Consider the following 133056-nt stretch of genomic DNA (forward strand, 5'->3'; position numbering starts at 1 on the left):
GGGCAGAGCCTGGCACAGCCTGTGGGGCCGTGTGGGCATGTGCTGGGCTGGCACTGCTGCCCCTGGTGCCCTAGGGAGACACTGAGGGCACAGAGACTGCACAGGCAGCGTTTCCTACAGGAAAACTCCAACTGAGCCACACAAATCCACAACTCTCAACCCTTCTTCTTTCCCCTGTCACAGGGGCAGCACCCAGTGCCATGGGGCAGCACCCAGTGCCATGGGGTAGCACCCAGAGCCATGGGGCAGCACCCAATGCCATGGGGCAGCACCCAGCGCATTGGGGCAGCACCCAGTGCCATGGGGCAGCAGCCAGCCGTGGGGCAGCACCCAGTGCCATGGGGCAGCACCCAGTGCCATGGGCCAGCACCCAGCCGAGGGGCAGCACCCAGTGCCATGGGGCAGCACCCAGAACCATGGGGCAGCACCCAGCCATGGGGTAGCACCCAGAGCCATGGGGCAGAACCCAGCCGTGGGGCAGCACCCAGCCGTGGGGCAGCACCCAGAGCCATATGTGGCAGCACCCAGCCGTGGGGCAGCACCCAGTGCCATGGGGCAGCACCCAGCCGTAGGGCAGCACCCAGCCGTGGGGCAGCACCCAGCTGTGGGGCAGCACCCAGCCCCACGTGAGGCAGCACTTGGTGCTGGGGCAGCAGCTGACAGGGCAGGATGGCACTGCCATGGTGTCTGGGCTCCATGGGCACTGGGGCAGGCTCTAAAGGCTCTCAAATGCCTTTCACAGTGGTTAAAGAAAGCAAATCTCTCTGGGACGTTGCCTTCGCTCCTCGCAGCTTGTCTGACTCTGTCAGTTCCAGTGGGAAGTGTGCTGGGGGGCAGCTAAAGCTCTTCTGCTGAATGGCCACTGGGGGAGACTCGAAAGCCCAAAGGCTTCTCCACGCCTCCAAAGCAGACCCAAAGCCCAGGACTCCTTCTCTGCCCCCACCTGGGGTTTGCCATAAGCCCCAGGGCTCTGATCCTTCCCCCCAGAGGAGAAGCATAGAATCAATAAGGTTGGAAGAGACCTCAAGGAGCATCAAGACCAAGCTGTCACCCAGCACCTCATGACAACTAAACCGTGGCTCCAAGTGGCACATCCAAGCCTTGTTTGAACAGCTCCAGGGATGGGGACTCCACCACCCCCCTGGGCAGCACATCCCAAGGGCCAATCTCTCTGGCTGGGAAGAATTTCTTCCTAGCATCCAGCCTGAACCTCCCCTGGCACAGCTTGAGACTGTGTCCTCCTGTTCTGGTGCTGGGGGCCTGGGAGCAGAGCCCAACCCCCTCCTGGCTACAGCCTCCCTGCAGGGAGTTGGAGAGAGCAAGAAGGCCTCCCCTGAGCCTCCTCTTCTCCAGGCTAAGCAACCCCAGCTCCCTCAGCCTCTCCTCACAGGGCTGTGCCCCAGACCCCTCCCCAGCTTTCTTGCCCTTCTCTGGACACCTTCCAGCAGCTCAACCTCTTTCCTGACCTGAGGAGCCCAGAGCTGGACACAGGACTCCAGGTGTGGCCTCAGCAGTGCTGAGCACAGGGCACAAGGACTTCCCTGCTCCTGCTGGCCACACTATTTTCAGGCACAAAACTGCACAGGGAAAATGTTGTCTGGCCCTGAAGGCCACAGCTAAGGCCTGGTCTGGCCCTGAAGGGCACAGCCAAGCCTGGAACCATCCTCCCCCCACAGCAGAGAAGGAAGCTGCCTGCATCCAGGGAGAAGAGAGGGAAGGGAAGAGGCAAGAGCTGGGCTGGCTGCCAGATGAAATAGAGGCAGAGAACAGAGTGATGGGAATGAAATACCCAAAGGTTACAAAGATCCTGTTCACACCTGGACCCCTCTGCACCTCCTGGAGCTCCTCTCTGTCCTTTGCTCAAGGCTTAAGCCTCAGCCCATGACACAGCAGCGATGGTGCTGAGGCACATGGGGCAGTGCTGGGCCATGCTTGGACTTGATTTGAAAGGTTTATTGGCACCCCACCCGCTCCTCTGAGTCCATGACACAGATCCTTCCCCCACACAGAGGCACAGACACAGCTCTGCGTGCTCCACGCACAGCTCCCCTGCCCCTCACGCACACACAGAGGCCAAAGGACTCCCAGAGCTCTGCATGGACACACAGAGCCTCCCACGCCTCAGGCAGCCCTGCAGCCTGCGTGCCAAGATGCTGCCCTGCACCCACCCAGCCTCACCATCAGACCCCCCACATCTCCTGCCCCACTCCTGCTGCCCAGGGGCAGCCCCGAGCCTGTGTGTGTGCTCCCTGGCTGAGGCTGCACACCCAGGAGGGCAGAGGCTGCGCACCCAGGAGGGCAGAGGCTGCCACATCGTGGGGGAGAGCTCAGATCATAACCAAATGGGTGGCTCCCTAGAGAGAGCAGAGTGGGGCCAGGTGACCGTGCCCCGGCAGCAGGGTTGGAGTGAATGATCTTCCGCGGTGCCTTCCAGTCCCTAATGCTCCGTGATTCTGTGACGTCCTGGTGCCTGGGGCAGAGCTTCCCCAGGAGAAAGTCATCTCGCTTCCCTTGGGTGAAATTCGCTCAGGTTCCTCCCCGCCCAGTTCTCCAGGCTGTGGAGGTCTCCTCTGCTGTCCTCTGAGTTTTCTACCCCCTGCCAGCTGCCTGCGGCTGCAGGCTGTGCCCTCTCTCTAGAAGGCAATCCGAGCGGGGCAGCAGGAGCTCCCCCTGGCAAATGCCGCTGCTCATCACTCTGCTGTCCTTCCTTCCTCGGTTGCTCCATCCCCTGCCTAAGAGCCGCGGCGAGGCCAGGTCCGCCTCCGGGAAAGAGGACCCGCGCTTGGTCTGCTGCCGCCTCCGGGAACCTCTCCCGTGGCTGGCACCTTTCCGAGGCAAGGCAAAGCGACCCGGGAGAGACGCCGCGCTGCTCCCGGCGGGCCCGCGGACTGCCGGTGCTTGGGGTGAGAGGCGGCGGCGGAGCGCTTTGGGCGGTGCACCGGAAGCGGGCGGGCTGGGAGCGCGGCGGAGCGCTTTGGGCGGTGCACCGGAAGCGGGCGGGCTGGGAGCGCGGCGGAGCGCTTTGGGCGGTGCACCGGGAGCGGCCGGGCTGGGAGCGCGGCGGAGCGCTTTGGGCGGTGCACCGGAAGCGGCCGGGCTGGGAGCGCGGCGGAGCGCTTTGGGCGGTGCACCGGAAGCGGCCGGGCTGGGAGCGCGGCGGAGCGCTTTGGGCGGTGCACCGGGAGCGGCCGGGCTGGGAGCGCGGCGGAGCGCTTTGGGCGGTGCACCGGAAGCGGCCGGGCTGGGAGCGCGGCGGCGGGATCCGGGCTAAGCGTCTTCGCCATGGCAGCTCCGCCTCTTCGTGTGTGAGTGGAGCGGGACGGGGCGGGACGGCAAGGAATGGGATGGGGTAGGACGGACGGGACAGCAAGGGATGGGATGGGATGGGACGGAGGGGACAGCAAGGGATGGGATGGGGTAGGACGGCAAGGGATGGGATGGGATGGGACGGACGGGACAGCAAGGGATGGGATGGGATGGGATGGGTCAGCAAGGCAGGAGATAGGATGGGCTAGGACGGAGGGGACAGCAAGGGATGGGATAGGATGGGACGGACGGGACAGCAAGGGATGGGATGGGATGGGATGGGATGGGTCAGCAAGGGAGGAGATAGGATGGGCTAGGACGGAGGGGACAGCAAGGGATGGGATAGGATGGGATGGACGGGACGGCAAGGGATGGGATGGGATGGGATGGGATGGGATGGGATGGGATGGGATGGGATGGGATGGGATGGGATGGGATGGGGTAGGACGGACGGGACGGCAAGGGATGGGATGGGGCAGGACGGCAAGGGATGTGAGGGGACAGGGCGGGAGGGCCGTGGGAGAGCAGGGCTGTGCGGCGCTTTGCGGGCAGCTGAGCTGTGCGGCGCCGCTGCCTGGCGCGCTGTGTCCCGCAGGCTGGCGTGTGGCGACGTGGAGGGGCGGCTGGAGGCGCTTTTCGGGCGGGTCAGGGCCATCCAGGGGAAGAGCGGCCGCTTCGACGTGAGTCTGTGAGGGCCTTCGGGGGAAAGCCTGCTGGAGGGGTGCCCCCCAGGGAGCGGGGCAGCGGGGGAGGGCGATGGGGCTGTTCCGCGGGGTGTTCCTGTGCCCACAGGGCCACAGTGACCTGGGAAGTGGCCTGGGTGGGCTCCGCGTTACGGAGGGGGCAGGGGGGTGCGCTGGGGATGCTGGGGTGGGCTGTGCCCCCTCTGGGGCCAGGAGCCTCTGCTTTCTCCTCGGGGTATGAAGGGGCTGGGGGAGGAGGCTTTGCACCCCTTCAGCACTGCCAGCAGATCAGAGAGGTGATTCTGCTGCTTGACTCTGCCCGGTGAGGCCTCACCTGTGTGCAGCCCTGGAGCCCTCAACACGGACCTGATGGAGAGGAGGGCAATGAAAATGCTCAGGGGTTGGAGCAGCTCTGCTATAGGCACAGGCTGAGGGAGCTGGGGGTGTTCAGCCTGGAGAGGAGAAGGCTCCAGGCAGACCTCAGAGCAGCCTGCCAGGACCTGAAGAGGCTACAAGGAGGCTGCAGAGAGACTGCTCCCAAAGGCCTGCAGGGACAGGAGCAGGGGCAAGGGCTGCAAAGCAGAGCAGAGCAGATTGAGATTGGCTGTGAGGAACAAGTTCTGCCCCAGGAGGCTGCTGGAGCACTGCAGCAGGCTGCCCAGGGAGGTGGTTGAGGCTCCCTGCCTGGAGCTATTGCAGGGGAGGCTGGAGAGGGCTCTGGGCAGCCTGCTCCAGTGGAGGATGTCCCTGCTGAGTGCAGGGGGCTGGCTGGGCTCTGGAGGAGCCTTGCAGCCCAGCCCATGCTGTGACTCTCCAGGTGGTGCTTGGCCAGGAGGCAGCTCTGACTTTCTCTGCTGGTTTTTAGATGCTGTTGTGCGTTGGGAGTTTTTTCGGCTCGGCTTCGGAAGCGGAGTGGGCAGAGTACCGCAGCGGGGCCAAGAAAGGTAAGGAAGGAGATGTCCCCAGGGGTGCTGGTGGGGCTGCACTGCTTTGCTGCCTCAACACAGTGTGCTGCTGAGTTCAGCAGCAGCAGTTAAGTGGTGTCAGGTTAAAGCAGTTAAACTGAGGGAGGAAAATTCCAGGCAGGAGGGGTAGATGGATCTCTGGTGAAACCAAGCTCTTGGATGTGGAAGCACAAAGATGCCTGTGTCCAGGTGGCCCACCCGTGATTTGGGCATTAACATTAAGGGTCACCTGGCCAATGCTCTGTGTAGTCATGGAATGGAATGGAATGGAATAGAATAGACCAGACCAGACCAGACCCGGTTGGAAGACACCTTCAAGATCATCGAGTCCAACCTATCATCCAACACCACCTAATCAACTCAACCATGGCACCAAGCACCCCATCAAGTCTCCTCCTGAACACCTCCAGGGATGGAGACTCCACCACCTCCCTGGGCAGCACATCCCAAGGGCCAATCTCTCTCTCTCTGTAGAATTTCCTCCTAACCTCCAGCCTGAACCTCCCCTGGCACAGCTTGAGACTGTGTTCTCTTGTTCTGGTGCTGGGTGCCTGGGAGCAGAGCCCAACCCCCACCTGGCTCCAACCTCCCTGCAGGGAGTTGGAGAGAGCAAGAAGGTCTCCCCTGAGCCTCCTCTTCTCCAGGCTAAGCAACCCCAGCTCCCTCAGCCTCTCCTCCCAGGGCTGTTCCCCAGACCCCTCCCCAGCTTTCTTGCCCTTCTCTGGACACCTTCCAGCAGCTCAACCTCTTTCCTAACCTGAGGAGCCCAGAGCTGGACACAGGACTCAAGGTGTGGCCTCAGCAGTGCTGAGCACAGGGCACAAGGACTTCCCTGCTCCTGCTGGCCACACTCTGCCTGCTGCAGGCCAGGATGCCCTTGGCCTTCTTGGCCCCCTGGGCACACTGCTGCCTCCTGTTCAGCTGCTCTTCCCCACCACCCCCAGCTCCCTCTCTGCCTGGCTGCTCTCAGCCACTCTGCCCCCAGCCTGCAGCACTGCCTGGGGTTGCTGTGGCCAAAGTGCAGCCCCTGGCACTTGGACTTGTTCAGTGCCATCCTCTTGGCCTCTGCCCATCTGTGCAGCCTGGCAAGGTCCCTCTGCAGAGCTCTCCTGCCCTCTGACAGCTCAACTCCTGCCCCCAGCTTGCTGTCAGCTGCAAACTCACTGCTGATGGACTCCATCCCCTCCTCCAGATCATCAATGAAGATATTGATCAGGCTGGGGCCCAGCACTGCTCCCTGGGGCACACCACTGGTGCCTGGCTGCCAGCTGGCTGTGGCACCATTCACCACCACTCTCTGGGCTCAGCCTCCAGCCAGTTCCTCACCCAGCTCAGAGAGCTGCTGCCCAGGCCAGGGGCTGACAGCTTGGCCAGGAGCTTGCTGTGAAGCTTTTTCTGTCTTCTAATATCTTGAAAATGTTTGATTTGTGCTCTTTGGAGAGGTGATATTTTATTGATCACCTGGCTGTGGAGTAATCAAACCTGGCCCTTCCCATTGCTTTTCCTGGATGGTATCTCCCAGCTGTGGGTGAAGTCACACAGCAAAGGCCTCCTGCCAAGTTAATCAAAGAGCTGAGGAACCTGAGCTTCCTCCACCCCCCAGAATCACATCCAAGCTTTGGAGTTTTCTGATAGCCATCTGATTTTAGATCAGATTGAACTGCACCACCAGCTGCCCCCCTGCCCTGCCCTTTGCTTGCCATTGCCCTGGGAGAGCTCCATGGGTTTAGAGCTGGGGATCATGCTGGAGCTGATTTTATGCTCAGCAAGCTGAGGTGGTTCTCTGTGGCTGCATCTGTGGAAAGAGCAGGCTTGGGCACATGTTTTGAAGGGTGGTCTCTTACTCTGTGCTAATTGCTTCTCCCCAGACTGCAGAGAGCACTGCTGGGGGCTGCAGGGGTGGGTGGGACCTGTTGCAAATGGTATTTGGATTCCAGCAGAGTGAGTGCCCTGTGGCTTTCTTCCTCAGCTCCAATTCCAACCTACATTCTTGGTGCTAACGACCCAGAGGCTGTCAGCTACTTTCCAGACGTCAATGGCTGTGAAATGGCTGAGAACATCACCTATTTAGGTAAGGCTTTGTTGGGGGGGGGGGATCTGCATTGGCCCTGGGGTGCTTTCACGTGGTGCTTTTCTGATGTGCAAGGAGCTCTGGTGGCCAAGAAGGCCAAGGGCAGCCTGGGCTGCATGAGAAGGGCTGTGGGCAGCAGGTCAGAGAGGTTCTCCTGCCCCTCTGCTCTGCCCTGCTGAGGCCACAGCTGGAATCTGGTGTCCAGGTCTGGGCCCCTCAGGTCAGGAAGGGCCTGAGGGAAGTGCTAGAGAGAGTCCATGGCAGAGGCACAGAGCTGCTGCAGGCAGGGGAAGATCTTCCTCAGGAGCAGAGCCTGAAGGAGCTGAGGGCTCTGGAGCTTGGAGAGGAGGAGCCTGAGAGGGGAGCTCCTTGCTGGGGCTAAAGCTGTGCAGGGGCAGTGCCCAGAGGCTGGAGCCAGGCTCTGCTGGGGGCTGCCCAGTGCCAGCACAAGGGGCAGTGGTGGAAGCTGAGGCAGAGGAAGTTGCATGGGAAGAGGAGGGAGAAGTTTTTCCCTGGGAGGGTGCCAGAGGCCTGGAGCAGGCTGCCCAGGGGGGTTGTGGAGTCTCCCTCTGTGGAGAGATTCCAACCCCCCCTGGCTGTGTTGCTGTGTGCCCTGCCCTGGGTGCCCCTGCTCTGGCAGGGCTTGGACTGGGGGAGCTCTGGAGGTCCTTTCCTAGCCCTGACACTCCCTGATTCCACCACAGAGCCCTTTGTCTAGAAACTTTAAGGTGACATTTCTGAGGTTCAGAGTGGAGTTGAACACTGTGTTAAGAGGCTGCTGCAGTTGAACTTGCTAACCACAAGGAAGGGTGGTTGAAGGAGCCTCTGCTTTCAGAATATCTTCTATTAGGGCAGGGAGGCTCTGCAGGGGGACTGGCATGGATTGGGTCCATGGGGCAGTGTTCAAGGGATGAGCTCCAACAGGGCCAAGGGCCAGGTCCTGCACTGGGCTCACAACAACCCCCTGGGGAGCTACAGCCTTGGGGCAGTGGGGCTGGGAAGCTGCTGGCAGAAAGGGACCTGGGGGTGCTGATCAACAGGAGGCAGCAGTGTGCCCAGCTGGCCAAGAAAGCCACTGGCATCCTGGCTGGGAGCAGCAATGCTGTGCCCAGCAGGAGCAGGCAGGGGACTGTCCCCCTGTGCTGGGCACTGCTGAGGCCACAGCTCCAGTGCTGTGCCCAGAGTTGGGCTCCTCAAGACAAGAGAGAGGTGGAGGTGCTGGAGCCAGGGCAGAGCAGGGCAAGGAAGCTGGGAAGGGCCTGCAGGAGAAATCTGATGAGGAGAGGCTGAAGGAGCTGGGGATGGTTAGTGTGCAGAAGAGGAGGCTGAGGGCAGAGCTCCCTGCTCTCTGCAGCTCCCTGAGAGGAGGCTGTGCAGAGGTTGCTGCTGCTCTCCTCTCCCAGGGGATGAACAAGAGGCAATGGCCTCAGGCTGCAGCAGGGCAGGCTCAGACTGGACACCAGGCAAAGGCTTTTGCCAGCAGGAGTGGTCAGAGCTTGGCAGAGGCTGCCCAGGGAGGTGGTGGAGTCCCCAGGCCTGGAGGTGTTTCAGGGTGGTTTGGCTGTGGTGCTTGGGGCTGTGGGTTAGGGGTGAGCCTTGCAGGGTAGGGTCAGGGGTTGGGGTTGGTGATCCTGAGGGGCTTTGCCTCCCTGGATGTCTCTGGGGCTCTGTGACCATATTGCCATAGCATGCCCTTCTTCATATTGGAGACATTTCCTCCTCCAAGTGTGCCTTTTGCTGTGCTGTGAGGCTGTGCTGGAGTGCAGAGGTGAGAAATGTCATCTTGGGGTCACTTGGAAGGTGATGAAGCTGTGGCAAAGCTGAGAAGAGCCCAGCTGCCTTTAGAGAGTGGCCATTGGCAAAACCTCTACCAAGTGAAGGCACTTGCAGCTGGCAAGTCACTCAGTCCTCACCCCCACCTCTTGCTGTGGCTTGAGTTTTGGGAAGCAAGATAGCAATGAGGAGAGAAAACTAGGGGTGAAAAGGGACCTTGAAGGAGCCTCCAGCCCAACCCCCCTGCCAGAGCAGGGTCACCTGGGGCAGGTCACACAGGAACACATCTAGGAGGGTACTGAATGTCTTCAGTGAAGGACACTCCACAACCTCCCTGGGCAGCCCATCCTGGTGTTTTGACCCCCTCATAGTGAGAAAGTTTTTCCTCCTGCTCACATGGAACTTCCTCTGCTCCAGCTTGCTCCCATTGCCTCTTGTCAGAGAACCACTGAGTGCTCTGGGCTGGGAGGGAGCTCCAGAGCTCAGCCAGCCCAGCCCCCTGCACCCAGCAGGGACATCCTCCACTGGAGCAGGCTGCCCAGAGCCCTCTCCAGCCTCCCCTGCAATAGCTCCAGGCAGGGAGCCTCAACCACCTCCTTGGGCAGCCTGCTGCAGTGCTCCAGCAGCCTCCTGGGGCACAACTTGTTCCTCACATCCAATCTCAATCTGCTCTGCTCTGCTTTGCAGCCCTTGCCCCTGCTCCTGTCCCTGCAGGCCTTTGGGAGCAGTCTCTCTGCAGCCTTCTTGTAGCCTCTTCAGGTCCTGGCAGGCTGCTCTGAGGTCTGCCTGGAGCCTTCTCTGCCCCAGGCTGAACACCCCCAGCTCCCTCAGCCTGTGCCCACAGCAGAGCTGCTCCAACCCCTGAGCATGTCCATGGCCTCCTCTGGAGCCTCTCCATCAGGTTCATGCCTTTCCTGTGCTGAGGGCTCCAGCCCTGCACACAGTACTCCAGGTGAGGCCTCAGCAGAGCAGAGTCAAGCAGCAGAATCCCCTCTCTGGGGCTGGTTGTGCCTCTGGTGGTGATGCTCTGCCCTCTCCACCTCCCAAGCCCGTGCCTGTGTACTCCTGCAGGCCGCCGGGGGCTCTACAGCGGTGCATCTGGGCTGCAGATTGCATACCTGAGTGGCACTGAGGCCCAGCAAGAGCCAGCTCCTGCCTACAGTTTCAGTGCAAAGGATGTGGCAGAACTGAAAACATCTTTGTTGGCAACCCCCAGCTTCAGAGGTGTGGATATCTTGCTGACATCCCCCTGGCCCAGGGGCGCAGAGACCTTTGGCAACAGCGCAGTAAGTGTTGTGTTTCCTCCTGGAAAGAGCTTCCAGGTGGCTTTCACAAAGGCTTCCCCTCCTGCTCCACATGGCCTGGGCTATCTCTCCACCAAACACCTCACAGAAATCACAGAATGACAGAAAACATCTGCTTGGGAGTGCCCTCCAAGCTCATCCCAGCTTTTGACCCAGCACTGAAGGGTTGGCACCAAGCCCTGTCCCTAAGCACAGCTCCACACACTGCTGGACACCCCCAGGCATGGTGACTGCAGCACTGCCCTGGGCAGCCTCTTCCAGTGTCTGAGAATATCTCCTGAGCTCCAGCCTGAGCCTCTCCTGGTGCAGCTTGGAGCCATTGCCTCTTGCCCCCAAGGAGCAGAGGCTGCCCCCTCCTCGCTCCAGCTCAGGGAGAGCAATGAGGTCTCCCCTCAGCCTCCTCAGACTGAACAACTCAGGACCAGTGGGAAGGGAATCTGTGAACCTTCACTGTGTTTTATCTGTCCCTGCTTGAAGAGTCTGAGACAAGGGTGTGCAGCTCATCTGGAGAGCTATCAGGCACCATATAGAAGACCACCAGGGGATCAGGCCTAGTCAGCATGGGTTTGTGAAAGGCAGGTCCTGCTCCATCAGCCTGACCCTTTCTGTGACAGAGTGTACTGGGTAGTGGATGAGGGAATGGCTCAGGTACCTGGACTTCTGTAAAGCCTTGAACATGATTCCTCATAGCATCCTCCTGGTCAAACTGTGGCTTGGATGGATGTTCCCTCTGCTGGGTAAAACACTGGGCCCAAAGAGGGATGTGGAGTGGAGTTAAATCCAGCTGGTGCCTGCTCACTAGTGATGTTCCTCAGGGCTCAGTGTTGGGACCACTTCTGTGTTACATCTGTGCCAATGATCTTTCTGAGGAGATGGAGTGAACCTCCAGTAAGTCTGGAGCCCCTGTGGCAGGAAGGAGCTGGAACATGTCCAGGGCAGGGCCAGGAGGAGGAGCAGAGGGCTGGAGCTGCTCTGCTCTGCAGACAGCCTGAGAGAGTTGGGCTTGTGCAGGCTGGAGAGGAGAAGGCTCCCAGGAGCCCTTCTGGTGGCCTTCCAGGATCTGCAGGGGGCTGCAAGCAAGCTGGGGAGGGACTTTGGAGGGGGGGAGGGAGGGAGAGGAGTGGGGGGATGGAGCAAAAGGAGAAGTGGGGAGCTGGAGCTTGGCTGTGAGGAAGAAGTTGTTGTCCAGGAGGGTGGTGAGAGCCTGGCCCAGGCTGCCCAGGGAGGTGGTGGAAGCCTCCTGGCTGGAGGTGTTTGCAGCCAGGCTGGAGGTGGCTGTGAGCAACCTGCTGTGGTGTGAGGTGTCCCTGCCCATGGCAGGGGGTTGGGGCTGGCTGAGCCTTGGGGTCCCTGCCAGCCCTGCCAGCTCTGATTCCATGACAAGTTGGGTGGGAGCATTGATCTGCTTGAGGATAGAGAGAGCCCCCAGGGGGCCTTGCACAGCCTGGATCCATGGGGCCAAGGTCCTGCTTCAAGGAAGGCCCAGTGCCAGGTCATGCACTTGGGCCACAAAACCCCCAGGCAGTGCCTCAGGCTTGGGGAGGAGTAGCTGGGAAGCTGCCTGGTCGAGAGGGAGCTGTTTGGACAAGTGGCTGAACAGGGGGCAGCAGTGCAGTACTCTGCACTGGTGAGGCTGCACCTCAGGTATTGTGGTGGGCTTTGGGCACCCCCATACAAGAAAGACATCAAGGAGTGTGTCCAGAGCAGGCCAGGGAGGCTGATGAAGGGCCTGGAGAGCAGGGCTGGGGAGGAGCAGCTGAGGGAGCTGGGGATGCTTAGTGTGGTGGAGAGGAGGCTGAGGGGAGGCCTTCTGCCTCTCTACTACTCCCTGAAAGGAGGTTGTCCTGAGGTGGGTGTGGGATAGAACAGGAGGGGATGGCCTCCAGCTGCACAGGGGGAGGTTTGGGCTGGACACCAGGAAAAACAATCTCACTGAAGGGGTTGGCAGGCTTTGGAGCAGGCTGCCCAGGGAGGTGGGGCATTCATCATCCCTGAATGTCTTCAGAAGCCTGGGCACATGGCTCAGGGATGGCCTTGGCAGGGGAGGGTTAATGGCTGGACTGAATGATCTTGAAGGTCTTTTCCAGCCTGCTTTCTGTGCTTTCTTGAGCATGGTTATTGCCTGTGCCATTGCCTCACAGCAGGGCTCTGCCAGCGCCCTGCCAGCTCAGGCTCTCTTTCCCTGTGCTCTCACCAAAGGTAAGGAGCTGACAGACTGAACTTTCTGAACTTCCTCTTTCCCCTTGCTCTTCTCCTTCCCTTCCCTCATCAGTCTAAGGCTAATGGTGGAAGCAGCACTGGAACCTTCACCCAAGGAAATGACTGGCAGTCTGCTCCTTGGTTGTGTTTTTTGGTTTGCTCTGACTCCTCAGGGCTGAGAGTGGGACAAAATTTTGCTTTACAAGGAAGCCTCAGCAGCAGCACTCTGAGATGGGTGAGGAAGTGGCTGGAGGCTGAGCCCAGAGAGTGGTGGTGAATGGTGCCACAGCCAGCTGGCAGCCAGGCACCAGTGGTGTGCCCCAGGGATCAGTGTTGGGCCCCAGCCTGATCAATATCTTCATTGATCATCTGGAGGAGGGGATGGAGTCCATCAGCAGTGAGTTTGCAGCTGACAGCAAGCTGGGGGCAGGAGTTGAGCTGTCAGAGGGTAGGAGAGCTCTGCAGAGGGACCTGGACAGGCTGGGCAGATGGGCAGAGGCCAAGAGGATGGCACTGAACAAGTCCAAGTGCCAGGGGCTGCACTTTGGCCACAGCAACCCCAGGCAGTGCTGCAGGCTGGGGGCAGAGTGGCTGAGAGCAGCCAGGCAGGGAGGGACCTGGGGGTGGTGGTGGAGAGCAGCTGAACAGGAGGCAGCAGTGTGCCCAGGTGGCCAAGAAGGCCAAGGGCATCCTGGCCTGCAGCAGGCAGAGTGTGGCCAGCAGGAGCAGGGAAGTCCTTGTGCCCTGTGCTCAGCACTGCTGAGGCCACACCTGGAGTCCTGTGTCCAGCTCTGGGCTCCTGAGGTCAGGAAAGAGGTTGAGCTGCTGGAAGGTGTCCAGAGAAGGGCAAGAAAGCTGGGGAGGGGTCTGGGGCACAGCCCTGTGAGGAGAGGCTGAGGGAGCTGGGGTTGCTTAGCCTGCAGAAGAGGAGGCTCAGGGGAGGCCTTCTTGCTCTCTCCAACTCCCTGCAGGGAGGTTGGAGCCAGGTGGGGGTTGGGCTCTGCTCCCAGGCCCCCAGCACCAGAACAAGAGGACACAGTCTCAAGCTGTGCCAGGGGAGGTTTAGGCTGGAGGTGAGGAAAAAGTTCTTCCCAGAAGGAGTATTTGGCCCTTGGGATGTGCTGCCCAGGGAGGTGGTGGAGTCCCCAGCCCTGGAGGTGTTTAGGAAGAGCCTGGATGAGGCCCTGGGTTCCATGGTTGAGTTGATCAGATGGTGCTGGGGGGTAGGTTGGACTTGGTGATCCCAAAGGTCATTTCCAACCTGGTTCATTCTGTTCTCTTCTGTTCTATTCTCTTCTGTTCTCTTCTCTTCTGTTCTGTTCCTATATGCTTGACTCCCACCCTAAAGCCTTGGCTCTGGGCACGAGGTCAGACCGTGCCTTAAAGGCTTTGACATCTGTTTGCCAAACTCACCTTGTGCTGCCCCCAATTCAGTAGACCAAGAGAAGGAAATTGTGACAAGCTTGGGTTGATGAAGCAAGGGGCTGCAGCCCCCAGGAGCACAGGCTGGAGGAGATGAGTGGGCTGTGGGTGGTGGTAAGAGGTCCAGCCCTTCTGCCTTGCTGTGTTCCAGCTCCAGGGAATGGTGACCACTGGAGTCAGTCTCTGCACTTCCAGTGTGCAGCTCCACAGACAGCTGTTTAGGTTCTTTTGCTGCAGTCTGACAGGTTTTGGGGTGGGTTTTTTTTTCAAACTGAAGCTTGGTTTCTCTTTTGCAGGGAGAAATAGATACCAAGAGATGTGGCTCCAAGTTAATCTCTGACCTAGCTGCAAGTCTCAAGCCCAGGTACCACTTTGCTGCCCTGGAGAAGGCTTACTATGAAAGGCTTCCTTACAGGTTTGTAAGAGCAGGGGAAATCTCTGTTCCCAGGAAGAGTTCAGTTCTCAAATGATGCAGAAGGATAACATGAGAGTAATTGTAGTGAGTCACAGACTCACAGAGCTGGCAGGGCTGGAAGGGACCTCAAGGCTCAGCCAGCTCCAGCCCCTCCCTGACACCCCAGAGCAGAGGGGCAGGATCCTCTCCCTCCACCTCTGCCAATGGGCACTGGCAGCTGAGCTGCCCTTGGCCTTCTGGGCTGCCAGTGCCCATTGCTGGCTCCCTGTCCCAGGCCTGATTCCTGCCCCCCTCAGAGGTGTCCCAGACCCCTATCCCTCCCTCCCCCCCTCCAAAGTCCCTCCCCAGCTTGCTTGCAGCCCCCTGCAGACCCTGGAAGGCCACCAGAAGGGCTCCTGGGAGCCTTCTCCTCTCCAGCCTGCACAAGCCCAACTCTCTCAGCCTGTCCTCATGAGTCCACCCAGGCTGGGTGTGATTGTCATGCTGCCAGAGTAGCTTGCTGGGGGCCAGGTGGGTTTCCCACTGCCCTTCCCCATCCTGCCTGTGCCAGTGCAGTGATGTTTTGCTTCCTTGCAGAAACCACACAGTGCTGCAGGAGAGCCCTCGGCACGTCAGCAGGTTCATCGCGCTGGCCGAGGTGGGCAATGCAGCCAAGAAGAAGGTACTGCTGCCTCTCAATCCTTCCTCAAGTGCAAGTAATGGAGCAGCTCTGGCTGGGGGACAGCATGCTTCTCTTCAAAGCTGCCCTCAGGTGGAGGGATCTCTCCCACTCCCCTCTGTACCTTATGGCAGAGCAGTAAGAGCTGCAGGAGGTGTTCTGAGGCACCATGGTTCTCCTCTCCCTGCTCAGCTGGCAGATAGCTGTGAAGGCAGCTACAGAGGAGAACAGTTACAAAGCTGCCCTTCCCTCCTCTTCCTCAGCTGCTTTACCTATTTTCTGCTCAACTGAGCTGCTTTAAGAGGAAAACAAAATTCCAAAGGAGCCCTGACAGATCTTTGAACCTAAGGAACTTCAGGGCTGGGAAGGGCCTCTTCTGTTGGGGGTTGGTTTGGGCTTGGTTTTTTAACCCCTCCCTCTTTTCCCCTTACATCACAGAGTATTGATGCAGAAGGACAGGTTATAGAATCAGAATTGTTAGGGTTGGAATGGACCCCAAGGCTCAGGCAGTGCCAACCCCCTGCCATGGGCAGGGACACCTCACACCACAGCAGCTTGCTCACAGCCACCTCCAGCCTGGCTGCAAACACCTCCAGGCAGGAGGCTTCCACCACCTCCCTGGGCAGCCTGGGCCAGGCTCTCACCACCCTCCTGGCCAACAACTTCTTCCTCACAGCCAAGCTCCAGCTCCCCACTTCTCCTTTTGCTCCATCCCTCTTGAGTCCTGTCCCTCCCTCACCCCCTCCAAAGTCCCTCCCCAGCTTGCTTGCAGCCCCCTGCAGCTCCTGGAAGGCCACCAGAAGGTCTCCTGGGAGCCTTCTCCTCTCCAGCCTGCACAAGCCCAACTCTCTCAGGCTGTCTGCAGAGCAGAGCAGCTTCAGCCCTCTGCTCCTCCTCCTGGCCCTGCTCTGGACACCTTCCAGCCCCTCCAGAGCCTTCCTGTGCTGGGGGCTCCAGCACTGGCCCCAGAGCTGCAGCTGTGGGCTCAGCAGAGTGGAGCAGAGGGGCAGAATCCCCTCCCTGGCCCTGCTGGCCACACTTCTCTTGCTGCAGCCCAGGCTCTGCTTGGCTCTCTGGGCTGCAAGTGCTCCCTGCTGGCTCCTGCTGAGCTTCTCCTCCCCCAGCACCCCCAAGGCCTTTCCTGCAGGGCTGCTCTCCAGCCAGTCCCTGCCCAGCCTGTGTTGGTGCCTGGGGTTGCCCTGAGCCAGCTGCAGGACCTTGCCCTTGGCCTTGTTGAGCCTCCTGAGGTTGGCTTGGGCCCAGCTCTGCAGCCTGCCCAGGTGCCTCTGGATGGATCCTTCCCTCCAGCTGTCAGCCAAGCTGTGTGCTCCTGCTTTGGGCTTCAGTTCAGAGCCAGCCTCTCCTGAGCTGCAGTCATAGAGTCACAGAATCAATAAGGGTGGAAAAGACCTCAGAGAACTTCAAGTCCAAGCTGTCACCCAACACCTCCTGACAGCTAACCCATGGCTCCAAGTGCCACATCCAAGCCTTGTTTGAGCACCTCCAGGGCTGGGGACTCCACCACCTCCCTGGGCAGCACATCCCCAGGGCCAATCTCTCTGCCTGGGAAGAAATTTCTCCTCACCTCCAGCCTGAACCTCCCCTGGCACAGCTTGAGACTGTGTCCTCTTGTTCTGGTGCTGGGGGCCTGGGAGCAGAGCCCAACCCCCACCTGGTTCCAACCTCCCTGCAGGGAGTTGGAGAGAGCAAGAAGGTCTCCCCTGAGCCTCCTCTTCTCCAGGCTAAGCAACCCCAGCTCCCTCAGCCTCTCCTCACAGGGCTGTGCCCCAGACCCCTCCCCAGCTTTCTTGCCCTTCTCTGGACACCTTCCAGCAGCTCAACCTCTTTCCTGACCTGAGGAGCCCAGAGCTGGACACAGGACTCAAGGTGTGGCCTGAGCAGTGCTGAGCACAGGGCACAAGGACTTCCCTGCTCCTGCTGGCCACACTCTGCCTGCTGCAGGCCAGGATGCCCTTGGCCTTCTTGGCCCCCTGGGCAGACTGCTGCCTCCTGTTCAGCTGCTCTTCCCCAGCACCCCCAGGTCCCTCTCTGCCTGGAAAGCTACTTACATCTGAGCCCTCTGTTTTTGTTGTAGTATCTCTATGCCTTCAGCATTGTCCCAATGAGCATGATGGACCCTGCAGAGCTGGTGAAACAGCCCCAGGATGTCACTGAGAATCCATACAGAAAGCTGCAGAAGGCAGCACAGAAGAGTAGAACAGCACTGCCTGCTGAGGTACTGCTGCCTTCTCCCCAGCTCAGCAGTCTGCCTTCCCTCTTTCATGTTCCAGGGCTTTAAACAGTTCTTGGCTTTAATCCTGGAATATCTCTGTCCCAACCTCCCCAGGGCTCTGGGTAAACTAATTGCTCCAACCAAAGCTGCAGATGCAGTGCTTGGGAGTTCAGTGCAGTTTGTTCCTTCTTTGGTCACCCATGTCCTGGGCTGATGCCCAGCAGCATGGGCTGAAGGTGGAGGGAGGGGACTCTGCCCCTCTGCTCTGCTGAGAGTCACCTGCAGTGCTGGGTCCAGCTCTGGACTCTTCAGCACAGGAGATACAAGGACCAGAGGAGGCCACAGCTCTGCTCTGAGGGCTCAAAGCCCTCTGCTGTGAGGGCAGGCTGAGAGACTTGGGGTTGGTCAGCCTGGAAAAGCCTTCTGCTCTGGGGAGACCTTCTTGTGGCCTTTGAGTACTGAAAGGGGCTGATGGGAAAGCTGGGGACAGGCTTCAGCAGGAGCTGTAGCAGCAGGGCAGGGGGTGATGGCTGTAAGGGGGGAGGGGGGGATGGCTTTAGCTTTAAGCTAAAAGAGAGGAGATTTAGACTAGATACAAGGAAGAAATGCTTTATGCTGAAGGTGGTGGGCCCCTTGCCCAGGCTGCCCAGAGAGGTGGTAGGTGCCCTGTCCCTGGAGTCATTCCAGGTCAGGCTCAGTGGGGCTCTGAGCAGCCTGCCCTGGTTGAAGTCAGTCCTGCTCATTGCAGGGGGGTTGGAGCAGATGACCTCTAAAATCCCTTCCAGCTCAGACATTGTCTGCTCTGCCTGGTGATGCTGTAGTCAGATCTGCTGGCATGTCTGGGCTCTTCACTGGGGACACCTCAGCATAGTTGGTCTTCCTCTTTCTGAGCTTGCAGGCTACAGTCAAGCCTTTGCAGATGGCCCTCGGGCTGCAGACCCCTTTGGTGCTCCTCTGATGTTGCAGTTCAGCATATCCCTCGGTGCAGAGCTGGTGAGCTGGGGGTCTTGGGCACAGGGCTTAATGGGCTCTGGTTTCCATTGTCTGAACAGGAGGAAGCAGCTTGCCAGTTTTTCTTTGACCTGAAGAAGCAGCAGGGCAGGAAACGTCCCTCAGGTGGGAGGGAGAGAGGGGACTCCCAGCCTCAGCAAGCCAAAAGGCCTGGTGAGTATGCAGGTGCTCTTTTGTTTCCCCTGAGTTCTGCCCTGAGGCTCTGCTCCAGCTCACTCTGCCTTCTTCTCAAGCTGTTAAGCTTGCCAGAGTGCTCTGCTCCTCCCCTGGATGCTGGGGGCACACAGAGGAGCAAAGGGGTCCCTTGCTTCTTACAGATTGACAATCAATAGAGTCACAGAGCTGGCAGGGCTGGAAGGGACCCCAAGGCTCAGCCAGCCCCAGCCCCCTTCCATGGGCAGGGACACCTCACACCACAGCAGGTTGCTCACAGCCACCTCCAGCCTGGCTGCAAACACCTCCAGGCAGGAGGCTTCCACCACCTCCCTGGGCAGCCTGGGCCAGGCTCTCACCACCCTCCTGGCCAACAACTTCTTCCTCACAGCCAAGCTCCAGCTCCCCACTTCTCCTTTTGCTCCAGCCCCCCCACTCCTCTCCCTCCCTCACCCCCTCCAAAGTCCCTCCCCAGCTTGCTTGCAGCCCCCTGCAGATCCTGGAAGGCCACCAGAAGGGCTCCTGGGAGCCTTCTCCTCTCCAGCCTGCACAAGCCCAACTCTCTCAGGCTGTCTGCAGAGCAGAGCAGCTCCAGCCCTCTGCTCCTCCTCCTGGCCCTGCTCTGGACACCTTCCAGCCCCTCCAGAGCCTTCCTGTGCTGGGGGCTCCAGCACTGGCCCCAGAGCTGCAGCTGTGGTCTCAGCAGAGTGGAGCAGAGGGGCAGAATCCCCTCCCTGGCCCTGCTGGCCACACTTCTCTTGCTGCAGCCCAGGCTCTGCTTGGCTCTCTGGGCTGCAAGTGCTCCCTGCTGGCTGCTGCTGAGCTTCTCCTCCCCCAGCACCCCCAAGGCCTTTCCTGCAGGGCTGCTCTCCAGCCAGTCCCTGCCCAGCCTGTGTAGGTGCCTGGGGTTGGCCTGAGCCAGCTGCAGGACCTTGCCCTTGGCCTTGTTGAGCCTCCTGAGGTAGTCCTGGGCCCAGCTCTGCAGTGGGCAGAACAGGGGAAAGCCTCTGTGGTGGTGGCAGCTGCAGCTCTGAAAGCACCACAGGCAGTGCCAAAAAACATCATGGTTCCATCTAGAGGCACTGCAAGAGCCTGCATCGTGGTGCTGATGGGTTCTTGAAACACCACTTCAGCTGTTCTGTGCTCTGAGTTCCAGAACCATTCATCAAGGAGGTTGTGAGTCTCATGGGAGCTTGTCTGACCTGAGGAAACTGAAATGAAATCTCTAAGGACCAGTGACTCTGCAAGTGTGCAAGATCACAGAATCACAGAGGGTGAGGGGCTGGAAGGGAGCTCCAGAGCTCCCCCAGTCCAAGCCCTGCCAGAGCAGGGGCGCCCAGGGCAGGGCACACAGCAACACAGCCAGGGGGGGTTGGAATCTCTCCACAGAGGGAGACTCCCCAACCCCCCTGGGCAGCCTGCTCCAGGCCTCTGGCACCCTCCCAGGGAAAAACTTCTCCCTCCTCTTCCCATGCAACTTCCTCTGCCTCAGCTTCCACCACTGCCCCTTGTGCTGGCACTGGGCAGCCCCCAGCAGAGCCTGGCTCCAGCCTCTGGGCACTGCCCCTGCACAGCTTTAGCCCCAGCAAGGAGCTCCCCTCTCAGGCTCCTCCTCTCCAAGCTCCAGAGCCCTCAGCTCCCTCAGGCTCTGCTCCTGAGGAAGATCTTCCCCTGCCTGCAGCAGCTCTGTGCCTCTGCCATGGATTCTCTCCAGCACTTCCCTCAGGCCCTTCCTGACCTGAGGGGCCCAGACCTGGACACCAGATTCCAGCTGTGGCCTCAGCAGGGCAGAGCAGAGGGGCAGGAGAACCTCTCTGACCTGCTGCCCACAGCCCTCCCCATTCTTCTTTGACTTTCTATTCTGTTTTGCTGCTGCTCTCTTGCTGCTGGGCTGCAAGCACTCACCTCTGGCAGTTAGTGATCTGGCATTAAATCAGAGCTCTCAGGTCAGAGCAGGACAGCCTCCTCTCTTGCTGGAATTGCCCAGGGGCTCCAGTTCTCTGACCAGATCTGCTTCCTGGAGCTGTGTCCTGACATCTTCAGCTCTTTATCAGCTGGGAATGGTGGCTGGACAATAATAGCTCTGTCAGATAGAATAGAATAGAATGGAATAGAATAGAATAAACCAGGTTGGAAGAGACCTTCAAGATCATCAAGTCCAACCTATCACCCAACACCACCCAATCAACTAACCCATGGCACCAAGCACCCTGTCAAGTCTCCTCCTGAACACCTCCAGTGACGGCGACTCCACCACCTCCCCAGGCAGCCCATTCCAATGGGCAATCACTCTCTCTGTGTAAAACTTCCTCCCAACCTCCAGCCTGAACTTCCCCTGGCGCAGCCTGAGACTGTGTCCTCTTGTTCTGGTGCTGGCTGCCTGGGAGAAGAGACCAACCTCTGCCTGTCTACAACCTCCGTTCAGGTAGTTGGAGAGAGCGATAAGGTCACCCCTGAGTCTCCTCCTCTCCAAGCTAAGCAGCCCCAGCTCCCTCAGTCTCTCCTCACAGGGCTTGTAGATCTTGTGCCCTGGGGGTCAGGAAGGCCACTGGGGTCTTGGGCTGCATTCAGAAGAGCGTGGCCAGCAGAGCCAGGGAGGTTTTCCTTCCCCTCTGCTCTGGGCTCCTCAGTTCAGGAGGGGCAGGGATCTGCTGGAGAGAGTCCGGAGAGGGTCAAGAAATCTGGGGAGGGGTCTGGGGCACAACCCTGTGAGGAGAGGCTGAGGGAGCTGGGGTTGCTTAGCCTGGAGAAGAGGAGGCTCAGGGGAGACCTTCTTGCTCTCTCCAGCTCCCTGCAGGGAGGTTGGAGCCAGGGGGGTTTGGTCTCTGCTCCCAGGCAACAGAACAAGAGGACACAGTCTCAAGCTGTGCCAGGGGAAGGTTTAATCTTGATCTTAGCAAGAAGTTCTTCACAGACAGAGAGATTGCCCATGGGAATGTGCTGCCCAGGGAGGGGATGGGGTCAGCATCCCTGGGGGCATGTAAGAGCCTGGATGAGGCCCTTGGTGCCAGGGTCTGGTTGATTAGTTAGGGCTGGGTGATCAGTTGGACTTGATGATCTTAGAGGTCTCCACCAACCTTGGTGACTCTGTGATCTGCTGGAAAGAGTCCAGCAGAGGGCTACAAGGGTGATGAAGGGAGACTGGAACACTGTGAGGAGAGGCTGAGAGCCCTGGGGCTGCTGAGGCTGGAGAGGAGAAGGCTGAGAGGGATCTGTATTCAATATTCAGTATTCCTAAGGTTGGAAGGGACCTCAAAGATCATCAAGTCCAAACTGTCACCCCAGATCTCATGACTAGAGTAGGGAGGACACTACTGCCCACTGCAGGCTTTGAACTCACAACCTTCCCGTTAAGGGTCTGATGCACTACCAACTGAGCCTGCTCAATGTCTGTCAAGAGCTGAGGGCTGGGGGGCAGGAAGGAAGGGCCAGGGCCAGGCTCTGCTCACTGTGCCCTGGCATAGGCCAAGGGGCAAGGGATGGAAAGTGCAGGCCAGGAGGTTGCAGCTCAGCAGGAGGAGGAACTTCTTGCCTGGGAGGCTGCCAGAGGCCTGGAGCAGGCTGCCCAGAGAGGTTGTGGAGTCTCCTGGTGTGGAGCCTTTGCAGCCCTGTCTGGATGTGTTCCTGTGGGACCTGTGCTGGATTCTCTGCTCCTGCTCTGGCAGAGCTTAGGCTGGAAGCTCTCCAGAGCTCCCTTCCAACCCCTCACCTCCTGTGCTCTTTGCTGTGACTGCTAACACTTGTTTCTCTCCTGTCTCCTAATAAAGCACAGCCCACAGGGCCCTGCTGGTTCTGCCTGGCCAGCCCTGAGGTGGAGAAGCACTTGGTGGTTAGCATCGGGACACACGTGAGTACCTGCAGCAGGGGGGCGGGGGCAGGGGGAGGATGGCAGGGGGAGGATGGCAGGGGCAGGGTGAGGCAGGGGCAGGGGGGCAGGGGCAGGGTGGGGCAGGGGCAGGGTGGGGCAGGGGCAGGGGCAGGGTGAGGCAGGGGCAGGGGGGCAGGGGCAGGATGGCAGGGAGGCAGGGGCAGGCTGGGGTAGGGAGGCAGGGGCAGGGGGGCAGGGTGAGGCAGGGGCAGGGTGAGGCAGGGGCAGGGGCAGGGTGAGGCAGGGGCAGGGGCAGGGTGAGGCAGGGGCAGGGTGAGGCAGGGGCAGGGTGAGGCAGGGGCAGGGGCAGGGTGAGGCAGGGGCAGGGGGACAGGGGCAGGGGGGCAGGGGCAGGCTGAGGCACAGCAGTGCAAAAGAACAGTCTCCAATTTTGAATCATAAACCCCCCCAAACAAACCCAACCCCCCCCCAAACAAACTTGTGTTTGGAGCTGGCTCTTGGTTTAGCCTTCAGTGTCTTGGCAGCGTCCCTGCAGGGGGTGAAGTGTGCAGGCAGAGCCCAGCCCGGGTCTGCTGCAGCAGCAGAGCTGCATTCTGCTGGCAGAAGCCTTCTTGCTGTGCCTGCCCTCCCTGGTCTGCTTAGGGAGCTTCCCCAGCATGCCCTCAGCATAACCTGGGGCCTGCCTTTGCCTGCAGTCATTGCCAGGTGTCTCTGGGATGACTGGCTGCAGACTTGGCCATGCAGAGATCAGAGTTCTCTTGCCTTCTGTTTGAAATCCCCTCCTGGAGGTGCATCTTGGCATTGCCTTTGCTTAAAGTTAGCTGCAGCTGTACAGCACCATCCAAACTGCAGGGCTCAAGGGCTGCTTTTAGAAGCTGTTAGCAGCTCCCCAGTGGGTTTTGTGGGCACAGCCAGAAGTTCAGTGGTGAAGCTCCCTCAGCTGCTGCCCTGCAGCCGAGGCCTTCCCTGCTGTCCCACAGGCTGCTGGGACTCAGCCTTTGCCAGCTTCTCTTTTTCTCAGCCCTCTGAGAATTAGCAAACTGCTAATAATCCCTCCTGAGTGGCACAGAGCAGAAGGCTTTCCTGCTGCTGAGGCTGGGGGGATGCTCAGGAAGGAGCCCTGGAGTAGCTCTCCCCAGCATAGTGAGTGGGTGCTGCTTGCAGTGAGTAACTGGGGTGTGTTGCTTCCCCCTAGTGCTACCTTGCCTTGGCCAAGGGTGGCTTACTGCCTGACCACGTCCTGATTTTGCCCATTGGCCACTATCAGTCAGTGGTGGACTTGTCTCCAGATGTGGTAGAAGAAGTGACCAAGTACAAGGCTGCCCTAAAGGAGTTTTTCAGAAGCAAGGGAAAGAGATATGTCCTGTTTGAAAGGAACTACAGGAGTCAGCACCTGCAGCTCCAGGTATGGTTTGCAGTGTCACCTTCCACTTCCCTGCAAAGGCACTGAAAGGCCACCTGCAAAAATCTCCTCCTTCATCCAGGCACCAGTGGTGTGCCCCAGGGATCAGTGCTGGGCCCCAGCCTCTTTAACATCTTCACTGATGATCTGGATGAGGGCATTGAGTCCATCAGCAGTAAATTTGCAGCTGACAGCAAGCTGGGGGCAGGAGTTGATCTGCTGGAGGGTAGAGAGGCTCTGCAGAGGGACCTGGACAGGCTGGGCAGATGGGCAGAGGCCAAGGGCATGAGATTGAACATATCCAAGTGCCAGGGGCTGCACATTGGCCACAGCAACCCCATGCAGTGCTGCAGGCTGGGGTCAGAGTGGCTGAGAGCAGCCAGGCAGAGAGGGAGCTGGGGGTGCTGGTTGATGGTAGGCTGAACAGGAGGCAGCAGTGTGCCCAGGTGGCCAAGAAGGCCAATGGCATCCTGGCCTGCAGCAGGAAGAGTGTGGCCAGCAGGAGCAGGGAGGTCATTCTGCCCCTGTACACTGCACTGGTTAGGCCACACCTTGAGTCCTGTGTCCAGCTCTGGGCTCCTCAGGTCAGGAAAGAGGTTGAGCTGCTGGAAGGTGTCCAGAGAAGGGCAAGAAAGCTGGGGAGGGGTCTGGAGCACAGCCCTGTGAGGAGAGGCTGAGGGAGCTGGGGTTGCTTAGCCTGGAGAAGAGGAGGCTCAGGGGAGACCTTCTTGCTCTCTACAACTACCTGAAGGGAAGTTGGAGCCAGGTGGGGGTTGGGCTCTTCTCCCAGGCCCCCAGCACCAGAACAAGAGGACACAGTCTCAAGCTGTGCCAGGGGAGGTTCAGGCTGGAGGTTAGGAGGAAGTTCTACACATGGAGAGTGATTGCCCATTGGAATGGGCTGCCTGGGGAGGTGGTGGAGTCACCATCACTGGAGGTGTTCAGGAGGAGACTTGATGGGGTGCTTGGTGCCATGGGTTAGCTGTTTGGGTGGGTTGGATTGGTTGATGGGTTGGATGTGATGATCTTGAAGGTCTCTTCCAACCTGGTATTATTATTAGTATTATTATTACTACTACTATTATTATTACCATCCTGTGCCTTCCCAGGGTGTGAAAAGAAGTTGTCCTACCTACAGTCAGAGCAAAGACAAATCTACAGGCCTACAAGCCTTTAATTCTTTCTGTTAGAGCAGCACAGCCTTGGTGGTGCTGAGTGGGGCAGGAACCTTTGCCCTGAGTGAGTAACCGAAGCAGGCTGAAAGCCTAAAGACAGAGGCAGAGCTCTGGTCATTGCCTGCAAGGAGCAGCCCTTTGGTTTCTTTCTTTCTGGCAGAGGAGATTGCTAAACTCCTCTCTAGTCTATTCCAAAGGTCCTGGCAGTCTGGGGCAGTCCCCACAGACTGGAACAGGGGAAACATTACCCCATCTGCAAAAAGGGTGAGGAGGAGGAACCAGGGAACTACAGGCCAGGCAGTCTCACCTCTGTGCCTGGAAAGATCATGGAGCAGATCCTCCTGGAGGCACTGCTGGCTCAGAAGAATAGTGAAGAGGTGATTTGGAACAGTCAGCATGGCTTCACCAAGGGCAAATCCTGCCTGACCAACCTGGTGGCCTTCTATGAGCAGGTGACAACATCAATAGCTGAGGGGAGAGCAACTGATGTCGTTTGCCTGGGCCTGAGCAAAGCCTTCGACACTGTCCCGCACCACATCCTGGTCTCCAGGCTGGTGACACATGGGTGTGAGGGGTGACCACTGGATGGATACAGAACTGGCTTGATGGCTGCACCCAAAGAGTGGCTGTCAATGGCTCCATGTCCCAGTGGAGGCCAGGGACAAGCAGAGTCCCTCAGGGATCAGTCCTGGCACCAGGCTTGTTCTACATCTCTGTGGGTGCCATGGACAGTGGCATTGAGTGCAGCCTCAGCAGGGTTGCTGATGACACCAAGCTGTGTGGTGCAGCAGACAGCTGGAGGGAAGGGATCTATCCAGAGGGACCTGGACAGGCTGGAGAGCTGGGCACAAGCCAACCTCAGGAGGTTCAACAAGACCAAGGGCAGGGTCCTGCAGCTGGGTGGAGGCAATCCCAGGCACAAATGCAGGCTGGGCAGGGACTGGCTGGAAAGCAGCCCTGAGGAGAGAGCCTTGGGGGTGCTGGGGGAGGAGAAGCTCACCAGGAGCTCTCAGTGTGCACTTGCAGCCCAGAAAGCCAACCAGAGCCTGGGCTGCAGCAGGAGAAGTGTGGCCAGCAGGGCAAGGGAGGTGATTCTCCCCCTCTGCTCAGCTCTGGGGAGACCCCACCTGGAGTACTGCCTCCAGTTCTGGAGCCCCTATTCCAAGAGGGATCTGGAGGTGCTGAAAGGCGTCCAGAGCAGGGCCAGGAGGATGAGCAGAGGGCTGGAGCACCTCTCCTGTGAGGACAGACTGAAGGAGTTGGGGCTGTTGAGTCTGGAGAAGAGAAGGCTCCCAGGTGACCTCATTGTGGCCTTCCAGCATCTCCTGAAGGGGGCTACAGGAAGGCTGGGGAGGGACTGCTCAGGATCTCAGGTAGTGATAGGACTAGGGGGAATGGAATGAAGCTGGAGGTGGGGAGATTGAGGCTGGAGGTGAGGAGGAAGTTCTTCCCCATGAGAGTGGTGAAGCCCTGGAATGGGTTGTCCAGGGAGGTGGTTGGGGCCCTGTCTCTGGAGGTGTTTAAGGCCAGGCTGGATGAGGCTCTGGGCAGCCTGATCTAGTGTGGGGTGTCCCTGCCCATGGCAGGGGGGTTGAAACTAGATGATCCTTGTGGTCCCTTCCAACCCTGACTGATTTTATGACACTATGATTTTTGCCATGTGTCCTTCACCCAGGACTTCCTTGTGGGGGTGTCTCTGTGTGGCAGATCTGTACCCGTGTCAGAGCGGCCTGAGACCACCACAGAGAGCAGAAAGGAGAAGGCTGTGCTGAGAGCTTCCACAAGCCTGCAGTTTTCAGCATGTTGCTCAGCTCCTATATGAAAAGCCAAATCTCATGAGTTTAAGGCTGCAGGGACAGGTCCTGCCCTGTCTTCTGTGATGATGCCACACAGTGCTGAGGAGCTCACCAGCTCCGGTGATGGGCTGACTGATTTCTGCAAGTGCTCCCTGCTTGTCTTTCCTTCTTCTTGTGGACATGTTGTCCTCCCCCCTCTCCAGGTGGTTCCTGTCCCACTGGACCAGTGTACTCCTGAAGACATCAAAGAATCCTTTATTGCACAGGCCCAGGAGCAGCAGATTGAATTGTCAGAGATCCCGGAGCACACGGATATCACACAAGTAGGAGACAAGATCTCAGCTGTGCCTTGCATTGCCTCTGGCCTCCCCCTGAGCTCAGAGGCTGAGGGAGCTGGGGTGGCTTAGCCTGGAGAAGAGGAGGCTCAGGGGAGACCTTATTGGCATTTCCAACTCCCTGAAGGGAGGCTGTAGCCAGGGGGGGTTGGGCTCTGCTCCCAGGCCCCCAGCACCAGAACAAGAGGACACAGTCTCAAGCTGTGCCAGGGGAGGTTCAGGCTGGAGGTGAGGAGAAAGTTCTTCCCAGCCAGAGAGATTGGCCCTTGGGATGTGCTGCCCAGGGAGGTGGTGGAGTCCCCAGCCCTGGAGGTGCTCAAAACCAGCCTGGATGAGGCCCTGGGTGCCATGGTTGAGGTGATTAGTTGGTGCTGGGGGCTAGGTTGGACTTGATCTCAGAGGTCTTTTCCAACCTGGTTCCTTCTGTCACTTTGTCCAAGAGGTGGAGTTAAGGCACTGGAGGCAGACCGCTGCAGGCCTGGAGATGTGCCAGGTGTGCTGCTGCTGAGGGAGCTGGGGATGCTCAGCCTGGAGGAGAGGAGGCTCCAGAGAGACCTAATAGCAACCCTCCAGTACGTGAGGGGAGGCTACAGGAAGGATGGAGAGACTCTGTTTTAAAGGCCTGCAGGGACAGGAGCAGGGGCAATGGTTTGAAACTGGAGTAGATTGAGATTGGATGTGAGGAACAAGTTCTGCCCCAGGAGGCTGCTGGAGCACTGCAGCAGGCTGCCCAGGGAGGTGGTTGAGGCTCCATGCCTGGAGCTGTTCCAGGGGAGGCTGGAGAGGGCTCTGGGCAGCCTGCTCCAGTGGAGGATGTCCCTGCTGAGTGCAGGGGGCTGGGCTGGATGGGCTCTGGAGCTCCCTTCCAAGCCAGAGCATTCCATGATGCTATGATTCTGCTCTTGTGAAGTGCCCAAGAAGAGATGTGTTGCTTACCTGGAAAGTCTTCCAGCTACGTGCAGGGCTTGCTGAAGTCATTGCCATACCAAACACCAGTGCTGCTATGCACCAAGAGGGTTTAGGTTCCCTTGGATAAGACTTTGAACACAATCTTCCTGTTCCATCAGAGAACTGAGTCGGTAGTGACATAGTTTTTTCTTTCCTTGTGCTCAGTGGCCACAGGGAGACCTGATGGCACAGCAGGACCCACAGAGGGCATGAGTGCATGCTTGTCTCTCAGCCATGGCAGCTTAGAGACCCACAGTGGCCTGCTCAGAGGCTGACTCTCAGCCAAGCAATGTGAAGATGTCCTCTTCACACCTGTTCCTGCCTCTGAAAATGTGCCCTGTCCCTATGGCATGGCCTGGCTCAGGCTGAGGATGATCAGAAGTGCCTGCTCCTCTCATTCCACCACCCTCTAGATGTAACTGCAGAAGGAAACCACAAAGGCTGTTCCTGTTGTAATAGCTGATGAGCCCAGTGGGGAAAGATCCAGCACTTTGTTGTCCCTGACACGGAAGCAGAGAATGGCAGGGGCTTCACTGGATGTCAGGGGTTGGAAGGGACCTCTGGAGTTCATCAAATCCAACCCCCCTGCCAGTGCAGGACCACAGAATCCAGCACAGGTCACACAGGAACACATCCAGATGGGTCTTGAAAGGCTCCAGAGCAGGAGACTCTACAACCTCTCTGGGCAGCCTGCTCCAGGGCTCTGGGAGCCTCCCAGGGAAGAAGTTCCTCCCCATGTTGAGGTGGACCCCACCATGCCACAGCCTACATCCATTACCCCTTGTCCTACCCCAGGGTGCAACTGAGCAGAGCCTGTCCCCTCCCCACTGACCCCCAGCCCTCAGATATTTATCAACACTTGTTAAATCCCCTCTCGGTCTTCTCCAGACTGGACTGGGTTTGGAATGGACCTCTGAAGATCATCGAGTCTAACCGCCCTGCCCATGCAGGGTCACCCTAGAGTAAATCACCCAGGAACACATCCAATTGGTTTTGAATGCCACCAGAGATGGCAGCTCCACAACTTCCATCCTCTTCCAGTGCTCTGCCACTCTCGCAGCAGAGGATTGTTCCCTTGTGGTTACGTGGGACCTGCAGTCTGTGTCCGCTGCCGCTTGGCCTGTCACAGGACACCACTGAGGAGAGTCTGTCTCCATTCTCCTCCTTCAGTTTAGATACCCATGAGCATGAAGGAGCTCCCCCTCAGGCTGCTCTTCTCCAGGCTCAGCAGCCCCAGCTCCCTCAGCCTTGCCTCATGGAAGGTAGATGCTTCAGCTCCTTCAGCGTCTCAGTGGCTATCTGCTGGACTCTCTCAGTAGCTCCTTCTTGAGCCGGGGAGCCCAGCAGAGGTTTGGCTGTCAGCCAGCGAGGTGCCCCTGGGTGGGTTGGTTTCTTTGGCCACAGTTCCTCAGTGCTCAGGGTACAGACACTCCATCCCCACGCTCCTGCCCACGGGCAGAGCTGGCAGGAGCCTCCTTGTCCCCACGCAGGTGGTGCAGCCAGGGACGCCCTACTTCTACGTGGAGCTGGACACAGGGGAGAAGCTCTTCCACCGCATCCGCGGCCGCTTCCCGCTGCACTTCGGCAGGTCAGGACCTTCCCACTCTCCCTCCCTTCCCCCTCCCCTCCCCTCCCCTTCCTTCCCCCTTCCTTTCCCCTTCTCCCTTCCTTTCCCCTTCTCCCTTCCTTTCCCCTTCTCCCTTCCCTTCCCCTTCTCCCTTCCCTTCCCCTTCTCCCCTCCCTTCCCCTTCTCCCCTCCCTTCCCCTTCTCCCCTCCCTTCCCCTTCTCCCCTCCCTTCCCCTTCTCCCCTCCCTTCCCCTTCTCCCCTCCCTTCCCCTTCTCCCTTCTCCCTTCCTTCCCGTGGCGCTGACGGTGCCGCCGGCTGTGCTTTGCAGGGAGGTGCTGGCGAGCGAGGCGCTGCTGGGGGTGCCGCAGAGGGCCGACTGGCGGCAGTGCGCCGCCGAGCGGTCGGAGGAGGAGGCGCAGGCCCGCGCCTTCCGGCGCGACTTCCAGCCCTTCGACTTCGCCCTCCGGGCCTGAGGGCGGCGCTGACGGCGGCGGCGGGAGGGAGCGGGCGCGGGCGCTCCGTGACGCGGCAATAAAGGGCGGAGCGGCAGTCGGTGCCGAGTGGCTGCGGCGCGATGGAGCGGGGCGGCCCCGCCGGGCCTGGCGGCGCGGAGCGAGCCCCGGGCGGGGTGGCGCTGCGGGGGCAGCCGGCGGGGGGCTGCGGGCCTTGGGAGATGCGCGACCGCCTGGGCACCGGCGGCTTCGGCAACGTCTGCCTCTACCAGCACCAGGTGCGGCGGGGGGGCCGGGCCGGGCCGGGCGGCGAGCGCTGTGCCGGGGCGGGGCGGCTGACGGCGCTGTGTCCCGCAGGACTCGGGCGCACGGGTGGCCATCAAGTCCTGCCGGCTGGAGCTCAGCGTCAAGAACAAGGACCGCTGGTGCCACGAGATCGACATCATGAAGAAGTGAGTCTGGGGAGGCGCAGGGCAGCCGGACCCGGGGTGCGATCCGGCCGGGCTCAGGGCTGGGGAGCAGCCAGCCCCCGGGGTCTGATCCGGCCGGGCTCAGGGCTGGGGCACAGCCAGCCCCCGGGTCTGATCCGGCCGGGCTCAGGGCTGGGGAGCAGCCAGCCCCCGGGGTCTGATCCGGCTGGGCTCAGGGCTGGGGCACAGCCAGCCCCCGGGTCTGATCCGGCTGGGCTCAGGGCAGGGGCGCAGCCAGCCCCCGGGGTCTGATCCGGCTGGGCTCAGGGCTGGGGAGCAGCCAGCCCCCGGGGTCTGATCCGGCTGGGCTCAGGGCTGGGGAGCAGCCAGCCCCCGGGGTCTGATCCGGCTGGGCTCAGGGCTGGGGAGCAGCCAGCCCCCGGGGTCTGATCCGGCTGGGCTCAGGGCTGGGGAGCAGCCAGCCCCCGGGGTCTGATCCGGCTGGGCTCAGGGCTGGGGAGCAGCCAGCCCCCGGGGTCTGATCCGGCCGGGCTCAGGGCTGGGGAGCAGCCAGCCCCCGGGGTGCGATCCGGCTGGGCTCAGGGCAGGGGAGCAGCCAGCCCCCGGGGTGCGATCCGGCCGGGCTCAGGGCAGGGGAGCAGCCAGCCCCCGGGGTCTGATCCGGCTGGGCTCAGGGCAGGGGCACAGCCAGCCCCCGGGGTGCGATCCGGCTGGGCTCAGGGCTGGGGAGCACCCTGCCCCCGGGGTGCGATCCGGCTGGGCTCAGGGCTGGGGCACAGCCAGCCCCCGGGGTCTGATCCGGCTGGGCTCAGGGCAGGGGCACAGCCAGCCCCCGGGGTCTGATCCGGCCGGGCTCAGGGCTGGGGAGCAGCAGGCCCCCGGGGTGCGATCCGGCCGGGCTCAGGGCTGGGGCGCAGCCAGCCCCCGGGGTGCGATCCGGCCGGGCTCAGGGCTGGGGTGCAGCCAGCCCCCGGGGTGCGATCCGGCCGGGCTCAGGGCAGGGGAGCAGCCAGCCCCCGGGGTGCGATCCGGCTGGGCTCAGGGCTGGGGCACAGCCAGCCCCCGGGGTGCGATCCGGCTGGGCTCAGGGCTGGGGCACAGCCAGCCCCCGGGTCTGATCCGGCTGGGCTCAGGGCTGGGGCACAGCCAGCCCCCGGGTCTGATCCGGCCGGGCTCAGGGCTGGGGAGCAGCCAGCCCCCGGGGTCTGATCCGGCTGGGCTCAGGGCTGGGGCACAGCCAGCCCCCGGGTCTGATCCGGCTGGGCTCAGGGCTGGGGCACAGCCAGCCCCCGGGTCTGATCCGGCCGGGCTCAGGGCTGGGGAGCAGCCAGCCCCCGGGGTCTGATCCGGCTGGGCTCAGGGCTGGGGAGCAGCCAGCCCCCGGGGTCTGATCCGGCCGGGCTCAGGGCTGGGGAGCAGCCAGCCCCCGGGGTCTGATCCGGCTGGGCTCAGGGCTGGGGCACAGCCAGCCCCCGGGGTCTGATCCGGCTGGGCTCAGGGCAGGGGCACAGCCAGCCCCCGGGGTCCGATCCGGCTGGGCTCAGGGCTGGGGCACAGCCAGCCCCCGGGGTCCAATCCGGCTGGGCTCAGGGCTGGGGCACAGCCAGCCCCCGGGGTCTGATCCGGCTGGGCTCAGGGCAGGGGCACAGCCAGCCCCCGGGGTGCGATCCGGCTGGGCTCAGGGCTGGGGAGCAGCCTGTCCCCGGTGTCTGATCCGGCTGGGCTCAGGGCTGGGGTGCAGCCACCCCCGGGGTCCGATCCGGCCGTGCTGAGGCGCCAGCCCGCTGGGTGGTGAGCCCCTGAGGCAGGCAGGGTGCGGGGCTGCCTGTCCTCCCGTGGCTCTGCTCTCATACTCGTGAGGGGTCGCGATCCATGCCTGGGCTTGGGGCCGTCCCAGGCGCCTGCCTTCTCAAGCTGCCTCCACTCTTTGTCCCTGCCTAGGTTCCTCCCCGCTCACGCCGTGGGGTGAGTTGGGTTTCAAGGCAGTGTGATGAGAACCTCTGTGAGCTGCCACACTCTGCAGTGTGTTCATCCTTGCTCTAGCAGTCTAGGAATGGCTTTTGTTCTCTGCCAGGCTCCCACATACACAGAACTATGTCTCCTAATGCTTTCTTGTGCTCTTTCTCCAGCGGGTGCCTCTGAGGTACCTGTCAACCAGAGCTGACCCAGGTTTGTCCCCATGAACACAAGTGGTGTCAGGGGCTCACCTCCCAAGAATCCCTTTTTCCTCCCAAGAAAGTCCCTGGAGCCTGAGATGTGCTGTGCTGCTGGTGGGAGCCAGAGCACTGCTCAGCTTTGGTCTCAGTTGTCACCTTGGCCTGCAGGGCCCCTACTGAAGAGAGCTTTACTCAGCTCCTCTTCTACCTTCTTGGTGCCCACACCTGCCCTCTGTGTGCACTGCTACTGGAGGAAACCACTTGTAGGCAACCTGAGTTTGGACTCACAGAGCTGGCAGGGCTGGCAGGGACCCCAAGGCTCAGCCAGTGCCAGCCCCCTGCCATGGGCAGGGACACCTCACACCACAGCAGGTTGCTCACAGCCACCTCCAGCCTGGCTGCAAACACCTCCAGGCAGGAGGCTTCCACCACCTCCCTGGGCAGCCTGGGCCAGGCTCTCACCACCCTCCTGGCCAACAACTTCTTCCTCACAGCCAAGCTCCAGCTCCCCACTTCTCCTTTTGCTCCATCCCCCCCAGTACTGTCCCTCCCTGACACCCCAGAGCAGAGGGGCAGGATCCTCTCCCTCCACCTCTGGCAATGGGCACTGGCAGCTGAGCTGCCCTTGGCCTTCTGAGTTGCCAGTGCCCATTGCTGGCTCCCTGTCCCAGGCCTGATTCCTGCCTCCCTCACCCCCTCCAAAGTCCCTCCCCAGCTTCCCTGCAGATCCTGGAAGGCCACCAGAAGGTCTCCTGGGAGCCTTCTCCTCTCCAGCCTGCACAACCCCAAGTCAGTCTTCATAGGAGAGTTTGTAAGTCAGGGCTTGGTCACCCCCAGCCTCCTTGGCCTTTTCAGCACATTTGCTCTGCAAGCAGTGGGCTGCACAGCTACAGCTGCCCTTGGGGTGGCCTCCAGGACTTTGGAGTGGTGCCCCTGGAGCGATTTGTCTGTGCTCCCTTGTGGATGCAGTATGTACTTCCAGGAGTGATCTCTGTCAGAGACAACCAGGAAGCAGCTGCTGGCATTCAGCTGGGGGCATGAATCTTTCCCCACACAGATGGACTTAACCTGCCTGCTTCTGCCTCCCTGGTACAGTTACAAGGGGCTAGGGGGAAACCAACCCCAGGTGCAGAGCTTTGCCAGGAGTGTGTAGGCATCAGGAATCTGGGCCTGGATCTCCATCATCAGAGTCCTGGACAGTGACTGTGAAATGCCTTTCCTGCTCCCCACTGGTTTGTGTCCTCCCAAGGTGTGGCTTGTATGCATTGGGGTGCTGGTAGGTGCCAGCTGGAGAGTGTGGTTCACAGAAAGGATGCACTGGGGGCATATCTGTTGGATCTGGGGCATGTGGGTGACCCAGCTGGTGGCTGTGAGACAAGATCTCAGCTGTGCCTTGCATTGCCTCTGGCCTTCCTAGGCTGAGCTCAGAGGCTGAGGGAGCTGGGGTTGCTCAGCCTGGAGAAGAGGAGGCTCAGGGGAGACCTTCTTGCTCTCTCCAACTCCCTGCAGGGAGGTTGGAGCCAGGTGGGGGTTGGGCTCTGCTCCCAGGCCCCCAGCACCAGAACAAGAGGACACAGTCTCAAGCTGTGCCAGGGGAGGTTCAGGCTGGAGGTGAGGAAGAAGTTCTTCCCAGCCAGAGAGACTGGCCCTTGGGATGTGCTGCCCAGGGAGGTGGTGGAGTCCCCATCCCTGGGGGTGTTTAAACACAGCCTGGCTGAGGCCCTGGGTGCCATGGTTTGGTTGCTCAGATGGTGCTGGGGGGTAGGTTGGGCTGGATGATCTCTGAGGTCTTTTCCAGCCTGGTTACTTCTGTCTCCTGTCTCCTCCTTCTGAAGGAGGAGTCAGTTTTCAGGCAGCTGTCCCTGTGCCTAGGTTGAACCACCCCAATGTGGTGAGAGCCTGTGAGGTGCCCGAGGAGATGAACTTCCTGGTGAACGACGTCCCCCTGCTGGCGATGGAGTACTGCGCAGGGGGCGACCTCCGGAAGGTAAGCTCTGCCCTGCCGTGGCACCGGCGAGCAGGAGGGGTGCTGCTGCGCCGCGGGCTGCCACACCGCTTCTGGGGCACGCCTCTTCAGGCGCAGGGAGGAGAATCTAAAGAGGTGTTGCAGGGTAAGGACTCAGGTGCTGAGTTGTAAACAAAGTTTGCAGAGGCTTTGGGTCTTGGGGGTGGACAGCCTCAGGGGCTGGAGACAGAGCAATGCAGGATAAGCTTTATCTGACACAGACATCCAGGGAGGCAAAGCCCCTCAGGATCACCAACCCCAACCCCTGACCCTACCCTGCAAGGCTCACCCCTAACCCACAGCCCCAAGCACCACAGCCAAACCACCCTGAAACACCTCCAGGCCTGGGGACTCCACCACCTCCCTGGGCAGCCTCTGCCAAGCTCTGACCACTCCTGCTGGCAAAAGCCTTTGCCTGGTGTCCAGTCTGAGCCTGCCCTGCTGCAGCCTGAGGCCATTGCCTCTTGTTCAGCCCCTGGGAGAGGAGAGCAGCAGCAACCTCTGCACAGCCTCCTCTCAGGGAGCTGCAGAGAGCAGGGAGCTCTGCCCTCAGCCTCCTCTCCTGCACACTAACCATCCCCAGCTCCTTCAGCCTCTCCTCATCAGATTTCTCCTGCAGGCCCTTCCCAGCTTCCTTGGCCTGCTCTGCCCTGGCTCCAGCACCTCCACCTCTCTCTTGTCTTGAGGAGCCCAACTCTGGGCACAGCACTGGAGCTGTGGCCTCAGCAGTGCCCAGCACAGGGGGACAGTCCCCTGCCTGCTCCTCCCTCCTCTTGAGTCCATCTGGAGGGCTGTGACTAGTGGAGTCCTCCAGGGATCTGTGCTGTGTCTGGCTGTGTTGAATATCATCCGTGACATTGATGAGGGAACAGACAGAGCCTGCTCAGCAGGGTTACTGATGGGAAGCTTGGCTGAGACAGCTGAGGGTTGTGAGGCCATTCAGAGCCTTGGACAGGCTGAGAGCTGGGCAGGGAGGAACCTGCTGAGGGCCAGCAAGGATGAGAGCAGAGCCCTGCAGCTGGGCAGGAAGAATAACCTGCAGCAGCACAGCTGGGAGGGGATCTGCTGGAGAGCAGCCCCAAGGAGAAGCACCTGGGAGTGCTGGGGGGCAGCAAGGTCTGCAGGGCACAGCAGTGTGCCCTGGGGGCCAAGAAGGCCAAGGGGCTCCTGGGCTGCACTCAGCAGAGTGTGGCCAGCAGAGCCAGGGAGCTTCTCCTCCCCCTCTGCTCTGCCCTGCTGAGGCCCCAGCTGCAAGATTGCAGCCAGCTCTGGGCTCCCCAGCTCAGCAGGGACAGGGATGTGCTGGGGAGAGGCCAAGGGAGGGCTGCAAGGCTGCTGAAGGGCCTGGAGCACTGCTGCTGAGGAGAGGCTGAGAGCCCTGGGGCTGCTGAGGCTGGAGAGGAGAAGGCTGAGAGGGATCTGCTCAATGTCTGTCAAGAGCTGAGGGCTGGGGGGCAGGAAGGAAGGGCCAGGGCCAGGCTCTGCTCACTGTGCCCTGGCATAGGCCAAGGGGCAAGGGATGGAAAGTGCAGGCCAGGAGGTTGCAGCTCAGCAGGAGGAGGAACTTCTTGCCTGGGAGGCTGCCAGAGGCCTGGAGCAGGCTGCCCAGAGAGGTTGTGGAGTCTCCTGCTCTGGAGCCTTTGCAGCCCTGTCTGGATGTGTTCCTGTGGGACCTGTGCTGGATTCTCTGCTCCTGCTCTGGCAGGTGCTTGGGCTGGAAGCTCTCCAGAGCTCACTCCCAGCCCCTCACATCCTCTGGACTCTTACATTTTGTACTTCAAGCTTGTTTCTTTCTCTGGGCTGCCTCTACTTAGCTCCTTGCTTCTCCCTCCTGCTGGTGGCCTGGCATGCTGCCTGGCTGCCTCCTGTTTGGGTTTGCAAAGGAGCAGCAGGACTGTGGCTGGCTGTAATGCAGCCCTCTGGGCTTGGTGTCTGGGGGGAGGGAGGGAGTTCCAGGGGCACTGTGCTCTTGTTGCACTGTAAGTCTATTTTAGTAGATGTTTATTGCCTTGTGTGCTTCCCTGTTGAGTTTACCTCTGTCAGTGTAGTTTGATTTGACTTCCAAGCTTTGGACCAAGTGTGATAAATTACTCCTTACACTGCCAGTAATTGTTGGGTGCTGCCTTTTTAACCCACAGCAAGTGGGGGGAAAACAGCAAACCCACCTGTGGGAAGTGAGGCTTGTGTTGGCTGAAAGCAGAGGCCAGCCATCCAAGGGCTCTGTTACCCTCTAGTGCGTCTGCTGTGGCATTGGTACCACTCCCACAGCCTGCCTGCCCTCACACTGAGTGTGTTCAGCCTGGCTGTGCCTCTCCAGCTCTTTGGAGCTGGTTCTGATTCACCTTGCAGCCAGTGCTGAATTGCCTGCAGCTCGAGGGGAGATTGCTTTGGTACTGGGGTGAGACCTCCAGGGCTTCAGAGGCTTTTCCTGTTCCCTGCTGCAAGTGGAACTCCCCCTCTGTAAAGCAGCAGCACCCAAGGGGAAAGGAGCCTGTCAGGAGTTCCCCAAGCAGTGACTGCATGGCCCAGTGGAGCTTGTGCTCCCTTTCCATGGCATCTGGAGTTGGGAGGCAGCCATCTGTCCCAGGGTGAAGCAGCAGATCTCCCCCAAGAGGGCAGGGAGCTCCTTCTCTGGTTTTTGTGGCTGGTGTTGGATAGGTAGCCCTGGAGGAGAGGGAGCACAGGCTGGATGCCATCACTGTGTGTCTGCAGCACCAGCCAGTGTGTGGGCAGCTTGCTGGGCCTCTGCTGTGTGGTTTGGGAGCCTCTGCAAAGAGGGAGTGTGGAAGGGGCAGGGCAGGGGAGCAGGGTGTGCCTGGAAGGAGCCTCTGGGTGCTGCAAGCATGTGTAGCTTACCCTGCTCTTGGGGTGCTTGGGGCCTTGCTGCAGGAAAGGTTGTGAGGCTGCTTGCAGGTGAACCTGGGAGCCTGGCACCACCTGCCCTGGGGGGTTTGAGCACTTAATCTCTGCTGAGTGCCTGGGAGCCTGCATTGGTGCCAGGGCAGTGGGGGGCAGGCAGACACTTCATGCCATCTGCTGGCATGCAAAGCTTTGGTCCTTAAAGGGGAGCAAGCCACAGTGCATGCTGCCTGAGTTCTGCTGCTCTTGCCCTCTCTCTCCCGCCTTCCTTGGCACCATTTGTGTTCTGCACCACTCTTAACTTCTCCTTCCACACCTCCAGTCTCCCATGAAGCCTGCAAGAGGATCTGCTTTTGCCTGGGGGCAACACACATTTGTCTGCTTGTGCTCTCTCAGGCTACTGCTGCAGGCTCTCAGCTTTGTTGCTGACTGTGCCTCTCTCTTCCTCTGTGGAGGTTGGGCACATCTGCCCACAGCCTAAGCAGTTAGGGGTTGGAGCTTGGCTTCTCCACACTGAGGCTTTGCCTGCTGGTTGTGCCTGAAGTGTGGGAAGCAGGCAGAAGCATGAGGATCCATCATGGAAGGGGCAGCTGCAGGGCAGAGGTGCACTCCTTAGACTCACAGAGCTGGCAGGGCTGGAAGGGACCCCAAGGCTCAGCCAGCCCCAGCCCCCTGCCATGGGCAGGGACACCTCACACCACAGCAGGTTGCTAACAGCCACCTCCAGCCTGGCTGCAAACACCTCCAGGCAGGAGGCTTCCACCACCTCCCTGGGCAGCCTGGGCCAGGCTCTCACCACCCTCCTGGCCAACAACTTCTTCCTCACAGCCAAGCTCCAGCTCCCCACTTCTCCTTTTGCTCCATCCCCCCCACTCCTATCCCTCCCTCACCCCCTCCAAAGTCCCTCCCCAGCTTGCTTGCAGCCCCCTGCAGAGCCTGGAAGGCCACCAGAAGGGCTCCTGGGAGCCTTCTCCTCTCCAGCCTGCACAAGCCCAACTCTCTCAGGCTGTCTGCAGAGCAGAGCAGCTCCAGCCCTCTGCTCCTCCTCCTGGCCCTGCTCTGGACACCTTCCAGCCCCTCCAGAGCCTTCCTGTGCTGGGGGCTCCAGCACTGGCCCCAGAGCTGCAGCTGTGGGCTCAGCAGAGTGGAGCAGAGGGGCAGAATCCCCTCCCTGGCCCTGCTGGCCACACTTCTCTTGCTGCAGCCCAGGCTCTGCTTGGCTCTCTGGGCTGCAAGTGCTCCCTGCTGCCTCCTGCTGAGCTTCTCCTCCCCCAGCACCCCCAAGGCCTTTCCTGCAGGGCTGCTCTCCAGCCAGTCCCTGCCCAGCCTGTGTTGGTGCCTGGGGTTGCCCTGAGCCAGCTGCAGGACCTTGCCCTTGGTCTTCTTGAGCCTCCTGAGGTTGTCCATGTGGAAGCAGCAATGGCTTTGGGCCAGCTGGGCTATTTGGCAGCTGTCAATGACTGCAGTGATCTCTTCTGTGGTCTAAACTGAAACCTGTGGTTCCTCCTCAGCTGTTTCTCAGTGACCCACCTCTGGGTGCCAGGGGCTTAGCTGCACATCCTTTCCACCTTGCTCTTTGTCACCCAGGTTCCTTCCATCACTGGAACATCTGTTACTCCAAGCAGCAGTTCTGTCTCCAATCCTTTGGGGTGTTCCCAAATCCCATCAAGCCAAACTGCTGCAGATGGAGAGCAAACAGATTCTGGAGCCTCAGGATCCCCTTTGCCTGCACCCCTTTGGCCCTGTTGACTTTTGGATGGTTCCCCTGCTTTGGTGCTAACTTTCCAGCACTCCATGTCTGCATTTCCCTCCCCCTATGTGCAGTGAAGCTCAGTTCTGTTGGAGTTGTTTTCCTCATGTGCTTTTAACTCTCAAACCCAATGCCCTCTGTAGCTGAGGGCTGTAGTTGGCCTCTGCTGTTCCTGTATCACAGAATCACCAAGGTTGGAAGAGACCTCAAGGATCATCAAGTCCAACCTGGCACCACAGACCTCATGCCTAGACCATGGCACCAAGTGCCACATCCAATCCCCTCTGGAACACCTCCAGGGTCGATGACTCCACCACCTCCCTGGGCAGCACATCCCAACGGCTAACAACTCTCTCAGTGAAGAACTTTCTCCTCACCTCCAGCCTAAACCTCCCCTGGCACAGCTTGAGACTGTGTCCTCTTGTTCTGCTGCTGGGGGCCTGGGAGCAGAGCCCAACCCCCCCCTGGCTCCAACCTCCCTGCAGGGAGTTGCAGAGAGCAAGAAGGTCTCCCCTGAGCCTCCTCTTCTCCAGGCTAAGCAGCCCCAGCTCCCTCAGCCTCTCCTCACAGGGCTGTGCCCCAGACCCCTCCCCAGCTTTCTTGCCCTTCTCTGGACACCTTCCAGCAGCTCAACCTCTTTCCTGACCTGAGGAGCCCAGAGCTGGACACAGGACTCCAGGTGTGGCCTCAGCAGTGCTGAGCACAGGGCACAAGGACTTCCCTGCTCCTGCTGGCCACACTCTTCCTGCTGCAGGCTCTTGGCCTTCTTGGCCCCCTGGGCACACTGCTGCCTCCTGTTCAGCTGCTCTCCACCACCACCCCCAGGTCCCTCTCTGCCTGGCTGCTCTCAGCCACTCTGTCCCCAGCCTGTAGCACTGCCTGGGGTTGTTGTGGCCAAAGTGCAGCCCCTGGCACTTGGACTTGTTCAGTGCCATCCTGTTGGCCTCTGCCCATCTGTGCAGCCTGTCCAGGTCCCTCTGCAGAGCTTCTCTACCCTCCAGCAGATCAACTCCTGCCCCCAGCTTGCTGTCATCTGCAAACTTGCTGATGACTGACTCAATGCCCTCATCCAGATCATCAATGAAGATCTTAAAGAGCACAGGGCCCAGCACTGCTCCCTGGGGGATGCCACTGGTGCCTGGCTGCCAGCTGGCTGTGGCACCATTCACCACCACTCTCTGGGCTCAGCCTCCAGCCAGTTCCTCACCCAGCTCAGAGTGCTGCTGCCCAGGCCAGGGGCTGACAGCTTGGCCAGGAGTTTGCTGTGGGGGATGGTGTCCAAGGCCTTGCTGAGGTCCAGGCAGAGCACATCCACAGCCTGCCCCACAGCCACCAGGCAGTCACCTGATCATAGAAGGAGATCAGGTTGGAGAGGCAGGACCTGCCCCTCCTAAATCCATGCTGGCTGGGCCTGAGCCCTTGGCCATGCTTCAGGTGCAGTTATTGACCCCAGGATAATCTGCTCCATCACTTTCCCTGGCACTGAGCTCAGGCTGGCTGTCTTTCAGCAGAGGGTGGGAAGTGCTGTTCTTGGCCTGTCAAGCTTTGCAGCCTGGCTCTAAACACCTTGGGTTTCTCTCTTGTAGTTGCTAAACAAGCCAGAGAACTGCTGTGGACTTAAGGAAAGCCAAATCCTCTATCTGCTTAGTGACATTGGTAAGCAGTTCAAGACCTTCCCTGTGCTTTGGGTTCCTGGGGGGTTTTGGTGGCTGCTTTTGATTCTGTTTCAGGACATTTGGCCTCTTCTTGTTTCCCCTCCCCCTCCCCCAGCTGACCCTGAAAGAGGGCACTGAGCAGAAGAGGCTGCTAAAAGAAACCTGGCCTCTCTTCCAGAGGAAGCACTTCTTGTCCTCCCTGAGCCCCCAGCCCGGATGTGGCTGTGGAATGGGGCTGGGAGAGCTGTGTGGAGTGGTCAGCTGCAGGCTGATTGTGACCCCAACACTGTGGTTGTGGGTGTGGGTTTCCATCCAAACCCCATTTCTGCTCCTGGCTCTGGAGGGACACTTTCTGCTTGCTCAGCTTGCCCAGAGCCACCTCCAGGCAGGAGGCTTCCACCACCTCCCTGGGCAACCTGGGCCAGGCTCTCACCACCCTCCTGGCCAACAACTTCTTCCTCACAGCCAAGCTCCAGCTCCCCACTTCTCCTTTTGCTCCATCCCCTCCACTCCTATCCCTCCCTCACCCCCCACAGCAGAGGGGCAGGATCCTCTCCCTCCACCTCTGCCAATGGGCACTGGCAGCTGAGCTGCCCTTGGCCTTCTGGGCTGCCAGTGCCCATTGCTGGCTTCCTGGCCCAGGCCTGATTGCTGCCCCCCTCAGAGGTGTCCCAGACCCCTCTCCCTCCCTCACCCCCTCCAAAGTCCCTCCCCAGCTTGCTTGCAGCCCCCTGCAGATCCTGGAAGGCCACCAGAAGGGCTCCTGGGAGCCTTCTCCTCTCCAGCCTGCACAAGCCCAACTCTCTCAGGCTGTCTGCAGAGCAGAGCAGCTCCAGCCCTCTGCTCCTCCTCGGGGCCCTTCTCTTTGTCCTGTGGCAGGCAGTTGCTGGATGATCTTTCATCTGGCAGCCTGTGTTGTTACCTGTGTGGGCTAGTGGTGAGTTTTTCCCTTCCCACAGGCAGGGTTTGCCTCACTTCTGTCTTGTTAGGAGCTCCCCAGCCCCCTGCAGGCAGTTGAGGTGTGGGCTGCTGTGAGAAGGCAGAGTGCAGCTCTTGGCCTGTGCTCCCATTCCTTCCTCTCCTGCAGCCCCTCCTGTGCCTGGCTGAGGGGCAGGCTCTGGAAGGCAGCCTGGATGAATCCTGGCTGCTTTGTTTATTCTTCCTTAGTGATCTCCAGCTCTGTTCCTCTCCCAGGGTTTTACTCATCCTGTGGTGCCAGAAATGGTAGTGCGCCCGTGGGAGCTGCTTCTGGGTAGGGGTAGTTTGGGAACCTGGGGTCCTTTTGGCCACAGCCCCCACATAGGTTGGCTTAAAGTGACAGGAGTGAGGCTGCTGGGAGCTCTCCCTTCCCTTATCAGCAGGGGGGAAGCCTTGAGCCTCCAAGTTCAGCACTGCTCATACTGACCAAGGCCCTGGTGGTGCCACCTTGCTCAGCTGCTTCTTGCAGTATCACCAAGGCTGGGAGAGACCTCAAAGATCATCGAGCCCAACCTGTCACCACAGACCTCAGGACTGCACCATGGCACCAAGTGCCACATCCAATCCCCTCTTGAACCCCTCCAGGGATGGGGACTCCGCCACCTCCCTGGGCAGCACATTCCAGAGGCTGCCCGGAAGTCCATTTTTAGCTCCAGCTGCACTTCTGCTTCATAGCTGTTGGAGGGTCCCTTCCCTGCTGGGGTGGTTGGTGCTGTGGTCCTTCAGCAGTGGTGGAAGGTTACTGGAGGCTCTCTGAGCCACTCTGGCAGCAGGTTGATGGCAAATTCATTCCATCAACATCTGGCATGATGTGCTCACAGATATCCTAGAATCATAGCTTGGACTTAGAAGGGAGCTCCAGAGCTCAGCCAGCCCAGCCCCCTGCACTCAGCAGGGACATCCTCCACTGGAGCAGGCTGCCCAGAGCCCTCTCCAGCCTCCCCTGCAATAGCTCCAGGCAGGGAGCCTCACCCACCTCCCTGGGCAGCCTGTTCCACTCCCCTCATGGTAAAGAGCTTCCTCCTAACCTCCAGCCCAGGCCTCCTCTTAACTCATCCCCCAAAGAGCTCAGCAGAGTTACTCCCAGACTGTCTTAAAGCCAAAGAGGGCAGCAGGGATTTGAATGCCCCCCAGCTTTCCTTTCCTATGCAAAGGCTGCTTCCCTTTGCTGGTGATTGGAGCAACTCTCCTCCCCCTCTGGAGCTGTGCCTCTTCCATCAAGTCCAATGCTTGTCTTGCAGGCTCTGGTATCCAGTATCTGCATGAGAACAGGATCATACACAGGGACCTGAAGCCTGAAAACATTGTCCTTCAGGATGAAGGTGGGAAGGTAAGGCAGGGGCCCCTCTCAGTGCTCCTGCTGCTGTACTCCTTTGGAGACAGAGGTGCTTGTCTGAGAGGAAGCAGTCTTGTGGCACCAAACTGGGCCCAAGACCTCAGCTGTGGATTTAGCAGAAGCTTTCATCCTCTTGAAGCCCCCAGTCCTGGTTATTGCTGCTGCTTAAATCCTTGCCATGAGAACCAGCCTTCTGCTTTTTGGCTTCCACTCCAGAGCTCTGCCTGCAGCAGATGTGGGGTGGTGGCCATGTCCTGGTGGTGGTGGAGAGAGAGAGAGAGCTGCAGGGTAACACAGGGTGGTTCAGAGAGAGTCAGCCTCACAGGGTGCTCAGGGGGCAGTTGTCTTCTCTGTTCTTAACACTTGAAGCCCATAGCTTTGAATTCCCAGCTGAAGAGCTGGCCCCTCTGTTGGGCCAAGCTGTAGCTGGCAAGCTGCTTGAAGTAAAGCCAAGGCTCTGAGACAGGTGGCCAAGGTCAGCTCCTGTGGGGAGCCCCAGTGCTGTGTCATATGTCAGAGCCTCCCCAGGGAGCTGCTCTAGAGCCTCCATGATGCCTTTCAGCTTCTGCTGTGGCTGTGCTTTCTGCATTCCTGAGGGGTTGCTTGGGGTTTGCTTTGTGGTGGTTGGGTTTTCCCCTCCCCCCTCCCTCTGAATTTGCTCCTCTGAGCTTGTTGAAACTGTCCACAGGTTGTTCACAAAATCATAGACCTGGGCTATGCAAAGGATCTCGATCAAGGAAGCCTGTGCACCTCCTTTGTGGGGACACTGCAGTACCTGGTGAGAGCTCTCTTCCTTTCCTGCATGCAGGTGGAGTGCTGTTGCCACACTGCAGAGTCACAGGGCTGTGTGGCAGAAGGAGCACACAGAGGCTCCCTGTCCAGCCTCCTGCCTGCAGCAGAGCTGCCACCAGCTCAGAGCACTTGGCCCAGCCAAGTCCTGAAACCTGGAGGCATGGAGGTTCTGCCCCTCCCTGGGGCCCTGTGCCAAAGGTGTTCCCTGCCCAGGGCAGGAAGTGCTTCTCCTGCCCAACCTGCACCCCCCAGGGGTGACCTGGCTTCCCTGCCCCTCACTGCTGTCACCTCTTGCTTCCAAGAGGAGTTTGGCCCTATCCATGCCCTCCATCCCTTCCTGTGCCACGGCTGGGGGCTCTTCTCAGCCTCTCCACAGCCAGGCCAGACAAGCCCAGCTGCCTCCCACCTGCCTGTGACCCAGCAGGCGATCTGAGAGGGGCTCCAGCAGGGTCCCCATGCCAGGCTGGACCTGGGGGCTGTGCCTGGAGTCAGCTGTGTCTCTGCAGAGGTGCAGGGCAGCAGCTGACCTGAGATGACCCCTTGGAAAGTCTCTTTGTTTTTGTGCTGATGCTCTTTAGGCTCCAGAGCTCTTTGAGAACAAATCCTACTCAGTGACTGTGGATTATTGGAGCTTTGGGACCATGGTGTTTGAGTGCATTGCAGGATTTAGGCCTTTCCTGCACAACCTGCAGCCCTTCACCTGGTAAGACATTGCCTGCAGGCAGGAGCAGTGCCAGCTGCTGCTGCTGTGAGGTGGCATGAGGCAGAGGGATGCTCCTCATTCCTAGGGGCTGGGGCTGTGCATGAGTCACTGACAGCTCAGTAGTGCCAGTGGCACTTGGGCTCTTCATTCATGGGGTGTGGAGGCCTCTGGTCAGAAGAATTCTTCCCCAAGTAGAGCTTGAAGTAACAAAGCCTGGAAACCAACCTCTGTGTTGGAGTCAGGAGAGTGTACCAGGGAGGAGAGTGATGCAGTCCTTCAGAATCAGAGCCTGAGGGTGGCAGGAGGAGAGAGGCCAAGCCTAAGCTAGGCAAGTTGCAGCCTGGAAGCACAGAGAGCTGGCTGTGCACACCACTGGCAGCAGTCAGGAGCAGGCTGGAGGACTGTGATAGCCTTCAGGGAGCTCCTGCTGAAGCATTCAGACCTCCTGCACACAGCTCTGTCCCCAGCTGCTCTTCTCCAACCCACTGAGTGTAACTCACTCACTAGGCAAAGGCTTGGCTCTCCTCAGGCTGCCTAAGGAGCTCTGAGACAGACTCTCAGCAGGCAAAGGCTTGGCTCTCATCAGGCTGCCTAAGGAGCTCTGAGCCAGACTCTCAGCAGGCAAAGGCTTGGCTCTCCTCAGGCTACCTAAGGAGCTCTGCAAGACTCCAGACCCTCTGCAGCTCTGCCTGAGAGCAAACCACTCCCACAGAAGGACTTGGGAGACTCTGCCTGCTCACACAGACTCACAGAGCTGGCAGGGCTGGAAGGGACCCTCTCTCCAACTCCCTGCAGGGAGGCTGTAGCCAGGTGGGGGTTGGTCTCTTCTCCCAGGCCCCCAGCACCAGAACAAGAGGACACAGTCTCAAGCTGTGTTTGGGCTGGAGGTGAGGAGAAAGTTCTCCACAGAGAGAGTTGTTAGCCATTGGAATGTGCTGCCCAGGGGGGTGGTGGAGTCCCCATCCCTGGAGGTGTTCAGGAGGGGATTGGATGTGGCCCTTGGAGCCATGGTTAGCTGTCAGGAGGTTGGGTGACAGCTTGGACTGGATGGTCCCTGGGGTTTTCCAGGCTGGGTGGCTCTGTGCTTCTCTGATGTGCTGTGTGGGTGCTTGGGAGCTGTTCAGACTCTTTGCCTTGAGGCTGCAGAGTTTGGCCTTGGGTGGTGCTTTTTGCTGCTGTTGTGTTCAGCTCTCCCTGTCCCAAGGGGCTGCTGGTGCTGTGGCCCCAAAGGTTCTTCCTTTCTAGGCATGAAAAGATCAAGAAGAAGGATGCAAAGCACATCTTTGCTTCGGAGGAGATGAGTGGGGAGGTTCGCTTCAGCACCCATTTGCCACAGCCTCACAGCCTCTGTGGGTGAGTGGGGAGCAGGGGGGCCTGCAGGAGGGGGCTGCAGTGGGGACTGCAGGGGGAGCAGGGGGGGCTGCAGGCCAGCCTCTTGGTCACATAGCATCACAGAATGCTCTGGGCTGGGAGGGAGCTCCAGAGCCCATCCAGCCCAGCCCCCTGCACTCAGCAGGGACATCCTCCACTGGAGCAGGCTGCCCAGAGCCCTCTCCAGCCTCCCCTGCAATAGCTCCAGGCATGGAGCCTCAACCACCTCCCTGGGCAGCCTGTTGCAGTGCTCCAGCAGCCTCCTGGGGCAGAACTTGTTCCTCACATCCAATCTCAATCTGCTCTGCTCTGCTTTGAAGCCCTTGCCCCTGCTCCTGTCCCTGCAGGCCTTTGGGAGCAGTCTCTCCAGGTCTCTCTCAGGACTGTGTCCAGGCACATCTGGACAGTCCCCAGAGATGGAGCTGCCCCCTGCAGAGGGGGTTGGGTTGGGTGACCTTTTGGAGGTCTCTTCCAGCTGAAACCATTCTCTGCACAGCCTCCTGTGGCTGAGACCTTGGCCCTGCTGGGGGCTCAGGAGAGAGACCCCCAGGAGTGCCTGCAGGCTGAATGAAAGGGCCTGTACCATCAGGAGCTAGGCTCTGCTCTCGTGGCACTTACTTGGCTTCTCCCTGTCCCTGTACCCAGCAGGGCAGCACAGTGCAGTGGCACTGACAGTCCTCTGGAACCAGGGACTGGAGCTGAGAGCTAAATCAGGCTGAGGGCAAGGGCTTGGGTCCTTTAGAGCTGTGTGCTGTCTTTGAAGAGGTGCTTGGCAATGCAGTGCTGTGCAGCTGCTGTGGGTGTTGAGGGAGCAGAGCCTGGCTGTGCAGCTGCTGTGGGTGTTGAGGGAGCAGAGCCTGGCTGTGCAGCTGCTGTGGGTGTTGAGGGAGCAGAGCCTGGCTGTGCAGCTGCTGTGGGTGTTGAGGGAGCAGAGCCTGGCTGTGCAGCTGCTGTGGGTGTTGAGGGAGCAGAGCCTGGCTGTGCAGCTGCTGTGGGTGTTGAGGGAGCAGAGCCTGGCTGTGCAGCTGCTGTGGGTGATGGGGAGCAGAGCCTGGCTGTGCAGCTGCTGTGGGTGTTGAGGGAGCAGAGCCTGGCTGTGCAGCTGCTGTGGGTGTTGAGGGAGCAGAGCCTGGCTGTGCAGCTGCTGTGGGTGTTGAGGGAGCAGAGCCTGGCTGTGCAGCTGCTGTGGGTGTTGAGGGAGCAGAGCCTGGCTGTGCAGCTGCTGTGGGTGTTGGGGGAGCAGAGCCTGGCTGTGCAGCTGCTGTGGGTGATGGGGGAGCAGAGCCTGGCTGTGCAGCTGCTGTGGGTGATGAGGGAGCAGAGCCTGGCTGTGTAGCTGCTGTGGGTGCTGGGGAGCAGAGCCTGGCTGTGTAGCTGCTGTGGGTGCTGGGGAGCAGAGCCTGGCTGTGCAGCTGCTGTGGGTGCTGGGGAGCAGAGCCTGGCTGTGTAGCTGCTGTGGGTGCTGGGGAGCAGAGCCTGGCTGTGCAGCTGCTGTGGGTGTTGAGGGAGCAGAGCCTGGCTGTGTAGCTGCTGTGGGTGCTGGGGAGCAGAGCCTGGCTGTGTAGCTGCTGTGGGTGCTGGGGAGCAGAGCCTGGCTGTGCAGCTGCTGTGGGTGTTGAGGGAGCAGAGCCTGGCTGTGCAGCTGCTGTGGGTGCTGGGGAGCAGAGCCTGGCTGTGCAGCTGCTGTGGGTGTTGAGGGAGCAGAGCCTGGCTGTGCAGCTGCTGTGGGTGTTGAGGGAGCAGAGCCTGGCTGTGCAGCTGCTGTGGGTGTTGAGGGAGCAGAGCCTGGCTGTGCAGCTGCTGTGGGTGCTGGGGAGCAGAGCCTGGCTGTGTAGCTGCTGTGGGTGCTGGGGAGCAGAGCCTGGCTGTGCAGCTGCTGTGGGTGCTGGGGAGCAGAGCCTGGCTGTGCAGCTGCTGTGGGTGATGGGGAGCAGAACCTGGCTGTGCAGCTGCTGTGGGTGTTGGGGGAGCAGAGCCTGGCTGTGCAGCTGCTGTGGGTGCTGGGGAGCAGAGCCTGGCTGTGCAGCTGCTGTGGGTGATGGGGAGCAGAGCCTGGCTGTGCAGCTGCTGTGGGTGCTGGGGGAGCAGAGCCTGGCTGTGCAGCTGCTGTGGGTGCTGGGGAGCAGAGCCTGGCTGTGTAGCTGCTGTGGGTGCTGGGGGAGCAGAGCCTGGCTGTGCAGCTGCTGTGGGTGCTGGGGGAGCAGAGCCTGGCTGTGCAGCTGCTGTGGGTGATGGGGAGCAGAGCCTGGCTGTGCAGCTGCTGTGGGTGATGGGGAGCAGAACCTGGCTGTGCAGCTGCTGTGGGTGTTGGGGGAGCAGAGCCTGGCTGTGCAGCTGCTGTGGGTGATGGGGAGCAGAGCCTGGCTGTGCAGCTGCTGTGGGTGATGGGGAGCAGAACCTGGCTGTGCAGCTGCTGTGGGTGTTGAGGGAGCAGAGCCTGGCTGTGCAGCTGCTGTGGGTGTTGAGGGAGCAGAGCCTGGCTGTGCAGCTGCTGTGGGTGTTGAGGGAGCAGAGCCTGGCTGTGTAGCTGCTGTGGGTGCTGGGGAGCAGAGCCTGGCTGTGTAGCTGCTGTGGGTGCTGAGGAGCAGAGCCTGGCTGTGCAGCTGCTGTGGGTGATGGGGGAGCAGAGCCTGGCTGTGCAGCTGCTGTGGGTGATGGGGAGCAGAGCCTGGCTGTGCAGCTGCTGTGGGTGTTGAGGGAGCAGAGCCTGGCTGTGCAGCTGCTGTGGGTGCTGGGGGAGCAGAGCCTGGCTGTGCAGCTGCTGTGGGTGATGGGGAGCAGAGCCTGGCTGTGCAGGCAGCTCTGCAGGACAGGCCACAGGCAGGGTTTTGAAAGTGATTTCATTTTAGCACTGCAGCATTGAATGCTTTGGCTTGGAAGGGACCTCCCAAAGCTCACCCAGCCCACCCCCCCTGCCATGGCCAGGAACACTTCCTGCTAGCCCAGGGTGCTCAAGACCTGGCTCTGAACACTGCTAGGTTTGGAGGCTCCACAGCTGCTCTGGGCAGCCTGCTCCAGTGCCTCACCAGCCTCACAGGGAAGAACTTTCTTCCTGACGCTTGAGCTAAACCCAGGTTCTGCCAGTCTGAAGCCACCACCCCCTTGTCCTGCCACTCCATGCCTTCAGCAAAAGTCCCTCCCCAGCTCTCCTGGAGCCCCTTGCCAATGCTGGCAGGCTGAACAGCCCCAGCTCCTGCAGCCTGTCTTCATAGGTGAGGTGCTTCAGCCCTTGGATCCACCTTCATCACCTCCTCTGGAGCCACTTAAACACTTCCATGTCCTTCTTGTGTTGAGAGCCCCACAGCTGGCCCCAGCACTACAGGCAGGGTCTCAGCAGGGCAGAACTCCCTCCCTTGACCTCCTGCCTGCACTGCTTTGGGTGCAGCCCAGCACCCAGCTGCCTTCTGGGCTGCAAGTGCACCTTGCCAGCTCAGGCTGAGCATCTCTTCAGCCAGCACCCTCAGTCCCTCAGCACTGCTCTCTTTCTGTTCTCCATCCATTGTTTGTGCTTGGGACTGCTCCAGCCCAGGGGCAGGACCTTGCTCTGTGTTGACCTCCCTGAGGCTGGCACTGGCTCCCCTCTCAAGCAGCACTGTGCTGCTGGAGGATACACAACCAAAGCCCAGTGCTCTCTCTCTCCCTTTTTGGACACACCCTGCTGCTGTGTCAGGATGCTGCTTGGCTCCCTGAGCAGGAGTCAAGAGCACTGTAATGCCCTGGCTGTGCTCCTGCTGAGAGCAGGGGAGGGTGGCTGGTGGGGCTGCTCACTCTCTGCTCTCTTCCCCTCCCAGGCTCTGCCTGCTCAGGGTGAGCAGCTGCCCTGCAGTCACTGTCCTGCACATGCTGCTTTGCTCTGCTCCCTAACCGCAGAGCTGGGCTGAGACCCTGGGCTCCTCCACGGGCTGGGTGTTGCAGATTCCTCCCCCTTCTCTTTCTGACAGCCCTCCTCTTTCAGTTTAATTGTAGAGCCCATGGAGAGTTGGTTGCAGCTGATGCTGAACTGGGATCCCCAGCAGAGGGGTGGAGGCTTGGACCCTGAGAGCAGTCGTCCAAAGTGTTTCCTCCTCATGGATCACATCCTGAACCTGAAGGTGAGGGAGGGCTGCTCCTGGGTGTCAGGGCCTGTTGCAGGCATCTCATGGGACAGAAAGTGTGTTCAGTGGAGGGCAGACACAACCCTGGCCTCACCCAGCTGCAGGGTCAGGAGCACTGCTTTCCTCTGGTCAGGAGGTGAGTGTAGGTCACAGAACCGCAGAGGAACCAGGTGGGAAAAGACCTCAGAGATGATCTCCAAGCTGTCACCCAGCACCATCTGACCAACTCAACCATGGCACCAAGGGCCTCATCCAGGCTCTTCCTAAACACCCCCAGGGATGGGGACTCCACCACCTCCCTGGGCAGCACATCCCCAGGGCCAATCTCTCTGCCTGGGAAGAATTTCTTCATAACATCCAGCCTGAACCTCCCCTGGCACAGCTTGAGACTGTGTCCTCTTGTTCTAGTGCTGGGTGCCTGGGAGAAGAGCCCAACCCCCACCTGGCTCCAACCTCCCTGCAGGGAGTTGGAGAGAGCAAGAAGGTCTCCCCTGAGCCTCCTCTTCTCCAGGCTAAGCAACCCCAGCTCCCTCAGCCTCTCCTCACAGGGCTGTGCCCCAGACCCCTCCCCAGCTTTCTTGCCCTTCTCTGGACACCTTCCAGCAGCTCAACCTCTTTCCTGACCTGAGGAGCCCAGAGGTGGACACAGGACTCCAGGTGTGGCCTCAGCAGTGCTGAGCACAGGGCACAAGGACTTCCCTGCTCCTGCTGGCCACACTCTGCCTGCTGCAGGCCAGGATGCCCTTGGCCTTCTTGGCCCCTGGGCACACTGCTGCCTCCTGTTCAGCCTACTGTCAATCAGCACCCTCAGGTCCCTCTCTGCCTGGCTGCTCTCAGCCACTCTACCTCCAGCCTGTAGCACTGCCTGGGGTTGTTGTGGCCAAAGTACAGCACCTGGCACTTGGATGTGTTCAATCTGCCCTCGGCCTCTGCCCATCTGTGCAGCCTGTCGAGGTCCCTCTGCAGAGCCTCTCTGCCCTCCAGCAGATCAACTCCTGCCCCCAGCTTGGTGTCATCAGCAAATTTAGTGCTGATGGACTCCATCCCCTCCTCCAGATCATCAATGAAGATATTGATCAGCCTGGGGCCCAGCACTGCTCCCTGGGGCATACCACTGGTGCCTGGCTGCCAGCTGGCTGTGGCACCATTCACCACCACTCTCTGGGCTCAGCCTCCAGCCAGTTCCTCACCCAGCTCGGAGTGCTGCTGCCCAGGCCCGGGGCTGACAGCTTGGCCAGGAGCACTGGTGCCAGCAGTGGTGCCAGCAGTGGTGCCTGGCTGCCAGCTGGGTGGTTAGACGTTGAGTCACTACGCTGTGGTGTCAGGTGCCACAGCCCCTCCTGCCCCGGGCTGCTCAGCCACTTGCAGTCCCCTCCTTCTCTTCCTCCAGATAGTACACATCCTCAACATGACCTCTGCCAAGATTGTTTCCTTCCTTCTGCACCCTGAGGAGAGCCTTCACTCCCTGCAGACTCGGATCGAGGCCGAGACTGGCATCAGCACAGGGAGCCAGGAGCTGCTGCTGGAGACCGGCATCTGCCTGGACCCGCGCAAGCCCGCCGCCCAGTGCGTCATCGACGGCGTGGTGAGCGCCCCGCTGCTCCCTCCTCCCCTGCTCTTTCACAGCCTCACAGGCTTGCAAGTCTTGGGGAGGATAAGTTGCTTGAATCTTCTGCCCCTGGAGGCAGTTTGTAAGGGGAGGAACTCTTCCAGCCCAGCAGCTTCCTTGGCTAAGGCTGGGTTCCTGCAGCTGCGCCCTGAGCGTTCCCTGGGATCAGCCCAAATCCCTTCTGCTGGGGCACCTCAGGAGCATCTGCCCACAGTCATCAGCACCCTCCTGGGCCAGTGGGAGTTATGCATGGGATCTCTCTTGTTTCTCTTCCTCTCTTCTCTCCCCAGAGAGGCTGGGACAGCTACATGGTCTATTTGTTTGACAAGAGCAAAGCTGTCTACGACGGTCCCTTCGCCTCCCGGAGCTTGTCTGACTGTGTCAACTACATTGGTAAGTGTGCTGGGGGCAGCAGCTCTGCACACCTCCAGGGGTGGGGATTCAGCCACACCATCACAGAGATGGCAGGGACCCCAAGGCTCAGCCAGTGCCAACCCCCTGCCATGGGCAGGGACACCTCACACCACAGCAGGTTGCTCACAGCCACCTCCAGCCTGGCTGCAAACACCTCCAGGCAGGAGGCTTCCACCACCTCCCTGGGCAGCCTGGGCCAGGCTCTCACCACCCTCCTGGCCAACAACTTCTTCCTCACAGCCAAGCTCCAGCTCCCCACTTCTCCTTCTGCTCCATCCCCCCCACTCCTATCCCTCCCTCACACCCCAGAGCAGAGGGGCAGGATCCTCTCCCTCCACCTCTGCCAATGGGCACTGGCAGCTGAGCTGCCCTTGGCCTTCTGGGCTGCCAGTGCCCATTGCTGGCTCCCTGACCCAGGCCTGATTCCTGCCCCCCTCAGAGGTGTCCCAGACCCCTCTCCCTCCCTCACCCCCTCCAAAGTCCCTCCCCAGCTTGCTTGCAGCCCCCTGCAGAGCCTGGAAGGCCACCAGAAGGGCTCCTGGGAGCCTTCTCCTCTCCAGCCTGCACAAGCCCAACTCTCTCAGGCTGTCTGCAGAGCAGAGCAGCTCCAGCCCTCTGCTCCTCCTCCTGGCCCTGCTCTGGACACCTTCCAGCCCCTCCAGAGCCTTCCTGTGCTGGGGGCTCCAGCACTGGCCCCAGAGCTGCAGCTGTGGGCTCAGCAGAGTGGAGCAGAGGGGCAGAATCCCCTCCCTGGCCCTGCTGGCCACACTTCTCTGGCTGCAGCCCAGGACCCCATTGGCTCTCTTGGCCCCCAGGGCACATTGCTGTCCCATGAACACTGAGCAGATCATCCCTGCCTTGCTCCCTTAGGGCATGTGGAATGTGGCAGTCCTGTTGTGCCTCAGCTGGTCCTTTCCTTTGTGTCTCATGTGTGGTTCTCTGGCCCTCAGTGCAGGACAGCAAGGTGCAGCTGCCCATTCCCCAGCTGCGGAAGGTGTGGGCAGAAGCAGTTCACTATGTGATTGGCCTCAAGGAGGACTACAGCAGGCTCTTCCAGGGCCAGAGGGCTGCCATGTAAGTTGTTAGCCTTCCTCCAGGAGATTCATTTCCGGGCATACACAGAGGCTGTTTGCACAGAAACTGGCCCCTTGGGGAGTTCTGGCTGCTCAAAGGTCTTGCAGCCCTCTGCTGTTCCCTGTTTGTACATCCTAAAAGGTGGGAGGAGCCAACCTTGGGGTTGCCAAGGGAAGATCATCTCCTGCCTGACTAATCTGATGGCCTTCTGTGGAACCCTGAGCCAGTGGGGAGATGAGGGAAGAGCAGGGGATGTCATAGATTTGACTTCTGATATTGTGTCCCACTTTCATAGAACAGCTCAGGAGATGTGGCACTGGGGCTTGGTCCTTGGGGTGGATTGCAGACTGCCTCCACAGCAGGGCTCAGAGGGCTGTCAGCAGTGGCACAGAGGCAGCTTGGAGGCCTGTGGCCAGTGCTGCTCCCCAGGGATCAGTGCTGGGCCCAGGTTTGTTCAACATCTTTGTCAGTGACCTGGCTGAGGGCATTGAGGGCATCCTCAGCAGGTTCTGATGATACAGAGCTGGGGGGAGGGGGATGGCTGACCCCCCTCAGGCTGTGATGCCACCCCAGGAGAGCTGGAGAGGCTGAGAGGTGGCTGCAGGCAAACCTCATGGAGCTCAGGAAGGCCAAGTGCAGGCTCCTGCATCTGGGCAGGAACAGCAGCAGGCCCCAGCACAGGTTAGGAGCTGCCCTGCTGCAGAGCAGCTGCATGGAGCAAGACCTTGGAGTGCTGGTGGGCAGCAAGGGCTGCAGGGGACAGCAATGTGCCCTGGGGGCCAAGAGAGCCAATGGGGGCCTGGGGGGCAGCAAGCAAAGTGTGGCCAGCAGGGCTGGGGAGGTTCTGCTCCCCCTCTGCTCTGCCCTGCTCAGACCACAGCTGCAATCCTGTGCCCAGTGCTGGGCTCCCCAGGTGCAGAGAGACAGAGAGCTGCTGGGGAGAGCCCAAGGGAGAGCCAGGAGGAGGAGCTGGGGACCTGAGCATCTGCCCTGTGGAGAGAGGCTGAGAGCCCTGGGGCTGCTGAGGCTGGAGAGGAGAAGGCTGAGAGGGATCTGCTCAATGTCTGTCAAGAGCTGAGGGCTGGGGGGCAAGGGGAGGGGGCCAAGCTCTTGTGGGTGGTGCACAGCCAGGAGCCAAGGAGCAGTGGATGCAAAGTGGAAGAGAGAAGGTTTCAGCTCAAGGGGAGGAGGAGAAACTTCTTTGTTGTGAGGCTGCTGGAGGCCTGGAGCAGGCTGCCCAGAGAGGTTGTGGAGTCTCCTGCTCTGGAGAGCTTCCAACCCGCCCTGGATGCCTTCCTGTGCAGGCTGCCCTGGGTGCCCTGCTCTGGCAGGGGCTGGGCTGGATGCTCTCTGGAGGCCCCTTCCAGCCTCTGCTGTGCTCTGGTCCTGTGGTATTTGGGCTGGGGGCTGCTTCCACTCCAGCAGTTTCATTGCACAGTGCCTGAAATGGCTAACAGCTGGGGAAAGACTTGAGCCTTCCAGGCTCACAGAGTGGCTGAGGGTGGAAGGGTCCTCTGGAGGTCATCCTGCCCAGCACCTCTGCTCCAGCAGGATCACCCAGAGTTGGTTGCTCAGGACCATATCCAGATGGTCACCTTCACTGTAGAAGAGAGTTTCCTGATGTTCAGAGGCAGCCTCCTGGGTGTCCAGCTTTGGCCATGGCCTCTGCTCCTGTCACTGGGCACCACTGAAAAGAGCCATAGCTCCATTCCCACTCCCTGGAGGTGTTTAAGCCCAGGCTGGATGAGGCTCTGGCCAGCCTGCTCTAGTGTGGGGTGTCCCTGCCCATGGCAGGGGGGTTGGAACTAGATGATCCTTGTGGTCCCTTCCAACCCTGACTGATTCTATGATTCCCTCTGCACCATCTCTTCAGGGTGTGGGGGTTTAAGGGGCAGGCAGCTGGCTGTGTTGCTCCAGGGGGGGCAAAGGCAGACTGCTCACAGCAGTTGGATAAGCGATGGCAAGTGTGCAGGGAAGGCTGCTCAGCAGCTGCAGGGCTGCAGCTCCACAGTGCTGAGCAAGGCACAGCAGAGGAGGCACAGAGAGAGCCACACTCTGGCCTTGGCACACAAAGCATTGAGCCAAAGCTTTACACAGAGCTCCCTTTACACCAGGCCAACCAAGTCAGACCAAAACCCCAAGGCTCTTCCTTCCCCCTCCTGGAGTTACCATCAGCCCCCAGGGCTCTTCCTTCCCCTCCTGGGGGTTGCCATCAGGCTCTGCAGCTAACAGCTCTCCTTGTCTCCCCTGGCAGGCTCAGTCTGCTGCGCTACAATGCCAACCTCATCAAGATGAAGAACACCATGGTGTCAGCCTCCCAGCAGCTGAAGGCCAAGCTGGAGTTCTTCCAGCAGAGCATTCGCCTCGACCTGGAGAGATACAGTGACCAGATGGCCTATGGCATCTGTGTGTATGGTGTCCTGCTGCCCTGGGCTGCACAGAACTGCCCTGAACAGGACTCACAGAGCTGGCAGGGCTGGCAGGGACCCCAAGGCTCAGCCAGCCCCAACCCCCTGCCATGGGCAGGGACACCTCACACCACAGCAGGCTGCTCACAGCCACCTCCAGCCTGGCTGCAAACACCTCCAGGCAGGAGGCTTCCACCACCTCCCTGGGCAGCCTGGGCCAGGCTCTCACCACCCTCCTGGCCAACAACTTCTTCCTCACAGCCAAGCTCCAGCTCCCCACTTCTCCTTTTGCTCCATCCCCCCCACTCCTATCCCTCCCTCACCCCCTCCAAAGTCCCTCCCCAGCTTGCTTGCAGCCCCCTGCAGACCCTGGAAGGCCACCAGAAGGTCTCCTGGGAGCCTTCTCCTCTCCAGCCTGCACAAGCCCAACTCTCTCAGGCTGTCTGCAGAGCAGAGCAGCTCCAGCCCTCTGCTCCTCCTCCTGGCCCTGCTCTGGACACCTTCCAGCCCCTCCAGAGCCTTCCTGTGCTGGGGGCTCCAGCACTGGCCCCAGAGCTGCAGCTGTGGGCTCAGCAGAGTGGAGCAGAGGGGCAGAATCCCCTCCCTGGCCCTGCTGGCCACACTTCTCTTGCTGCAGCCCAGGCTCTGCTTGGCTCTCTGGGCTGCAAGTGCTCCCTGCTGCCTCCTGCTGAGCTTCTCCTCCCCCAGCACCCCCAAGGCCTTTCCTGCAGGGCTGCTCTCCAGCCAGTCCCTGCCCAGCCTGTGTTGGTGCCTGGGGTTGCCCTGAGCCAGCTGCAGGACCTTGCCCTTGGCCTTGTTGAGCCTCCTGAGGTTGGCTTGGGCCCAGCTCTGCAGCCTGCCCAGGTGCCTCTGGATGGATCCTTCCCTCCAGCTGTCAGCAGCACCACACAGCTTGGTGCTGAGGGAGCCTCAGTGCCACTGTCCCTGGCACCAACAGAGATGTTAAGCAGCACTGGTGCCAGTGCTGAGGGACTCCACTTGTCCCTGGCCTGCACTTGGCACTGGACCCTTTAGCAGCTACTCTGTGCTTGCAGCCCCCAAGCCAATTTGCTGTTCCTGCTTTCACAGCCTGATCCACTTGGACTTCTCCCTGGGCATGAAGTGTGGGGGGCAGAGCTGGTGCAGTGGCTCTGCAGTGGCAGGACCACTAACCATCCCTGGCAGGAGGGGTGGTTTCTGCATGGTGACTGCAGACGCAGCACTGGGGCAGGGATTTTGCTCTGCTTTGGGTTAGGAGGCAGCAGGAGGCAGGACCAGAGAGGAGGTGAGAAAGGACCAGCTGCAGTTTTAGCACCAGAGGAATGCCTGCCTCTTCCAAACAGCCTTCAGGGGAGCAGGGGAAGATTTATGCCTGGTTTGGGTAGGTGGTGGAAAACTGAAACTTGAGGCAAAGCTGAAGATGAGGCTGAAGGAGAGGGATGGAAACTGGAAAGCCTGAGTCAGCTGGGCTTGAGGAGTCTGTGTTCAGTCACAAGTGGCAGTTGTTGAGCCTAGCAGGGGACTTGAAAAGCTCAAAACTCATTCTAGGCTGGGGACTGCCAGCAGGGAAATCCTAGCAGGGGGGATGGTGTGAGTTCAGGCCGAGCATGGAGCTGCTGAGGTGCAGTTCTGCTCTCCCTCTGATCTCTGGGTCATGGCTTCTGCTGGGAGACTCAGCAGCAGTGCTCCTTGTGTTGACATTCAGACCCTGGGAGCAGCTCTGGAGCCCTCAGCACAGGAAGGACCTGGAGCTGATGGAGAGGCTCCAGAGGAGGCCATGGAAATGCTCAGGGGTTGGAGCAGCTCTGCTGTGGGCACAGGCTGAGGGAGCTGGGGGTGTTCAGCCTGGAGAAGAGAAGGCTCCAGGCAGACCTCAGAGCAGCCTGCCAGGACCTGAAGAGGCTCCAAGAAGGCTGCAGAGAGACTGCTCCCAAAGGCCTGCAGGGACAGGAGCAGGGGCAAGGGCTGCAGAGCAGAGCAGATTGAGATTGGCTGTGAGGAACAAGTTGTGCCCCAGGAGGCTGCTGGAACACTGCAGCAGGCTGCCCAGGGAGGTGGTTGAGGCTCCCTGCCTGGAGCTATTGCAGGGGAGGCTGGAGAGGGCTCTGGGCAGCCTGCTCCAGCGGAGGATGTCCCTGCTGAGTGCAGGGGGCTGGGCTGGCTGAGCTCTGGAGCTCCCTCCCAGCCTGGGCCACTCAGTGATTCTGTGACACTTGTCAGGTTCAGGCCATGCTTGGTTTTCTTGTCCCTACCTGTTTGAAGCTTAACAAACTCTCTTCTATTTAAGCTTCAGAGAAGATGCTCAAAGCCTGGAAGGAGATGGAAGAGAAGGCCTCCCAGTGTGCACAGGTAGGGCCCATCCAAGAAGCTCTCTCTAAGAAGAAGGCCATGACAGGACCTTGGTGTTGTGTGTGCCACTGCTCTGTCCCTTCAGCCTGCTTCATAGCCTGCCTGGGGAGGGGTCTGGGGCACAGCCCTGTGAGGAGAGGCTGAGGGAGCTGGGGTTGCTTAGCCTGGAGAAGAGGAGGCTCAGGGGAGACCTTCTTGCTCTCTCCAACTCCCTGCAGGGAGGTTGGAGCCAGGGGGGGTTGGGCTCTGCTCCCAGGCCCCCAGCACCAGAACAAGAGGACACAGTCTCAAGCTGTGCCAGGGGAGGTTCAGGCTGGAGGTGAGGAGAAAGTTCTTCCCAGCCAGAGAGATTGGCCCTTGGGATGTGCTGCCCAGGGAGGTGGTGGAGTCTCCAGCCCTGGGGGTGTTCAGGAGGGGATTGGATGTGGCCCTTGGAGCCATGGATTAGTTGTCAGGAGGTGCTGGGTGTTAGGTCTCAGGTTGGAGCTGATGATCTCTGAGGTCTTTTCCAAGCTGCTTGACTCTGTGACTTAGAGCAGAGGCAGAGGCAGCTCTTGCTGTGAGCAGTCCTGGTGGTGAGCAGATGTTTTCACTTGTGGTTGCTGGAGAGCTTTATAGGTTGGGTGGTTCCTGTGCTCCAGCATCTTGCCCCAGCTCTCCTTCAAGGCAGCAAGGGTGCCCCAAGTGCTCTGATGGCTTTGCTTGCAGGACAGGCAATATCTTTGCTCTAACAAAGTTGTTCTTGCCAGCCTCAGGCTTCCCAGGCACCCAGCACCACAACAAGGGGACACAGTCTCAGGCTTAGGCTTCACCTGAGAAAGAAGTTGATCACAGAAAGAGAGACTGCCCTTGGAATGTGCTGCCCAGGGAGGGGCTGGGGGCAAGGGTTGATGAGTAAGGGCTGTGTGATCACTTGGACTTGATCTGGGAGGTCTCTTCCAACCTGGCTGATGCTGTGACAGCTGAGGTGACATCATGGCTCTCTGCTTCTCACACAGAAAGGAGGCTTGGTTGAAGTGATGTGCTGCTCAGAATCCTGACCTCTGTCTTCTGGCAATGAGCTTTACCTCCCCTGGAAGCCATGAGGAGGCAAAGGCCTTTTTAACAGACCCCAACTCTGCCTGCAGCTGTGGCCAGGGAGGAAGGAGCTCTTAGCTGTGACAGCTCTGGGCAGAGCTGGGCTGATCATAAGTGATGGTCAAAAGCTGTTTCTTCTGCTTCTCATCTGCTGGGTGGGACAGGGGGAGGCTTGTGAAGGGGGAGGCACTCAGAGGAGAGCATTCAGAACCTGGAGGCTTGTAGAAGGAATTAAAACCCCAGAAATCAGCAGATTTGCATTGTCTAGGGCAGAGGGCTTTAAAGTACCTCCAGAAGCAGTCCCCTTTTGGGTGCTCTGTGATAGCAGGGGCTGCAGGAGTGCTGAGAGAGCAGGTGGCAGTTGTGCTGGGGCAGGGCTGATGTCTCAGGCTGCTGCTCTCCCCTGCAGGGAGTCCTTGGGTTGGTTGTCACAGTCATGCAAAGAGCTCAGAGGCACAGAATTGTCTTGGATGAAAAATACCTTTTAAGATGATTAAGATCAGAGGATGTGAGGGGCTGGGAGGGACCCCCAGAGATCATTGAGTCCTACCCCCTGCCAGAGCAGGAGCAGAGAATCCAGCACAGGTCCCACAGGAACACATCCAGACAGGGCTGCAAAGGCTCCAGAGCAGGAGACTCCACAACCTCTCTGGGCAGCCTGCTCCAGGCCTCTGGGAGTCTCCCAGTAAAGTTCTTCCTCATGTTGAGGTAGAATTCCTGTGCTGCAGTTCATGGCCATTGCCCCTTGGCCTTCATATCCCTGGCTCATCTTCACCTACCTGTCTCAGCACTTCACTCTGGTGAGACCTCACCTGGAGTACTGCATCCAGCTCTGGAGCCCTCACTGCAGGAAGGATATGGAGCTAAAGGAGTAGGTCCAGAGGAGGCCGGGGCTTGGAGCAGCTCTGCTTGAGGACAGGCTGAGGGAGCTGGGGGTGTTCAGCCTGGGGAAGAGAAGGATCCAGGGAGACCTCAGAGCAGCCTGCCAGGACCTGAAGGGGCTACAAGAAGGCTGCAGAGAGACTGCTCCCAAAGGCCTGCAGGGGCAGCAGCAGGGGCAAGGGCTGCAAAGCAGAGCAGAGCAGATTGAGATTGGCTGTGAGGGACAAGTTGTGCCCCAGGAGGCTGCTGGAACACTGCAGCAGGCTGCCCAGGGAGGTGGTTGAGGCTCACCAGCAGGGGAGGCTGGAGAGGGCTCTGGGCAGCCTGCTCCAGTGGAGGATGTCCCTGCTGAGTGCAGGGGGCTGGGCTGGATGGGCTCTGGGGGTCTCAGCTGGCCTGGGCCCTTCTGTCAAACCAGCATCCCCAGGCCCCATTCTGCCAGGCAGTTTCCAGTCCCTCTGCTCTGAGCCTGCAGCGTTCCATGGAGTTGTCCTGACCTGGGGGCAGGCCCTGGCCCTTTGGTTTGTACCTCCCAGGTTGATTTGTCCCTTTTGCTTTCAGGCTGAGGACATTGGCCACCTGGATGAGCAGATCATGGCTCTGCACACGGAGATTGTGGAGCTGCAGAAGAGTCCCTACGCAAGGCGCCAAGGGGAGGTGATGGAGAGCCTGTAAGTGCTCTGAGCTTCACTGCACTGCAGGGGAGGAGAGGATACAATGAACCAGGTTGGAGAAGACCTTCCAGTGCCCATTGCTGGCTCCCTGTCCCAGGCCTGATTCCTGCCCCCATCAGAGGTGTCCCAGACCCCTATCCCTCCCTCACCCCCTCCAAAGTCCCTCCCCAGCTTGCTTGCAGCCCCCTGCAGATCCTGGAAGGCCACCAGAAGGTCTCCTGGGAGCCTCCTGCTCTCCAGCCTGCACAAGCCCAACTCTCTCAGGCTGTTCTCATAGGAGAGGGGCTTCTTCATGTAGGGAGTAATTGTTTTCCATCACAGAAGGAGCACCCCTGGATTCCAAACGTGCTGTCTGTGCAGTAGCAGCTCCAGTGCCTGGCTGCAGTGCAGTGCTTTGGGTTTTTGCCTTCAGTTACTTGCTCTTGATTACAAACCTGAATCATTTGCTTCTTTTTTAAAGGGAATTGAGAGCCATAGACCTCTACAAGCAACTGAAGACAAGACCTCCAGGTATGGCAAGAGGTGATTCACACTCCTACCTCATGAGTGCTGTGTCAGCTTGGAGGCCTGTGGCCAGTGCTGCTCCCCAGGGATCAGTGCTGGGCCCAGGTTTGTTCAACATCTTTGTCAGTGACCTGGCTGAGGGCATTGAGGGCACCCTCAGCAGGTTCTGATGATACAGAGCTGGGGGGAGGGGGATGGCTGACCCCCCTCAGGCTGTGCTGCCACCCCAGGAGAGCTGGAGAGGCTGAGAGCTGGCTGCAGGCAAACCTCATGGAGCTGAGGAAGGCCAAGTGCAGGCTCCTGCATCTGGGCAGGAACAGCAGCAGGCCCCAGCACAGGTTAGGAGCTGCTCTGCTGCAGAGCAGCTGCATGGAGCAAGACCTTGGAGTGCTGGTGGGCAGCAAGGGCTGCAGGGGACAGCAATGTGCCCTGGGGGCCAGGAGAGCCAATGGGGGCCTGGGGGGCAGCAAGCAAAGTGTGGCCAGCAGGGCTGGGGAGGTTCTGCTCTGCCCTGCTGAGAGCCTTCTCTCCAGACTGCACAACCCCAACTCTCTCAATCTGTCTCCAGAGCAGCTCCAGACCCTCTGCTCATCCTTGTGGCCCTTCTCTGGACACCTTCCAGCACCTCCTGATCTTTCTTGCCGTAGGGGCTCCAGACTTACTGAGGGACCACAGAATCCAGCACAGGTCCCACAGGAACACATCCAGACAGTGCTGCAAAGGCTCCAGAGCAGGAGACTCCACAACCTCTCTGGGCAGCCTGCTCCAGGCCTCTGGCAGCCTCCCAGGCAAGAAGTTCCTCCTCCTGCTGAGCTGCAACCTCCTGGCCTGCACTTTCCACCCCTTGCCCCTTGGCCTATGCCAGGGCACAGTGAGCAGAGCCTGGCCCTGGCCCTTCCTTCCTGCCCCCCAGCCCTCAGCTCTTGAGAGACATTGAGCAGATCCCTCTCAGCCTTCTCCTCTCCAGCCTCAGCAGCCCCAGGGCTCTCAGCCTCTCCTCAGCAGCAGTGCTCCAGGCCCTTCAGCAGCCTTGCAGCCCTCCCTTGGCCTCTCCCCAGCAGATCCCTGTCCCTGCTGAGCTGGGGAGCCCAGAGCTGGCTGCAATCTTGCAGCTGGGGCCTCAGCAGGGCAGAGCAGAGGGGGAGGAGAAGCTCCCTGGCTCTGCTGGCCACACTCTGCTGAGTGCAGCCCAGTTGCATTTCTCCATCCTCTGACAGCATTCTGCTGTTCCTTTCAGGAATTCAGCCCCTTCCAACCTGTCCTGGATACTTCTTTCTTCTGCTTCAGACTCTTCAGTAACTCCTTGCTCAGCCCTGCAGGTTTCCTGGCCTCCTTGCCTGGCTCCTTAATGGTGGTGTTTCAGTTTGTTTGGCTCCACTCCTCAAGTCCAACCTTCCCTTGATGGAAAAGTGTCAGCTCCTGGCTGGAGAGTGTTTTGCTCACGTGGTGCCTGCTGCCTCTTGCAGATCATGCCTACAGTGACAGCATGGACATGGTGAAGATCATTGTGCAGACAGTCCAGAGCCAAGACAGAGTCCTCAAGGAGCTCTTTGGCCATCTCAGGTACTTCATGCAGGAGGAGGAGTGGGGAAAGGGCTACTTGCAGCATTTGTAGCAGGAGAGGAGAGGGAAAACCGTGGAGGTTAGAGCCCCAAAGCTCCATCCACAGGAACAGAGTTCTCCTAGCAATAGTATTTCTGCTCCTGTGTGTCTGTGTTCCACTGAATTCTGTTAAACATAGAGGTAGTCAGTGTGGGGGTGCTGGGGGATGGGAGGCTGAGCAGGAGCCAGCAAGGAGCTCTGGTGGCCAAGAAGGCCAAGGGCAGCCTGGGCTGCATGAGAAGGGCTGTGGGCAGCAGGTCAGAGAGGTTCTCCTGCCCCTCTGCTCTGCCCTGCTGAGGCCACAGCTGGAATCTGGTGTCCAGGTCTGGGCCCCTCAGGTCAGGAAGGGCCTGAGGGAAGTGCTGGAGAGAGTCCATGGCAGAGGCACAGAGCTGCTGCAGGCAGGGGAAGATCTTCCTCAGGAGCAGAGCCTGAGGGAGCTGAGGGCTCTGGAGCTTGGAGAGGAGGAGCCTGAGAGGGGAGCTCCTTGCTGGGGCTAAAGCTGTGCAGGGGCAGTGCCCAGAGGCTGGAGCCAGGCTCTGCTGGGGGCTGCCCAGTGCCAGCACAAGGGGCAGTGGTGGAAGCTGAGGCAGAGGAAGTTGCATGGGAAGAGGAGGGAGAAGTTTTTCCCTGGGAGGGTGCCAGAGGCCTGGAGCAGGCTGCCCAGGGGGGTTGTGGAGTCTCCCTCTGTGGAGAGATTCCAACCCCCCCTGGCTGTGTTGCTGTGTGCCCTGCCCTGGGTGCCCCTGCTCTGGCAGGGCTTGGACTGGAGGAGCTCTGGAGCTCCCTTCCAGCCCCTCACCCTCTGTGATGCTGTGAAGTATTGGTGGTAGGGGAGGGGAGGGGAATGCAGAGCCCTGACTGTGAGCATCCAGGAGTTCAGTCCCTCCCTGCACACTGGCAGAATTTGTCTCATTTCCAAGGGCAGCCCTCAGGAGGAAGAGAATCACTGCCTCAGGTGAGGAGATAGCAGAGGAGGCTTCTTCATTATTTTCCCAAGAGGCTCAGGGGGAAAGAATCTGATGCAGATCTCAGTGCTCAGCAAAGCCTTGCTGTAGTTTTAGATTCATGTCTGGCCTCTGCTTAGGAGATCCCAGAAAGGAAGTTGTTGGCTGTGGCATGGTCAGGTCCCTGAGACCAACACAGAGCAGAGAATCACAGAATCATTAAGGATGGAAAAGACCTCAAAGGTCATTGACTCCAACCATTAACCCAGCCCTGCCAAGCCCACCACTAAACCATGGCCCTCAGCACCACAGCTCGGTGGGTTTTGAACACTTCCAGGGACAGGGATTCCACCACTCCCCTGGGCAGCCTCTTCCAGGGCTTACCCACTGTGAAGAGCCTTGGACCTGATGGAGAGGCTCCAGTGGAAGGCCTCAGAAATGCTGAGGGGGGTGGAGCAGCTATGCTGTGAGCACACGCTGAGGGAGCTGGGGGTGTTCAGCCTGGGGAAGAGAAGGCTCCAGGCAGACCTCAGAGCAGCCTGCCAGGACCTGAAGAGGCTCCAAGAAGGCTGCAGAGAGACTGCTCCCAAAGGCCTGCAGGGACAGGAGCAGGGGCAAGGGCTGCAAAGCAGAGCAGAGCAGATTGAGATTGGATGTGAGGAACAAGTTGTGCCCCAGGAGGCTGCTGGAGCACTGCAGCAGGCTGCCCAGGGAGGTGGTTGAGGCTCCCTGCCTGGAGCTATTGCAGGGGAGGCTGGAGAGGGCTCTGGGCAGCCTGCTCCAGTGGAGGATGTCCCTGCTGGGTGCAGGGGGCTGGGCTGGCTGAGCTCTGGAGCCCTCTTCTGACCCAGGTGACTTTATGATTCTGTGAACTCCCATTGTGAGCCTTAAGTGGACTTGCAAAGCTGTGAGGGTCCCTCCAGTCCTGCAGGTTTTGTCCCTGCAGCTGTCCCAGCTCTGTGCTGAGGTACAGGGAGGCTCTTCCTGAATCCCAAAGGGAGAGGCTTTGGGCTTCCCAGAAGATCCTGCCCCCCAGGCTGGGCAGTAACTCACTGTTTGGTTTGGATTCCAGCAAGCTCTTCGGCTGTAAGCAGAAGATCATTGACTTGCTTCCCAAGATTGAAGTGGCTCTCAATGACATCAAGGAAGCTGACAACTCAGTGATGCAGATGCAGGGCAAAAGGCAAAGGGAGATCTGGCACTTGCTGAAAATTGCTTGTGTAAGTAGCTGCTTTTGGCCTTTCCCTCTCCCTTCCCTGTGTGAGGAGCTTGGGGACTTTCTATTTTCCAGGATCTGCAGGGGGCTGCAAGCAAGCTGGGGAGGGACTTTGGAGGGGGTGAGGGAGGGAGAGGGGTCTGGGACACGTCTGAGGGGGGCAGGAATCAGGCCTGGGCCAGGGAGCCAGCAATGGGCACTGGCAGCCCAGAAGGCCAAGGGCAGCTCAGCTGCCAGTGCCCATTGGCAGAGGTGGAGGGAGAGGATCCTGCCCCTCTGCTCTGGGGGGTGAGGGAGGGATAGGAGTGGGGGGGATGGAGCAAAAGGAGAAGTGGGGAGCTGGAGCTTGGCTGTGAGGAAGAAGTTGTTGGCCAGGAGGGTGGTGAGAGCCTGGCCCAGGCTGCCCATGGAGGTGGTGGAAGCCTCCTGCCTGGAGGTGTTTGCAGCCAGGCTGGAGGTGGCTGTGAGCAACCTGCTGTGGTGTGAGGTGTCCCTGCCCATGGCAGGGGGTTGGGGCACTGGATGGTCCTTGGGGTCCCTTCCAGCCCTGCCTCTTCTCTGATTCTACTGGCAGAACTGTGGAGGGTTGTGGCAGCTGCCTTGGCAGCCAGAGGCACAGCCTAGGTGTTAGAGGCAGTGCTGAGGGTTTGAGCACAGGTTTTGTGTATCAGATATTGGAAGCCTGCTGAGGTCCTTCCTTTCTCCCTCACAGCAGCCTGACTTCTGTTCTTTCCTAGACTCAGAGCTCCTCCAGATCGCTGCTGAGCTCCAGCCTGGAAGGGACAGCCTCAACTCCAGCACCCCCATGGCTCCCACAGGACTCCTCAGGGCATGTGCCTCACCCTCTGTCATCTATGGCAGCTCTTGAGGATGGGTAAGAGCTGCTGGGAAAGGAGGAGGCGGCCTGGCCGTGCTGTGTGCACGCTCTCTGCTGCCCTGTCCTCTGCCGGGGCTGAGGGCAGCTCTGGGGCAGGTACTCAACCAGCTCCCAGAGGGTGGGGTTTGGATGGGCAGGGCAGGGAGACTCTGCCATCCCAGACAGGCTCTGAAGGCAGCTTTGTTCAACTCCTGACCATTGGCCACAGCAAACCTCAGTGCTGAGATCTGGAGCCAAAGTGCAGTCTCTCTGTGCCCCCCTGCTCAGCAAGCCCCAGCTCAACCAGGCCACATTTAGCACTCCCTACAGCCTCAGTGATCTTGCTGAGTCCTAACCCAAACGGGTCTGAAGTTGAGGTCAGTACTAAGCAATCCATCTGGTTCAGTACCTGGGGAGAGGTTTGCCTTAAAAAACCAAAGCAAAGGTTTCAGTAGCTCCTGTGTTAGTAATGCTGTACAGAAATCAGGGCTCAGGCTGGGCTCTGTATGCAGACACCTCCACTCTCTGCTCCTGAGCAGGCTCTGCACACCTCTCTCAGCTAAAGCACTCTGCTCTTCATTCCTTGCATGTCACAGAATGCTCTGGGCTGGAAGGCACCTCCAGAGCTCATCCAGTCTGCCCTCCCCACACTCAGCAGGGACATCCTCCACTGGAGCAGGCTGCCCAGAGCTCTCTCCAGCCTCCCCTGCAATAGCTCCAGGCAGGGAGCCTCAACCACCTCCCTGGGCAGCCTGCTGCAGTGCTCCAGCAGCCTCCTGGGGCAGAACTTGTTCCTCACATCCAATCTCAATCTGCTCTGCTCTGCTTTGCAGCCCTTGCCCCTGCTCCTGTCCCTGCAGGCCTTTGGGAGCAGTCTCTCTGCAGCCTTCTTGTAGCCTCTTCAGGTCCTGGCAGGCTGCTCTGAGGTCTGCCTGGAGCCTTCTCTGCCCCAGGCTGAACACCCCCAGCTCCCTCAGCGTGTGCTCACAGCAGAGCTGCTCCAACCCCTGAGCATTTCCATGGCCTCCTCTGGAGCCTCTCCATCAGCTCCAGGTCCTTGCTGTGCTGAGGGCTCCAGCCCTGCACACAGCCCTGCAGGTGAGGTCTCCCCAGAGCAGAGCCCAGTGGCAGAATCTCCTCTCTGCACCTCTGGCAGTGCTGCTTTGGGTGCAGCCCAGGCTGCCCTTGGCCTCCTGTGCTGCAGGCTCACACTGCCTGCTCCTGCCCAGCTTCTCCCCCCCCAGCACCCCCAAGGCCTTCTCCTCAGGGCTGCTTTCTCTCCCCTCCTCCCCCAGCCTGCACTGGCAGTGAGGATGGTTCCAGCCCAGCTGCAGCACCCTGCCCTTGCTCTTGGTGAGCCTCAGGAGCTTCACCTGGGCACCACCTCACCTCTCTGTACTGGGGGGCTGGGTTTGGTTAAGGCCCCTCTCAGCCAGACCTCCCCAAGTCAGAGAGCTGTCAGGAGCTGAGCAGTTTCATTCCCTTGGCTTCAGGAGAGGTTTCCCTTGCAGCCTCAGTCCCCAGCAGTGCTGGTTTGTGAGGCATCACACTACTTTGCCACCTCCTTCTGTGGTGCTTGGGGCAGTAGCCTAGGTTCTGAAGATGCACACAGCACATCTTCTGCTTTCTGTTGGGTCTCCAAGCAGCTGTCTCTGCTTCCTCTTCTCTGTCTGCTGCTGTGGGGCAGCTGTTCCCTCCCAGCACTGCAGAGTGATCCCCTGTTAATGAGCACCTTCCTGAGCAAGGGGCCTGTGGATTGCCTCAGAGCTCCTCTCTGAACCATGACTTCATTGTGGTGCTCTCAAGGTGGAATTGCAGTGTGGTTTGCAGAGCTCCTTTGGGTTTGCACTCCCTCTCTGCAAGCCTCCAGGCTGGGAGTCTGCAGGGTGCCCCCTCAAGGCATGGCTTTGTAGCTCCTGCAATGGCAGAGAACTCCTATGAAAACATGGAGAGTGGTTTGGGTGGTGTGGGTTGGTTGTGGTGTGGTTTCCTCCCCCCCTCACCAAAGAGCCTTGTGATGTTAGTGTTCCTTTGGTTCAGATCTGTCAGCTTGGTCTCCAAGCTGGGGCAGGATGGGTTCCATGGGTGGAGCACTCAGTGGATACAGAACTGGCTTGAGGGCTGCACCCAAAGGATGGCTGTTAATGGTCCATGGCCAAGGGGAGGCCAGGGACAAGTGGAGTCCCTCAGGGCTCAGCACTGGCACCAGTGCTGCTTAACATCTCTGTTGGTGCCAGGGACAGTGGCACTGAGGCTCCCTCAGCACCAAGCTGTGTGGTGCTGCTGACAGCTGGAGGGAAGGATCCATCCAGAGGCACCTGGGCAGGCTGCAGAGCTGGGCCCAAGCCAACCTCAGGAGGCTCAACAAGCCAAGGGCAAGGTCCTGCAGCTGGCTCAGGCCAACCCCAGGCACCAACACAGGCTGGGCAGGGAGTCTGGAAGGTGTCCAGAGAAGTCTCATCCCTGGAGGTGTTTGCAGCCAGGCTGGATGTGGCTGTGAGCAGCCTGCTGCAGTGCCATGGGGTTGGGGCTGGCTGAGCCTTGAGGTCCCTTCCAACCCTGACAATTCTCTGATCTTATTGCCCTGCAGGGAAAATTTTGTCCAGGTGATAGAAGAGAATCTGAATTACCTTGAACTCTTCAGCAGTATTTTGCAGGAGGTGAGACAGGAGCAGAGCAGCAGCATGATGGTAAGTCTGTCCTGGCTCTTGAGCATCAGATCTCTGTATGAGCCCCAGGAAAATCCTCTGGGGTGATGGAAAACTCCCTAAATAAGGTCACTTGTGATGATGTGAATTGCTGTGGCTGGTATGGGATGTCTCTCAGCCCCCCTGGGCTCCACTAGGGCTGCTGCATAGCCCTGGGCTGGGTCAGTGCCCTGAAGTGAGAATAGAATAGACCAGACCAGACCAGACCAGACCAGATCAGGTTGGAAAAGACCTTCAAGATCATCACGTCCAACCTATCATCCAACTCAACCATGGCACCAAGCACCCCATCAAGTCTCCTCCTGAACACCTCCAGGGATGGTGACTCCACCACCTCCCCAGGCAGCCCATTCCAATGGGCAATCACTCTCTCTGTGTAGAACTTCCTCCTAACCTCCAGCCTGAACCTCCCCTGGCACAGCCTGAGACTGTGTCCTCTTGTTCTGGTGCTGGGGGCCTGGGAGAAGAGACCAACCTCTGCCTGTCTACAACCTCCCTTCAGGCAGTTGGAGAGAGCAAGAAGGTCTCCCCTGAGCCTCCTCTGCTCCAGGCTAAGCAACCCCAGCTCCCTCAGCCTCTCCTCACAGGGCTGTGCCCCAGACCCCTCCCCAGCTTTCTTGCCCTTCTCTGGACACCTTCCAGCAGCTCAACCTCTTTCCTGACCTGAGGAGCCCAGAGCTGGACACAGGACTCAAGGTGTGGCCTAACCAGTGCAGTGTACAGGGGCAGAATGACCTCCCTGCTCCTGCTGGCCACACTCTTCCTGCTGCAGGCCAGGATGCCCTTGGCCTTCTTGGCCCCCTGGGCACACTGCAGGCTCATGTTCAGCCTACCATCAACCAGCACCCCCAGGTCCCTCTCTGCCTGGCTGCTCTCAGCCACTCTGCCCCCAGCCTGCAGCACTGCCTGGGGTTGCTGTGGCCAATGTGCAGCCCCTGGCACTTGGATGTGTTCAATCTCCTGCCCTTGGCCTCTGCCCATCTGCCCAGCCTGTTGAGGTCCCTCTGCAGAGCCTCTCTACCCTCCAGCAGATCAACTCCTGTCCCCAGCTTGGTGTCATCAGCAAATTTACTGATGATGGACTCCATCCCCTCCTCCAGATCATCAATGAAGATATTGAACAGGCTGGGGCCCAGCACTGCTCCCTGGGGCACACCACTGGTGCCTGGCTGCCAGCTGGCTGTGGCACCATTCACCACCACTCTCTGGGCTCAGCCTCCAGCCAGTTCCTAACCCAATGCAGTGTGCTCCTGTCCAAGCCAGGGGCTGACAGCTTGGCCAGGAGTTTGCTGTGGGGGACGGTGTCCAAGGCCTTGCTGAAGTCCAGGCAGACCTCACCCACAGCCTGCCCCACAGCCACCAGGCAGTCCCCTGGGCATGGAAGGAGATCAGGTTGGTCAGGCAGGGGCAGGGTTCTCTGTCTTCAGAGCCCTGTCCTGATGGTTAAGCAAAGCTCTCCACAAAAGTGGCACTTGAGAGAGCCCTAAGGAGGTTCTTCACCCAAACAGGAGGAAATGACACAAGTAGGTAATGCTCACCCAGGTGTTTTGCTTCACATTGCATCTGCTCCTGAAGCCAGTAAGTTACTGCTCAGAAGAGCCCAGAAGAAGGAGCACCACAGTCTGCCAGCAGCAGCTCCCAGCTGATTTCAGAGGCTGGATCTCAGCAGCACCTGCAGAAGTGCATAAGGAGAGAAGGCCAATTCAAACCCATCCCCCCCTTGTTCTGGCACAACAGGCCCTGCTTCTGAAGCCTGTCCCCAGCTTTCTGGTCAGCCCATTAAGCACTGCAAGGCCACAGCAAAGTCTCCCCAGAGCCATCTTTTTTCCATGCTGAACAGCCCCAGCTCTCCCAGCCTGCTTGCCCAGGAGAGCTGCTCCACCCCTTGGCTCATCTTCTCAGCCTCCATGTCCTTGTGCTGAGGGCTCCAGAGCTGCCCCAGCACTGCCTGAGGGGCTGAGCAGAGCACAGCAGAGGGGCAGAATCCCCTCCTGCCCCTGCTGCCCACACTGCTGGGGCTCAGCTGCAGGCTGGGGCTGGGCTGGCAGTGCTCAATGCCAGCTCCTGGCCAGCTCTGCACCCCCAGCACCCCAAATCCTGTTCTGCAGAGCTGTTCTCCAGCCCTGCACCCCCAGCCTGGGCTGATACAGGGGTTTGCCCTGACCTAGGTTCAGGACCTTGCGTTTGGCCTTGTTGAATCTCATGAGGTTCACAGAGTCTCACTTCTCAAACTTGTCTGGGACCCCCTGGCTGGACCCTGTCCCTCTGGCCTGTCAAAGTGCACCACACAGCTTGGTGGCATCAGTGGCTGACGTCGTGGAGAAGAGTCAGTGCAGACTGATAGCATCAGGTTGTCTTGCCCAGGGAGGTGGTGGAGTCACAGTCCCTGGAGGGGTTCAGGAGGGGATTGGATGTGGCACTTGGTGCCATGGCTTAGTCAGGAGGTGTTGGGTGACAGCTTGGACTTGATAATCCCTGAGGTCTTTTCCAACCTTATTGATTCCATGATTCCTCCCAAACATGCTGTAGTCCTGTGAGGAGGTCAAAGATCCACTGATGCACTGCAACTTCAAAGAGCCTCTCCAAGGTGGTCCTAGGGATCATTGCCCTTCTCAGGGGATGCAGAGGCTGTTTACTGACTGCAGCTGCTGAGATGAGAAGGAGCAGGAGGGGGGTGGGGAAATGGAGGTGGTTGATGAATGGGAGCTCTTACACTTCATAAACATGGAGCCTCATTAGCATTGCCCTGTTTAAGAGTGATTAGTAAACAGGGGAGGGAGAGTTCACTGGAGCCACTGAGTTGTTTGGGATGGTGAAAGGAAAACTCAGCAGCAAGGGATTGAGCAATGGGATGGGGAAGGGAAAGGAGCTCCTGATGAAAGCACAGCAGTGATGTCTGGGGGGAAAGAGCCTTCATGATGCAGAGCCTGGGCTCCATCCAGGGGGGCAGGAGTGGTTTGTTTGCCTTCAGTTCTGCCAGGCTTGGCACCAGTTGTGCAGGAACAACCTTGTGCCCTGCCTTGGCTCCCTGCTGGAGCTGGGCATGAGGGAGAAGCTGTCACTGGCTCCTTGCTTGTTGTGATCACTGCCTCTGCCATGCCAGCAGTGAGACTGGGGCAGGCTGAGAGCTGGGCAGGGAGGAACCTGCTGAGGGCCAGCAAGGATGAGAGCAGAGCCCTGCAGCTGGGCAGGAAGAATGAACTGCAGCAGCACAGCTGGGAGGGGATCTGCTGGAGAGCAGCCCCAAGGAGAAGCACCTGGGAGTGCTGAGGGGCAGCAAGGTCTGCAGGGCACAGCAGTGTGCCCTGGGGGCCAAGAAGGCCAAGGGGCTCCTGGGCTGCACTCAGCAGAGTGTGGCCAGCAGAGCCAGGGAGCTTCTCCTCCCCCTCTGCTCTGCTCTGCCCTGCTGAGGCCCCAGCTGCAAGATTGCAGCCAGCTCTGGGCTCCCCAGCTCAGCAGGGACAGGGATCTGCTGGGGAGAGGCCAAGGGAGGGCTGCAAGGCTGCTGAAGGGCCTGGAGCACTGCTGCTGAGGAGAGGCTGAGAGCCCTGGGGCTGCTGAGGCTGGAGAGGAGAAGGCTGAGAGGGATCTGCTCAATGTCTGTCAAGAGCTGAGGGCTGGGGGGCAGGAAGGAAGGGCCAGGGCCAGGCTCTGCTCACTGTGCCCTGGCATAGGCCAAGGGATGGAAAGTGCAGGCCAGGAGGTTGCAGCTCAGCAGGAGGAGGAACTTCTTGCCTGGGAGGCTGCCAGAGGCCTGGAGCAGGCTGCCCAGAGAGGTTGTGGAGTCTCCTGCTCTGGAGCCTTTGCAGCCCTGTCTGGATGTGTACCTATGAGCCTCTGATCTCTCATGTCTCTTTCCCAGCTGCAGCATTTGCCTCTGGCAGGTTGGAGCCCATAAAGATCACTTGAGGCTGTGGAATCACACTCTGCAGAGCAGCAGCCACCTGTTCTGTTAGTTCTGTTTGGTTTCTTTCCCCTTTTCCTGGCAGCAGGGCACAGAGGTTAAGCAGCAGAAAATGGGATGTCTCCTCTTTGGGAAGAAGCAGAGGGAAAAGAACCTTTTCTTCTTTTGTTTGCCTCTTCCTCCAGGCCTTTGAGTTGAAGCCTGTCTGGGGTTTGTGTTCTTGCAGTGCCCCTCTGCCCCCAGGTGCTGCAGGAGCCCCGGGGCTAGGTTCTGTGTGGGCACAAGGGATAATGTGTGACACAAGCGCTGCCTGGGCCGTGCCTGGGCACTGCACGAGGCCTGGGGCATTTGTAGCAAGGCAAAGTGAGCTGGGAAAGGAGGAGCTGACTTCTGAGGACTCTGGGGCCGGATCCTTTGATCCCCGCCTTGGAAACCTGCAGGAACCGGCACCTGTTGACTGTGCTTTGCTTCTTCCTTTCCTGTCTCTTCCAGAGTTTTGATTGGAGCTGGCTGAAGTAGCCCGGAGGAGCCGCCGGGGTGCTGCTGCCTGCAGAGCGCCGGGAGCCGGCCGGGCAGCCTCCGCTTCATCGCTCCCCCTGCGCTCTGCACCCCTCCGCCGGGGCGCTCCTGCAGCCACCAGCGGGCACTCCTGGATCTGCCGGCGGCCACTCCTGGATCTGCCGGCGGGCACTCCTGGATCTGCCGGCGGGCACTCCTGGATCTGCCGGCGGGCACTCCTGCAGCCGCCAGCGGCCTTCGGCAGGACTTTCACGGATGGCTGCGGCTGCAGCAGCAGGGGCTGGGCAGGACCGGGGCCCCGCCTGTCCCCGGGGGGAGCTGGCACCCAGAGCCCCGGCCCCGCCGCGCCCCGGCCCCCGCCGCGCCCCGTCCGGCACGACGAAAGCACGGGGCGGCGGTGGTGGTGAGCGCTGCGGCACGCCGTGCCTGAGCGGATGCTGTGTGTGTCACGGCCGCAATAAAGACACCGAGCCGCACCGAGCCGAGCCGCTCCTCTCTCCGCTGCGCCGCACCGAGCCGAGCCGCTCCTCTCTCCGCTGCGCCGCACCGAGCCGAGCTGCTCCTCTCTCCTCCGCGCAGAGCCTCTCTCACTCCTCTGCGCCGCTCTCCTCCGGCACCTCCCTCCCTCTCTCCCCCACGCCTCCCTCCCTCTCCCCCTCTCTCCTCTCTGCCCCTCCCTCTCTTTCTCCTCTGCCCCTCCCTCCCTCTCTCCTCCAGCACTTCCCTCCCTCTCTCCTCTGCACCTCCCCCCCCTCCACCCCTCCCTCTCTCTCCCCCTCCTCCACACCCCTCTCTCGCCCTCCCCTCCCCCTCTCGCTCTTCCCCCCCGCCCCTCTCTCTCTTTCCCCCCTGCCTCCCTCTCTCCTCTGCCCCTCCCTCCTTCTCCGCAGCGCCCCTCCCTCTCTCTCCTCCGCCCCTCCCTCTCTCTCCTCCGCCCCTCCCTCTCTCTCCTCCGCCCCTTCCCCTCTCTCCTCTCCGACCGCCCCTCGCTCTCTCCTCTGCCCCTCCCCTCCGCCCCTCCCTCCCTCTCCCCTCCGCCCCTCCCTCTCTCTCTCCCCTCCGCCCCTCCCTCTCTCTCTCCCTTCCGCCCCTCCCTCTCGCTCTCCCCCCCCGCGCCTCCCTCCCTCTCTCCTCCGCGCCGTTTCCCGCCAGCCCCGCGCGGTCCTTTGGCGTCATCGCCGTGCGCCCGCCGGCGGCGCGCGGGCGAGCGCGCTCCCGAGCCCTCCCCGTGCGGGGTGGGGGCGGCGCGCGTGCGCGGCGGGAGCGGGGCCCTCGGCCGCGCGTGGGCACGCGGCAGGTACCAGGTGGAGGAGGGGGCCGGGGGAGGGGGGGGCCGCCGGGGGGTCCGGGCCCGGCGCGGGGAGCGGGAGGGCAGCGCCGCGGCGGCCGAGCGGCAGCGCTGGGGAGCCCTGGAGCCGCCGGCAGGGGCCCGGCAGCGCCGCGGCTCGCGGTGGGTGGTGCCGGAGCCCCGCGCCCGCCGGCGGGACGCTGCGGTCAGCCGGAGCTCGCCGTCCCGGCGGTGCCGCTCGCTGCCCGCAGTCCGAGGCGGGGGTCCGGCGGACCTCGATGGGAGGCGGCGGCGGCGGGGCGCCGCGGGCGTCCCTGGGCTGCGCCGTCCCGAAGCCGGGAAGGCGGCAGACGCCGTCGGGGAGCGGAGCGAGCCAGGGTCCGAGTGCGAGGGGCGGGGGGGTAACGGTCCCTGTGCCCCCCGCAGGTGATGCGAGGATGACCATGGCTCAGGCTGGAGCCCTAGTCGCAGCTGCCGCCGGACTCCTCGTCTTCTTGCTGTACGCCTCCATCCACAAAGTTGAGGAGGGGCACCTGGCTGTGTATTACAGGTACGGTCTGGTACCTGCCGCGGCCTCGGCAGCTGCTGGAGGCTTCCTTAAGTTTCTCTGTCGGCGTAGAAGCTCATCCCTGGCCCCAGATCGCCTCGGGAGGTGATGTCCCTCGGCTGCCTTTCCCTCCGAGGTGGGCAGAGCAGCGTCTCTGCTCTCTTCCACCCGAAGTGCTGCGGGCCTGGGTGCTCTGGCTCGGTGCAGCACTCCCAGGAGTCTGGCTCCTCTGCATCCTCAGCTGCTTTTCCCTTTTCCCCCCTCTTTTCCCCCTTTCCCCTCTCCCTTTCCCCCCTCTCTTTTCCCCCTGCGCCCTTCTCTCTTTTCCCCCTGAGCCCCCCTCTCTTTTCCTCCTTCTCCCCCCTCTTTCTCTTCTTTCTGATTTGCCATTTAGATTTCAAAGCTCTGGCTCTTTCCAGGCTTTTCGTGGCTGTTGATCCCTCCCTCTCCCATCAGGGGCTGTCACCCACGGCCGTGGGCTGAGCCTCACTGCATGGGGCTTGTAGCTGCCCTGAGTCACATCTGTGGAACATCTCCTTGTCAGGCTCCAGGCTGACACACAGTCACCAAGGGACACCACTGCACCAGACTCGCCTTCAAGGCTGAGTAAAAGGAGCAGGGGAATCCATGAGCAGCCTCTCTGCATTTCTCTGCTGTTTCTGCTCTACTTCTGCCCTGTTTCTCCTACCCTTGCACTGGCCACTGTGGGCCCATTCCCTCTGCACTGCTCTGCCCTTTACTGGAGAGCAGGCCTTGGTGGGATGCTGCAGGAGACCTCTCTGCGCTGGGAGGATTGGTTGCTTGGAGCTCTCCTTGCCTGTTAACCACCTGCTGGGCCCTGGGGCTTTTCTTTGTGCCTTGGGTAAGGAACTGTGCTGAGGGCCTTGTGGAAATCCAAGCTGGCAGCATCCCATCAGCTGCTGGGCTTTGCCATGGTTACCAGTGAACTATTTACAGAGGAGAATCCATGGTTTTGAAGCTGTCTGTGGTGCTGTGAGGATGGGAGGCTGCAACACCACCTGCCCTCTCCAAAAGGTCATTGCTCAACAGGGCCCAGGGAAATCACAAAGCTGGCAGGGCTGGAAGGGACCCCAAGGCTCAGCCAGCCCCAACCCCCTGCCATGGGCAGGGACACCTCACACCACAGCAGGTTGCTCACAGCCACCTCCAGCCTGGCTGCAAACACCTCCAGCCAGGAGGCTTCCACCACCTCCCTGGGCAACCTGGGCCAGGCTCTCACCACCCTCCTGCCCAACAGCTTCTTCCTCACAGCCAAGCTCCAGCTCCCCACTTCTCCTTTTGCTCCATCCCCCCCACTCCTATCCCTCCCTCACACCCCAGAGCAGAGGGGCAGGATCCTCTCCCTCCACCTCTGCCAATGGGCACTGGCAGCTGAGCTGCCCTTGGCCTTCTGGGCTGCCAGTGCCCATTGCTGGCTCCCTGGCCCAGGCCTGATTCCTGCCCCCCTCAGAGGTGTCCCAGACCCCTCTCCCTCCCTCACCCCCTCCAAAGTCCCTCCCCAGCTTGCTTGCAGCCCCCTGCAGATCCTGGAAGGCCACCAGAAGGGCTCCTGGGAGCCTTCTCCTCTCCAGCCTGCACAAGCCCAACTCTCTCAGGCTGTCTGCAGAGCAGAGCAGCTCCAGCCCTCTGCTCCTCCTCCTGGCCCTGCTCTGGACACCTTCCAGCCCCTCCAGAGCCTTCCTGTGCTGGGGGCTCCAGCACTGGCCCCAGAGCTGCAGCTGTGGGCTCAGCAGAGTGGAGCAGAGGGGCAGAATCCCCTCCCTGGCCCTGCTGGCCACACTTCTCTTGCTGCAGCCCAGGCTCTGCTTGGCTCTCTGGGCTGCAAGTGCTCCCTGCTGGCTCCTGCTGAGCTTCTCCTCCACCAGTATCCCTGAGTCCTGGAAATATTTGTGGAGCAAGCATCCCACCAGGTCAGGCCTTTAGCAGGGGCACCAGTTGGGTGCAGGTGAGTAATGGCAATTTGTGCTACCCCAGCTGTGCCCCCTGGCAGTTTAAATGTCCCCATTCAGTATTCCCAGCTAGCACCTCACTCTTGTCCAGTTGCTTCAGACATTTCCCTCTCTCTCTCCATAGGGGTGGTGCATTGCTAACCAGTCCTAGTGGCCCAGGCTACCACATCATGCTCCCCTTCATCACCACCTTCAAATCGGTGCAGGTCAGTATCCTCTCACCCTGGAAGTGGGGCAGTGGGGGCAGATCTCAGTGGGGGTGTTGCTGGGGGGTTGGGGACTTGAGCCAATGGTGCTTGCAGGGGGGCTCAGTAGCATGGAAGTCAGGAAGTGCTCCTAGGAGGATGTGGCACATGGTAGCATTGGGTTGACACTTGGACTTGATGATCTTAGAGGGATTTCCCAGTCTGAATGATTACAAGAAAGATCTGTAGGGGCTGGAAGGTGTCCAGAGCAGGGCCAGGAGGAGGAGCAGAGGGCTGGAGCTGCTCTGCTCTGCAGACAGCCTGAGAGAGTTGGGCTTGTGCAGGCTGGAGAGGAGAAGACTCCCAGGAGCCCTTCTGGTGGCCTTCCAGGATCTGCAGGGGGCTGCAAGCAAGCTGGGGAGGGACTTTGGAGTGGGTGAGGGAGGGATAGGAGTGGGGGGGATGGAGCAAAAGGAGAAGTGGGGAGCTGGAGCTTGGCTGTGAGGAAGAAGTTGTTGGGCAGGAGGGTGGTGAGAGCCTGGCCCAGGCTGCCCAGGGAGGTGGTGGAAGCCTCCTGCCTGGAGGTGTTTGCAGCCAGGCTGGAGGTGGCTGTGAGCAACCTGCTGTGGTGTGAGGTGTCCCTGCCCATGGCAGGGGGTTGGGGCTGGGCCTTGGGGTTCCTTCCAGACCTGCCAGCTCTGTGATTCCATTAAGCCCTTAGTTCCTCTTGCTGTGCTCTGGGACTTGTCCTTGTGGCTCAGGCTCCACAACATGGATGTGCATTGCTTGGGGCAGGGAGGGAGTGAGGCAGGGCAGCGTTTGTGGTCCTCATTGTTTCCTGGGAGGTCTGCAGGCCTCAGTGCTGCAGGAGCTCAGAGTCACAGAGTCACAGGATGTCAGGTGTTGGAAGGGGTCTTGAAAGCTCATCCAGTCCTAGCCCCTTGCCAGAGGAGGGTCTCCTATGATGCTCTTGTGACCACCCAGGAACACATCCATGGGGGGTTGGAATCTCTCCACAGAGGGAGACTCCACAACCCCCCTGGGCAGCCTGCTCCAGGCCTCTGGCACCCTCCCAGGGAGAAGAATTTCCTCATGCTTACATGGAAGTAGGGCCTTGAACATGACTGCGTTCCTGCCTTCCAGAAGACAATGGGGAAACAATGTTCTGCCCACCCCTGCAGAAGCCAGGGGGGAGGCAGAGAAGCTGGTGTTGGTTCTGTGCCCCTGTGTCATGGCTGGGGGGGAAATCACACAGCCACAGATTCAACCAGGCTGGAAAAGACCTCAGAGATCATCAGGTCCAAGCTGTCACCCAACACCTCCTGACATCTAACCCATGGCTCCAAGGGCCACACCCAATCCTCTCATGGGCACCTCCAGGGCTGGGGACTCCACCACCTCCCTGGGCAGCACATCCCAAGGGCCAATCTCTCTGCCTGGGAATGGAAAGTGAGTGGCTTTGTGGTTTTGTTTCAGACCACCTTGCAGACAGATGAAGTGAAGAATGTGCCCTGTGGGACCAGGTATGCTGTGCCTTTGTGTTTCTCCTGGTGCTGAGCAGATGCACTCTGCTGTGTGTGTGCAGCCTGTCACTCCACCCTGCTGTGACAGCAGAGGCAAAGGGACATACCCTAAACAAAACAGCAGCAGGGGCTGTGTTGCCTCCCCTGCCGTGTGAGCTTCAGCCAAGCAAGAGCTGGAGCTGGGGTGTGCTGAGAGACCCTCACTGTGGGATGAGGAGGTGTATGCATGGCTCTATGGCTGATGGCTGGGGGGCAGGAAGGAAGGGCCAGGGCCAGGCTCTGCTCACTGTGCCCTGGCATAGGCCAAGGGGCAAGGGATGGAAAGTGCAGGCCAGGAGGTTGCAGCTCAGCAGGAGGAGGAACTTCTTGCCTGGGAGGCTGCCAGAGGCCTGGAGCAGGCTGCCCAGAGAGATTGTGGAGTCTCCTGCTCTGGAGCCTTTGCAGCCCTGTCTGGATGTGTTCCTGTGGGACCTGTGCTGGATTCTGTGGTGCTGCTCTGGCAGGGGGTTGGGCTGGAAGCTCTCCAGAGGTCCCTTCAAGCCTCTCCCATCCTCTGAGCCTGTGCACATGCATGGGAAGGAGTTCTTGCTTCCCCTGGCATTGATGCTCAGAGGGGATTTGCAGGGTCTGGGACAGCCTTCTGATTTCCCCTGGGGTCTTCCCCCACTTCCTCTCACAGACCATTGCTTGCTGCCCTCTGCTTTGTGCTCTTTCTGTCCTGAAGCTTGTGGCTGAGAGAAGTCTTGACCCCAGCAGTGGGTAAGAGTCAATGGGGAGGGCAAAGCCTCCTGCTGGGAGCTGGCTCATCCCAAAAGCAGCTCAAGGAAATGAGCTCTCTAGACTCCTTTGGGAGCATCCAGGGGAGGCCACTGAAATGATCCAAGAGCTGCAAAACCTCTCTGCTGTGAGGGCAGGCTGAGAGAGCTGGGCTTGCTCAGCCTAGAGAAGCCTTTGGAGCAGTCCAGCAGGACTGGGAGGGGGCTACAGCAGAGCTGGAGAGGGACACTTGACAAAGGCTCTCAGGGACAGGACAAGGGGAGATGGCTCCAAGCAGGAGGAAGCTGCCTTTGAATCAAGCATTAGTAGGAAATTCTTCCCCAGGAGGGTGCTGAGGCCCTGGAAGAGGCTGCCCAGAGAAGCTGTGGAGCCTCCAACCCTGGCAGTGTTGAAGGCCAGGCTGGCTGAGGCCTTGAGCAAGCTGTGCTGGTGGGAGGGGTCCCTGCCCATGGCAGGGGGCTGGAGCTGGCTGAGCTTTGAGCTCCCTTCCAAGCCAAACATTCTGTGACTCTGTGCTAAGTGGCAGTGCTCTGTGATCTGAGGTGAGGAGAGAGTGAGAATGAGCAAGGAAGAATCCTGGACACCAGTTGCACCTGGCTGCTTCCTGAGCAAGCTGATCCTGAAGGAGAGGCTCAGTGGAGCTGTGTTGCAGGTCCTGTTCTCTCTGCTAGTTCACAAGTTGAGCTGGTGATTGAGTCTCCTTCTTCAGGATAAAAAGGAGCCTGGTGATTCCCCTGACTGACAGCACTGGGTTAGGAATGGAGTGGAATGGAGTGCAGTGGAGTGGAATGGAATGGAATGAACCAGGTTGGAAAAGACCTTTGAGATCATCCAGTCCAACCTATGCCCCAGCACCATCTGATCAACTCAACCATGGCACCCAGGGCCTCATCCAGGCCCTTCCTAAACACCTCCAGGGATGGTGACTCCACCACCTCCCTGGGCAGCACATCCCAAGGGCCAATCTCTCTGGCTGGGAAGAACTTCCTAACACCCATCCCAAACCTCCCCTGGCACATCTTGAGACTGTGTCCTCTTGTTCTGGTGCTGGGGGCCTGGGAGCAGAGCCCAACCCCCACCTGGCTCCAACCTCTCTGCAGGGAGTTGGAGAGAGCAAGAAGGTCTCCCCTGAGCCTCCTCTTCTCCAGGCTAAGCAACCCCAGCTCCCTCAGCCTCTCCTCACAGGGCTGTGCCCCAGACCCCTCCCCAGCTTTCTTGCCCTTCTCTGGACACCTTCCAGAGGTTGGTCAAGATCAGCTCCAGAGGTGCCTGCCAGCCTTGGCCATGCTGTGAGGCAGGAGCTGAATGGTTGAGGTTCATTCTGGGTTGTTTGCTCAGTACATTCCTGTTGCATTTCAGGGCTGCAGGCTTCAATTGTGCAAGAAGGTGGCTGTGAAGGCACAGGCTGTGAATGTGCTTTAAAGCCCTGAGCAGTGGGTTAGCCTGAAAGGGTGGAGCAGCCTCTTGGTTAATAATTGCTGATCTTTCAGACCAAAGGTCCCAGTAGCTCTGTCCACTTTTAAGGTGTTGCTGCAGGAGCCTTTCAGTGTGCTGCAGCTGGAATCCAAAGCCTAAGCCTGCTCCAGGCTGAAGCTGTCAATCCACACAGCCAGCATAAAATACTGGCTGATAAACAACAGATGGAGCAGATCTGGAGTGTCCCTCTCCCACCTCCAGCTGCATTGCAAGGACAGGCCCTGAGCACTTTCCATCTCTGGAAGGTGTCCAGAGCAGGGCCAGGAGGAGGAGCAGAGGGCTGGAGCTGCTCTGCTCTGCAGACAGCCTGAGAGAGTTGGGCTTGTGCAGGCTGGAGAGGAGAAGGCTCCCAGGAGCCCTTCTGGTGGCCTTCCAGGATCTGCAGGGGGCTGCAAGCAAGCTGGGGAGGGACTTTGGAGGGGGTGAGGGAGGGAGAGGGGTCTGGGACACCTCTGAGGGGGGCAGGAATCAGGCCTGGGCCAGGGAGCCAGCAATGGGCACTGGCAGCCCAGAAGGCCAAGGGCAGCTCAGCTGCCAGTGCCCATTGGCAGAGGTGGAGGGAGAGGATCCTGCCCCTCTGCTCTGGGGTGTGAGGGAGGGATAGGAGTGGGGGGGCTGGAGCAAAAGGAGAAGTGGGGAGCTGGAGCTTGGCTGTGAGGAAGAAGTTGTTGGCCAGGAGGGTGGTGAGAGCCTGGCCCAGGCTGCCCAGGGAGGTGGTGGAAGCCTCCTGGCTGGAGGTGTTTGCAGCCAGGCTGGAGGTGGCTGTGAGCAACCTGCTGTGGTGTGAGGTGTCCCTGCCCATGGCAGGGGGTTGGCACTGGCTGAGCCTTGGGGTCCCTCCCAGCCCTGACTCTTCTATGATTCTAAATTAAACCTGGGGTTTGAAGCCTGAGTTTCCTTTCCACCATACTCAGGCCTAGCATATTCTCAGCTGCATTAGGAAGCTTCTCAGTGGTGGTGTGCCTGGTCCCAGCCCAAATTTCTGCTTCATCTGCTCCCAGTTTTAGCACTGAGGTCTGGATGAGTGTCCGCCCAACAAGGTTGCTGATGGTACCAAACTGGGAGGCTTTGGAGAGACAGCTGAGGGCTGTGAGACCATTCAGAGCCTTGGACAGGCTGAGAGCTGGGCAGGGAGGAACCTGCTGAGGGCCAGCAAGGCTGAGAGCAGAGCCCTGCAGCTGGGCAGGAAGAATAACCTGCAGCAGCACAGCTGGGAGGGGATCTGCTGGAGAGCAGCCCCAAGGAGAAGCACCTGGGAGTGCTGGGGGGCAGCAAGGTCTGCAGGGCACAGCAGTGTGCCCTGGGGGCCAAGAAGGCCAAGGGGCTCCTGGGCTGCACTCAGCAGAGTGTGGCCAGCAGAGCCAGGGAGCTTCTCCTCCCCCTCTGCTCTGCCCTGCTGAGGCCCCAGCTGCAAGATTGCAGCCAGCTCTGGGCTCCCCAGCTCAGCAGGGACAGGGATCTGCTGGGGAGAGGCCAAGGGAGGGCTGCAAGGCTGCTGAAGGGCCTGGAGCACTGCTGCTGAGGAGAGGCTGAGAGCCCTGGGGCTGCTGAGGCTGGAGAGGAGAAGGCTGAGAGGGATCTGCTCAATGTCTGTCAAGAGCTGAGGGCTGGGGGGCAGGAAGGAAGGGCCAGGGCCAGGCTCTGCTCACTGTGCCCTGGCATAGGCCAAGGGGCAAGGGATGGAAAGTGCAGGCCAGGAGGTTGCAGCTCAGCAGGAGGAGGAACTTTTTCCCAGCACCCAGCACCTCCTGACAGCTAACCCATGGCTCCAAGGGCCTCATCCAATCCCTTCTTTACACCTCCAGGGCTGGGGACTCCACCACCTCCCTGGGCAGCACATCCCCAGGGCCAATCTCTCTCTCTGGGAAGAACTTTCTCCTCACCTCCAGCCTAAACCTCCCCTGGCACAGCTTGAGACTGTGTCCTCTTGTTCTGGTGCTGGGTGCCTGGGAGCAGAGCCCAACCCCCACCTGGCTACAACCTCCCTGCAGGGAGTTGGAGAGAGCAAGAAGGTCTCCCCTGAGCCTCCTCTTCTCCAGGCTAAGCAACCCCAGCTCCCTCAGCCTCTCCTCCCAGGGCTGTGCCCCAGACCCCTCCCCAGCTTTCTTGCCCTTCTCTGGACACCTTCCAGCAGCTCAACCTCTTTCCTGACCTGAGGAGCCCAGAGCTGGACACAGGACTCCAGGTGTGGCCTGAGCAGTGCTGAGCACAGGGCACAAGGACTTCCCTGCTCCTGCTGGCCACACTCTGCCTGCTGCAGGCCAGGATGCCCTTGGCCTTCTTGGCCCCCTGGGCACACTGCTGCCTCCTGTTCAGCTGCTGTCCACCACCACCCCCAGCTCCCTCTCTGCCTGGCTGCTCTCAGCCACTCTGCCCCCAGCCTGCAGCACTGCCTGGGGTTGCTGTGGCCAAAGTGCAGCCCCTGGCACTTGGACTTGTTCAGTGCCATCCTGTTGGCCTCTGCCCATCTGTGCAGCCTGGCCAGGTCCCTCTGCAGAGCTCTCCTGCCCTCTGACAGCTCAACTCCTGCCCCCAGCTTGCTGTCAGCTGCAAACTCCCTGCTGATGGACTCCATCCCCTCCTCCAGATCATCAATGGAGATATTGAACAGGCTGGGGCCCAGCACTGCTCCCTGGGGCACACCACTGGTGCCTGGCTGCCAGCTGGCTGTGGCACCATTCACCACCACTCTCTGGGCTCAGCCTCCAGCCAGTTCCTAACCCAGCTCAGAGAGCTGCTGTCCCAGCCAGGGGCTGACAGCTTGGTTAAGCATAGCCTAAAAGGAGTGTGAAAAGTACCCAGGAGTAGAGTAGGTTGTGCTTATGTGGCTCTGCTGAGGCATGTGGTAAAGCCCTGGGGGGTGGTGGAGTCCCCATCCCTGGAGGTGTTCAGAACCAGCCTGGATGAGGCCCATAGTGCCATGGTTTGGTTGGTTAGATGGTGCTGGGGGATAGGTTGGGCTGGATGATCTCTGAGGTCTTTTCCAGCCTGGTTAATTCTCTGTGGTGTCCTCTGTGGTAAGCTCCATTTCTGGGGACCACTTGCCTGACAAGTGAGGCATGAACCCCACAGCAGAGCTGTTAGCAGAGCTCCTGAAATGCAGAGAGCACAGAATCAAGTCATGGGCTGGGCTGGGAGGCAGCTCCAGAGCTCAGCCAGCCCAGCCCCCTGCACTCAGCAGGGACATCCTCCACTGGAGCAGGCTGCCCAGAGCCCTCTCCAGCCTCCCCTGCAATAGCTCCAGGCAGGGAGCCTCAACCACCTCCCTGGGCAGCCTGCTGCAGTGCTCCAGCAGCCTCCTGGGGCAGAACTTGTTCCTCACATCCAATCTCAATCTGCTCTGCTCTGCTTTGCAGCCCTTGCCCCTGCTCCTGTCCCTGCAGGCCTTTGGGAGCAGTCTCTCTGCAGCCTTCTTGTAGCCTCTTCAGGTCCTGGCAGGCTGTTCTGAGGTCTGCCTGGAGCCTTCTCTTCTGCAGGCTGAGCACCCCCAGCTCCCTCAGCCTGTGCTCACAGCAGAGCTGCTCCAACCCCTGAGCATTTTAATCTGGACACCAGGCAGAGGCTTTTGCCAGCAGGAGTGGTCAGAGCTTGGCAGAGGCTGCCCAGGGAGGTGGTGGAGTCCCCAGGCCTGGAGGTGTTTCAGGGTGGTTTGGCTGTGGTGCTTGGGGCTGTGGGTTAGGGGTGAGCCTTGCAGGGTAGGGTCAGGGGTTGGGGTTGGTGACCCTGAAGGGCTTTGCCTCCCTGGATGTCTCTGGGGCTCTGTGATCATCCTTGTGTCCCTCCTCTGGACCCTCTCCAGCAGCTCTGTGTCCTTCTCCTGCTGGGGACAGCAGAGCTGGAGGCAGGGCTGGAGGTGAGGTCTGAGCAGAGCAGAGCCCAGGGGCAGAATCCCCTCTGCTGCCCTCTGCCCACCCTGCTCTGGCTGCAGCCAGCACACAGCTGCCTGAGGCTGCAGGAGGCACTGCTGGCTCCTGGGGAGCTGCTCAGCACCCAGCACCCCCAAGGCTCTTTCCTCAGGGCTGCTCCCAACCCACTCTGTGCCCAGCCTGGCTTGGTGCCTAGAGTTGACCCAACCCAGCTGCAGGCCTTTGCAGTCTGACTTGTTGAGCCTCCTGCAGCTGGCACTGGCTCACCTCTCAAGCCTGGCAAGGTTCTTGTGAATGGATCCTTCCCTCAGGTGAATCCAGCGCACCCCACAGCTTGGTGTCATCAGCAGCCCTGCTGGGGGGGCACTCGATGCCCCTGGCCAAGATGCTGACAGCACTGGTCCCAGGACAGACCCCTGAGGAGCTCCACTTGTCCCTGGTCTCCACATGGGCACTGAGGCATTGATCACAACCCCTTGAGTCCATCCATCTGCCCAGTTCCTTGTCCATCCATCCATCAAGTTCTTCAGGGCTCAGCACTGGGCCCAGTCCTGTTGGTGCCATGGGCAGTGGCCCTGAGGCTCCCTCAGCACCAGGCTGGGTAGCACTGCAGAGTCTTCTCCCAACAGGCAGGGCTGCAGCTCCTCTTCATTTCTGAGCTGTACTGCTAAACTCACCTTCAGTTAGCCTGCAACAAAGGTAGGGAAGCTCCCAGATCAGCAGTGGTTGGGACTGCTTCAGAGACTCTTGGAACTGCTGTTTGTTACTCAGCTTTCACCCAGCCCCAGCATGGTAGAGGTTGGAAGGGACCTGAGGAGCCCAAGTCCAACCCTGCTGCTGGAGCAAGGTCACCCAGAGGAAATCATACAGGACCTTGTCCAGGCAGGTTTGCAATACCTCCAGAGCAGGAGACTCCACAACCTGTCTGGGCAGCCTGCTCCAGGCCTCTGCCACCCTCCAAGTGAAGAATTTTCTCCTTATGTGATGTGGAACCTGGAGGGAAGGATCCATCCAGAGGCACCTGGGCAGGCTGCAGAGCTGGGCCCAAGCCAACCTCAGGAGGCTCAACAAGGCCAAGGGCAAGGTCCTGCAGCTGACTCAGGGCACTCCCCAGCACAGATCCAGGCTGGGTGAGGAGAGGCTGAGAGCAGCCTGCAGGAGAAGGCCTTGGGGGTGTCAGGTAGTGACAAGGTCCCCAGGAGCCAGCAGTGGTCCCTGGCAGCCCAGAGCCAGCTGAGTGCTGAGCTGCAGCCAGAGCAGGGAGAGCAGCAGCACAGGGAGGGGATTCTGCCCCTCTGCTCTGCTCAGAGCCCACCTGCAGCACTGCCTCCAGCTCTGGGGCCCCCAGCACAAGAAGGACCTGGAGCTGCTGGAGAGGCTCCAGAGGAGGCCACAGAGATGAGCAGAGGCTGCAGAACCTCCCCTGTGGGGCCAGGCTGGGAGAGCTGGGGCTGTGCAGCCTGGAGAAGAGAAGGCTGCAGGCAGACCTCAGAGCAGCCTTGCAGGAGCTGAAGGGCTCCAGGAGAGCTGGGGAGGGACTTTGGACAAGGGCTGGGAGTGCCAGGCCCAGGGACAATGGCTTTGAGCTGGGAGAGGAGGAAGAAATTGTTGAGAGTGAGGCTGGGGAGAGCCTGGCACAGGCTGCCCAGGGAGGCTGTGGCTGCCTCCTGCCTGGAGGGGTTGCAGGCCAGGCTGGATGAGGCCTGGAGCAGCCTGGGCTGGGGGGAGGGGTCCCTGCCTGTGGCAGGGGGATTGTAACTAGGTGATCTCTAAGGCCCAGGCCAAAGCATGCTGTGAGTCTGTGGTTAATGGTGGAATCCAATAACTGAGTTGGAGACTCTGCCATGCAGACACTTGTTGGAGACCCTGCCAGGCAGCATTCTTCCCTGACAGACTGGGCTGGGGAAACATCAACAGTGTGCAGCTTCATGCAGTGCCAAGGAGCAGTCAGCAGCCAGGGTTAAGGCTGTGAGCAGCAGCACTGGCCAAGCACAAGATGTTTGTTTGCAGAGATGCAGGAGTTTGTCCTCTGCTGCTGCTGCAGATTGTTGGCAGGGCTGCAAAGAGAGCACTGCAGGAATGCTGCCCTGGACAAATCCCTGCTTGTCAGCCTGGCAGAATGCCATGGGCACCTTTGTGGTGCAGTGACAGCAAACACTGCCTTCAGCTGGGAGAGATCCTGCACTGCCCACACTGACTGCTGTGGAGGCTTCCAAAAGGAGCAGCTTCACATCTGGGAGAAGCTCAGCAGGAGCCAGCAGGGAGCACTTGCAGCCCAGAGAGCCAAGCAGAGCCTGGGCTGCAGCAAGAGAAGTGTGGCCAGCAGGGCCAGGGAGGGGATTCTGCCCCTCTGCTCCACTCTGCTGAGCCCACAGCTGCAGCTCTGGGGCCAGTGCTGGAGCCCCCAGCACAGGAAGGCTCTGGAGGGGCTGGAAGGTGTCCAGAGCAGGGCCAGGAGGAGGAGCAGAGGGCTGGAGCTGCTCTGCTCTGCAGACAGCCTGAGAGAGTTGGGCTTGTGCAGGCTGGAGAGGAGAAGGCTCCCAGGAGCCCTTCTGGTGGCCTTCCAGGATCTGCAGGGGGCTGCAAGCAAGCTGGGGAGGGACTTTGGAGGAGGTGAGGGAGGGATAGGAGTGGAGGGGATGGAGCAAAAGGAGAAGTGGGGAGCTGGAGCTTGGCTGTGAGGAAGAAGTTGTTGGCCAGGAGGGTGGTGAGAGCCTGGCCCAGGCTGCCCAGGGAGGTGGTGGAAGCCTCCTGGCTGGAGGTGTTTGCAGCCAGGCTGGAGGTGGCTGTCAGTGGCTGCTTGAGCTATGAAGAGCCCTGAGGCAGCCTGGGAGTGAGAGGGACAGAAGTAAAGGAGCTGCAGGTGGTGAGAGGGTTTGCCCAGCTGCAGGCCAGCAGGGTGTGTGCTTGGCCCTGAGCTGCCAGGAGGGTGCAGGACCATGAGGGTTTGCTCACACCCCCTGGAGCAGGCTGTTGGAGAGGAGGCCCTGGCTGAGGGGCTCAGAGTGTGGTGCAGCTCAGTGTGGTTGCAGGGCTGGCTGCAGCAGGGTGCTCAGGGCTCGGTGCAGAGTGTGAAGTGAGGATGGCTGCAGCAGCTGGGGGGCTGGATGGTAAACACAGGGTGGGTGCTTTGTAGGCTTTGGTCAACTCTCAGCCCTCAGGGGGAAAGGGGTGAGCAGCCTGTCTCAGCCCTGAGGGACAGCTGTCTCCTCAGGGCTGTTGTTTGGCCAGCAGGACTGCTGCCATCCCCTGATGGCCACTCTGCTGGCCCAGGCAGGTTGAGATCCTTGGCTGGGGTGCTGTGGGGGGCAGTCCTCTGGGGGTGAGATGCTGGCCTACCTTGCTTGTGAGGTGCTGAGGGCTGTGGCTGAGTGCTGTGTTTGGCTCAGATGCCCATGGGCTCTGTTCTGGTTCCTCACCAGGGGATCTAGAACCCCAGAGACATCCTGGGAGGCAAAGCCCCTCAGGATCACCAACCCCAACCCCTGACCCTACCCTGCAAGGCTCACCCCTAACCCACAGCCCCAAGCACCACAGCCAAACCACCCTGAAACACCTCCAGGCCTGGGGACTCCACCACCTCCCTGGGCAGCCTCTGCCAAGCTCTGACCACTCCTGCTGGCAAAAGCCTTTGCCTGGTGTCCAGTCTGAGCCTGCCCTGCTGCAGCCTGAGGCCATTGCCTCTTGTTCAGCCCCTGTGAGAGGAGAGCAGCAGCAACCTCTGCACAGCCTCCTCTCAGGGAGCTGCAGAGAGCAGGGAGCTCTGCCCTCAGCCTCCTCTTCTCCAGACTGGAGAGCAGCCAGGCAGAGAGGGACCTGGGGGTGGTGGTGGAGAGCAGCTGAACAGGAGGCAGCAGTGTGCCCAGGGGGCCAAGAAGGCCAAGGGCATCCTGGCCTGCAGCAGGCAGAGTGTGGCCAGCAGGAGCAGGGAAGTCCTTGTGCCCTGTGCTCAGCATTGCTGAGGCCACACCTTGAGTCCTGTGTCCAGCTCTGGGCTCCTCAGGTCAGGAAAGAGGTTGAGCTGCTGGAAGGTGTCCAGAGAAGGGCAAGAAAGCTGGGGAGGGGTCTGGGGCACAGCCCTGGGAGGAGAGGCTGAGGGAGCTGGGGTTGCTTAGCCTGGAGCAGAGGAGGCTCAGGGGAGACCTCATTGCTCTCTGCAACTCCCTGCAGGGAGGTTGGAGCCAGGTGGGGGTTGGGCTCTGCTCCCAGGCAGCCAGCAGCAGAACAAGAGGACACAGTCTCAAGCTGTGTCAGGGGAGGTTCAGGCTGGAGGTGAGGAGAAAGTTCTTCCCAGAGAGAGAGATTGGCCCTGGGGATGTGCTGCCCAGGGAGGTGGTGGAGTCCCCAGCCCTGGAGGTGTTTAGGAAGAGCCTGGATGTGGCTCTTGGTGCCATGGTTTAGTTGATCAGATGGTGCTGGAGGATAGGTTGGACCTGATGATCTCCAAGGTCTTTTCCAACCTGGTCTATTCCATTCCATTCCACTCCATTCCATTCCTGGGGAGAGGGAGCTGAGCTGGGGGAACTGAGGCATGGAGGCTAGCAAGTGCCGGGCTGGGGGAGGATTTTAGCTCCCAGCTTGCCATGGCCAGGCAGGGCTGCAGACCAAAGAGGGGAGATGGGGCTGTGGGGGTGGGGTTGCTGTAGGCTTGACCTTTCAGCTGCCAGAGGAGGAAACTGAGTTTGTCCAGGGCAGTGTGTTTGAGTGAAACCAGCAGAGAGGGTTGGGAGAGGTAGGAGGCCTGCTCCTGGGAACCACTTGTCTCTGAACACTTGCTGCTGCTTTGTAATTTGCCTTTGCCCTGAGGAGGAGCTTGCAGGAGTGCTGAGCTTGAAATATGCTCTGAGGGACTGAGGAGCTGTTGCAAATGAAGGGTTTGGGGAGTTTGTGCTCTTCCCCAGCCTCACAGGTACCCAGGGGTGGCTATGAGCTGCTAAAAGCCACAGCAGGAAGAGCAGAACAGGCTGGGATTAAGCCCTGCCCCTAATTCCCTCTTTCCTCTGCTCCCCCTGCAGCCTCTGGGGGAGACAGTTGCCTACAGGCTGCTTCTAATGAGGTGTCTGGAGCAGCACAGAGTGTCAGGGGCTGGAAGGAATCTCTGGAGATCATCCAGTCCAACCCCCCTGTCAGGGCAGGGCACACAGCAACACAGCCAGGGGGGGTTGGAATCTCTCCACAGAGGGAGACTCCACAGCCCCCCTGGGCAGCCTGCTCCAGGCCTCTGGCACCCTCCCAGGGAAGAAATTTTCCCTGGTGTTGAGGTGAAACCTCCTGGATCCCAGTTTGTGCTCACTGCCTCTCTGACCTGCTGCCCACAGCCCTTCTCATGCAGCCCAGGCTGCCCTTGGCCTTCTTGGCCACCAGAGCTCCTTGCTGGCTCCTGCTCAGCCTCCCACCCCCCAGCACCCCCAGCTCCTTGTCCCCTTCACTGCTCTCCAGCAGCTCAGTGCCCAACCTCTCCTGCTGCCTGGGCTTGTTCTTGCCCAGCTGCCAGGCTCTGCCCTTGCCCTTGTTGGCTTTCATTCCCTTGCTCCCTGCCCAGCTCTCAGCCTGCCCAGCTCTGGCTGGCTGGCAGCACAGCCTGAGGGCTCTCACCACTGCTCCCAGCTGGGTGCCAGCAGCAAACCTGCTGCCAGTGCCCTCTGTGCCCTCAGCCAGGTCACTGAGGAAGAGATTGCAGAGCTCTGCTCCCAGGGCTGAGGCCTGAGGGACTCCACTGGACACAGGCCTCCAACCAGACTCTGTCCCACTGACCACAGCTCTCTGACTTCTGTCCTTCAGGCAGCTCCCATCCCTGGGGCTGGTGTCTGCAGCTGCTCTGCTGCTCTCAGGTGTCATCTGCTGTTGTCCTGCCAGCCCTGTGCTGGGCAGGGCAGATCACAGGATCCCAGGTCTGTGAGGCACAGACCCCACTGTGGTGACTGCAGACATTGGAGACGCTTCATGAACACATCTGAGGGGATTTGTGTATCCCCCAAAGAGCTGAGGTGACCTGTGGGCAGAGACACAAAAGCTGCAGCTGTGCTAATGAGCTCCTTTCCACAACCAAACCCACAAAGGAACACTCTTGTCCTGCCCAGAGCCAGCCCTGCTTCCTTGACTACAAGGGCAGGGCAGCCACAGGCAGCTGCCACTTCCAGGCAGACAGCAGAACGCTTTCATCCCACCCCGTGAGGCTGGCAAGTCCAACTCTGCTTTGTTACCTGACTTGTCTCTGAAAGGGGACTGAGAGCCTGCAGGTCAAATCCCCACAGGGATGTGATTGGATGGGAAAGAATAGGAATGGAATGGAATGGAATGGGATAGGATAGAATTAGAATGGAATACAATACAATACAATACAATTAACCAGGTTGGAAAAGGCCTTTCAGGTCATCCAGTCCAACCTACCCCCCAGCACCATCTGATCAACTCAACCATGGCACCAAGGGCCTCATCCAGGCTCTTCCTAAACACCCCCAGGGCTGGGGACTCCACCACCTCCCTGGGCAGCACATCCCCAGGGCCAATCTCTCTGCCTGGGAAGAACTTTCTCCTCACCTCCAGCCTAAACCTCCCCTGGCACAGCTTGAGACTGTGTCCTCTTGTTCTGGTGCTGGCTGCCTGGGAGCAGAGCCCAACCCCCAGCTGGCTCCAACCTCCCTGCAGGGAGTTGGAGAGAGCAATGAGGTCTCCCCTGAGCCTCCTCTTCTCCAGGCTAAGCAACCCCAGCTCCCTCAGCCTCTCCTCCCAGGGCTGTGCCCCAGACCCCTCCCCAGCTTTCTTGCCCTTCTCTGGACACCTTCCAGCAGCTCAACCTCTTTCCTGACCTCAGGAGCCCAGAGCTGGACACAGGACTCCAGGTGTGGCCTCAGCAGTGCTGAGCACAGGGCAGAAGGACTTCCCTGCTCCTGCTGGCCACACTCTTCCTGCTGCAGGCCAGGATGCCTTTGGCCTTCTTGGCCCCCTGGGCACACTGCTGCCTCCTGTTCAGCTGCTGTCCACCAGCACCCCCAGGTCCCTCTCTGCCTGGCTGCTCTCAGCCACTCTGCCTCCAGCCTGTAGCACTGCCTGGGGTTGCTGTGATCTTCCAGTCCAACTTAACAGAGTCACAGAATGTTTGGCTTGGAAGGGAGCTCAAAGCTCAGCCAGCTCCAGCCCCCTGCCATGGGCAGGGACCCCTCCCACCAGCACAGCTTGCTCAAGGCCTCAGCCAGCCTGGCCTTCAACACTGCCAGGGTTGGAGGCTCCACAGCTTCTCTGGGCAGCCTCTTCCAGGGCCTCAGCACCCTCCTGGGGAAGAATTTCCTACTAATGCTTGATTCAAAGGCAGCTTCCTCCTGCTTGGAGCCATCTCCCCTTGTCCTGTCCCTGAGAGCCTTTGTCAAGTGTCCCTCTCCAGCTCTGCTGTAGCCCCCTCCCAGTCCTGCTGGACTGCTCCAAAGGCTTCTCTAGGCTGAGCAAGCCCAGCTCTCTCAGCCTGCCCTCACAGCAGAGAGGTTTTGCAGCTCTTGGATCATTTCAGTGGCCTCCTCTGGATGCTCCCAAAGGAGTCTAGAGAGCTCATTTCCTTGAGCTGCTTTTGGGATGAGCCAGCTCCCAGCAGGAGGCTTTGCCCTCCCCATTGACTCTTACCCACTGCTGGGGTCAAGACTTCTCTCAGCCACAAGCTTCAGGACAGAAAGAGCACAAAGCAGAGGGCAGCAAGCAATGGTCTGTGAGAGGAAGTGGGGGAAGACCCCAGGGGAAATCAGAAGGCTGTCCCAGACCCTGCAAATCCCCTCTGAGCATCAATGCCAGGGGAAGCAAGAACTCCTTCCCATGCATGTGCACAGGCTCAGAGGATGGGAGAGGCTTGAAGGGACCTCTGGAGAGCTTCCAGCCCAAACCCTGCCAGAGCAGCACCATAGAATCCAGCACAGGTCCCACAGGAACACATCCAGACAGGGCTGCAAAGGCTCCAGGGCAGGAGACTCCACAGCCTCTCTGGGCAGCCTGCTCCAGGCCTCTGGCAGCCTCCCAGCCACATCCCTGCTGAAAAACCGTTTCCCTTTGGTGGCTAAGTATGGGGTGAGGTGCAGCAAACGCACTCAGCAGGCTTGCTGGGGCCTGCAGAGAGGGAGCAGCCTGCATGGAGCTGGGGTTTGCTGCCTCCTAATTGCACCTCAGAACTGTTCTGAGTAAGTTTAGTGGGTTTTAGTAGGAGGGGTTAAAGATGACTTTGTTTAGTGGTGCACTGTCAAGAGCCAAGGCAATTCCCCAGGTAACTGAGGAGCAGGCAGCCTCACCTCCAGCCCCGGAGACGTCATGGAGCAGCTGATCCTTGGTGCTGTCCTCAGGCATGTCCAGGGCAAGAGGCTCATCAGGAGGAGTCAGTGAGGATTTACCAAGAGACAGTCATGTCTGACCAACCTGACAGCCTCTGATGAGGCCATAGGCAGTGGGATGGATGCTGGCAGGGCAGTGGATGTGATTTGTCTGGAACTCAGGGAAGATTTGACACCCACAGCATCCTCCCAGCTGCAGTGAGGCAGTGTGCTCTGGGGGCTGGGCAGGGAGGGGGATGGGAGCTGCCTGAAGGACAGAAGTCAGAGAGCTGTGGTCAGTGGGACAGAGTCTGGTTGGAGGCCTGTGTCCAGTGGAGTCCCTCAGGCCTCAGCCCTGGGAGCAGAGCTCTTCAATCTCTTCCTGGCCAAGAAGGCCAAGGGCAGCCTGGGCTGCATGAGAAGGGCTGTGGGCAGCAGGTCAGAGAGGTTCTCCTGCCCCTCTGCTCTGCCCTGCTGAGGCCACAGCTGGAATCTTGTGTCCAGGTCTGGGCCCCTCAGGTCAGGAAGGGCCTGAGGGAAGTGCTGGAGAGAGTCCATGGCAGAGGCACAGAGCTGCTGCAGGCAGGGGAAGATCTTCCTCAGGAGCAGAGCCTGAGGGAGCTGAGGGCTCTGGAGCTTGGAGAGGAGGAGGCTGAAGGGCGATGCTGCTCTGGCAGGGGTTAGGCTGGCTGATCTTTGGAGGTGCCTTCCAGCCCTTAGCATTCTGTGGCTCTCTGTAACAATTCCTTGTTCCTCCTCCCCTGCAGCGGCGGCGTCATGATCTACATCGACCGCATCGAGGTGGTGAACAAGCTGGCACCCCATGCAGGTACCTCCCCTCCTGGGGCTGCTCCTCTCTCATCTCACTGCCTTCACTCATCCTCCCTCTTGCTTTGCAAGGCTCCCACTTCCTCTCTTTTGTTACCCTCATAGTTCCTAGCACCCTAGCACTTAGTTTCACCAGCCCCTGCAGCTCATCTGCGAGCCACAGGTCCTCAGAGGTCAGCTGTGGGACTGCTCCTGCCCTGAGCAGGCAGAGATGTGAGGAATGGCTCTGGGACTGCTCCTGCCCTGAGCAGGCAGAGATGTGAGGAATGGCTCTGGGACTGCTCCTGCCCTGAGCAGGCAGAGATGTGAGGAATGGCTCTGGGACTGCTCCTGCCCTGAGCAGGCAGAGATGTGAGGAATGACAGAATCACAGAATGTTCTGGGCTGGAAGGGACCTCCAGAGATCATCCTGCTCACCCCTCCCTGCCAGAGCAGGGTCACCCAGGGCAGCTCACACAGGAACTGCTCAGGCCACACCTTGAGTCCTGAGTCCAGTTCTGGGCTACTCAATTTAAGGACATTGAGACACTTGGAGGTGTCCAGAGAAGGGCAACAAAGCTGGGGAGGGGTCTGGGGCACAGCCCTGTGAGGAGAGGCTGAGGGAGCTGGGGTTGCTTAGCCTGGAGAAGAGGAGGCTCAGGGGAGACCTTCTTGCTCTCTCCAACTCCCTGCAGGGAGGTTGGAGCCAGGTGGGGGTTGGGCTCTGCTCCCAGGCAACCAGCACCAGAACAAGAGGACACAGTCTCAAGCTGTGCCAGGGGAGGTTCAGGCTGGAGGTGAGGAGAAAGTTCTTCCCAGCCAGAGAGATTGGCCCTGGGGATGTGCTGCCCAGGGAGGTGGTGGAGTCCCCAGCCCTGGAGGTGTTCAGGAGGGGATTGGATGTGGCACTTGGTGCCATGGTTGAGCTGTCAGGAGGTGTTAGGGATTAGGGTCATAGGTTGGACCTGATGATCTCTGAGGTCTTTTCCAGCCTGCTTGATGCTGTGATTCTGTGTGAACACATCCAGGTGGGTTTGGAATGTCTCCAGAGAGGGCAACTGAACCCCACCCCCTGGGCTGCCTGCTCCAGGGTTGGTTGATTGCTTCTGAAAGCATCCAGTTATCAGTCTGCAGCCTTGAGCCCCTGATGCCTCAGGCTGTAGTGAGGCAGCACCGAGGTCAGCACTGCCACCAGGAGACCCAGGGATGGGGAGGAGATAGAGGGGGACAAAGGCTTTGTGGTGTCCCTGCTCAGGGGGGATCCTCAGCACTGCCCTCAAGAGCTGTACTTAGGACACCACAGGGAGCACAGGGCACCCCAAAAATGGGAAAGCACTCAGAGCAAGAAGCCAAACCTCCCTGGGGTGGGGTCTGGAGCCAGGAGAGCTGCAGGATCTGGGGGGTTTCACAGAAGAACCACTCCACAGCAGTGCCCTGGCAGAGGGGCAGTGATGGATGCTGGAGCAATCCTGTTTCTGCTGCAGGACAAGGGGCAGTGGCAATACAATCTGCGGCACAGGAGGCTCCACCTCACCATGAGGAGGAACTTCTGCACTCTAAGTGTCCCAGAGGCCTGGAGCAGGCTGCCCAGAGAGGTTGTGGAGTCTCCTGCTCTGGAGCCTTTGCAGCCCTGTCTGGATGTGTTCCTGTGGGACCTGTGCTGGATTCTATGGTGCTGCTCTGGCAGGGGCTTGGGCTGGCAGCTCTCCAGAGCTCCCTCCCAGCCCCTCACATCCTCTGAGCCTGTGGTCTTGTGAAAGGAAAACCACCTGTGAGACTAAATTAACTACTGAGAGCCCCCAGGGTCTGGCCAGCTCAGCTCCTGGGCCAGCTAAAAAGGCAAATCACACCTGGTAAAGCCTCTTGGCCTTCATCTTTCTCTAGCTACTGGACCAAAGACTCAGAGAGCTGGGTTTAGTTTTCCAGCAGCATAGCTTAGTGCATTGCTGAGAGTGAATTCAGGTTGGCATGGTGGGAGCGAGGCTTCCCTCCCTTGTAGCAGTGTCTCTCCAGGTCCTGGGCAAGCTCTGCTGGTTCCTGTGTTGATGCAGGTGGTAAAGCAGGGCCATGCAGTGGATCTTGCTGTAATTACACTGCCCTCTAAAGTTACATGAACTGTGTCCAGTGCTGGAGCCCCCAGCACAGGAAGGCTCTGGAGGGGCTGGAAGGTGTCCAGAGCAGGGCCAGGAGGAGGAGCAGAGGGCTGGAGCTGCTCTGCTCTGCAGACAGCCTGAGAGAGTTGGGCTTGTGCAGGCTGGAGAGGAGAAGGCTCCCAGGAGACCTTCTGGTGGCCTTCCAGGATCTGCAGGGGGCTGCAGGCAAGCTGGGGAGGGACTTTGGAGGGGGTGAGGGAGGGAGAGGGGTCTGGGACACCTCTGAGGGGGGCAGGAATCAGGCCTGGGCCAGGGAGCCAGCAATGGGCACTGGCAGCTGAGCTGCCCTTGGCCTTCTGGGCTGCCAGTGCCCATTGGCAGAGGTGGAGGGAGAGGATCCTGCCCCTCTGCTCTGGGGTGTCAGGGAGGGACAGTACTGGGGGGGATGGAGCAAAAGGAGAAGTGGGGAGCTGGAGCTTGGCTGTGAGGAAGAAGTTGTTGGCCAGGAGGGTGGTGAGAGCCTGGCCCAGGCTGCCCAGGGAGGTGGTGGAAGCCTCCTGCCTGGAGGTGTTTGCAGCCAGGCTGGAGGTGGCTGTGAGCAAGCTGCTGTGGTGTGAGGTGTCCCTGCCCATGGCAGGAGGCTGGCACTGGCTGAGCCTTGGGGTCCCTCCCAGCCCTGCCAGCTCTGTGCTTCTCTACCATCCCAGCAGTGCTGCTGCAGGGCACACCTGCAGGTTCTTCTCCTGCCTCCCACTCACTAAGAGCTGGGCAGAGCAGCCAAGTCCTGGGGATCCCCCATGCACCTATGGCAGTGCTGCAGTGCTCTCCTGCCGCTGCAGGCTGTTGCTGTGTGGTGTGGGGGCCCTGCAGGGAGCAGTGGGTGACCTCTGGTCGTTCCCTTCCTCCCCCAGTGTACGACATCGTGCGGAACTACACCGCAGACTACGACAAGACCTTGATCTTCAACAAGATTCACCATGAGCTGAACCAGTTCTGCAGTGCCCACACCCTGCAGGAGGTCTACATTGAGCTCTTTGGTAAGTGGCTGGCAGCTGGATGCAGCCTGCAGGGCCTGGCTCATCCTCCCACATCAGCCAGCAGGCTGCTGGGAGCCAAGGGCCCCTGCTGCAGCCTGGAGCCCAGCTCCTGGAGCCCTGTGCTGCTTCCTCTGCAGCTTTGCTCCTGCAGCAGTTAGGCTGCTTTGCCTTCCCACATCTGCACTTGGGAATTTGGTGTCAGCCTCTTTCTTTCCACTTGGGGCTGACTTCTGGAGGCACAAACCTCCCACCCCTGCCCTGGCACATGGAGTCGTTGCCTGCACTCTGGCAGTGGCTTTGGTACTTGAGGTTCTTCCTTCAGGCCCCAGGTCTGGAGCTGAAGTCACCTTTCTTTTGCACATCGAAAGCTTCCTTCTGGCTCTTACTAGCAAGTGGGGGCCAGAAGGGGTTCATGCTTCCAGTTCATTGCAGTGTGGTAGACTTTCACAAGGGCCTAGCAGTGGTTGAGGACTTAGCAAGCTGTGTTTCTTGGTAGTTACCCCCAGAGCAGCAGCAGCAGCGGCAGCACTTCCCTTCTTGAGAAGCAGGGCAAAGGTGAAATGGGTTTGGAAGAGGTAATGGTTGAAAGGAGTCAGGGAGGAGTCTCCTAGCAGCCCATGCAGCTTGATCCTTCCTTAATCCTTCCTTAACTACCAACCCTGGAGCTTGGCAGTGACAAAAGGCACTCAGCAGCAGCTGCATGGCCAGGGGCTGAAGGCAGAGCTCACTGCTGGCAGTGTGGCTCTAGCTAGAAAGGGACAGACTTCTGCTGGAGGCTCTGGCTGCTTTTGGTTGCTGAGACACTGAAAGCCACTTCCCTGCAGCTCAGATCCCAGCTGAACCTTTCTAGAAACACCACTGTGTGGCTCTCCATATTTTCTGGGGGGTCTAGGAAGGGAAGCAGGCTGTGGAATGAGCTCAGAAAGCATCTTTGAGCCCAAAGGGATGCCTGGGTCTGCAAGGTCAGATGGGATGCCTGGCATGAGTGTGAGAGAATAGGCAGTGAGACAAAAGGTGCTGAAGCCAAGTGACTTCTCCCTTGTTCTCCAAACACAGACCAGATAGATGAGAATTTGAAGCTGGCCCTGCAGCAGGATCTCAATGCCATGGCACCAGGCCTCACCATCCAGGTAGGTTCCTTCCCTAACAAAGATTCCTCTTTGATTCCACCTTGAGCTTGCTCACCCCTCACTATCTCCAGGTAGGTTCATTCCCTGCCAAATTCCTCTCCACTCCTACCTTCAGTTTGCTCACTGCTCACCATCCAGCTAGGTTCACTCCCCAACAGATACTCCTCTCTTATTTTTTCACCTCAAATTTGCTCACCTCTACACTGGACTGAGGAGGTTTCTTGCTTCCCTTTTCCACCAAACATGAAAGAGGTGAGCCTGGAGTTGAGGCTGGTAGGCTGAAGACCTATATCACAGTGACCACTTGTAAATGCAGAGCTGATTACAGAGTCACAGAGTGTGAGGGGCTGGAAGGGAGCTCCCCCAGTCCAAGCCCTGCCAGAGCAGGGGCACCCAGGGCAGGGCACGCAGCAACACAGCCAGGGGGGGTTGGAATCTCTCCACAGAGGGAGACTCCACAACCCCCCTGGGCAGCCTGCTCCAGGCCTCTGGCACCCTCCCAGGGAAAAACTTCTCCCTCCTCTTCCCATGCAACTTCCTCTGCTTCAGCTTCCACCACTGCCCCTTGTGCTGGCCCTGGGCAGCCCCCAGCAGAGCCTGGCTCCAGCCTCTGGGCACTGCCCCTGCACAGCTTTAGCCCCAGCAAGGAGCTCCCCTCTCAGGCTCCTCCTCTCCAAGCTCCAGAGCCCTCAGCTCCCTCAGGCTCTGCTCCTGGGGAAGACCTTCCCCTGCCTGCAGCAGCTCTGTGCCTCTGCCATGGACTCTCTCCAGCACTTCCCTCAGGCCCTTCCTGACCTGAGGGGCCCAGACCTGGACACCAGATTCCAGCTGTGGCCTCAGCAGGGCAGAGCAGAGGGGCAGGAGAACCTCTCTGACCTGCTGCCCACAGCCCTTCTCATGCAGCCCAGGCTGCCCTTGGCCTTCTTGGCCACCAGAGCTCCTTGCTGGCTCCTGCTCAGCCTCCCACCCCCCAGCACCCCCAGCTCCTTGTCCCCTTCACTGCTCTCCAGCAGCTCAGTGCCCAACCTCTCCTGCTGCCTGGGCTTGTTCTTGCCCAGCTGCCAGGCTCTGCCCTTGCCCTTGTTGGCTTTCATTCCCTTGCTCCCTGCCCAGCTCTCAGCCTGCCCAGCTCTGGCTGGCTGGCAGCACAGCCTGAGGGCTCTCACCACTGCTCCCAGCTTGGTGCCAGCAGCAAACCTGCTGCCAGTGCCCTCTGTGCCCTCAGCCAGGTCACTGAGGAAGAGATTGCAGAGCTCTGCTCCCAGGGCTGAGGCCTGAGGGACTCCACTGGACACAGGCCTCCAACCAGACTCTGTCCCACTGACCACAGCTCTCTGACTTCTGTCCTTCAGGCAGCTCCCATCCCCCTCCCTGCCCAGCCCCCAGAGCACACTGCCTCACTGCAGCTGGGAGGATGCTGTGGGAGACTGAGCCAAAGGCTTCACTGAAATCAAGATCACAGAATCAAGCAGGCTGGAAAAGACCTCAGAGCTCATCAGCTCCAACTATTACCTAACACTCAACACCTCCTGACAGCCAAACCATGGCTGCTAGGGCCACATCCAGTCCCCTCCTGAACACCTCCAGGGCTGGGGACTCCACCACCTCCCTGGGCAGCACATCCCAAGGGCCAATCTCTCTGGCTGGGAAGAACTTTCTCCTCACCTCCAGCCTAAACCTCCCCTGGCACAGCTTGAGACTGTGTCCTCTTGTTCTGGTGCCGGGGGCCTGGGAGCAGAGCCCAACCCCCACCTGGCTCCAACCTCCCTGCAGGGAGTTGGAGAGAGCAAGAAGGTCTCCCCTGAGCCTCCTCTTCTCCAGGCTAAGCAACCCCAGCTCCCTCAGCCTCTCCTCACAGGGCTGTGCCCCAGACCCCTCCCCAGCTTTGTTGCCCTTCTCTGGACACCCCCAGGTGTCTCAGTGTCCTGGGGAAAGCCTTGCAGCATACAGCAGAGGACCTTTTTAGTCCACAGAGCTGCAGATATTTGATGTCATGTTGCAAGGATCAAGACCATATTTTCCCTTGAGTGTTTGTTTGGTCCTCCTGCAGGGCAGCGTGCTCCACTCTGCCTGCAGAGTGCCTGCAGGTGCTTGGAAAAGCAAAGAGATCTTTATCTTTTCTGAGCCTGAGCCAGAGATAGGGGAAGATCTTATCTCTGAAGTGATTTTCTGCTTGCACTTAATGGTAGCAGCTCCTCTGTGATCTGAGCTGGGCTCTGGGTGGCAGGCTGGATTTATTTGGCACAGTGAGGTTCAGGGCAGCCAGCTGGGCAAAAACAGACTTGAGGGCTGAGATGAAAATCTCTGGAGGTGTCCACTGAAGGGAATCACAGAGCTGGCAGGGCTGGAAGGGGCCCCAAGGCTCAGCCAGTGCCAGCCCCCTGCCATGGGCAGGGACACCTCACACCACAGCAGGTTGTTCACAGCCACCTCCAGCCTGGCTGCAAACACCTCCAGGCAGGAGGCTTCCACCACCTCCCTGGGCAGCCTGCTGCAGTGTTCCAGCAGCCTCCTGGGGCACAACTTGTTCCTCACATCCAATCTCAATCTGCTCTGCTCTGCTCTGAAGCCCTTGCCCCTGCTCCTGTCCCTGCAGGCCTTTGGGAGCAGTCTCTCTGCAGCCTCCTTGTAGCCCCTTCAGGGGGGTTGCCCAGGGAGGTGGTTGAGGCTCCCTGCCTGGAGCTATTGCAGGGGAGGCTGGAGAGGGCTCTGGGCAGCCTGCTCCAGTGGAGGATGTCCCTGCTGAGTGCAGGGGGCTGAGCTAGATGGGCTCTGGAGCTCCCTCCCAGTCTGGACCATTCTATGATTCTGTGGTGGAGTAGAGGCTCTCTAGAGAGGACTGAGTAGATGAGGCAGCAGAGTTGTGCTGTCTGCAAGAGACAGACTGACATGGTGTGGGAGCTTCCCTCTGGGATGGCTGATGAGCAGCTGAGAAAAGAGACAGTAGAGGGAAGAATCAGACCAGCATGGAGGACCATATTGGCCTTCCAGTACCTGAAGGGGGCTGCAAGCAAGCTGGGGAGGGACTTTGGAGGGGGTGAGGGAGGGACAGGACTTGGGGGGATGGACCAAGAGTAGAAGTGGGGAGCTGGAGCTTGGCTGTGAGGAAGAAGTTGTTGGCCAGGAGGGTGGTGAGAGCCTGGCCCAGGCTGCCCAGGGAGGTGGTGGAAGCCTCCTGCCTGGAGGTGTTTGCAGCCAGGCTGGAGGTGGCTGTGAGCAAGCTGCTGTGGTGTGAGGTGTCCCTGCCCATGGCAGGGGGTTGGCGCTGGCTGAGCCTTGGGGTCCCTCCCAGCCCTGCCAGCTCTGGGAGTCCATGTCACAGAATCACAGAATTAACCAGGCTGGAAAAGCCCTTCAAGATCATCCAGTCCAACCTCTCCCCTTCTCCTTCTCCTGGTCTGCTGCAGACTACCCTCTTAGTGAGATGGAAGAGGTGAAGCTGCCTGTAGAAGCCCAGAGGAAGCCTCACGATCACAGACCCTAGCACTCGTGGCAAGGTCTCTGACCACTTCAGTAACCCCTGGGAAAGCAGTGATGCTGGGAGCAGCCATGCTGGGTGCTCATGAGGGGTGCTGAGCACATCTGGCACTGCTGAGCACAGCTGCCTGGCAGGGGTGTCCTGCTGGACCCTTCAGAATCAGAGGTGAAGTCCTGGAGCAGTGTGAGCTGTAGCAGCTGTCAGGTGCTGAGTTCAGGGTGCTCAGAGGAGTGAGGTGAAGGGGAGAATGATCAGCCTGGGGCTCAAGGAGGACAACATCTTCATCAATGACATGGATGAAGGGCCAGACAGACAGTCTGCTCAGCAGGGTTGCTGATGGTACCAAACATGGAGGCTTGGCTGAGACAGCTGAGGGCTGTGAGGCCATTCAGAGCCTTGGACAGGCTGAGAGCTGGGCAGGGAGGAACCTGCTGAGGCTCAGCAAGGCTGAGAGCAGAGCCCTGCAGCTGGGCAGGAAGAATAACCTGCAGCAGCACAGCTGGGAGGGGATCTGCTGCAGAGCAGCCCCAAGGAGAAGCACCTGGGAGTGCTGGGGGGCAGCAAGGTCTGCAGGGCACAGCAGTGTGCCCTGGGGGCCAAGAAGGCCAAGGGGCTCCTGGGCTGCACTCAGCAGAGTGTGGCCAGCAGAGCCAGGGAGCTTCTCCTCCCCCTCTGCTCTGCTCTGCCCTGCTGAGGCCCCAGCTGCAAGATTGCAGCCAGCTCTGGGCTCCCCAGCTCAGCAGGGACAGGGATCTGCTGGGGAGAGGCCAAGGGAGGGCTGCAAGGCTGCTGAAGGGCCTGGAGCACTGCTGCTGAGGAGAGGCTGAGAGCCCTGGGGCTGCTGAGGCTGGAGAGGAGAAGGCTGAGAGGGATCTGCTCAATGTCTGTCAAGAGCTGAGGGCTGGGGGGCAGGAAGGAAGGGCCAGGGCCAGGCTCTGCTCACTGTGCCCTGGCATAGGCCAAGGGAATGTTGCTGTGAAGTCTCCCTGGAGCCTTCTCTTCTCCAGGCTGAACAGCCCCAGCTCTCCCAGCCTGGCCCCATAACAGGTTCTCCATCCGTCTCATCATCTTTATGGTCCTCTTCTGGAGCCTCTCCAGCAGCTCCAGGTCCTTCCTGTGCTGAGGGCCCCACAGCTGGCCCCAGCCCTGCAGGTGAGGTCTCCCCAGAGCAGAGCAGAGGGGCAGGATCCTCTCTCCAGCTCTGGCCACACTGCTTTGGCTGCAGCCCAGGCTGCCCTTGGCCTCCTGTGCTGCCAGTGCCCATTGCTGGCTCCTGCCCTGCTCCTCCCCCCCAGCACCCCCAAGGCCTTCTCTGCAGGGCTGCTCTCAGTCTCATCCCCCCCAGCCTGGATTGATTCTGAGGGCTGCCCAAACCTAGGTGCAGGACCTTGCCCTTGGCCTTGCTGCACCTCCTGAGGTTCTCCTCAGCCAGCTCTGCAGCCTGGCCAGGTCCCTCTGGATGCCCTCCAGGTCCTTCAGTCTTACAACCACAGCACTCAGCTGGGTGTCAGCTGCAAACCTGCTGGGGGTGGCTCAACTTCAGCCATTGAGCAGCACTGGTCCTGGTATGGGCCTGAGGTTGTTCAGTCTGGAGAAAAGGAGGCTCAGGGGAAGCTCCCTACAGCTCCCTGAGAGGAGGTGGACTGAGGTGGGGGTTGGGCCCTTCTCCCTAGACTCAGGTGACAGAGGAGAGGAAATGGCCCTGAAATTGTTGCCAGGGCAGGATTGGGTTGGAGACAAGGAAAAATTTCTTTGGTGCTGTGCCCAGAGTTGGGCTCCTCAAGACAAGAGAGAGGTGGAGGTGCTGGAGCCAGGGCAGAGCAGGCCAAGGAAGCTGGGAAGGGCCTGCAGGAGAAATCTGATGAGGAGAGGCTGAAGGAGCTGGGGATGGTTAGTGTGCAGGAGAGGAGGCTGAGGGCAGAGCTCCCTGCTCTCTGCAGCTCCCTGAGAGGAGGCTGTGCAGAGGTTGCTGCTGCTCTCCTCTCACAGGGGCTGAACAAGAGGCAATGGCCTCAGGCTGCAGCAGGGCAGGCTCAGACTGGACACCAGGCAAAGGCTTTTGCCAGCAGGAGTGGTCAGAGCTTGGCAGAGGCTGCCCAGGGAGGTGGTGGAGTCCCCAAGCCTGGAGGTGTTCCAGAACTTTGGGCCATGGTTTAGTGGCTATGGTGGTGTTAGGACTTGATGCTCCTGGAGGTCTGTTCCAGGCAGAGCAGATCCTGTGGCTGTTTGATTCCAGCTGCCTTCTCTGCCCTTCCCCCCAGGCTGTGCGTGTCACAAAGCCCAAGATCCCCGAAGCCATCCGGAGGAACTTTGAGTTAATGTGAGTAGCTGCCCAGAGCAGGGGTGGGGGGTGAGGGCCAGCACTCAGGCAGAATGCTCTGCAGAGAGCTCTTACTTGGGGCTCAGAAGGTGAGAGGTGGGCTCCAGGCAGTGTGTGCTTGGCCAGGTGCTCTCCACTGCCATAGCTCTTTCACCTTGAAGCCTCTCAGCAGAGACAGCAGCCCCATGGCAAGGCTTTGCTCCTGTGCTTGGGGGAGACTCATGGAGTCACAGACCTGCCAGGGCTGGGAGGGACCCCAAGGCTCAGGCAGCCCCAACCCCCTGCCATGGGCAGGGACACCTCACACCACAGCAGGTTGCTCACAGCCACCTCCAGCCTGGCTGCAAACACCTCCAGGCAGGAGGCTTCCACCACCTCCCTGGGCAGCCTGGGCCAGGCTCTCACCACCCCCCTGGCCAACAACTTCTTCCTCACAGCCAAGCTCCAGCTCCCCACTTCTCCTTTTGCTCCATCCCCCCCACTCCTATCCCTCCCTCACACCCCAGAGCAGAGGGGCAGGATCCTCTCCCTCCACCTCTGGCAATGGGCACTGGCAGCTGAGCTGCCCTTGGCCTTCTGGGCTGCCAGTGCCCATTGCTGGCTCCCTCTCCCAGGCCTGATTCCTGCCCCCCTCAGAGGTGTCCCAGACCCCTCTCCCTCCCTCACCCCCTCCAAAGTCCCTCCCCAGCTTGCTTGCAGCCCCCTGCAGAGCCTGGAAGGCCACCAGAAGGGCTCCTGGGAGCCTTCTCCTCTCCAGCCTGCACAAGCCCAACTCTCTCAGGCTGTCTGCAGAGCAGAGCAGCTCCAGCCCTCTGCTCCTCCTCCTGGCCCTGCTCTGGACACCAGTGTCCTAGAGAGAACCTGCAGAGGACTTGTAGGCTGAAACTGGGGCTCAGGGCTCTTGGTGCCTCCATAAGCTTCCCTCCAGCAAACTGAGAGAACTGCAGGGGGTTTTAGTCTGATACATCCCCATGGAGCTGTCCTGTCCAAGCCCTTTTCCAAAGCAGGGCCAGTGGCACAGCTGCAGCAGGTCCCTGGGAGCTATGTCCATGTGAGCTGGGGAAGCTCCACCACTGGCACAGGGCTGGGCTCCTTCCTCAGGGCTGGCCCAGACTGTCTGTGCTGCAGCTTGGAGCTCTCATTGTGTCCCTCCAAGAAGGGCCTGGCCCCAGGCTCTCCAGCAGCCATTGGGGCTGGGCAGGATGCTGTTTTGTCCCTGCTTCACCTCCTCATCTCCATGCAAGCAAACCCAGCTCCTGCAGCCTCTCCTTGTATGCCCTGGCTCCCACCCCACATCTGCAGTAGCCCTTCACTGGACTGCTCTTCCTAAGGGCCTCAAACTGTGGGCAGCATCTGGACGTGGCCTCACTAGTGCCAAGCAGAGGGGGATTAATCCCTTCCTTTGACCTCTTGCCTGGGCTTAGGCTCACACAGCTGGAGACAGAACTCCTCCTCATGGCTGTGAGGACCTCCTGCACCCAGCTCAGTTCCCTTCTGACCATGTTTCTCCCCCTGCAGGGAAGCTGAGAAGACCAAGCTGCTGATTGCAGCCCAGAAGCAGAAGGTGGTAGAGAAGGAGGCAGAGACAGACAGGAAGAAAGCCCTCATTGGTATGTGCCCAGGTGGGAGTCCTCCGGGGGGGAGTGGCTCAGGCTGAAGCTCCATTCCTCACCCACCAGTCAGCTGGAGCAGAAGGTTGTCTGCCCTTGTCTGCCCTCACTGACAGCTCCCACGAGTGGGCACGGCCAGGCTGGACCAAGAGCCACCTAGAAAACAGCAGTGTCTGCTGCTCTGGCTGTGTCCCACCAGGCTCCCCACAGCAGCAGAGCAGCAGGCTCCTCTGCCCTGCAGCAAGGTCCTATTGCCAGCAGCAGGCTCCTCTGGCCTGCAGCAGGGTCCCATTGCCAGCAGCAGGCTCCTCTGGCCTGCAACGGGGTCCTATTGCCAGCAGCAGGCTCCTCTGGCCTGCAACGGGGTCCTATTGCCAGCAGCAGGCTCCTCTGGCCTGCAGCAGGGTCCCATTGCCAGCAGCAGGCTCCTCTGGCCTGCAACGGGGTCCTATTGCCAGCAGCAGGCTCCTCTGGCCTGCAGCAGGGTCCCATTGCCAGCAGCAGGCTCCTCTGGCCTGCAGCAGGGTCCTATTGCTAGCAGCACCCTCCCCTGCCCCTCGGCACCCTCCCCCGCCCCGCAGCACCCTCCCCTGCCCCTCAGCACCCTCCCCTGCCCCGCTGCATCCTCCCCTGCCCCTCAGCACCCTCCCCTGCCCCGCGGCACCCTCCCCTGCCCCGCGGCACCCTCCCCTGCCCCGCGGCACCCTCCCCTGCCCCGCTGCACCCTCCCCTGCCCCGCGGCACCCTCCCCTGCCCCGCGGCACCCTCCCCTGCCCCACACCAGGCTCCCCTGCCCCGCAGCATCCTCCCCTGCCCCACACCAGGCTCTCCTGCCCCTCAGCATCCTTCCCTGCCCCGCTGCATCCTCCCCTGCCCCACACCAGGCTCTCCTGCCCCTCAGCATCCTTCCCTGCCCCGCTGCATCCTCCCCTGCCCCACACCAGGCTCTCCTGCCCCTCAGCATCCTTCCCTGCCCCGCAGCATCCTCCCCTGCCCCACACCAGGCTCTCCTGCCCCTCAGCACCCTCCCCTGCCCCTCAGCACCCTCCCCTGCCCCTCAGCACCCTCCCCTGCCCCGCTGCACCCTCCCCTGCCCCTCAGCACCCTCCCCTGCCCCGCGGCACCCTCCCCTGCCCCTCAGCACCCTCCCCTGCCCCGCGGCACCCTCCCCTGCCCCACACCAGGCTCCCCTGCCCCGCAGCATCCTCCCCTGCCCCACACCAGGCTCTCCTGCCCCTCAGCATCCTTCCCTGCCCCGCTGCATCCTCCCCTGCCCCGCAGCAGCAGAAGCACCCCCAGCTGTGCCAGAATCGCTGCTGGGGCTCACAGCTAAGTGTCCATGTGCCAGGAGCCTCCGGCTCGTGCAGGGGGTGCCAGTGGCAGCTGTGCCAGCATCAGCACCCTGCCCTCTTTGTGTCCCTGGCACTGCAGGCTGGCACTGAGGCTATCCAAGCAGCAGAGAGCGAGCTCCCTGTGTGGCAGTGTGGAGGCGGGGGTGGGGGCTGGTAGCTGTGCTCTGAGGAGCTGAGCTCTGAGGAGCTGAGCTGAGCTGTGTGCCTGCAGAGGCAGAGAAGGCTGCCCAGGTGGCCAGGATCCACTACCAGCAGAAGATCATGGAGAAGGAGACGGAGAAGCGCATCTCGGAGATCGAAGGTGACTGCTGCTGGGCTCAGCCTCCAGCTGGGGGTGCTGCCAGCTGCAGGAGCCTCAGACCTGGGCTTGTAGGCATCACCAGACTGCAGGGGGCATAAAGGGGGTGGCAGGCTGAGAGCTGGCTGCAGGCAAACCTCATGGAGCTCAGGAAGGCCAAGTGCAGGCTCCTGCATCTGGGCAGGAACAGCAGCAGGCCCCAGGACAGGTTAGGAGCTGCCCTGCTGGACAGGCACTGGGTGGCATTCCTCCTCTCTGCAGGCACCTCTGCAAGGAGCCAGCAGTGCTGAGGGACCTTGCCAGGCTGGACAAATGGGCAGAGGCCAACAGGATGGCACTGAACAAGTCCAAGTGCCAGGGGCTGCACTTTGGCCACAGCAACCCCAGGCAGTGCTACAGGCTGGGGGCAGAGTGGCTGAGAGCAGCCAGGCAGAGAGGGAGCTGGGGGTGGTGGTGGAGAGCAGCTGAACAGGAGGCAGCAGTGTGCCCAGGGGGCCAAGAAGGCCAAGGGCATCCTGGCCTGCAGCAGGCAGAGTGTGGCCAGCAGGAGCAGGGAAGTCCTTGTGCCCTGTGCTCAGCACTGCTCAGGCCACACCTGCAGTCCTGTGTCCAGCTCTGGGCTCCTCAGGTCAGGAAAGAGGTTGAGCTGCTGGAAGGTGTCCAGAGAAGGGCAAGAAAGCTGGGGAGGGGTCTGGGGCACAGCCCTGTGAGGAGAGGCTGAGGGAGCTGGGGTTGCTTAGCCTGGAGAAGAGGAGGCTCAGGGGAGACCTTCTTGCTCTCTCCAACTCCCTGCAGGGAGGTTGGAGCCAGGTGGGGGTTGGGCTCTGCTCCCAGGCACCCAGCACCAGAACAAGAGGACACAGTCTCAAGCTGTGCCAGGGGAGGTTCAGGCTGGAGGCGAAGAAGAAATTCTTCCCAGGCAGAGAGATTGGCCCTGGGGATGTGCTGCCCAGGGAGGTGGTGGAGTCCCCATCCCTGGAGGTGTTTAGGAAGAGCCTGGATGAGGCCCTTGGTGCCATGGTTGAGTTGATCAGATGGTGCTGGGGGAGAGGTTGGACTGGATGACCTCCAAGGTCCTTTCCAACCTGGTTCATTCTGGGATTCAGTGCCAGCCAAGCTGTGCCATGGTCACACTGTGCCAGCTTACCCTCAGGGGGCAAAGGCTCAGGGGTGGTGTGATGGAGACAGTCACTTGTTAACACTTGTTGCTATATCCCCCTTGCTGTGGTGTCAGATGCTGCCTTCCTGGCAAGAGAGAAAGCAAAAGCTGATGCTCAGTACTACACTGCTCAGAAGCTGGCTGATTCCAACAAGGTGAGCACTTGAAAGCTGGTCAGAAGGGGACCTGCTTACCCTGTTCCTCTGTCCAGTAGATGAGGGTCAGGTGTGCAAACACTTGGCTTGAACAGCACACATCCCAGGGAGCAGCTGCCTGAGGTGAAATCTAATGGTGTGCTGCCACCCAAGAGAGCTGGAGAGGCTGAGAGCTGGCTGCAGGCAAACCTCAAGGAGCTCAGGAAGGCCAAGTGCAGGCTCCTGCATCTGGGCAGGAACAGCAGCAGGCCCCAGGACAGGTTAGGAGCTGCCCTGCTGCAGAGCAGCTGCATGGAGCAAGACCTTGGAGTGCTGGTGGGCAGCAAGGACTGCAGGGGACAGCAATGTGCCCTGGGGGCCAAGAGAGCCAATGGGGGCCTGGGGGGCAGCAAGCAAAGGGTGGCCAGCAGGGCTGGGGAGGTTCTGCTCCCCCTCTGCTCTGCCCTGCTCAGACCACAGCTGCAATCCTGTGCCCAGTGCTGGGCTCCCCAGGTGCAGAGAGACAGAGAGCTGCTGGGGAGAGCCCAAGGGAGAGCCAGGAGGAGGAGTTGGGGACCTGAGCATCTGCCCTGTGGAGAGAGGCTGAGAGCCCTGGGGCTGCTGAGGCTGGAGAGGAGAAGGCTGAGAGGGATCTGCTCAATGTCTGTCAAGAGCTGAGGGCTGGGGGGCAAGGGGAGGGGGCCAAGCTCTTGTGGGTGGTGCACAGCCAGGAGCCAAGGAGCAGTGGATGCAAAGTGGACCAGAGAAGGTTTCAGCTCAAGGGGAGGAGGAGAAACTTCTTTGGGGTGAGGCTGCTGGAGGCCTGGAGCAGGCTGCCCAGAGAGGTTGTGGAGTCTCCTGCTCTGGAGAGCTTCCAACCCCTCCTGGATGCCTTCCTGTGCAGCCTGCCCTGGGTGCCCTGCTCTGGCAGGGGGCTGGGCTGGATGCTCTCTGGAGGTCCCTTCCAGCCTCTGATGTCCTGTGATAGTGTGTGGGGCCTGGCAGGTTGCCTTTGACAGTGCCTGGTGTGTCTCTCCTGCAGCTGAAGCTCACCCCTGAGTACCTGGAGCTGATGAAGTACCAAGCCATAGCTGCCAACAGCAAGCTCTACTTCGGCGACCGCATCCCCAGCGTCTTTCTGGACTCCTGTGCCTTCCAGCAAGCCAACCTGAGGCCTGCCCCAGAAACCAGCTTGCCCTCCCAGGAGGCCCTGAAGACCTCTGGAGAGAGCCACCTCAGAGCAGAGGAAAGCAGAGGCTGACAGAGGCAGGAAGGCTGGCAGTGCAGCTCGGCAGCCAGCCCGGCTGAGGATGGGGATGCTGCCCTGTGCTGTGGGCACCGGCACCGTCTGCCCGGACGCCTGCCCTGGAGGTGGCAGCTGGGGGCAGCTCCTTTGTGTCCTGCCAGCAACAGGCTGCAAGTGGCTCTGCCTCTCCCATTCCTCCCCCTGCTCAATTGGTGCTTCCAAAGGAGGGATTATCCTGTACTAACCTAACCTTATACTGGAATATTAAAAGACAGACACCAGGAAGCCTTCTGCAGTAGGTGCAGTTCTTTAGCAAGCATTGAGTAAGAGGCAGCTTGGAGTCCTTCTCCTTCCCCCAGGCTCCTGGCTGAGGCTGAGCCAAGAGCTTTCCTTTGTCCTGCCAGTGAAGCTTGCTTTGCTTTGTGGACTTCAAGGCAGGTTTCTACCTTCACTCCTCTCTCCAAGGGCTCTGCTGGAGCGGGCTCTCTTGGCCAGCCAGGCTGCGTCCTGGCGAGGAGTTGGTTGGTGTGAAATAGGCTGAGTGGGAACTGCATAGCCATAATCTTCTTTCCTGTAGGCAGTGGCATTTGGGGAATGACTCAGAACAAGCCATCTCTGACAGGCTTCTGCAGCTCCAAGCAAAAAGCCTCCTGCCTGGTCGCCTGTGACAGCCTGGAGGATGGTCCAGCGGGGTGGCTGGGGCTCACCTCGCACCCCCAACCCTGGAGCACCTCCGAGCAGCTGGCTGGAAACAGCTGGGACACCTCTGCTCAGATCCCAGCCTCCCTGGAGGTCTTTTCACCAGGGGAAGGAGGCTGCACTTCCACTGCTCTGGCTGGCAGAAGAGAAGAATGAAGGGACTCCCCTGCTGCACAGCAGCTCAGCCCTTCGACACCGCGGCCGCGAAGCAGGTGAGGCACCGCTGCTGCCCGCGGCAAAACCCACTGCTCCAAGAGGAACTGGGACCTGCCTCCTCTGGCCTTCACCAGCCATGGTTGGGAGCCTGTGGTTGGTCCTGGCCTGGGTGTGTGCAGGGCTCTTGGCTGGAGCAGTTCTGTTCTCCTGCCCTGTCTTGTGCTGTCTCCAGCCCCTGCTTCCCAGGTGCCACTGCAGGGTGAGGGAAGGAGATGTGCTTGAGGGAGGATCACATCTGCTGTGTGGTCTGCTTGCCACTTGTCCCCTGTCCTGCCTGGGCTGCTGAGGACAATGCTTGATTCTAGCACCTGGTTCTGGGGGCAGAGTGGCTGAGAGCAGCCAGGCAGAGAGGGACCTGGGGGTGCTGGTGGAGAGCAGCTGAACAGGAGGCAGCAGTGTGCCCAGGGGGCCAAGAAGGCCAAGGGCATCCTGGCCTGCAGCAGGCAGAGTGTGGCCAGCAGGAGCAGGGAAGTCCTTGTGCCCTGTGCTCAGCACTGCTGAGGCCACACCTGGAGTCCTGTGTCCAGTTCTGGGCTCCTCAGGTCAGGAAAGAGGTTGAGCTGCTGGAAGGTGTCCAGAGAAGGGCAAGAAAGCTGGGGAGGGGTCTGGGGCACAGCCCTGTGAGGAGAGGCTGAGGGAGCTGGGGTTGCTTAGCCTGGAGAAGAGGAGGCTCAGGGGAGACCTTCTTGCTCTCTCCAACTCCCTGCAGGGAGGTTGGAGCCAGGTGGGGGTTGGGCTCTGCTCCCAGGCACCCAGCACCAGAACAAGAGGACACAGTCTCAAGCTGTGCCAGGGGGGGTTTAGGCTGGAGGTGAGGAGAAAGTTCTTCCCAGAGAGAGAGAGATTGGCCCTGGGGATGTGCTGCCCAGGGAGGTGGTGGAGTCCCCATCCCTGGAGGTGTTCAGGAGGGGATTGGATGTGGCACTTGGAGCCTTGGGTTAGCTGTCAGGAGGTGTTGGCTGTTAGGTCATAGGTTGGAGCTGATGAGCTCTGAGGTCTCTTCCAAGCTGATTGATTCTGTGGTTCTAGTGTTGTGCAGCAGGCTCAGAGGATGATGGCTGGGCAAGAAACTGGCAAGAGCCTGAGCAAGGCAACTGTTCCATAGCTGGCAGCAGAGCAGCATTGCTGGCCCCTGGACCCACCACAAGCTCAGAGATGGCCTCTGCTCTGCCAGCCTGAGTAGCTGTGTGTCCAGCCTGCCTTCCTGTGCCCTTGGGTCCCCCAGCTGCACTCATTGGGGCTGACCTTGAGATCTTCTGTCCCTGCCACCATCTGCAGCCTCATGACAAGCAATGGCCTCTACATTACCTCTGCCAGTGGGTTCCTCAAGTGAGCTGGGTGGCCTTCAGGCGTTCCAGTGCTGTTCTCCTGTGTGGCTGAACTCAGGGTGGCAGCCTCTCTCCTCAAGGAAGCTGCAGCCCAGGAGGTTGCAGCTCAGCAGGAGGAGGAACTTCTTGCCTGGGAGGTTCCCAGAGGCCTGGAGCAGGCTGCCCAGAGAGGTTGTGGAGTCTCCTGCTCTGGAGCCTTTGCAGCCCTGTCTGGATGTGTTCCTGTGGGACCTGTGCTGGATTCTCTGCTCCTGCTCTGGCAGGGCTTGGGCTGGAAGCTCTCTGGAGGTCCCTTCCAACCCCTCACATCCTCTGAGCCTGTGGTCCTGTGAAGGGAGGTTACTCACTGAGGAGCAGAGGAGGGCACTGCTCTCACCAGCAGAGGTTACTCACTGAGGAGCAGAGGAGGGCACTGCTCTCACCAGCAGAGGTTACTCACTGAGGAGCAGAGGAGGGCACTGCTCTCACCAGCAGAGGTTACTCACTGAGGAGCAGAGGAGGGCACTGCTCTCACCAGCAGAGGTTGCTCACAGTGAGGAGCAGAGGAGGGCACTGCTCTCACCAGCAGAGGTTACTCACAGTGAGGAGCAGAGGAGGGCACTGCTCTCACCAGCAGAGGTTGCTCACAGTGAGGAGCAGAGGAGGGCACTGCTCTCACCAGCAGAGGTTACTCACTGAGGAGCAGAGGAGGGCACTGCTGTCACCAGCAGAGGTTACTCACACTGAGGAGCAGAGGAGGGCACTGCTCTCACCAGCAGAGGTTACTCACACTGAGGAGCAGAGGAGGGCACTGCTCTCACCAGCAGAGGTTACTCACACTGAGGAGCAGAGGAGGGCACTGCTCTCACCAGCAGAGGTTACTCACTGAGGAGCAGAGGAGGGCACTGCTCTCACCAGCAGAGGTTGCTCACAGTGAGGAGCAGAGGAGGGCACTGCTCTCACCAGCAGAGGTTACTCACTGAGGAGCAGAGGAGGGCACTGCTCTCACCAGCAGAGGTTACTCACTGAGGAGCAGAGGAGGGCACTGCTCTCACCAGCAGAGGTTACTCACTGAGGAGCAGAGGAGGGCACTGCTGTCACCAGCAGAGGTTACTCACTGAGGAGCAGAGGAGGGCACTGCTCTCACCAGCAGAGGTTACTCACTGAGGAGCAGAGGAGGGCACTGCTCTCACCAGCAGAGGTTACTCACTGAGGAGCAGAGGAGGGCACTGCTCTCACCAGCAGAGGTTGCTCACAGTGAGGAGCAGAGGAGGGCACTGCTCTCACCAGCAGAGGTTGCTCACAGTGAGGAGCAGAGGAGGGCACTGCTCTCACCAGCAGAGGTTACTCACTGAGGAGCAGAGGAGGGCACTGCTCTCACCAGCAGAGGTTGCTCACAGTGAGGAGCAGAGGAGGGCACTGCTCTCACCAGCAGAGGTTACTCACTGAGGAGCAGAGGAGGGCACTGCTGTCACCAGCAGAGGTTACTCACTGAGGAGCAGAGGAGGGCACTGCTGTCACCAGCAGAGGTTGCTCACAGTGAGGAGCAGAGGAGGGCACTGCTGTCACCAGCAGAGGTTGCTCACAGTGAGGAGCAGAGGAGGGCACTGCTCTCACCAGCAGAGGTTGCTCACACTGAGGAGCAGAGGAGGGCACTGCTCTCACCAGCAGAGGTTGCTCACAGTGAGGAGCAGAGGAGGGCACTGCTCTCACCAGCAGAGGTTACTCACTGAGGAGCAGAGGAGGGCACTGCTCTCACCAGCAGAGGTTACTCACACTGAGGAGCAGAGGAGGGCACTGCTCTCACCAGCAGAGGTTACTCACTGAGGAGCAGAGGAGGGCACTGCTGTCACCAGCAGAGGTTACTCACACTGAGGAGCAGAGGAGGGCACTGCTCTCACCAGCAGAGGTTGCTCACACTGAGGAGCAGAGGAGGGCACTGCTGTCACCAGCAGAGGTTACTCACTGAGGAGCAGAGGAGGGCACTGCTCTCACCAGCAGAGGTTACTCACAGTGAGGAGCAGAGGAGGGCACTGCTCTCACCAGCAGAGGTTACTCACTGAGGAGCAGAGGAGGGCACTGCTCTCACCAGCAGAGGTTACTCACTGAGGAGCAGAGGAGGGCACTGCTCTCACCAGCAGAGGTTACTCACTGAGGAGCAGAGGAGGGCACTGCTCTCACCAGCAGAGGTTACTCACTGAGGAGCAGAGGAGGGCACTGCTCTCACCAGCAGAGGTTACTCACTGAGGAGCAGAGGAGGGCACTGCTCTCACCAGCAGAGGTTGCTCACAGTGAGGAGCAGAGGAGGGCACTGCTCTCACCAGCAGAGGTTGCTCACACTGAGGAGCAGAGGAGGGCACTGCTCTCACCAGCAGAGGTTGCTCACTGAGGAGCAGAGGAGGGCACTGCTCTCACCAGCAGAGGTTACTCACTGAGGAGCAGAGGAGGGCACTGCTCTCACCAGCAGAGGTTGCTCACAGTGAGGAGCAGAGGAGGGCACTGCTCTCACCAGCAGAGGTTGCTCACACTGAGGAGCAGAGGAGGGCACTGCTCTCACCAGCAGAGGTTGCTCACAGTGAGGAGCAGAGGAGGGCACTGCTGTCACCAGCAGAGGTTACTCACTGAGGAGCAGAGGAGGGCACTGCTCTCACCAGCAGAGGTTACTCACACTGAGGAGCAGAGGAGGGCACTGCTCTCACCAGCAGAGGTTACTCACTGAGGAGCAGAGGAGGGCACTGCTCTCACCAGCAGAGGTTACTCACTGAGGAGCAGAGGAGGGCACTGCTCTCACCAGCAGAGGTTACTCACTGAGGAGCAGAGGAGGGCACTGCTCTCACCAGCAGAGGTTGCTCACACTGAGGAGCAGAGGAGGGCACTGCTGTCACCAGCAGAGGTTACTCACTGAGGAGCAGAGGAGGGCACTGCTCTCACCAGCAGAGGTTACTCACACTGAGGAGCAGAGGAGGGCACTGCTCTCACCAGCAGAGGTTACTCACTGAGGAGCAGAGGAGGGCACTGCTCTCACCAGCAGAGGTTGCTCACAGTGAGGAGCAGAGGAGGGCACTGCTCTCACCAGCAGAGGTTGCTCACAGTGAGGAGCAGAGGAGGGCACTGCTCTCACCAGCAGAGGTTACTCACTGAGGAGCAGAGGAGGGCACTGCTGTCACCAGCAGAGGTTGCTCACAGTGAGGAGCAGAGGAGGGCACTGCTCTCACCAGCAGAGGTTGCTCACACTGAGGAGCAGAGGAGGGCACTGCTCTCACCAGCAGAGGTTGCTCACAGTGAGGAGCAGAGGAGGGCACTGCTCTCACCAGCAGAGGTTACTCACACTGAGGAGCAGAGGAGGGCACTGCTCTCACCAGCAGAGGTTACTCACTGAGGAGCAGAGGAGGGCACTGCTCTCACCAGCAGAGGTTACTCACAGTGAGGAGCAGAGGAGGGCACTGCTCTCACCAGCAGAGGTTACTCACTGAGGAGCAGAGGAGGGCACTGCTCTCACCAGCAGAGGTTACTCACTGAGGAGCAGAGGAGGGCACTGCTGTCACCAGCAGAGGTTGCTCACAGTGAGGAGCAGAGGAGGGCACTGCTGTCACCAGCAGAGGTTGCTCACACTGAGGAGCAGAGGAGGGCACTGCTCTCACCAGCAGAGGTTGCTCACAGTGAGGAGCAGAGGAGGGCACTGCTCTCACCAGCAGAGGTTACTCACACTGAGGAGCAGAGGAGGGCACTGCTCTCACCAGCAGAGGTTACTCACACTGAGGAGCAGAGGAGGGCACTGCTCTCACCAGCAGAGGTTACTCACACTGAGGAGCAGAGGAGGGCACTGCTCTCACCAGCAGAGGTTACTCACTGAGGAGCAGAGGAGGGCACTGCTGTCACCAGCAGAGGTTACTCACACTGAGGAGCAGAGGAGGGCACTGCTCTCACCAGCAGAGGTTACTCACTGAGGAGCAGAGGAGGGCACTGCTCTCACCAGCAGAGGTTACTCACTGAGGAGCAGAGGAGGGCACTGCTCTCACCAGCAGAGGTTACTCACTGAGGAGCAGAGGAGGGCACTGCTCTCACCAGCAGAGGTTACTCACTGAGGAGCAGAGGAGGGCACTGCTGTCACCAGCAGAGGTTACTCACTGAGGAGCAGAGGAGGGCACTGCTCTCACCAGCAGAGGTTACTCACTGAGGAGCAGAGGAGGGCACTGCTGTCACCAGCAGAGGTTGCTCACAGTGAGGAGCAGAGGAGGGCACTGCTGTCACCAGCAGAGGTTACTCACTGAGGAGCAGAGGAGGGCACTGCTCTCACCAGCAGAGGTTGCTCACAGTGAGGAGCAGAGGAGGGCACTGCTCTCACCAGCAGAGGTTACTCACTGAGGAGCAGAGGAGGGCACTGCTCTCACCAGCAGAGGTTGCTCACAGTGAGGAGCAGAGGAGGGCACTGCTCTCACCAGCAGAGGTTGCTCACAGTGAGGAGCAGAGGAGGGCACTGCTCTCACCAGCAGAGGTTACTCACTGAGGAGCAGAGGAGGGCACTGCTGTCACCAGCAGAGGTTGCTCACAGTGAGGAGCAGAGGAGGGCACTGCTCTCACCAGCAGAGGTTACTCACTGAGGAGCAGAGGAGGGCACTGCTCTCACCAGCAGAGGTTACTCACTGAGGAGCAGAGGAGGGCACTGCTGTCACCAGCAGAGGTTGCTCACTGAGGAGCAGAGGAGGGCACTGCTCTCACCAGCAGAGGTTACTCACACTGAGGAGCAGAGGAGGGCACTGCTCTCACCAGCAGAGGTTACTCACTGAGGAGCAGAGGAGGGCACTGCTGTCACCAGCAGAGGTTACTCACAGTGAGGAGCAGAGGAGGGCACTGCTCTCACCAGCAGAGGTTACTCACTGAGGAGCAGAGGAGGGCACTGCTCTCACCAGCAGAGGTTACTCACTGAGGAGCAGAGGAGGGCACTGCTGTCACCAGCAGAGGTTGCTCACACTGAGGAGCAGAGGAGGGCACTGCTCTCACCAGCAGAGGTTACTCACACTGAGGAGCAGAGGAGGGCACTGCTCTCACCAGCAGAGGTTACTCACACTGAGGAGCAGAGGAGGGCACTGCTCTCACCAGCAGAGGTTACTCACTGAGGAGCAGAGGAGGGCACTGCTCTCACCAGCAGAGGTTGCTCACAGTGAGGAGCAGAGGAGGGCACTGCTCTCACCAGCAGAGGTTACTCACACTGAGGAGCAGAGGAGGGCACTGCTGTCACCAGCAGAGGTTACTCACTGAGGAGCAGAGGAGGGCACTGCTCTCACCAGCAGAGGTTACTCACACTGAGGAGCAGAGGAGGGCACTGCTCTCACCAGCAGAGGTTACTCACTGAGGAGCAGAGGAGGGCACTGCTCTCACCAGCAGAGGTTACTCACAGTGAGGAGCAGAGGAGGGCACTGCTGTCACCAGCAGAGGTTACTCACACTGAGGAGCAGAGGAGGGCACTGCTCTCACCAGCAGAGGTTGCTCACAGTGAGGAGCAGAGGAGGGCACTGCTCTCACCAGCAGAGGTTACTCACTGAGGAGCAGAGGAGGGCACTGCTCTCACCAGCAGAGGTTACTCACTGAGGAGCAGAGGAGGGCACTGCTCTCACCAGCAGAGGTTACTCACTGAGGAGCAGAGGAGGGCACTGCTCTCACCAGCAGAGGTTACTCACTGAGGAGCAGAGGAGGGCACTGCTCTCACCAGCAGAGGTTACTCACTGAGGAGCAGAGGAGGGCACTGCTCTCACCAGCAGAGGTTACTCACTGAGGAGCAGAGGAGGGCACTGCTCTCACCAGCAGAGGTTACTCACTGAGGAGCAGAGGAGGGCACTGCTCTCACCAGCAGAGGTTACTCACTGAGGAGCAGAGGAGGGCACTGCTCTCACCAGCAGAGGTTACTCACACTGAGGAGCAGAGGAGGGCACTGCTCTCACCAGCAGAGGTTACTCACACTGAGGAGCAGAGGAGGGCACTGCTCTCACCAGCAGAGGTTACTCACACTGAGGAGCAGAGGAGGGCACTGCTCTCACCAGCAGAGGTTACTCACTGAGGAGCAGAGGAGGGCACTGCTCTCACCAGCAGAGCTTGCTCTGGCTTTCCTTGTTCACTCCTGTAGCACAGGGTTGGAGGTGCCAGCTCTGGGGAGCAGGATGGGTGTCTGCATCTCGTGCTGGCAGGCAGCTCAGGCAGCAGGCAGGGCAGAGCTGAAGGCCCTTCCTGCTGGCAGCACCTTGGGTAGCTGTGGGGTTTGAAGTGTCCCCTGCAAGGCTCCCATTTGTCCTGTGGGAAGGGCTTTGAGGAGCCAGTGGAGTCTCATCTCTCTTCACTCTCCACCTCCTCAGCCTTGCTGCCTTGCAGTGGCCACTGTGGTTGAATTTTGAGACAAAGGCTGTGTGGAACAGCACAGCTGGAGGAGACTTGGCTCCAGCTGGTGATCACTGGGCTTGAGCCCTGCTCAGTGCTGGCATCAAAGCCTGGCCTGGGGGCTGCATGAGCAGGGTAGGTTCTGCCAGACTGGAGATGAGGAGGAGCAGGGGCATGAGGGAAAGCTCCCTGCAAGATCCCTGTGTGGGGAGCAGGAAAGCTTCCCAGGCTGGTGCTGGCAGAGCTGCTTCCCTGTGGCTCTGAGCCTTGCTGGGCCAGGTGGCTGCATGGCTTTTGCCCCTAGCAGCTGTCCCTGGCTGGGTATCATCCTGCTCTGGCTGTGCCTCAGCCACCCCCTCCCCCTGTGGTGTGAGGAACTCCGGGGGTGCTGCTGCAGCTTGAAGGCCTGCAGCAATGTGTGCAGTGCTGAGTGCCTCCTGCAAGAGCTGCCTCCAGCCCCCTCTGCTTCCCCAGCCTCAGGGGATGTGCACGAGGAGGGGATCCCCACGGCCTGGGCACCCCCAGTCTGGGCTTGGCCCGGCTGGGAGCTGCGGTGCAGCCGGGGCGGAGCTGCTTTGCCTGCCTGCTGCAGGGGCCTGGGGGCCCTGGGACAGAAGGGCTCTGGCAGTGGAGCCACAGCTCCTCCCAGGAGACCCCCCAGAGGGCTCCCATGAGGAGTGTCAGGCTCTTTTGATGAAGCAGAATAAAAGTATTTTGTGAGCAGTGCTGGGTGGCCTGATGTGTCCTGCTGCAGGGGCTGGGGGGTGCCCGTGCCTCTTCCCCCTGCACCAACGCTGCAGCTGGTGGCATGGTGCCAGCTGCAGGGCTTGTGCCGCCCTGGGCACAGCCTGGGCTCAAAGCCAGCCACGATGGAGTGGAGCTGAGATGCCAGGGCAACAACTGCATGCCTGGTCTGCTCCAAAGCTCAGGCTGGGAGCTGAGCCCAGCTGCCCCACCCCGAGCTGAGCTGCTGTGTTGCTTGCATGCAGCCAGTGCAGGCATGGCCAGTGTGTGAGAGCTGTGTCCTGGGGGGCAGCAGGCTGCTCCCCAAGCACCAATGCTGCCTGCAAGCAGGAGTGCATGGCTTGGGCCAGGGTGCTGGCAGCTGACCTCTTTGTCACAGGGCCAATCTGTGGCAAGGAGCCAGCAGTGCTGTGTCCTGGGGGTCACAGGGGCTGGCTGCAGCATCCTGCAAGCCTCTGTGACAGCTTCTTTTCAGGCAGCAGGCAGGAAGTGCTGCCCTGGGGTCACACAGCTCAGGCACAGGACTTGGGAGCTTAGCTCAAGCCTTCTTCCACCGGGTTCCACCCATGCCAGGGCCAGCACCCTGAGTGAGCCTCCAGCAGCTCCCTGCCCTCTGACAAGTGGAGTCCCTCAGGGCTCAGCACTGGCACCAGTGCTGCTTAACATCTCTGTTGGTGCCAGGGACAGTGGCACTGAGGCTCCCTCAGCACCAAGCTGTGTGGTGCTGCTGACAGCTGGAGGGAAGGATCCATCCAGAGGCACCTGGGCAGGCTGCAGAGCTGGGCCCAAGCCAACCTCAGGAGGCTCAACAAGGCCAAGGGCAAGGTCCTGCAGCTGGCTCAGGGCAACCCCAGGCACCAACACAGGCTGGGCAGGGACTGGCTGGAGAGCAGCCCTGCAGGAAAGGCCTTGGGGGTGCTGGGGGAGGAGAAGCTCAGCAGGAGCCAGCAGGGAGCACTTGCAGCCCAGAGAGCCAAGCAGAGCCTGGGCTGCAGCAAGAGAAGTGTGGCCAGCAGGGCAGGGAGGGGATTCTGCCCCTCTGCTCCACTCTGCTGAGCCCACAGCTGCAGCTCTGGGGCCAGTGCTGGAGCCCCCAGCACAGGAAGGCTCTGGAGGGGCTGGAAGGTGTCCAGAGCAGGGCCAGGAGGAGGAGCAGAGGGCTGGAGCTGCTCTGCTCTGCAGACAGCCTGAGAGAGTTGGGCTTGTGCAGGCTGGAGAGGAGAAGGCTCCCAGGAGACCTTCTGGTGGCCTTCCAGGATCTGCAGGGGGCTGCAAGCAAGCTGGGGAGGGACTTTGGAGGGGGTGAGGGAGGGATAGGAGTGGGGGGGATGGAGCAAAAGGAGAAGTGGGGAGCTGGAGCTTGGCTGTGAGGAAGAAGTTGTTGGTCAGGAGGGTGGTGAGAGCCTGGCCCAGGCTGCCCAGGGAGGTGGTGGAAGCCTCCTGGCTGGAGGTGTTTGCAGCCAGGCTGGAGGTGGCTGTGAGCAACCTGCTGTGGTGTGAGGTGTCCCTGCCCATGGCAGGGGGTTGGCACTGGCTGAGCCTTGGGGTCCCTGCCATCCCTGCCAGCTCTGGGAGGCTGTGATTCTGCCAAGAGACAGCCAGCAACACCACTGCCTTCAGTCTTTATTGGTACAAAACCCTTCAACCCAAACCATATGAAAAAAAAAGGGAGGGGGGAGGGAGGAGCTGGTTTCACACCAGGTGGCTCAAAGGGTCACCTAAGGGTCACCTAAGGTCATAAGTTAATTGCTGCTGTAGAAAAGGAAATTGCTTTTCCGGAGACCCCTAATGGAAGTGGTAAGCTCAGAGCTGAAAGCCCTGTGGGGAAGCCAAGCCTGGCTTGGACCTGCCAAAGCCCCTGGCAAGAACTCCTCTGTGATTGTCCCCAGTCCAGGTGGTGGCCTCGGGGCACTGCCCCCTGGTGCAGCGCTCCTCCTGCCCCTGCCAGCCTGGTGAGGGATGCCAGGAGCTACTCACTGTGGCCCCAGCAGGGAAGGAGCGGGGGGAGCAGGGCACATTCACGTGGTCAGGGGAGAAGGCTTCAGCTCGTAGGGCGAAGGAGAGCTTGGAGCACCTCGGGGCTGGCCTCCAAACCGGAGCTGGCAGCATGCCTGCTCCTGGCCTCCCCTGCAAGCCCCAGCTGCTGGCTCTCCCTGGGCCAGCCGTGGGGCTGGGGAGTCTGTTAAGGCACACATCAAGTATCTGTAAACACTGCTGCCCTGCCAGGGGAGGCTCTGCTGAGCACTTCAAGTCACGGTGGAAGCAGGACGGCAGCTCCCCGGCTGTGCCAGCCAGGCCCCAGAGCCGGCAGCACCTCAGCCGTGGGGGGGATGGAGCAGCCTCGGTCACCTCCTGCCTGGGCTGGGTGGTTTCAGGGCCACCTTCGGGGGGAGGCCCAGGAGGGGTTTCTGTGGGGAGCGAGGGAGGGCTGCTCCTGTTGGCCCCTCCCTGCAGCAGGGCACTTTGCTCTTCAGGGCTGGCAGAGGCTTGCTGGGAGGCTTCGTTTTCACCTAGGAGGAGAGGAGACTGCAGCACAGGAGGCTCCACCTCACCATGAGGAGCAACTGCTTCACTCTGTCCCAGAGGCCTGGAGCAGGCTGCCCAGAGAGGCTGTGGAGTCTCCTGCTCTGCAGCCTTTGCAGCCCTGCCTGGATGTGTTCCTGTGGGACCTGTGCTGGATTCTCTGCTCCTGCTCTGGCAGGGCTTGGGCTGGAAGCTCTCCACAGGTCCCTTCCAACCTCTCACATCCTGTACCTGAAGGGGGCTACAGAAAAGCTTGGCAGGGACTTTGGAGGGGGTGAGGGAGGGAGAGGAGTGGGGGGGATGGAGCAAAAGGAGAAGTGGGGAGCTGGAGCTTGGCTGTGAGGAAGAAGTTGTTGGCCAGGAGGGTGGTGAGAGCCTGGCCCAGGCTGCCCAGGGAGGTGGTGGAAGCCTCCTGCCTGGAGGTGTTTGCAGCCAGGCTGGAGGTGGCTGTGAGCAACCTGCTGTGGTGTGAGGTGTCCCTGCCCATGGCAGGGGATTGGGGCTGGCTGAGCCTTGGGGTCCCTCCCAGCCCTGCCAGCTCTGTGATTCTATCCTGTGAGACCTGAGTCCCTTGCCTGGGCACCAAGGAGGGACCCAGCTGGGGACCGGCGGCAGAGGAAGCATCCTGCATCCCCAGGGTCAGCAGTTGCCTGGGCTGCCCCCTGCCTGTGCCACACACAGCTGTGGCTGCTCCAGCAGAGGGAGGCTGGGGGAGGTGTGAGAGCAGCCCCCACCTGCGGGCAGGCCATCAGGCAGTGGGGGGGTTCGAGGGGGGCTTACCTGCAGGGGCTGTGCTGGAGAGGCTGGAGATGTCCCCTGAGGAGCCGGTGCCGGCTGCTGCAAGGCCAGCAGAGAGCAGGGTGAGAGCCTGGCCTGCCCCTGCCCGTGAAGGCTGCCCCGAGGCAGGTCCCTCCTCACTCCCAAAGGCTGCCCCGAGGCAGGTCCCTCCTCACTCCCAAAGGCTGCCCCGAGGCAGGTCCCTCCTCACTCCCAAAGGCTGCCCTGAGGCAGATCCCTCCTCACCCCAAAGGCTGCCCCGAGGCAGGTCCCTCCTCACTCCCAAAGGCTGCCCCGAGGCAGGTCCCTCCTCACCCCCAGAGGCTGCCCCGAGGCAGATCCCTCCTCACTCCCAAAGGCTGCCCTGAGGCAGATCCCTCCTCACCCCAAAGGCTGCCCTGAGGCAGATCCCTCCTCACCCCAAAGGCTGCCCCGAGGCAGATCCCTCCTCACCCCAAAGGCTGCCCCGAGGCAGGTCCCTCCTCGCCCCCAAGGCTGCCCCGAGGCAGGTCCCTCCTCACCCCCAGAGGCTGCCCCGAGGCAGGTCCCTCCTTGCCCCCAAGGCTGCCCCGAGGCAGGTCCCTCCTCACCCCCAGAGGCTGCCCCGAGGCAGGTCCCTCCTCACTCCCAAAGGCTGCCCCGAGGCAGATCCCTCCTCACCCCAAAGGCTGCCCCGAGGCAGGTCCCTCCTCGCCCCCAAGGCTGCCCCGAGGCAGGTCCCTCCTCACCCCCAGAGGCTGCCCCGAGGCAGGTCCCTCCTTGCCCCAGAGGCTGCCCCGAGGCAGGTCCCTCCTTGCCCCAGAGGCTGCCCCGAGGCAGGTCCCTCCTCGCCCCCAAGGCTGCCCCGAGGCAGGTCCCTCCTCGCCCCCAAGGCTGCCCCGAGGCAGGTCCCCCCTTCCCCCAAGGCTGCCCCACGGCAGGCGTCTCCTCGGCCTCCTTACCTCCGGGTGCGGGCGGCAGTGCCCGAGGGGGCGGGCGGCCGGCAGGGCTGCAGTGCTGCTCAGCAGGCTGGGCTGCCCGATGTCACCGCACGACAGCTGCCGCGGCTGGGCTCGGCTCTGGGCTCGGCTCTGGGCTCGGCTGTGGGCACGGCTGTGGGCACGGCTCTGGCTGCCCTCCTGGAAGAGTGGGTTGGCAAGGCCGGCGGCCGGCCTGCCGGAGCTCCTCCTGCGGAGCACAGGGGCAGTGTGGGGCTGCTTTGGGCACCCCTCAGCGGCTCAGCCGCCGTGGCTGCGGGGCAGAGGAGCTTGGGGCGCGGGGAGGGAATTACCCTTTCTGGAAGTGCCTCATCCCCCGGCCTCTGAGGAGCACAACGGCACTGCCAAGCAGGATGCCAGAGAGTGCCAGCACCGCCAGCACGGCCGCCACCACCACACTGCTGCTCCCTGCGGAGAGCCGGGTGGCGTCGGGACCAGCGACCCCAGGCGGGGGACAGCCCCACTGCAGGGTGGCGCTGAGCTCCCTCCCCAGCACAGGCACCAAGCCGAGGGAGCCAGCGCCGGCCACGGGCGGGCAGTGCCCTACCTGCCACCACCTCTGAAATCTTCTGCTGGCAGTAGGGCGCTGCCCAGCCTGGCTCGCAGTGGCACTCCCGCTTGTGGTTGCACACCTGAGAGGAGGGAGCCAAGTGTCAGGGTGGTGGGCACGCCCTGGGAGCCAGCACTGCCCCCCAGGCCCGGTGGCAGCGCCAGGGTCTCACAGCCTACCCCGTGGTTGTTGCACTTGGCCGAGCAGTTCTTGTTGCCATAGACCAGGAGGTTCTGGCAGCGCCCGGCGTAGCAGACCTAGGGGTGGGCAAGGGAGGCTTTGAGGTCCCTGCAGCTGGTGGTCACCCCCCGACCCCCCTACTCCCCCCATTTCTGCTCCCCAGCACAGCAGGCTCACCATCTCTTCTCCACATTTGGCACCAGTGGGAACCAGTCTGAGCTTGGCCACCACCTCGTTGGCATCGTGGCCGGCGATGACCGCCTTGCACTTGAAGCGGCCAAAGAAGAGGGAGTAGGAGCCACTGCCAAGGATGGGGCTGGCCTTGTCGCTCAGGCACAGCAGCGTGCCACACTTCACGTCCCTGCAGGGGAAACAGGGGTGGCATGGGGCTGGGGAGCTGCCCTCAGCCCCCCCGGGTCTCTCCTCAGACATGGATGGACACCAGCTGCTTACTTGGGGCTGCAGGGTTGCTTCCCATACTCGGTGAGGCAGTGGAGGTGGAGGTGCTGCTCGCTGTTGTGCTTAAAGCAGACATCAGGAGCCACCTGCGCCTCTGCAGAACACAGGGAGAAGGGCACACAGAGCTAGCAGCAGCCAGCTGGCAGCACTGGTGGCCACACTTAAGGGCTGGCAGCCATAGAGCCCAGTGAGGGATCACAAAGTCACAGAATGTGAGGGGCTGGAAGGGAGCTCCAGAGCTCCCCCAGTCCAAGCCCTGCCAGAGCAGGGGCACCCAGGGCAGGGCACACAGCAACACAGCCAGGGGGGGTTGGAATCTCTCCACAGAGGGAGACTCCCCAACCCCCCTGGGCAGCCTGCTCCAGGCCTCTGGCACCCTCCCAGGGAAAAACTTCTCCCTCCTCTTCCCATGCAACTTCCTCTGCCTCAGCTTCCACCACTGCCCCTTGTGCTGGCACTGGGCAGCCCCCAGCAGAGCCTGGCTCCAGCCTCTGGGCACTGCCCCTGCACAGCTTTAGCCCCAGCAAGGAGCTCCCCTCTCAGGCTCTTCCTCTCCAAGCTCCAGAGCCCTCAGCTCCCTCAGGCTCTGCTCCTGAGGAAGATCTTCCCCTGCCTGCAGCAGCTCTGTGCCTCTGCCATGGACTCTCTCCAGCACTTCCCTCAGGCCCTTCCTGACCTGAGGGGCCCAGACCTGGACACCAGATTCCAGCTGTGGCCTCAGCAGGGCAGAGCAGAGGGGCAGGAGAACCTCTCTGACCTGCTGCCCACAGCCCTTCTCATGCAGCCCAGGCTGCCCTTGGCCTTCTTGGCCACCAGAGCTCCTTGCTGGCTCCTGCTCAGCCTCCCACCCCCCAGCACCCCCAGCTCCTTGTCCCCTTCACTGCTCTCCAGCAGCTCAGTGCCCAACCTCTCCTGCTGCCTGGGCTTGTTCTTGCCCAGCTGCCAGGCTCTGCCCTTGCCCTGGTTGGCTTTCATTCCCTTGCTCCCTGCCCAGCAGGAGGGGCCCGGGGGGGGGCGCTACCTGCTCCCCAGAGGGCGCGGCACTGCTGGCCGTGGGAGGGGCAGGCGCCGTTGTAGCAGTAGCCGGAGCCGCCCTGGCAGGGGAGTCCGTTCTCCCGGAACACGTCCTCGGGGCACTCGGCGCTGCGGCCGCTGCAGTGCTCGGGCAGGTCGCAGTCGTTCTTGCTGGGCCGGCAGAGCGCCCCTGCAGCCTTCACCTGCATGGGAAAGGCGATGTGGCAGCACCGCAGCCACGCAGGCAGCCTTGGGCCTTTGGAACGTCTGGCAGCACCCCACAGGCACAGGATCACAGGGCTGGCAGGGCTGGCAGGGACCCCAAGGCTCAGCCAGCCCCAGCCCCCTGCCATGGGCAGGGACACCTCACACCACAGCAGCTTGCTCACAGCCACCTCCAGCCTGGCTGCAAACACCTCCAGGCAGGAGGCTTCCACCACCTCCCTGGGCAGCCTGGGCCAGGCTCTCACCACCCTCCTGGCCAACAACTTCTTCCTCACAGCCAAGCTCCAGCTCCCCACTTCTTTTGCTCCATCCCCCCCACTCCTCTCCCTCCCTCACCCCCTCCAAAGTCCCTCCCCAGCTTGCTTGCAGCCCCCTGCAGATCCTGGAAGGCCACCAGAAGGGCTCCTGGGAGCCTTCTCCTCTCCAGCCTGCTCAACCCACAATCCAGCTCCCAGGCTGTTCTCATAGGACAGGAGCTCCAGCAGCTTGTGCCACTCTGCTACTGACTGAGCTGTTGCACCAGCCACACACATCATCAGGCCTCAGGCTGGAGCTTCCCATAGTTAAGTCTCTCCCTGTGTGGAGCACATTGAGCTTGGCTGTTAGTCTGGACTTGCCCTGGGGTCTGCTTCTTCACACCAAGGCATTTCTTAGGTCCATGAGCTGGAAGCAACATATATACCAATTTCAGTACAGGAAGGACCTGGAGCTGATGGAGAGGCTCCAGAGGAGGCCATGGAAATGCTCAGGGGTTGGAGCAGCTCTGCTGTGGGCACAGGCTGAGGGAGCTGGGGGTGTTCAGCCTGCAGAAGAGAAGGCTCCAGGCAGACCTCAGAGCAGCCTGCCAGGACCCACAGGGGCTACAAGAAGGCTGCAGAGAGACTGCTCCCAAAGGCCTGCAGGGACAGGAGCAGGGGCAAGGGCTGCAAAGCAGAGCAGAGCAGATTGAGATTGGATGTGAGGAACAAGTTCTGCCCCAGGAGGCTGCTGGAACACTGCAGCAGGCTGCCCAGGGAGGTGGTTGAGGCTCCATGCCTGGAGCTATTGCAGGGGAGGCTGGAGAGGGCTCTGGGCAGCCTGCTCCAGTGGAGGATGTCCCTGCTTTGGATGAGCTTTGGAGATCCCTTCTGGCCTGGACTGTTCTACAGTTCCTCTTGGATAATAGGAGCAGCAAACCCAGCTGTGTTTCCCAACTCAGGAGTGGGCCACTCATCTCTTCTAAACCTTGCCCAGTCCTTCCACACCTTTCATCCTGCACTTAACAGAGCCAGGGGACCTGGACTGCAGGGTGCCAGAAGCAGAGGCTGCCTCACCCTCCCCACTGCCTCCCACCTGCCCATGTAGTGAGAGCATGGAATGGAAAGCATGGATCCCACCCAAACCCTTGGCTACATCTGGGGCTGGGCAGGCTGCTACACAGGTCCCTGTTGGTCTCCAGCAGGCTCTGGACATACCTTGCCCCTACTGAGAACCCCCCTGCCACAGGCAGGGACACTTCCCACCAGCCCAGGTTGCTCAGGGTCTCATCCAGCCTGATTCTGAACAGCTCCAGGGAGGGGGCATCCACAGCCTCCCTGGGCAACCTGTGCCAGAGTCTCCTCACTCTCACTTTAAAGAATTGCTTCCTGTTCTGCAGGCCCTGCCCTGCCCTGCCCTGCCCTGCCCTGCCCTGCCCTGCTGGTGTCCCCAGCAGCAGCAGCAGTACCTTGCAGTCCTGGCAGCAGTCACCTCGGGCACACTCGGCTCCCTCTCTCAGCTGGCAAGTGGTGGCATTGCAGCAGGGGTCAGAGCACACCTGCAAGAGAGGGAGGGATGAAGCCCCCCTGAAAGACCCTTTTCCTTCTCTTCTTGGGGGGGGAAGGGGATCCAGTTGCCACCTCAGCAGGTGCCAACAGCACCACAGGCAGCACAGGCTGACCCCTGGGGAAAAGCCCATGGCATCAAGGCAGGTGTGAACCATTCCTGCTGCCTCCTCACCCCCATCACCCACACCAAACCAAATGATCTGAAGAGGCTTTTCAGAAGGTGGGGCCTGGGCCCCTGCTGTCTGGTAGCAGCATCTCCAGGAAGGAGAGACCAGGAGGATCTCTGTGCTCACTGCACCAGGGCACCAGGACCCCTTCATGCCCCAGAGCAAGGCTGTGAGCCAGGCCTTGACCCCAGAGGTATCACCTGCCTGTTTGTCTCTGATCTCCCCTCTGTGCCACACTGATGGGCTGCTACAGACAGGGAGAGGCTTGAGAGGACAACACACCATGGCAGCACTCTCCCAGAATCATCTCTTTGGAGGATGTGCTCTGGGGATGTCCATCTTTCAGAGTGGCCTCCTGCTAGGGTCACAGCCAGCTGGAGGAGGCTGGTGGGGGGCACACCTCCAAACCATGTCCTCTGCCAATTGTTTTGTGGCAGAAGGGTCAGGAAGGTGAGGAAGAGGAGTGCTGCAAAGCAGGCTGTCCAGGCTGTCCAATCCTTGTCTGGGTCTGAGGGAGGGCTTTCAGGTGACTCCACCACCCCCTGGACCACCTTGTAGTTTGCAGTGTTGAAGTAAATGTCCAATCCTTTCCTTTAAGGCTAAGCCTCCAAGTCTTCATTGGGAGTGCAGGCTGCCCCTGCAGTTTGTGGCCTTTCAGCACTTGGAGGGTTATCCCTTTTTAATGTCTCTGCTTTCTCCTCTGGGTATTGACTTCTGAGAACAGGGGCTTCTGATCTGCTTCCCTGCTGCTCATAGTGGCCATGGGCACAGGGGGCAGAGCTTGCCACCAGGCCCCATCCCTGGAGAGAGTCAAGGTGATGCTCCACAGGGCTCTGGGCAACCTGATCTAGTGGAAGATGTCCCTGCTGAGTGCAGAGGGGGTTAGACAGGATGAGATTTGGAGAGCCCTTCCAACCCAGACCCTTCTATGGTCCTGTGATTGCATGGTGAAGATCAGGTTCAGCTCTGCAGTTAACCTCTCCCAGCAAGGAGCCTCAAGCTGTGCTGTATGAGAGCCTCTCACACCCCGAGGTCAGAAAGAGCCTTTACATCCTGAAGATAATTCTGCTTGATGATGAACCTCTGCAGACATCATCTGTGATGCACAGTGCAAGCTGACCTGGGCCTTTGGCAGATCCAGGGGAGGATGTCCCCACTGCTCACTCTGTGATCATGAGCAGAGATGGCAGAGCTGCCACCAGGACCCATGCCTGGAGCTATTGCAGGGGAGGCTGGAGAGGGCTCTGGGCAGCCTGCTCCAGTGCAGGATGTCCCTGCTGGGTGCAGGGGGCTGGGCTGGCTGAGCTCTGGGGGTCCCCTCCAACCCTGTGTGATTCCACAATTCTCTGTGTATTGGATCCTGGGGCATCTCCCCCTCTGCTCCACTCTGCTGAGCCCACAGCTGCAGCTCTGGGGCCAGTGCTGGAGCCCCCAGCACAGGAAGGCTGTGGAGGGGCTGGAAGGTGTCCAGAGCAGGGCCAGGAGGAGGAGCAGAGGGCTGGAGCTGCTCTGCTCTGCAGACAGCCTGAGAGAGTTGGGCTTGTGCAGGCTGGAGAGGAGAAGGCTCCCAGGAGACCTTCTGGTGGCCTTCCAGGATCTGCAGGGGGCTGCAAGCAAGCTGGGGAGGGACTTTGGAGGGGGTGAGGGAGGGAGAGGACTGGGGGGGATGGTCTCTGCTGCCCCCCTCCTCCGTGCTGTGCTCCCTGGTACCTCTGGGGCGCCGCAGTCGCACTGCTCTCCCCGCTCCACGAAGCGGTTGCCGCACACCGGGCCCCCGTAGAGCTCCTCTGCCCTGGGGGCGTTCAGCAGGCAGCTGGTCCTGGGGTCCCCGAGGAACTGCCACATGTCCTGCTCGCTGCAGCGGCTGAAGAGCTTGGGGTAAACCAAGCTGGGGGGGCACAAGAAGAGGCAGCGGTGAACGCGGAGCCTGAGGGCCCTCAACGCCCCCCAGCCCCACACACCGGCTCAAAGACCTCAACCCAGCCCTCAGCATCTCATGGGCTGCCACCCATCAGGATGGGGCTGGAGGTCACCTTAAAACAACCTGGGAGTGCTGGGGGGCAGCAAGGTCTGCAGGGCACAGCAGTGTGCCCTGGGGGCCAAGAAGGCCAAGGGGCTCCTGGGCTGCACTCAGCAGAGTGTGGCCAGCAGAGCCAGGGAGCTTCTCCTCCCCCTCTGCTCTGCCCTGCTGAGGCCCCAGCTGCAAGATTGCAGCCAGCTCTGGGCTCCCCAGCTCAACAGGGACAGGGATCTGCTGGGGAGAGGCCAAGGGAGGGCTGCAAGGCTGCTGAAGGGCCTGGAGCACTGCTGCTGAGGAGAGGCTGAGAGCCCTGGGGCTGCTGAGGCTGGAGAGGAGAAGGCTGAGAGGGATCTGCTCAATGTCTGTCAAGAGCTGAGGGCTGGGGGGCAGGAAGGAAGGGCCAGGGCCAGGCTCTGCTCACTGTGCCCTGGCATAGGCCAAGGGGCAAGGGATGGAAAGTGCAGGCCAGGAGGTTGCAGCTCAGCAGGAGGAGGAACTTCTTGCCTGGGAGGCTCCCAGAGGCCTGGAGCAGTCTGCCCAGAGAGGTTGTGGAGTCTCCTGCTCTGGAGCCTTTGCAGCCCTGTCTGGATGTGTTCCTGTGGGACCTGTGCTGGATTCTGTGGTGCTGCTCTGGCAGGGGCTTGGGCTGGCAGCTCTCCAGAGCTCCCTCCCAGCCCCTAGCACCCTGTGAGGCTGTGGTCTGCAGAGGTCCCTCCCAGCCCATCCCGCTGTGAGCCTGGGCTGCGCTGCCCCTGCTCCCTCGCTCACCCCACGCTGGCCGCCATGACGCAGCCTCCGTCGGCCTTGGGCACGGGGCAGCGGCAGCCAGCCACGTCCTCATCGTGAGACATCCCCAGGTTGTGCCCCAGCTCGTGGGCCAGGGTAGAGGCAGCGCCCATGGGGTTCGTGCTGTGGTCCTGTGGGACGAGAGGGTGCAGCCACCTGCCTCCAGTGCTTTCCCACAGCATCCCCCTAGGGCCCACTGCGGATTTCAGCTGCCCAGGTCTGCCTCTCACTGCTGCCTGTAGTGTGCCCCCTGCTGCTGCCTCGCTGGGTTAAAGGAAGACAAAAGATGGAGCCACGGTCCCAGGGCTCCTGAAGACCTCCAGAGTGGGCTCGAGGGGGGTAAGTGAGCTTAGGTAGGTGGCTACCAGAAGCAATACTTTGGGCGGCCACAGGTCCCATTGCTGACTGCTCCTGCTCTAGCACAGGGGGGATGGGAGGCACAGCCAGGATGGCAAAGGAGCAGCTGCAAACCAAGCCCCAGCCACCTGAAGGGTGGTGGGAAAAGCCCTGTGTCCCGTGTGCCCTGTGCCCTTGAGCTTCTTCAAAGCTCAAATCCCATCCCTGGAGGTTTTAGCCCCATCCCTGGAGGTTTCTAAGGCCAGGCTGGAGGTGGCTGTGAGCAACCTGCTGTAGTGTGAGATGTCCCTGCCCATGGCAGGGGGTTGGCACTGGCTGAGCCTTGAAGTGCCTTCCAACCCTAATGGTTCTAAAAAGGTTCTAAAACCTAGGGGAGTTTCAGGCTGGGTGTCAGGAAGAAGTTCTTCCCAGCCAGAGAGATTGGCCCTTGGGATGTGCTGCCCAGGGAGGTGGTGGAGTCCTCATGCCTGGAGGTGTTTAGGAAGAGCCCGGCTGAGGCGCTGGGTGCCATGGTTCAGCTGCTCAGATGGTGCTGGGGGTAGGTTGGGCTGGATGAGCGCTGAGGTCTTTTCCAACCTGCTTCGTTCTGTACTCTCTCAGCGCGCCTAACAGTCTCCCCCTAGTGGCCAGGCGTCGCATTGCGCCGGAGCGTCCCCAGGTTATCCTTCCCCTTTCCTCAGTGCCGTTTAAATCCTTAACCTTTTCCCCTTGCCTTGATGCCTGTTTTACTCGTTCACGCTGCCCAAGCACTGTGCCTGCCCATCGCAAATATTATACATTACAGCCTGATACGCCCCGATGAGTCTCTCTTTGGGGGTGGGGTGGAGCTTCCTGCCTTAACAGATAACCATTCCTCGTTCTTTCCACATTCCTGTCCTGTTCGCCTGCGTTAACGTACATCACCACGGCACCCACCTGGCTGACGCCCCCCGAGTCCCTGGTGCACATCACGAGCTTCTTGGCCAGCCCCACGGTGGTGCCGTGGAAGTCGATGCCCCTGGAGGAGGGAGGCGGCGCCGTGGCGGTGCGGGCTGGAGGGGGCAGCCGGGCTGCGACCGCCGGCGCCCCCGGCCCCACCGGCTGCCTTACGTGATCAGCTGGGCGTTGTCGTGGGGCTTCCTCCGCAGCAGCTCTGCCTCCCGCCAGCGCAGGAAGTTGTCCAGGGTCACCTCCGAGTTGGGGCTCACTGCGATTTTGTCCTTGTGGCTCCACACCTCCAGGCCGATCAGGGCCACCCGCAGGGCCAGGGGCTGATACAGCTGGGGAGGGAGGCGAGGCAGGCAGGAGCGTTGGGGGTGGAGCTGTGCCAGCAGAGGGAAGGTGCCAGCCAACCCCCCCAACCCCCCAGGCAGGAGAGCCCAGGGCCACAGCTCATGGGGCAGGGTCAGAGAGTTGTGGAATCACAGAGATTCAAAGAATCAGAATCAAAGAACCACTGCTGCCACCACTGCTCCCAGCTGGGTGCCAGCAGCAAACCTGCTGCCAGTGCCCTCTGTGCCCTCAGCCAGGTCACTGAGGAAGAGATTGAAGAGCTCTGCTCCCAGGGCTGAGGCCTGAGGGACTCCACTGGACACAGGCCTCCAACCAGACTCTGTCCCACTGACCACAGCTCTCTGACTTCTGTCCTTCAGGCAGCTCCCATCCCCCTCCCTGCCCAGCCCCCAGAGCACACTGCCTCACTGCAGCTGGGAGGATGCTGTGGGAGACTGAGCCAAAGGCTTCACTGAAATCAAGATCACAGAATCAAGCAGGCTGGAAAAGACCTCAGAGCTCATCAGCTCCAACTATTACCTAACACCCAGCACCTCCTGACAGCTAACCCATGGCTCCAAGTGCCACATCCAATCCCCTCCTGAACGCCTCCAGGGATGGGGACTCCACCACCTCCCTGGGCAGCACATCCCAAGGGCCAATCTCTCTGGCTGGGAAGAATTTTCTCCTCACCTCCAGCCTGAACCTCCCCTGGCACAGCTTGAGACTGTGTCCTCTTGTTTGGCCAGTAAAGAACCCAAGCTGGGCTGACCCTGGAGGCAGGGCCTGCCCCAGAGCTCTGGGATGCTGCTCCCACACTGCTGACCACAGAGCAAGGCACAAACCCCACCGTGGTGCACCACATCCCTCACCCTCCCCTCACTGGAACCTGCTCCAGCGGGAGAGAGGCTGTGGGATGAGCTCCCAGGGCTTAGGAGATGAACTTTCTGTCCCCTTCCCTTAGGAGAGAACTGTGCCCCTGAGCACACCTACGGCTGAGCTGCTTCCCATGCCCGCTTTGCACCAGCCCCTTGGCCATCCTGCGGGCCTGAGCTCAGCTCCACCACCCTGACCACACCAACCTCTCCTCTGCTGGCACTGGGGGGCACTGGGGGGAGCTGGGGAGGCAGACCCTGGCCCCTGGGCTCCCTGGGGAGGCAGATCCTGGCCCCTGGGCTGCCTGGGGGGGCAGATCCTGGCCCCTGGGCTCCCTGGGGGGGCAGATCCTGGTGCCTGGGCTGCCTGGGGGTCCAGACCCTGGTCCCTGGGCTCCCTGGGGAGGCAGATCCTGGCCCCTGGGCTGCCTGGGGAGGCAGATCCTGGTCCCTGGGCTCCCTGGGGAGGCAGATCCTGGCCCCTGGGCTGCCTGGGGGGGCAGATCCTGGCCCCTGGGCTGCCTGGGGAGGCAGATCCTGGCCCCTGGGCTGCCTGGGGAGGCAGACCCTGGCCCCTGGGCTGCCTGGGGGGCCAGACCCTGG

The 133056-nt window shown here is 60.5% G+C and overlaps 4 protein-coding genes, 1 long non-coding RNA gene and 1 other non-coding gene across 20 annotated transcripts in view; 5 read left to right on the forward strand and 1 right to left on the reverse strand.

Annotated features, from left to right (window-relative positions):
• The first annotated feature begins 3205 nt into the window (after positions 1-3205).
• On the forward strand, positions 3206-29786 carry CWF19L1 (CWF19 like cell cycle control factor 1). Of its 2 annotated transcripts, XM_068168493.1 has the most exons (14): positions 3210-3305; positions 3902-3986; positions 4855-4933; positions 6924-7025; positions 9870-10084; positions 14020-14138; positions 14715-14799; positions 16892-17032; positions 18082-18193; positions 21961-22040; positions 23218-23427; positions 26599-26718; positions 29169-29266; positions 29575-29786. In XM_068168493.1, the coding sequence occupies exons 1-14, from the start codon at positions 3283-3285 to the stop codon at positions 29717-29719; spliced, it is 1614 nt and encodes a 537-aa protein (XP_068024594.1). In that variant the 5' UTR covers positions 3210-3282; the 3' UTR covers positions 29720-29786. The 2 variants fall into 2 exon arrangements, with proteins under 2 accessions (XP_068024595.1, XP_068024594.1); XM_068168494.1 differs by lacking the exon at positions 16892-17032 and having other exon boundaries at positions 3206-3305.
• Positions 26280-26421, forward strand: LOC137456838 (small nucleolar RNA SNORA12). The gene has a single exon (XR_010991124.1). It is a non-coding gene; the product is annotated as a small nucleolar RNA SNORA12 (small nucleolar RNA).
• Positions 29787-29789: 3 nt separating the features above from the next.
• CHUK (component of inhibitor of nuclear factor kappa B kinase complex) lies at positions 29790-72633 on the forward strand. 3 transcript variants are annotated; one of them, XM_068168477.1, is made up of 22 exons: positions 29790-29976; positions 30056-30150; positions 34158-34272; positions 40486-40555; positions 42774-42862; positions 43557-43646; positions 44239-44363; positions 45609-45716; positions 49690-49825; positions 51219-51413; positions 51728-51830; positions 52802-52925; positions 55180-55331; positions 57621-57682; positions 60203-60312; positions 60776-60825; positions 61467-61607; positions 62286-62382; positions 64441-64588; positions 65322-65458; positions 68031-68130; positions 72545-72633. In XM_068168477.1, the coding sequence occupies exons 1-22, from the start codon at positions 29821-29823 to the stop codon at positions 72569-72571; spliced, it is 2430 nt and encodes an 809-aa protein (XP_068024578.1). In that variant the 5' UTR covers positions 29790-29820; the 3' UTR covers positions 72572-72633. The 3 variants fall into 3 exon arrangements, with proteins under 3 accessions (XP_068024578.1, XP_068024579.1, XP_068024580.1); XM_068168478.1 differs by lacking the exon at positions 61467-61607 and having other exon boundaries at positions 60776-60837; XM_068168479.1 differs by lacking the exon at positions 61467-61607.
• Positions 72595-109437, forward strand: ERLIN1 (ER lipid raft associated 1). Its single transcript, XM_068168495.1, has 12 exons — positions 72595-72974; positions 74286-74409; positions 76501-76582; positions 78038-78084; positions 93256-93317; positions 96300-96425; positions 97482-97555; positions 103295-103353; positions 104872-104963; positions 106527-106616; positions 107848-107927; positions 108949-109437. Exons 1-12 carry the CDS (start codon positions 72827-72829, stop codon positions 109165-109167), a joined length of 1203 nt encoding a protein of 400 aa, XP_068024596.1. The 5' UTR covers positions 72595-72826; the 3' UTR covers positions 109168-109437.
• Positions 109438-111883: 2446 nt separating this feature from the next.
• LOC137456836 (uncharacterized) lies at positions 111884-115770 on the forward strand. 12 transcript variants are annotated; one of them, XR_010991121.1, is made up of 6 exons: positions 111884-112903; positions 113000-113425; positions 114034-114549; positions 114598-114975; positions 115494-115585; positions 115634-115770. It is a non-coding gene; the product is annotated as an uncharacterized lncRNA (long non-coding RNA). The 12 variants fall into 12 exon arrangements; XR_010991116.1 differs by lacking the exons at positions 115494-115585; positions 115634-115770 and adding exons at positions 114976-115215; positions 115262-115403 and having other exon boundaries at positions 114598-114927; XR_010991119.1 differs by lacking the exons at positions 115494-115585; positions 115634-115770 and adding an exon at positions 114976-115255 and having other exon boundaries at positions 113000-113235; positions 113284-113425; positions 114598-114927.
• Positions 115771-120077: 4307 nt separating this feature from the next.
• ADAM8 (ADAM metallopeptidase domain 8) overlaps positions 120078-133056 on the reverse strand; it is a 28426-nt gene continuing 15447 nt past the window's right edge. The window contains exons 9-22 of the mRNA XM_068168450.1: positions 131417-131586; positions 131243-131324; positions 129953-130101; positions 128875-129052; positions 126898-126987; positions 124975-125170; positions 123948-124047; positions 123672-123855; positions 123494-123571; positions 123312-123396; positions 123058-123172; positions 122729-122954; positions 121791-121847; positions 120078-120997 (exon numbers count right to left, since the gene is read on the reverse strand). Of these exons, the coding sequence (XP_068024551.1) occupies positions 120833-120997; positions 121791-121847; positions 122729-122954; positions 123058-123172; positions 123312-123396; positions 123494-123571; positions 123672-123855; positions 123948-124047; positions 124975-125170; positions 126898-126987; positions 128875-129052; positions 129953-130101; positions 131243-131324; positions 131417-131586 (1875 nt within the window). The 3' untranslated portion in view covers positions 120078-120832. The remainder of the gene's footprint in view (positions 120998-121790; positions 121848-122728; positions 122955-123057; positions 123173-123311; positions 123397-123493; positions 123572-123671; positions 123856-123947; positions 124048-124974; positions 125171-126897; positions 126988-128874; positions 129053-129952; positions 130102-131242; positions 131325-131416; positions 131587-133056) is intronic.

The sequence above is a fragment of the Melanerpes formicivorus genome, unplaced genomic scaffold (assembly GCF_026170545.1).
Source record: "Melanerpes formicivorus ecotype bairdi unplaced genomic scaffold, bMelFor1.0.p_v2 SCAF_139, whole genome shotgun sequence".
Classification (NCBI taxonomy): Eukaryota; Metazoa; Chordata; class Aves; order Piciformes; family Picidae; genus Melanerpes; species Melanerpes formicivorus.

Bases quoted from the DNA above. Each gene is read 5' to 3' on its own strand.
- CWF19L1 (XM_068168493.1), top strand. From the start codon at position 3,283: ATGGCAGCTCCGCCTCTTCGTGT. The intron at 22,041-23,217 runs GTGAGTACCTGC...GCTTCCCCCTAG, and splicing joins TGGTTAGCATCGGGACACAC to TGCTACCTTGCCTTGGCCAA. The intron at 29,267-29,574 runs GTCAGGACCTTC...TGTGCTTTGCAG, and splicing joins TTCCCGCTGCACTTCGGCAG to GGAGGTGCTGGCGAGCGAGG.
- CHUK (XM_068168477.1), top strand. From the start codon at position 29,821: ATGGAGCGGGGCGGCCCCGCCGGGCCTGGCGGCGCGGAGCGAGCCCCG. The intron at 30,151-34,157 runs GTGAGTCTGGGG...CCCTGTGCCTAG, and splicing joins GAGATCGACATCATGAAGAA to GTTGAACCACCCCAATGTGG. The intron at 64,589-65,321 runs GTAAGTAGCTGC...GTTCTTTCCTAG, and splicing joins ACTTGCTGAAAATTGCTTGT to ACTCAGAGCTCCTCCAGATC.
- ERLIN1 (XM_068168495.1), top strand. From the start codon at position 72,827: ATGGCTGCGGCTGCAGCAGCAGGGGCTGGGCAGGACCGGGGCCCCGCC. The intron at 93,318-96,299 runs GTACCTCCCCTC...TTCCTCCCCCAG, and splicing joins CAAGCTGGCACCCCATGCAG to TGTACGACATCGTGCGGAAC. The intron at 96,426-97,481 runs GTAAGTGGCTGG...CTCCAAACACAG, and splicing joins GGTCTACATTGAGCTCTTTG to ACCAGATAGATGAGAATTTG.